This window comes from Anomaloglossus baeobatrachus, chromosome 1 (assembly GCF_048569485.1).
Source record: "Anomaloglossus baeobatrachus isolate aAnoBae1 chromosome 1, aAnoBae1.hap1, whole genome shotgun sequence".
NCBI lineage: Eukaryota > Metazoa > Chordata > Amphibia > Anura > Aromobatidae > Anomaloglossus > Anomaloglossus baeobatrachus.
The window spans coordinates 541,263,862-541,408,040 of record NC_134353.1 but is presented as its reverse complement, the minus strand read 5'-3'; the positions used below and the strand labels follow the sequence as shown (position 1 = coordinate 541,408,040).

Sequence of the window (144,179 nt, the reverse complement as noted above, 5' to 3'; positions counted from 1 at the left end):
ATTCTAGTAGGTCAAGTCCTGATAGGCCCCCTCCTGGAAGGCCTCCATCTGGTGATTGTGTGCACTGTACTTATTGTGAGCGTCTTGGACACTACAAGTATCAATGTTATAAGTTAAACGGGACACCCCCGAGGCCAAGGGCCATCCCTCGGGAGGTGAATACAAGGGCCCAAAGGGACAATCACAATGGATTTCCCGGTTCATCTCCAAATGCCCGTATATAACCATATGGATCGATGGTGTACCTCTAGAAGCTTTAGTGGACACTGGCTCACAAGTCATCACAATTGAGCGATGAGCCTTTGAAAAGAATTGGGACTTTGATCTCCTGAATCCAGTGGGTAAAACAAAGTTAGACTTAATTGCAAGTAATGGTCAACCTATTTCCCAGCTAGGCTACTGGGAACCCACAATCCAAATTGGTGATCGCAAGTTACCAGGTCAAGGTGTAATTGTTACTGAGGCTGAGGGAGATACAATAGCAGTAGTGTTAGGCATGAATGTCATTCGCCATGTGTTTACTGAATTGCTCGCTGCCTTGCATGCGTCTCTCCCTTCTGCTTCTTCCCCTTACAGGCAAGCTGTTCAGCGGACTATCAAAGTGCTCTGCGCCCAGCAGAAGTTTGCCAACAGTAACGGTGAGATCTGTCGTGTTCGAATCACCGACGCACGACCAGTTACCCTCTCAGCCAACAGCGAGACTCTAGTCTGGTGTCGAGCTCGACCAGGAATTGACAATGAGGACTATGTAGCTCTTCTTGACTCCATCCAGATTGAAGGACAGCCCCTAGTAAAAGCTGCCAGAAGTATTGTCACCGTCTCAAACGGTAGAGTAGCAGTATGGCTAGTCAACCTAAGTGATATTCCTATAGAGCTATACAAGTTTAATTCAGTTGCTCAACTGTATAGTCTTGATCCAAAAGACATCATAGATGAAGAGACACTTGGTCATCAAAAGTCATTAAAAGCCACTCCCAAAGGCTCCAATACATCCACTACCTTCTGGTGGAATGAACTTAATGTTGAAGATGCTAACACTCCTATGGAATACATCAATGGTGTAACTAAACTTGCTAAGCGACACAGCCAAGCTTTCAGCAAACACCCCCTTGACTTCGGCAAGACTTCTCTGATCCAGCACAAGATCAACACAGGTGATCATCCTCCTATCAAAGAAAGACATCGTCCAGTACCTCCTGCTAACTATCAACAAGTAAAGAAGCTGTTAAAAGAGATGAAAGATTCTGAAGTCATCCAAGAAAGTCAAAGCCCATGGGCTGCACCTATCGTCCTGGTGAAGAAAAAGGATGGTAACATCAGATTTTGTGTCGACTACCGAAAGTTGAATAATGTTACACACAAAGATACCTATCCTCTTCCACAGATTGAAGAATCCATCACTGCTCTTGATCAGCTGCATACTTCTCCACTCTTGATTTAACCAGCGGTTACTGGCAAGTACCCATGGCTCCTGAGAATAGAGAGAAGACAGCTTTTACCACCCCAATGGGACCCTTTGAGTTTAACTGTATGCCGTTTGGGTTATGCAACGCCCCTGCTACATTTCAGCGACTCATGGAAAGATGTCTTGGTCACCTCAACTTCCAGAGCGTTCTGTTATATCTTGATGATGTTGTCGTATACTCTCGCACTTATGAAGACCACCTATGCCACCTTGCAGAAGTATTCCAGGTACTTATTGAACATGGCCTGAAACTAAAACCGTCAAAGTGTCATCTGCTCAAGCCGAAAGTCAACTACCTGGGTCATGTTGTAAGTGCCGAAGGTATCCAGCCTGACCCTGAAAAGATCTCAGCTGTGAGCAACTGGAACACCCCAAGAACTGTCAAAGAAATCAGAAGTTTCCTAGGTTTTGCGGGCTACTACCGCCGCTTCATACCTCATTTTGCGCAAATAGCAGAACCCCTTACAGAGCTCCTACGAGGTTGCCCTAGAGAAAACTACAACAGAAGACTTCCAATTAATTGGTCTGAGCGACAAGAAACTGCCTTTCAGATGTTGAAAAGTCTATTGACTTCACCTCCAATTCTGGCGAACCCTGACTACCATCATCCTTTCCGTGTCTACACGGATGCCAGCCACCAAGGCCTTGGAGCGGTACTATCACAAGTCCAGGGTGACAAAGAGAGAGTCATTGCATATGCCAGCCGAAGCTTGAGAAGTGCAGAGAAAAACGATAGCAATTACAGTTCGTTCAACTTAGAGCTGCTAGCTCTTGTGTGGGCAGTCACAGAGAAGTTCAAAGATTACCTCGCTGCTACACCCTTCACCGTTTACACGGACAATAATCCTCTCGCTCATCTCAATACTGCACGGCTAGGTGCTCTTGAACAGAGATGGGCTTCAAGATTAGCGAATTTCTGCTTTGATATTAAGTATCGCAGTGGCAAGATCAACATCAATGCTGATATGTTATCCCGTTTGCCCGAAGGAGAAGAGCCTCCTGAGGAAGATCTGTGGGAAGATGTTGAGATGCCTCCCTTCTATCAAAGGTTTGCTACACAAAATGCTGTTGCTGCTACACAAACTGATGATGTTTCTCCACAGAAACCTGACCTATTCCAAGATCCATCGAGATAGACAACTCTTCAAAATGAGTCTCGTGTCCTAGGTAAGATTTATGATTAGCTGACTACTGGGAGAATACCTTTCAGACGACGCAGAAGATGTCCTGATGTTGAGCTTAATCGTCTCTGGATACAGCGCAAAAAACTCTTCATTCAAAATGGCTTGATCCTGCGCAATACCTTAGACCCGGTTTCAGGTGAAAGGCTAAATCAGATTCTAATCCCATGGCGAGATGCCAGAATTGTTCTTGATGCCTACCACGACCAGTCTGGGCACTTTGGCGTGCACAAAACTGAAGCCACCATACGCCAACGCTTCTATTGGATTGGGATGCGGTCAGACATAGAAAATTGGTGTAGTGAATGTCCAGCTTGCAACCTCACCAAAGTCGGTAAGAAAGATGCCAGAGCTCCTCTTCATCCAATCCATTCTCAAAAACCAAACGAGCTAGTCGCTCTTGATCATGTGAAGCCAGCACAAACTCGTTCAGGCTACACGTATGCCTTAACCATGGTGGATCACTATACTAAGTGGGTTGCTGTTGTGCCAGTAAAAGACCTTACAGCTCGGACTACAGCTATCACCTTCTACCGTGAATATGTGAGACATTACGGTTGCCCTGAAGCAGTCCTCACAGATCGCGGATCTGCCTTTGAGTCACAATTATTTCAAGAACTCTGCCAATTCCATGAGTGCAAAAAGCTGAGAACAACCGCCTATCATCCCCAAGGGAATGGCCTCTGTGAGAAAGTCAACCAGACCTTCATCAATATGCTGCGAACAGCATCTGTTACCAAACAAGCTGAATGGCCTCAATTGCTTGACGAGTTAGTGGAAATCTACAACAATACTGTCCACTGTTCTACAGGCTACTCGTCATATTATCTGATGTTTGGAAGACAAGGTCAGCTACCAAAAGATCGTTCTCTTGGAATCCAAGTCCCTGACGTAATCAATCCCCTGCCAAAAACTGATTGGGTCTCAGAGCATCAGCGAAGAATACACGAAGCCCAACAGATTGTTGATTACCGCATGGGTGAAGCTCACCGTCAACAAGAAGAGAGCTACAATCAAAGAGCTAATGCTTCCCCACTTCAAGTTGGAGACAAGGTATGGCTAAAGAATTACCACCGTACAGGAAAACTCGACTCACTCTGGGAAACAGAGCCATACACAGTTACAGCTATCCTATATCCTAAGTCAGATGTCTATGAAGTGAATAAACCCGGAATGGCCCCACAGACCGTGCACAGGAACCGCATGAAGCTATGCACCAAAGAGGATCTACTGGTGATGTCATCACCTCAACAAGTCTTGCCGGTCTACACACCAATTCCTGCAATGGAAACACCAGCCAGACAACCTACTGTGGAAGAGTCCCTCTACAACACTCAATTTATCCTTCCATGCTATCAATATGTCCCCGTCTCGGTTCCTGCTCCAGTTACTGCTCCTCTGCCAACTTCACCTGAGCCAGCAAACAATATCTTTCCTGCTCAAGATCAAGAGGAAGATAAAGTGTTGAGGCGTTCAGAGCGAAGCACAAAAGGAATACTTCCAGCCCGCTACATAGACTAAAAGGTCATATCCTTTTCCATGAGTATATAATCTTGTGTTTATTTATTTAGCTGGCTGGTCAGTTTAGTAATGTTTAAGCCTCTGCACCTGAGTAATACCAAGCACCTTGTTTATTATTTGCACAATTTTCTGTATACAGCCATGGACTTATAGACTGGACCACTAAAGTGCCTTTCCAGAGCCTTTCATATGGACGATAGTATATTGCGGAAAGAGACTATCTCATATTGGCACTACCACATTCATATTTTGCATTTGTTCATTGCCTTATTGTTACTGTGCCTTAAATATATATTTACTTCCTTTCTTAGCAGTCCTCCACTCGCACAATTGCCAAGGACGGCTCACCTTCAGAGGGGGAGTATGTAGTGGCCCGGTCCAGATTGTGTCTGTTTCTTTAAGTACATTTACTTATATGTAATATTATGCTATATGTTATAAGTAAAGCATTTTTCATTTGTTGTGTTCTAGCACCATCTACTGGTGAAAACTAAGAATCTGAAGTGTTCATTGGGTGTTATCCTATTGGCTAGTTCTTGGTCACATGGCTCACTGTCTTCATTTCCTTACAAGTACTGCACGTGTCTGAACTAGCAGTGAAATTAACCCCAGGACTCCAGGTCTGTACAATCTTATATCTACCCTCTAAACTCAAGAGACTCTGAACCTAAAGCATACCAGTATTAATTCTGAAACAAATCGTTCACTTAAAGCTCCAGTACCCTAATTGCACTTCAGCATTCAACTCCAAGCTGTATTTGCCGTGGCCTACCCACGAGAGACTGTGAAACATATATTCCGTATTGATTTGCTTTGTTCCTGCTATATTAAAGCAACTGTTATCCCCAAGACCGTGTCTGTGGACTGTCCATCAGTTGTGGATACTGTGTGGGGGTGGATAGCAGGGAACATCTGGGCCCTTACATGAACGCCGTGCAGCGCCGCTCCGGTGATCGATGAGTATGAGAGAGGGGGTGGGAGGGAGAAACAGACATCGACAGACAGACAGAAAGAGAGAGTGAAAGACCTGTGTTTGTTATGTTATGTCAAATAAACATGCGTATTGGAACAAAAATGCAGTGCAAACCCACTGCTTAGCATTTTTCAACAACAAGATTTCAATGGGTGGAAAACGCTGCCAAAACTCTCAAAAGAATTGACATGCTGCTTTTTTAAACGCAGAGATTTTGTCAAATTTTTGACTTTCAAAACGCTGCATTCAAAAAGCAACGTGCGCATGGATTTTGCATGATTCTCAGACTTTGCTGAGGAAGCAGAACGCATGCATTTTGACAATGTGATGCTGCAGCTTAAATGTTGTAATGGTCCTACAGTTGGCTTCAGCTGCCTGTTAGAAGGAAGGGGAGGAGTATGGCAAGTCCATATGAGGCCTTGGGGACTTGTATTGTGAGCTGGGAAAGTGGCCTACAGCCTATATGTGAACCTTCTGAAGGTCTATGCAGTCCGCGCAGGTGAGTGAACTCTGTGTGTCACTTATGCTTCAGTACACACTTAGCATACCCAACACTACGTAGATTAGAGGTTTTACAGTCCCTACGTGAATATCCCATATTTACTATATTCCTCTAGATAATTATTCATTGATGAAAGTCTTTTATAGGCCGAAACGTCGAATTGAATGGACTGTATCTGTATTTTTGTTACATTAACACATTAAATAATCAAAAATTTCGTATAAATCCACCTTAAATTATAATTCTAATCAAAAAATACCTCAAAAAGGAATAGGTGACTTTTTTAACTTTAAAAATAATTTTTTATTCAGATATTTTGGTTAAAATTACATCAAGTACATATTTGTGAACTCTAATAAAAAGGACTGGATCAATTACCCATAATAAAGCAGCAGCGGTTAAACCAAAAATTACAACCTCTTAGTTATTAGACCAACTTGTATATAATGCCATAATTTAAATGTTTTTCAAAAAATGAAACATAAAGTGCAAAGTGCTTCTTCATTATATATAACACTGAATAATTATGGTGAGAAAGGCATTAGAGTAATAAAAGCTATTATAATACAAGTACCAATAAATCGCAATGATTTTTGCTAAATACAAAAATACCTTGAAGCTGGTCAGGGTTGTTAGGTGTGCCGCATATATCCCGACGCGCGTTTCAGCGTACTTTCTTCAGGGGATGCTGAGAAGGAATGAAGCTAGGGTTCTTAAATACCCTGTTTGATTTACTAGTGACCGCCCATAACGGGGAACAGCTGCTAGTTCCGATAACGGGATTCTGATGGTGCTTGCATACCATGACATCCATCACTATGTACGATCACTGCCCGCCGGACATGAAGCACATGACAGGCCGGGTCGTCAAGGTAACAGACAACTCGGGATGTCAGCGCTCCTACTCGCCGGCGGAAAGCAGAGATCAGTGAGTGGAGCATGTATGAAATGCACACTCTCCCGTAATCTAGAAGACAGCGTGTCAGAAGTTCGTGCCATTAAGTAAGAAATGTAAGAATTACCAGAAATACAATGTGTAATTTATAGTATGTGAGAGCTAATATATAATTAATAATTATAAAGTGTGAGAGGTATGTAAATTAGTGAGGGAGGGACAATTCTTATGAAAATGTGAAAACAACTTTGGTCCTTTGTAAAATTACTTCAACATCAACCAATGATGAACCAGTGACAGTGCTAATACAAATGTCAAAACGTGAACGTGCCATAGTGTCATTTTTGCAATACATTCAGATCCTTACTGAATGTTAAAAAATATTTCCTACAATGATAATAAGAGATAACCATAAAGTGCATATCAGGCAAAAAATGCCAAGTAAAAAATTTTTTGTGATATTTTATAGAATATATAAAACAGTGAAAAAATGAAAAATAAAAATAAAAATAAAAATGTGGAATGTCCATATATGTTCAAGAACCCATGCAAATAAACACGAGCTCCCTGCTGTCCTCAGATTACTGTAAATATCTTCTTTTTTGTTCTTTTCTTTCTTTTTCATTCTTGGTGAATTTTCTTAAAGCAAAAGCAGCCGGAATTTTTTTCAATATCGAGTCACCCGAATGAATGGACGGTAAGTAAACTCTGTAAATAAATAAATTCAATTAATTTTTATTCATTAAAAATTGTATGATAACATTAAAACCCTATAAATAATACAAATCACCCCCCCTAAAAGAATGTCTTATCCAAAATCTTTAGTTTCATTGTAAAAATGTAATCAAACCTGAATGCAAAATGTGGATCAGCGGGATTGCGCCCCTATAAAGGCGCCCACGCAGAAGCACATATACCAACACGCAAATACTATATCTTCACCAGCTATATTTAATCCCTATAAAAATGCCCCAAACCCAAAATTCTCATTTAAACCCCGTGGGGCAACACTATTTAGTCTGTAAATCCATTTACTCTCTGTGAGTAAACACACTCTCTGTGAGAGTAAATGGATTTACAGACTAAATAGTGTTGCCCCACGGGGTTTAAATGAGAATTTTGGGTTTGGGGCATTTTTATAGGGATTAACCCCTTCACCCCCGGCCACTAAAACACCCTAATGACCGGGCCATTTTTTGCAATTCTGACCAGTGTCACTTTGACAGGTTATAACTCTGGAACGCTTCAACGGATCCTGGCGATTCTGACATTGTTTTTCGTGACATAGTGTACTTCATGTCAGTGGTAAATTTAGGCCGATATTTTTTGCGTTCATTTGTGAAAATTTAGGAAATTGTGCGAAAATTTGGAAAATTTCGCAATTTTCAAACTTTGAAAATTTATGGCCATAAATCTGAGAGATATGTCACACAAAATAGTTACTAAATAACATTTCCCACTTGTCAACTTTACACCAGCGCAATTTTCGAAAGAAATGTTTTTTCGTTAGGAAGTTAGAAGGGGTCAAAGTTCATCAGCAATTTCTAATTTTTCCAACAAAATTTACAAAATATTTTTTTTAGGGACCACATCACATTTGAAGTGACTTTGAGAGGCCGAGGTGACAGAAAATACCCAAAAGTGACCCCATTCTAAAAACTGCATCCCTCACACTGCTCAAAACCACATCCAAGAAGTTTATTAACCCTTTAGGTGCGTCACAGGAACCAAAGCAATGTGGAAGGAAAAAATGAAAATTTTACTTTTTAACACAAAAATGTTACTTTAGCCATAAAATTTTCATTTTTACAAGGGAGAAAAGAGAAAGTGCACCCTACAATTTATTATGCATTTTCTCCTGAGTACGCTGATACCCCATATGGGGTAAAAATCAATTGTTTGGGTGCACGGCAGAGGTCGAAAGGCAAGGAGCGCCATTTGAATTTTTGAACCCAAAATTAGCTGCACTCATTAGCGGACGCCATGTCGGGTTTGAAGACCCCCTGAGGTGCCTAAACAATGGAGCTCCCCCACAAGTGACCCCATTTTGGAAACTAGAGCCCTCAAATATTTTTTCTAGATGTTTGATGAGCACTTTGAACACCTGGGGGCTTCACAGAAGTTTATAACGTTGAGCCGTGAAAAGAAAAAAAAACTTTTTTACCACAAAACTGTTGCTTCAACTAGGTAGCTTTTTTTTTCACAAGGGTATCGGGAAAACATGCAACATAAAATGTATTGTCCATTTTCTCCTGAGTACGCAGATACCTCATATGTGGTGGAAATCAAATGTTTGGACACACGGCAGTGCTCGGAAGGCAAGGAGCGCCATTTGAATGCAAAATTAGCTGCACTCATTAGCGGACGCCATGTCAGGTTTGAAGACCCCCTGAGGTGCCTAAACAATGGAGCTCCCCCACAAGTGACCCCATTTTGGAAACTAGAGCCCTCAAATAATTTTTCTAGATGTTTGGTGAGCACTTTGAACACCTGGGGGCTTCACAGAAGTTTATAACGTTGAGCCGTGAAAAGAAAAAAAAAACTTTTTACCGCAAAACTGTTGCTTCAACTAGGTAGCTTTTTTTTTCACAAGGGTATCAGGAAAAAATGCACCATAAAACGTATTGTGCAATTTTTCCCGAGTACGCAGATACCTCACATGTGGTGGAAAGTAATTGTTGGGCGCATGGCGGGGCTCAGAAGACAAGGAGCGCCATTTGACTTTTCAAACGCACAGACGCAGTGCACTGATCGGCCGCTGCAGGAGGCACGGTCGGATGAGATACAAAAAGCGCTGGGGATACGGAAAAAAAAAAAAAAGTCACGCCAAAAATTGAGCAGGGATGTTGATCCGCGCTCAGCGGGACGCACGGACAGATGCGATACTTTTTTTTCCGTATCCCCGACGCTTTTTGTATCGCATCCGTCCGTGCGTCCCGCCGAGCGCTGATCAGTAATGCACATAACGGATCGGCATCCCTGCTCAATTTTTGGCGTGACTTTTTTTTCCGTATCCCCGACGCTTTTTGTCAAGCCAAAAATTTTGCAGGGATGCCGATCCGTTATGTGCATCCCTGATCAGCGCTCGGCGGGACGCACGGACAGATGCGATACAAAAAGCGTCGGGAATACGGGAAAAAAAAGTCCCGCCGAAAACTGACCACGGATGCAGATACGTTATCTGCATCCCTGATCAGCGCTCGGCGGGACGCACGGACGCATGAGGTGTAAAAATGGACAGGGGATAGAGGAAAAAAAGAAAAAAAAAAAAAAGTTATACTCACATTACCCAGAGGATTTGCAGGAGGAACAGAAGGCAAGGAACAGCCAGCAGGCAGGAAGTTGGACAGCTCAGCAGAAGACCCAGGAAGAAGGACCCAGCGATGGAGGCAGATGTGATCGGCCGGTGAAGACAGGTAAGAGGACGTCGGTGGGACAGCAGAAAGGGAGAGGGACAGCAGAGGGGGACAGCAGAGGGGGAGGGGGAGAGCAGAGGAGGGAGATACCGGAGGAGCTGCAGAAGAGAGATCACGGGGGAGGCCGGCAGATTGGGATGCCGGGGGGCAGACTGGGATGCCGGGGGGCAGACTGGGATGCCGGGGGGCAGACTGGGATGCCGGGGGGCAGACTGGGATGCCGGGGGGCAGACTGGGATGTCGGGGGGCAGACTGGGATGTCTGGGGGCAGACTGGGATGTCTGGGGGCAGACCGGGATGTCTGGGGGCAGACCGGGATGTCTGGGGGCAGACCGGGATGTCTGGGGGCAGATCGGGATGTCTGGGGGCAGACCGGGATGTCTGGGGGGGCAGATCGGGATGTCGGAGGACAGATCGGGATGTGGGGGGGCAGATCGGGATGTGGGGGGGCAGATCGGGATGGCAGGGGGCAGATCGCAGGGGGGCACGGGCAGGGGCCATTACGGGAGCGCGCAGGAGCAAATCACAAGAGCGCGCAGGGGCTGCAAGAGAGCAGGGGAGGAGGGATACTGGAGGAGCTGCAGAATAGAGATGGCGGGGGGCAGATCGGGATGTCGGGGGGGCAGATCGGGATGTCAGGGGGGCAGATCGGTATGTCGGGGGGGCCGATCGGGATGTGGGGGGGGGCAGATCGCAGGGGGGCACGCGCAGATCGCAGGGGGCACGCGCAGGGGCTGCAAGGTGAGCACAATACTCACCGCTCCTGCGACGTGACGTGACAGCAGCGGCAGCAGCAGCGGTGGCGTGGTACGACTAGTACCAGCCAGTGCTGCACGCTGCAGACATGTTGGGGGAGGGTCCCCAGACCAGCGCAGGCCTGGGGAGGGCGGCCACCGGCAGATCAGACCGCCCCACTGCACACTGATTGGAGCGATTGCGCGTCATCGCACGATCGCTCCAATCAGTGCTGCAGGGGGGGGGGGGGCCACGGTGTCTGCTTGCTTCCAGCCAATGATCGGAGCTGCTGCAGCCCCGGTCTTAGCTGGATTTTACAAGATCACACTATTTTTGGCATTTTTTTTTGCCGAAAACAGCGTGATCAATGTGATTGGCGGTTCCGATTTGAACAGCCAATCACATCGATCGCCTATAGGGGGTGGCGATGCCACCCCCCCTGGGGTCAAGCAAAGGTCCCCTGCTGTAAGAAACAGCAGGGCACATCATTTGAAAGCCGTTGCTATGGCCACGGCAATCAAATGAAGTTTAGGCAGTAAAATTACGTCCCTGGTCGTTAAGTCACGTTAAAATAGGACGTAATTTTACTGCCCGCGGTCGTGAAGGGGTTAAATATAGCTGGTGAAGATATAGTATTTGCGTGTTGGTATATGTGCTTCTGCGTGGGCGCCTTTATAGGGGCGCAATCCCGCTGATCCACATTTTGCATTCAGGTTTGATTACATTTTTACAATGAAACTAAAGATTTTGGATAAGACATTCTTTTAGGGGGGGTGATTTGTATTATTTATAGGGTTTTAATGTTATCATACAATTTTTAATGAATAAAAATTAATTGAATTTATTTATTTACAGAGTTTACTTCATTCGGGTGACTCGATATTGAATAAAATTCCGGCTGCTTTTGCTTTAAGAAAATTCACCAAGAATGAAAAAGAAAGAAAAGAACAAAAAAGAAGATATTTACAGTAATCTGAGGACAGCAGGGAGCTCGTGTTTATTTGCATGGGTTCTTGAACATATATGGACATATATATGGACATTCCACATTTTTATTTTTTTTTTTATTTTTCATTTTTTCACTGTTTTATATATTCTATAAAATATCACAAAAAAATTTTTTACTTGGCATTTTTTGCCTGATATGCACTTTATGGTTATCTCTTATTATCATTGTAGGAAATATTTTTTAACATTCAGTAAGGATCTGAATGTATTGCAAAAATGACACTATGGCACGTTCACGTTTTGATATTTGTATTAGCACTGTCACTGGTTCATCATTGGTTGATGTTGAAGTAATTTTACAAAGGACCAAAGTTGTTTTCACATTTTCATAAGAATTGTCCCTCCCTCACTAATTTACATACCTCTCACACTTTATAATTATTAATTATATATTAGCTCTCACATACTATAAATTACACATTGTATTTCTGGTAATTCTTACATTTCTTACTTAATGGCACGAACTTCTGACACGCTGTCTTCTAGATTACGGGAGAGTGTGCATTTCATACATGCTCCACTCACTGATCTCTGCTTTCCGCCGGCGAGTAGGAGCGCTGACATCCCGAGTTGTCTGTTACCTTGACGACCCGGCCTGTCATGTGCTTCATGTCCGGCGGGCAGTGATCGTACATAGTGATGGATGTCATGGTATGCAAGCACCATCAGAATCCCGTTATCGGAACTAGCAGCTGTTCCCCGTTATGGGCGGTCACTAGTAAATCAAACAGGGTATTTAAGAACCCTAGCTTCATTCCTTCTCAGCATCCCCTGAAGAAAGTACGCTGAAACGCGCATCGGGATATATGCGGCACACCTAACAACCCTGACCAACTTCAAGGTATTTTTGTATTTAGCAAAAATCATTGCGATTTATTGGCACTTGTATTATAATAGCTTTTATTACTCTAATGCCTTTCTCACCATAATTATTCAGTGTTATATATAATGAAGAAGCACTTTGCACTTTATGTTTCATTTTTTGAAAAACATTTAAATTATGGCATTATATACAAGTTGGTCTAATAACTAAGAGGTTGTAATTTTTGGTTTAACCGCTGCTGCTTTATTATGGGTAATTGATCCAGTCCTTTTTATTAGAGTTCACAAATATGTACTTGATGTAATTTTAACCAAAATTTCTGAATAAAAAATTATTTTTAAAGTTAAAAAAGTCACCTATTCCTTTTTGAGGTATTTTTTGATTAGCATTAACACATTAAAGCATCAATAAAGAAAGCAATTTTCTATTTTTCTATGAATCTACCTTCCCAATTATATTTGGTGTGCCAGAGTAAAGGCCGCTTTACACGCATCGATAGCGATGTCGCTCTTGAAAGCACCCGCCCCCATCATTTGTGCGTCACGGGCAAATCGCTCCCCGTGGCGCACAATATCGCTAGGACGTGTCACACATATTTACCTTCCTGGCGACGTCGCTGTGGGCAGCGAACAACCTCTTAAGGGGGAGGTTTGTGCGCCATCACAGCAACGTCACACAGCGGGCCGCCAATAGAAACGGAGGGGCGGAGACCAGCCGCATTAACGACACGCTCACCTCGTTGCCGGAGGATGCAGGTACGTTGTTGTTCGTCATTCCCGGGGTGTCACACGTAGCGATGTGTGCTGCCCCAGGAACGACGAACAACCTGCGTCCAGCACCAGCTACGATATTTGGGAAAGGAACGACGTGTCAACGATCAGGTGAGTATTTTTGATTGTTAGCGGTCACTCGTAGGTGTCACACGCAACGACTTCGCTAACGAGGCCGGATGTGCGTCACGAATTCCGTGACCCCAGCGATATCTTGTCGTTGCGTGTAAAGCGGCCTTTAGAGTTAGTTTTGGACAATTTTTTGTTACTCTAGAGCACCCATCACCAAGTGGTTGAGCCAGACTTTCCCCCTTTTCTGGACTACTGTGAGTGGGGCAGGAGCTGAATGTAGCTGACAACCCTCTTTTATAGCCAAAATGTGGCTCAAGGTCAGAAAGGTAGGAAACCTCTGCTAGAGAAGGACTGGAGCAATAAACCCTATATATGCCTCCAATCTAAAACTCTCTCTTCTCCAGCAGCTCTCCCTACACGAATTGTAGCGAAGAGTGGAATTATTAAAGAATAGAATAGATTTGAAGTAGCCCTACAAAACACTTGAGTTAACGTAGCAGCAGCAAGGAATGAAAGGCAATTATCCTTTCCTAAATGCTAATAATAAACTATCCCTTCTCCAGCAGCTAGCCCTACACTAATTGCAGCTAAGAGCTGTATTAATACATAATAGAATATATACAGCGGTATGGAAAAAAAATGTCTGCACCCTTCCTGATTTCTTAATCTTTTGAATGTTTGGCACACAAATGTTTCAGATCACTAACAAGTTTAAAATATTAGAAAAAGATAACACAATTAAAAAACACAAAATGCAGGTTTTATTATTGAGGGACAAAAAAAAAAAAAGAGATTGAAAACTAAAGGGCACTGTGTTAAAAAGAGAGTACCCCCTAAACCTAATAACTGGCTGGACCACCCTTAGCAGCAACAACCAATCAAGCATTTGCAATAACTGACAATGCTCTTGATGAATTTTGGCCCATTCATGTTTGCAGAATTGTTGCAATTCAGCCACATTGGAGTGTTTAAAGCATGAACCACCTTTTTAAAAAGGTCATACCACAGCATCTCCATCAGATTAAAGGGCAGGACTTTGATTAGACCACTGCAAAGTATTAATTTTGTTGTTGTTAAACCATTCAGAGGTGGACTTGCTGGTGTGTTTTGTATCATTGTCCTGTTGCACAACTCAAGTGCGCTTCAGCTTGAGGTCACGAACAGATGGCCAGACATTCTCCTTCAGGATATTTTGGAAGACATCCAAATTCATAGTTCAATTTATCACAGCAAGTCTTTCAGGTCCTAAAGCAGCAAAACAGCCCCAAATCAGAATACTACCACCACAATATTTTACTTTAAGTATGATGTTCCTTTCCTGAAATTTATGCCAGAAGTAATGGGATATACGCCTTCCAAAACATTCAACTTTTGTCTCGTCAGTCCAGAGTATTCTTCCAAACGTCCTGTGGATTATCAAGATGTTTTCTAGCAAAACAGACATGAACCTTCATGTTTTTTGCTCAGCAGTGTTTTTTGTCTTGGAACTCTGCTATGCAGGCCATTGTTGCCCAGTCTTTCTAATGGTGGAGTCATGAATACTGATCTTAACTGAGGCAAGTGAGGCCTGAAGTTATCTGGAAGTTGTTGTGCAGTCCTTTATGACCTCTTTGATGATTAATCACTGCACTCTTGGGGTAACTTTGGTTGGCCGGCCACTCATGGGAAGGTTCACCTTTGGAGAGGAGTGGACTTGTGGAAATTTGGTTTGCCGAGTGCAGCTGGGCTTTTGAAAATTTCAGTTTGGGACCCAGACTTGACCTGAAGAACAATGGAAGTCACTAATTGGGCAGTTAGAGTCTCCGCCTATATGCAGGCAGCCATAACTGTTCACTTCTGGGGGCGGGTGGGCAGGGTTTTGTTTTTTGTTTTTTTTTTTATTATTAACGAAGTTATAAGAGGGTGGTGTGCTCGGTGCCTGACATCGGTCAAAAACACCAGACAGGTCCACTTCCATAACAGCTGATGGGCTTTCCCCCAACCCTGACTGTCACAAATACACAAAGTGGAGGTTTTGTGGCCAGAGACCTGAGACAAAGACAGAGACAAAGACAAGATATTTTAAAGCATTTTTATTATTTTCTACAAAGTCAAGAGTACTATGCCGTTAAACAATATGGGACAGCCCATATGTTGCTGCATCATGTTTTGGGGTTGTTTTTCTGCAGGACGGTCTGGTGTACTTCCCAAAATAGATGGCATCATGAGAAAAGAAGAATATGTGGTAATACTAAAGCAACATCTCAAGACATCAGCCAGGAGCTTAAAGCTTGGGTAGAAATGGGTCTGCCAAATGGACAATAACCCGAAGCATACTGCCAAACTGGTTACAAAGCAGCTTACGGATAACAAACGTCAATGTTTTAGAGTGGCCATCACAAAATCCTGACCTTAATCCTATTGAAAATGTATGGGCAAAGCTTAAAAAGGCAGGTGTGAGCAAGGCGACCTACAAACATGGCTCAGTTGCACCAGTTCTTTCCGGACGAATGGGCCCAAATTCTTACCAACTATTGTGCGAAGCTTGTGGATGGATATCCAAAATGTTTGACGCAAGTCATATAGTTTAAGGGCAATAGTACCAAATACTAATGAAATGTATGTAAACTTTTGACTGCAGAAAGTAATAACAATGCCTTAAAACATTCTCTCATTATCTTGGCATTTGGCAAATATAAACAATTTTGGTAATTCAAATTGACCTAAAACGGCAAAGGTTTATTCTGATTTCATGTCAGATAGTGAGGAAAACTATGCAGATATGTATTTTCAGATAGTGTGTGTAAACTTCTGGTTTCAACTGTAGATAATGAAATAGCAATTTTGAGCTCGGCAAACAGAATGGCCACCATTTAGATGAGGAAATAGCAAGTTTGAGCTGGAGCACACAATTAGCACTCACTAGTTGGTGAAATTCCAATTTGTGTTATACAATGTTCCCTACACTGCACGTCCCTGCACTTCCCTATTCTACACTATTGCCCTGCTAGCTAAACTACCTATGATTAAACCCCCTAGCTAAGCTAACTGTTTAGCAACAGCACTGTCCCTAAGCTTTATTAATCACAAAATGGTGCTGATGCCACATGTCTGCTTTTTATACACAGAGGCACAAGTGACTTAGGCAACCAATGACACAAAACTTTGAGTCTGAAAGTTGTGGATTGTTTCTGATCCCTGATTGGCTACCGAAACATATACACATAAAGTGAAGGAGGGGAAAAAAAAAAATCCACAGCTCTTCTGACTTCTCCCCACCCCCTCCTTTCATCAAACGTGTCCCCCTACTCATCATACAGCACCACCATTATAGCCAAACTAATAGTAAGGTATTAGAAAAGCTTCAGTTACCGAACAAGGTGACCAGGTGAGATGGCTTCTGGCTCTGTCTCCTTATGGGTCCCTGCATTACTGCTGAGGCTCGGACTCTGTGTGGTTGGTGAGGTACTTACTTGTAGTACCCTCACCGGCAGGTTTAGCAGATCAAATAAATTGAAGTCTACTCAAGGGTCCTGTACCCCGTACGTGCCTAGTCACCGGCAGTCCCCGAACTCGACTGACTCTCTCTGTCTTTGTGACTGACTGGTAACCATTCTCCCCCACTAACGGCTATTCCACGCGCAGGGTCTGCCTAGTGTGAGCACGCGTCTGCATCTCCTAGCAACCACAGCTCACCACAAGCAGACTGGCTCGCTCCACTCCTTTCCTTTCTGCCTATGCATTTTAACTCCCAGGCCCTCCACTACACCCCTTGACAAGAATTGAAGGCCAGACCCCTCTAGGGACTGCCCAAGGGTCCCATCTAATGGTGCTGGAGACCTGGTTGCTATGTGTCTGTGCGTACACACCTCATTCCGGCCTTTAGGATTACCTGGAAGTACTGTCCCAGCATGGGTGCAGTACTCAGTGGTGCCTGACCAGGTCAGGGGTTCCACAATTGCTCTAGGCTGAGCTCAGAGCATACCCAAGTTCAGCGATGCTTGATTGATTGGTTAGCATATTATAATAGTATTGTACATTTACAATATACAGCAGGTGAAATAAGTATTGAGCACTTCACCAATTTTCTTAATAAATATGTTTCTAAAGATGCTATTGACATGAAATTCCCACCCAATGTTGGCAAGAACCCATCCAATCCACAGTAGCAAAGAAATCAAACCATAGATAACATAAAATTTAGTGATGTGTAATAATGAGAAATGACAGGAAAAATTATTGAAACATGCTTACTGAAATTGCATTTTCACAAAAGCTTTTGCTCATAATGACAGCTTCAAGATGTTTGCTGCATGGATAAAATAGTCACATGCATTGCTTAGGTGTAATTTTGGGCCCATTCTTCCACACAAGCACTATTCAAATCCTGAAAGTTCAGTGGGCTCTATCTATGAATTCTGAGCTTTAGTTCCTATCATAATTTTTCTATTTGATTCAGGTCAGGTGATTTGTTTCAGAGAAAGAAAATAAAGCTACTAGAGTGGCCCAGCCAATTGAGTGTTTCCTTGGCTGTATGATTGGGATCTTTGTCTTGCTAAAATGTACACCCTGGTTTCAACTTCATTATGCTGGTAGATGGCAGCAGATTTATTTCAAGAATGGCTAGGTACATTTGTCCATTCATCCTTTCTTCAAATTATATGAAGTTTCCCAGTGCCATATGTTGAAAAACATCCCCACACCACGATGTTACCACCTCCAAGGTTCACTGTTGGTATGTTTTTTTTGGGGGGTGATATTGTCACACAGAGTTTTGAAAAAACTTCGCCGGCTGTGATGGCAGCTTTGGACTTTCTATCCAATGGTTTCTCTGGTGTCTAGGATCAACACAGGCAGACTTGGGCGTCAACCTGATGTGTGCTGATTTATAGGTAGCTAGCAGAGTTAATCTCTGCAAATCTGCTGGCTTCTTTAACCACATGTTGTGGGGAGGCCTATCACATCTGCTCCCCTCCTATTTATACTGATGGAATCATTCTACCCATGCCAGCTATAGGTTATTCTATGTTAGTTTAGGACACCATACCACACAGACTCTCTCAAGTGAAAGTTGTGCTTTTTGCTTCCTGTGGTTGTGGAGTTTACCCCTGTTATTTTATATACTTCCTTACTAGAGTTGAGCGCGGTTCGCGGTTCGAGGTTCTCCAGTTCTAGGCTCGAGTGATTTTTGGGGCCTGTTCTAGATCGAACTAGAACTCGAGCTTTTTGCAAAAGCTCGATAGTTCTAGAAACGTTCGAGAACGGTTCTAGCAGCAAAAAAACAGCTAATTCCTAGCTGGCTTTCCGCTGTAATAGTGTAAGTCACTCTGTGACTCACACTATTATGACATTTCAGTGTATAGTGTGCGTGAACAGCGCCTTCAGATCACTGCTGTTTGTATAATGGTGATCGCCATTTTTTTTTTTTTTTCCTTGTCTTTCTTCCCTAAGCGCGCGCGTCTTGTGGGGCGGGCCAGCATGTCAGCCAATCCCAGACACACACACAGCTAAGTGGACTTTTAGCCAGAGAAGCAACGGCATGTGTGATAGGATGTCCATGTCACATGTCCCTGCATTATAAAACCGGACATTTTCCTCCAGCACGCCATTATCTGCCTTCTGCGTCCTTGGTGTCAGACATCACTGGCGCAGCTCCGTCCTAAATCCTATCGCCGATACAGCTGTATGCGCTCCATCCACAGCCCTGGACAGCTTAGGGAGAGCACTTTCTATCATTCCTTTTAAGGGCTCGTACCGGCAGGGTCAGAGCCATAGGTGACAGGTCCTGAAAACAGAGACAGCGTCTGTGTAGCTAAGGTCAGGGATTTCATCGCTGCATTTCCCCATTAGGAGGGAATAGAAAGGCAGGCTTCCATTCCTCTACCCAGACCCCACAATCCTGGCACTGTACCCTCCTGTCCTCTGCACACTCCAACTCATTATAACTAAGCCATTATACTAGCAAACAGTCAGTGTACCTAGTGGCATCCTAAACGTGGCTATTGGACTTTTGTCTAGTCACACTAGTGGAAAGATATTTGCAGCACGTCTGCCTGCATTGCACACTCAAACTCATTGTTACTAATACATTATAATACCAAAAATTGAGTAAACTTAGTGGCATCATAGAACTGGCTGTTGTATTCCATTAGTGCCCCACTGGTGCCAAGCTATTTCTAGCACCTCTGCATGACACCCTCCTGCTCTGTTTTTAATAATCTATAATTATAGCACAAAATACTGCCATTTAGTGGCATCATAGAACTGGCTGTTGTATTCCATTAGTGCCCCACTGGTGCCAAGCTATTTCTAGTACCTCTGCATGACACCCTCCTGCTCTGTTTTTAATAATCTATATACAAATCAGAGTGAAGAGGGGGTTAATGCCGCGCATCAGCCAAAATGAAGATGTAGCACGTTGATGTTATAAACGTATTCTTTTATTCCATCGGTCTACGCGTTTCGAGGATACACCTCTTCTTCAGGACCAGTGCATCAACATAGTGATACTATGTTGATGCACTGGTCCTGAAGAAGAGGTGTATCCTCGAAACGCGTAGACCGATGGAATAAAAGAATACGTTTATAACATCAACGTGCTACATCTTCATTTTGGCTGATGCGCGGCATTAACCCCCTCTTCACTCTGATTTGTATGCACATCCTTGTGGGGCTGCAGCAGACGCCTTCATCCTATGCTCTATCAGTGGTTGTGACTATCTCACAACCTTTTCAGGTGAGTGTATTTTTCCTGATCTACCTCACTGATCTGTTGGTATTACACTATCAGCGCTCCTTATTTTTCAGTTTAATAATCTATAATTATAGCAAAAAATACTGCCACTTAGTGGTATACAAAAAATGCCTGTAGGACTCCTTTATTGTGCCACTGGTGCCAAGCAATCTCAAGCACCTCTGCATTCTACACTCATGCCCATTTTGCTATGCTAATTTTATAGCAAACTCAGGGAATTCCTTGCTGCATTTGATCATTAGGAGGGATAGAAAGTGAAGCTTCTTTTACTGTCCTGGTACCCACAGAACACAGCCACTGTACCCACCTGTCCACTTTTGCCACGCTATTTAATTTGCACAAAGAGCTGACTCTTTTTCTGCCTTCCTAAAATTGTCTGTAATACTAAGTTAGTGTTCCTTTGCTGCCAAGCAAGGTACAACACATGTGCATTCTACACTCCTTTCCATTTCTGGAATGCAATTATTAACTGCAGGTAGTCCAGGCAATCTGTGACGAAGGTGCAGGCGTGGATATAATGTAGCCTGCATCCAATGATGGTTCGCTCGATGTCTGACAGCTCAACAATACCTTCTGTTTCCACTTCCAAAACAAGTGATGACCTGCCAATCACACTACCTGTTGCGGGTTAAGGAGTGGAAGTTCAGTGTGAAAAACCATGTGTGACTGCTGTCCCCACAGTCACAGAAGATGAAGAGCACGCAGATGCACTTGTTGCACAGGCACGCTAGTCCACATTGTAGCACAGTGAAATTCACATTGCGACTTATGCTTCATTTTAAGTCGTGTACAGGGTGGGCTCCCCAGTATGCAGCAAAACCAGGCAAAAGGAAAAGGACTCTAGCCAGTTGGGTTGATAAATGATTGTTTAACTTTACCAAAACAAACAATAAGAACCATGCATACAATTCAAATAATTGAACAATCTATTCTGTTGCCTACTACCTGCTAATCCCTCTGTGTAACAGTAATTGTTTGTTTGTGCGTGTGTGTGTGTGTGTGTGCGAACACGACTTACCAGTGGCGCATCACAAGAGCTTCCAAGTTATCTACCTAAACATAGACAAAAACACATGACCCCCCCTGAATACCCTTGTTAGCTGAAGCCTCACAGATATTGCAGATGATAACAGTGTGAATGCAAACCACACAGCTCTGCAACACAGTCATGGAAATCTTGAAAAGCAACAGTCAATGCAAACATGTGTTGCTGTCCCTCTATGATTTAAACTGTACGTGACAATTTGACAGTGCAGAGGCAGCAAGTCTTATTGTCTATATAGTCGGCCTACCCAGAACAGATATGTGTTTTGCTAATAAAACAAAGTGTTTTGTGCCCGCATTATTGTCTGGGCACAGCCTACCGTACCCGGGTACTGTGATGTTAAGTTGCCAGAAATACAGACTTTACGCTCCTCTCACGGTAAACAGTATAGACAGCACTGTAAGAATGTTGGTCTGTGGCACAGGATGCTGCTCACTGACGTTACAGTGCTCATCATCAAAGTACAACACAACTCCCCTTACAATTGAACAAAGTGTTTCCGTGGTGGCTCCTTGCTGTAACACACACCTTTAGCTTTTCATTCTGTTCACAGACAGCATCTCCAAGTCCACCCCCGAAGAGCAATTTTCTATTGCTATAGTGACCAAAGGCAGATCCAAAAAAACAGCAGCCCCTTGTGTGTAGTCTGCAACAATGCATGCAATGAACGGCAAATAAACATATTGCGTTGACAATTGCTAAAGCTGAGCAATACATCTTCACGCTGTCAATTCATATCCATGTGATACTTCATGGAGGAAGTACTCAAAAGTGTGAGTTTTTGCCTTCTACTTACAGATTGTTGACAAATCTTACAGATTACATGACTTGGGTGATCCTTTGTGATGTCCAAAAATTCACAGGCTAGGAAAGGCTTACAGCCCATGCGACCTGCATAGCCAACACGACATCTGCTCAGAGTCAAAGTTGTAGTCCAGGATTCAGTTGTTGATGTGCTTCCAGTACATTGTCTCTGGCCAGGAAGACGCAACGTAACCTTGTCGTCAGTAGCATCCTCCTCCACCTCCTCTGCTGACCTCATCGACTGGCTGACTTTGGTTTGACAGTAAAGGCTGCTTTACATGAGTCGATCCATCGTGCGATTTATTTGGCAAAGTCTTTTTTTTTTTTTTTGTTTGTATCGCTGATAGGTAGTTGTCCATGTATCACACGTTGAGTGTTGTCAAACGACCACAAAGCGCTCATCGATATATTGATTGGCCATGGCGGACGTCCAAAAGGCTTCACACATGTTTTCCTTTGGTCAATCTGTCTTTTGTATGGGCGTAATTAGGCAAACTATACACACCTCCGTGACGTTGTCTGGATTGTTGCACGCCCTGAATTATTCTGACCTGCTCAATCCAGTTCTGCTAATGTGGTTGATTGGTTACATCCCATATATATAGTTTCTCTTCTGCGTCTGTCTTTGTTGCCTCGTGTGTCCTTAGCATCAATCTTGTTTGTTGTTTGTGGTCTGGTTAATGTCGATTTTGATCCAAAAAGGAAAGATTGGCATATAACAACTTACCACAAAAAAGGGATAACAAGGAGTGTGGGTGGAAAATCCAGCGAACAAACAAACGTAAGAAAAATTAGGAGTAATGCACTATAAAACACTGTGCATGACGCCAAGGCTGAATGTTCACACATGATGACTACAGCTCCGTATTTTATAACAGTAATAACCAATCAAAACGCATCTGCTACAACCAATCCGATTAGATTAGGCGTGATTATTTAAAACCACAAATACGCCCTGAACGTTTAAAGACGTCACAAATAACTACGAGGATGGCCGATTACACGGTGTCACACTTTGCAATGTGTCGTTCACTAAGACTAAACTGACCGATTTTATGGAATTAAACGATGAGTACACGATGGCCGAATTTCAAACGATTAGGCATCGGTTGGACTCGCAAGGAGCTGTCACATGAGGAGATGTCGTTACGAATGACGGAAGTGCGTCACAAAATCCGTGACCCCCAACGATGCATCGCACAATATATCGACTCGTGTAAAGCAGCCTTAAGTGTTGTCTCCAACCTCATCAATAACCCTGTGTGTTTTCATTCCCCTCGTCCTGAGTCCTCCGAGACAACCTCTTCTTGCCCTGACCGAATAGTAAAGTTGTCCTTCCAATCAGGTATCTGTGCTCCTCATCATGTTCCCCATTGTCTCCACCAGGAGGATTTACTATTTGGAAATGAGGGTGTAGATTAGGCTCAGCACCTTCTTCATTGGGGCCTAGATCCCAGTCACAAAGCTTCAGGCTATCTGCGCAGATCATTTCCCCTGTCTCATGGAACTCGCTACCTCAACACGTTAGATTATCTGCTACACACGCAAGCTTCAAACTGAATCTGAAAACTCATCTGTTCAGAAATGACTATAACCTTCAATGACACCACCACCATACGTACTTGACGCTCAACCTAAACAACTCCTACTGTCTCCTCCCAAAAATCCTTTAGAATGTAATCCCGCAAGGGCAGGGCCCTCTTCCCTCTGTACCAGTCTGTCTATAGTTACTTGTATATGTATTCTGTATGTAACCCCCTTCTCATGTACAGCACCATGGAATCAATGGTGCTCTATAAATCAATAATGATAAAAATAATAATAACTTCCTTGTCTGTACTCATTGCAGCTTTGGAGCAGACCTCTGATTCCCAGGCTATAGTGCGACTGAACAGCTATGCAAACTCAACCATCTCTGTTACCCCATAATCAGCAGGGCTGGTGGAAACTTGAGAGCTGTTAGGAAGCAAGTGCGATTGGATTGACACCACAGAGGAATGGAGTATTTGGGATCTTGAAATTGGGGTGGAGGAGAGGCCACTTTATGGAGCAATTCAGATCCATTGAAGCAGCTGCTGATTTGGCCTCATCTACATTTGTCAGCGATGGTTGTGTCCATGAAAAAAGGGATCATATCAGATTATCCATGGGAAGAAGTACACCTGTTCTTTTGGATGTTATTTGTTGTTACAAAACGGTGACGCCTTAAACGCAAGCAGCCTGCTGCGGTTTCAGTTGCGCCCAGGCATCAGCTGCCATTTAGGCCTGTGCCTCGGGTTGTCCAGCTGGCTGCTTTTCCTCCACGTGTAAGTGTGGAGAGGCAGCTAGTGCGCATGCGTGTGACGAATTACCCCAGCCGCAGCCTAACTCCAGTGTTTCGCCTAGTGAGTATGCTCAGCCTGACTGTGCCATTCCTGAGGCTAAGTCTTCATTTCGGGCTACAGCGCATGCTCCCACACTTAGTGCGAAAAGCCTCTTTGCACAGGTACTTGCACTCCATGATGGGTCTAAGTCCTGTGTTGTGCATAGACACCATGCTAAAGCTGATAGTCTTTTTTCAGAGACTGTATTTCATGCAACTGACTATGGTCAGGCACTTACTGCATCAGAAACTAGGTCCGGTAATGAACTCTTTGGCCCTGCCCGTGATGTGGGGGGCCCATTTAGACCACAGGGCATCAGGTGTCCTGACGATGTGGCCAGGCCACTCCCAAATGGCTTGCAGAGGCCCGCCCCTATGACTTGTCACCTCATTATTGATGGTCAGACGATGACTGGTGAGGTGTTTGGGTCATGACAGCCATGAGGTCATCATTGAAGTTGCGGTTCCAAATAGGATGCTAGTTATGCCACTCATGACGTGTCACTCTGCTTTTGTCTCCAGGAGGTGCATTGTGGTCCACCCTGGTTTGGGGCGGACCCAGGTTATAGAAGGTGCTGGAGACAACAAGGAGGTGCGCAGTCTTCTATTATGCTCCGAAAGAGCACACCTCCATGTGTTGAACCCATTGTGGCTTTAGGCCAGAGGTAGGCAGGGATAGGGCGTTGATGCAGGCCGCCACCACAGTTGGTAACGCAGAACGGTTAAGACCAGCTCCTGTCCTACAAGTCCTGCTTGTGCAGCCCAGTGGCATTAACAGGCCTGCTGCTGCTGCTGATGCGCCTGCTGTTCACAGGTGTGGCCCCAATGCACACGGTCAGCGTCCTGAATGGCCCCTGTGATGTTAACAGGGAGTTCCTGGGCTGGGTGGGCGTGTGGACCCTGTTACGCTAACAGGGCTCCCAGTCTCAAGATCCGAGTGGCGTCTAACTTGGTTCAGGCTACTATTAGTTTCATAGCCACACAGCTCTGTATCCTCCACCGAACCTTCCAGTTGCCAACCTCTCCTTTTCCATCTGGGAGCACGGTGGACACTGACTGCTGATGGGGATATATACCTTTATCTTTCTTTTCTTATTAATTTTCGTTATATAGCGGTAACATAGTATATACCACCTTATCCAAATCTGCCAGTCCCACCGTAACAGATGGTGTTTCTTCATCAAATGTTACTTTTGCTTAACCACCAAACCCACGGACCAAAACTTTTTTCCCCTTTCCAACACACCTGTTCCCCTTTTCACCCGCATCTTTCCTTTTTCAACTCATTTTGTATATGACCAAAAGTGCAACTCTGCAGGGACACCGTACTCAATGGCATCTCAGCACAGCAGCCAGCCCTCGGTCCCTCAGATGTGGACAAGTAAGACCATTTCCTCCTATTGATGAAAAAGCATTGAGATTCACTCTGTGCACCCTGGTGTTTAGTGGAAAAGCAGATGTAAGATTGCGTAACACCTTCTGCTGATACTCCTGCATACGTGCGTCCCTTTCTATGGCAGGAGTTATTTCGCAAAATTTTGTGTTGTACCAGGGATCTAACAGTGTGGCAACCCAGTAGTCAGCATGACTTGGAATTCATACAATCCGAGGGTCATGTTGTAGGTAGTGCAGCAAGAAGACGCTCATGTGTCTTGTGCATCCAGGAGGACCAAGTCCTTGGTGTGTTGGTGGCAGAGAGGTGAGAATCGTGCCTCCTTCCTCTGCCCTCTCCCCCCAACCTCGCACAACCGAAATGTGAGCAACCTCTCACTCATCTGCTGAGTCTTCCATGCCCATCGCACGTTCGTCCTCCATTTCTTCATGGCTCCTGCACCTTCCTCAACAATTTTTGCTGATACTATGCGCCCTTGTTAATCCCTATCCCCCACCATAACTGCTGCCTAGGTGCCGCTTACCGTATGGACCTTGTAGATCTTATTATCCCTTCTGCATATGACTCCTCCTGTACTTCCTCACCTTCCTCTTGGACCAATACCTGACTCCGAATAATGCTTACAGTGTGCTCCATCATGTAGGTGACCAGAATTGTCACGCTGAGAATGGCATTGCCAGTGCTAAACATCTTCGTCGACATTTGGAAACTGTGTAGAAGGGTGCATAGGTCCTTGATCTGACACCACTCCAGCAGCGTGATCTGCACCACCTCTGGATCAAGTTAGCCCAGGGTATACGTCATACCGTATTTCAGCAGGGCTCTGCGGTGCTGCCACACACGCTGCAACATGTGCAGATTCCAATTCCTGCGTGTCGGAACATCGAATTTCCGGCGTTTAACTGCCAGACCCTAAGACTTCCGGAGCGATGAAAGTTGTTGAGCTGCTGGGTGCGAAGGATGAAAGTGACCACATAGCAGCGTGCCCGCTGCACAAGGCCATGTAGGCCGGGATGGTATTTTAAAAATTGCTGGAGAATCAGATTCAACACGTGAGCCATACAAGGCCCGTGTGTCACATTGCCCTGACGAAGGGCCGCAGACGGCTTTTAAGTCACCAACGTAGTCCACTCAATCAATTTGTACTCTGGTCCCAATGGGAAGACACCACACCCTTTTTTAGGCCCCTCCTGTCTGCAGACCACTGCCAGACAAAGCTATGAACCTTTTGTTACTGTTACCCCCAGTTCAGTTTTATGAGTTTGTGTGCTTGTTACCTGACTACGTTTCCTGCTTGCTGTTTATGTACCTCGTTGGCCGATCCGCATTTCACCTCTGCTTGTTTTCTGATTAAGTCCTGGCCATCCCATTCTGTTCCTCTTCCTCAATTAATGTTTTTGAACCTGCATGACTACTATTCTCTGGAACTTATATCCCAATAGGAAGAAATATGAATTTTTTCATCCCAAAAAAAGGAGTATTCAATGTCACAATAATACAAAAATAATTTTATTAACATTTAATTTTAAACAACACCACACAATAAAAATAGTAAATTGCAGTCAAAAAGTGTGTGTATCAGGGTGTCGCGGTATCAATATTGCACATAATATCCAAAAAATGTCCAATCTGTGTTCACCAATAAATATCATTTCAGGTATTTAAAATGTCAAAGTACATTTGCAGATCAACCTAAGGCCTAATGGTCACTGTGTAATGCCATTGCCAGTGTCTACATAGCTCCGGGATGTTCAATGCTGTATTGAAATCTGTTTATAGTCCCTCCTCCCATGCCGAGCCAAGGTCACTACACTCGATGTTACTGTGCATATGTGTCAATCAGTGTCAGCATTACAGCTCCACTACACATCATTAAAGTAATTTATGCAACAGACAAGGAACGGAGAGAGTCGAATCGGCATGAGCGGACGTATCAACTCCTCCAATCTAACACCAATTAAATGAAAAAACTTTATTAGAAAATTCCTGTATATATATAGCCCGTACCAAAATGTTTTGTGTCTGTATATACACAATCAGAGTCCCAGTACACACCACCTCAAATCCTTGGATGGCCAAGACATAGGAGTGGATCTGATATGCAAAACAGACAGGGCACAGAAATCCCTATATAACGGCTAACAGCCATTGAACAACCCCGGAGATATCGACACCATGCTGATATATGCCTATCATAGTCCTCCTCCCACACCAAATCACAGTCGCTCCATCAGTTGTTGCTAGTAGTATGCATAGACACCCGTGCAAACACAGTGTGTCACTCTTTAATGATTGTTACAGCTAACAAGAGATGGAGGGAGTGATATCGGCAAAAACCTCCGGTGCAATATGCTAGCATGGCATCATACAAATACAGCAAAGTTACCTCAGTACTCTGATTGTGTATATACAGACACAAAACATTTTGGTACGGGCTATATATATACAGGAATTTTCTATGTAGACACTGGCAATGGCATTACACAGTGACCATTAGGCCTTAGGTTGATCTGCAAATGTACTTTGACATTTTAAATACCTGAAATGATATTTATTGGTGAACACAGATTGGACATTTTTTGGATATTATGTGCAATATTGATACCGCGACACCCTGATACACACACTTTTTGACTGCAATTTACTATTTTTATTGTGTGGTGTTGTTTAAAATTAAATGTTAATAAAATTATTTTTGTATTATTGTGACATTGAATACTCCTTTTTTTGGGATGAAAAAATTCATATTTCTTCCTATTGGGATATAATCTGATTAATGGAGTGTCCATAGATGGATTTGACCTACTGTGTGGTATTATATTCTCTGGAACTGCAGCCTTCCACAGGTATTGATCAACGTGGGCCCTGTGTAATTCCAAATCACTGTATAGGGGTTAAAGGGTTTCAGGGTTATGGGTGTCCAGCTTGGTGAGTGGCTTGCCTCTAGCCTATCCTTTACAGCCCATCTGAGTGTGTCGATCCAGGCAGGCGTTACACCGTGCCCTCTGCAGAAGGCCATGTAGGCAGGGATAGTGTTTTAAAAATTGCTGGACAACCAGGTTCAACACGTGAGCCATACAAGGCACGTGTGTCATATTGCCCTGAAGAAGGGTCGCAGACTGGTTTGCATCATTGTCGCACCCGACCTTCCTTGACTGCTGGTTGACTGTAGACAACCATTGATGAAACTCGGTCTCACTCTCCAGAGCTAACCGTCCACAATTCCTCAGCGGTGTCTCACATTTCCCCTACATTTCAAAGTAAACATTTGACCGCATGATGGCCTTGAGCTCTGCTGCCAGCATAGTAAGGAGGTGTGTGGGATTCCTTGGGCGCAGTTACAAGGAAGGGTGGCCTGACCACACAGGGTTTGGGCCGAGGTGGAGGACCCACACGAGGTTGAGGAGGCAGAAGCAGTGGAGGAACTTGTACATACAGAGGAAGGATTGACACACAAGTCGTGGGGACGGCAAGACTTGTACAGCAAACCCTTCTCCATCTCTCACCATAGTTACCCAGTGCCCAGTCAGCAACATGTAACTCCCCTGTCCATGCTTACTGGTCCAAGTATCTGTTTTGAAATGCACCCTGTCACACACAGAGTTTCTCAAGGAATCGGTGAGGTTGTGTGGGACCTACTGTGGTAGCGCGGGCAAGCCTTTTTTGGAAAAGGAGTGACGACTGGCCATCGGCTCTTGGGGCACTGCAATGGGCATAAGGTCTCGAAAATCCTCGGTCTCAAAAGGGTGTAAAGGCAGCCTTTCTGTTGCCAACAAGTTGCAGATGATGAAACTCAATCTCTTAGGCATGTCATGCCCTTCGAAAATCATGTAAAACATAGCGAGGCGACTCCAACCACAGTCTCCCTCGTTTCCACTAATTGGGCCACACACACCCCACTTGACTGGCATCGGTTGAGCCCCCTTTTGAAAAAGAAAAAGATGCTTTGCATGAAGCACTCTCAAAAATACGCGTGCCTTTCGCCTCCCCTGGCTGACCCAGGGGAAGAAAAGTCCTCTGAGAGCCATGTCCACATTGTCAGTGGACAGACGCGTGTGCTTATCTGCCAGCAGACCCCCAGCAGCACTGAAGACAGGTTCCGAGAGAACGCAGGCTGCAGGACACGACAAGATCCCCAAGGCGTACGTGGCAATCTCAGGCAATTTATCCAGATTGGAAGCTTAAAATGAGCAGGGCTCAAGTTGCACAGTAATGGCATCGATGTTTCCTTGCATATACTCATATATCTGTGTGTCCTCCTCGCAAATCGCAAAAAGTCTTTTCCTATTCTATTCTGAATTTAGTTGTAACATCACAAATGACGTTATGCCCAGTCTCTTCCAGATGCTCCTACCTACAGCTCCCTTCAGCATCCCAGTGTTTGTGCACAATACAAGGCAGCAATGGCATGACCCTGCTGAAATGAATGGTGGAAGAGAAAGCTGAATACTCTTTTCTCCACCGTTCATTCAAACTCAGGAAAGTCTGAATGTCAGGGGTCTTTTTCACTTGCGATTTTCAGTGTTAATCAATGAGGCAGTGTCCTCTTGCTTATTTTTCTTTAACACGAATCGTGCTCTCAGTGCAATCTCAGCATGCTGCATTTGGCAACGAGGCTCAGCTCACGCACCCCCATACAAGCCTATGAAAGTGTGAGAAAAAAAATCACACTGCACTCGCATGTTTTGCGACTGCAGTGCAGTGCACACAGAGACCGACAGCAGAGGAGATGGGAAGAAAGTGCTCCCTCCATCTTCTCTGCATCTGTGATGCGGTACCCAAGTGGTAAAGAGCCCTGAGAAGAAGAAATGAGAGACACATCGCTGTGTGTGAAGCCGCAGGAGCGAAAAAATCTCCTTACCTGCCTGCACCCACCGTCCACCAGCTATGCGGAAGAGAGAAGGTGGGCGGGATGTTAACATCCCGCTCATCTCCGCCCCTTCGCTTCTATTGTACGGCCGATTAGTGACGCTGTGAGACGCCGATTAGTGACGCTTGAAGGAGGGATTCTTCGGCAGTCACAGCGACGTCGCCGACCAGGTAAGAGCGTGTGAAGCTGCTATAGCGATAATATTTGCTACGGCAGCTATCACAAGATATCGCATGTGCGACGGGGGCAGGTACTATCGCGCTCGGCATTCCTATCATCGGCTAGCAATGTAGCAGCGGGCAAAGTACCCCTAAGGGTTTTGGAATTACAGCTCTTCAACCCCTTCATGACCTTTAACGTGTCTGCGACACCCTGGCGCCGCCAGGTGGTCACAGAAGAACAATTCACCTGACATAACACCATCCCACACTAGGTACCATCTGCCACAAAATCCTAGCCACCCCCCCTCAGGGTAAGAAGGACACACCAGTGGGCAGGACCAGGCGGATTGGGAGCGCCCACCTAGGGGTCTTGAGGATCCGGGAGCAGGAACACAGTAGTTGAAGTTCAGACTTCCTGCAGTGTGGAATTAAAGTTCAGTTTAAAGTGAGAAGAGTTGAGTGGAGAGTGGAGGTCAAGACTGAGCCTAGTGAAGGGTAGCCAGGGTAGTGGCCCTGGTCTACTGGCTAGGTGGCAAGCAGTGGACCGTGTCCAAAGGCGACGGGAGTCTGGTCGCGGGAAATCCAAAGTGGACCGGGACAGGGTTGGAGCCCACCGGTACCGACAGCGGAGATCCGGTCCAGAAACCGTGCACAGGCGGGGTACCTGGACCCTAGTTAGAAGACGGTTGCAAGCCCCTTCTCTAATTAACCAGGCCGGGAACAAGGTTCCAGACGTTGTTCCAGAAGTGTTAGCTCAGATAGAGTGAAACGGCAGCCCACCGCGAGGAATAGGGTATCCACAAACACCCACTGAGATCCCAAGGGTCAGCTTTCGCGGGCACCTCTCCCAACCAGAACATACTGGGAGCGGACTTCCCCATTCCATACGGGGTTGTCCAGAATTGAGAAAGTTACAGAGTGCCAGAGGAAGGAACGTCGGTACACCAGCCAGGTGTGGGACCCGAGTACACCTGAACGCGGCAGCCAACCACTGACACCTTGGTTTACCAACGGACTCGTGTGTAATTATTCAACAGTGAGTACACCAAGATTCCCCCGGTCCGGCGTGCCACCTCCGGCCTACATCATTCCCCCTTGTTCTGGACACTGAGCCTCAGGGCATCTACCCCTACCCACAGAGGGGGTTAACATCCAGCTGCCATCCCATCGCCCTCGGGCGCTCTCCGACGGCAGCGGTGGTACTACATCTCACCACACACTATGGGTGACGTCACGAAGTATCCACAGCAATCCCAGTACATATACGCCTTATTTGACTGTCCGTGCAACCTCCGGGTCCAGAGACCCCTCGAGCCACTGCGGATCTCGAACCAAGCAGCCCGGCTGCTACTGACATGGGGGCGGCACACCTCAAAACCTGGCGTCACGAACAGGATTGTAACCCATCCACCTACCTGGTGGAAATGTGCCTTGTTTTGGACTGTAAATGGTGCTCCGTTTGAAAATTTTTAGACAGCCACCATTTTACCGCCATTTTTGGGCGCGAAAACACAACAAGCCCGGTGTCTTCTTCCCCGGAAAAGGGCGCAAAGTTGAAGCCCCTCCTGGGAACGAGGGCGGAAGTTTGTAACTCCCCAGACAGGAAGCGCAAAGGACAGTTGGTCCCGCGAGACTGCTGTCGAAAAACCAAGGGGGAAGAACCGGAGAATGTCAGCGCCGAGAGGGATGGTGGAGCAGCAGGCCCCGCTGGAGCGGTGGCACCCGCGGCAGAGCTGAATGACAGAGAAGCGGCGGCTCCCGCTCTGAACACAAGAGCGGTGGAGCCTGCGGCTATGGCGGGCACCCCGGTGATACTACCTCCCCGTCATGTATCGATGGAGATTGCAGAGGTGCCACCTACGGGATAAGACGCAGAATCTGTGGTCTCAGACGACGATACACCGGCTGCTGAAGGTGCGAAGTCAGCGGAGCAGGAGCAGAGTGACTCCGGTATCAGTACCTCAAAGGCTGCCTGGGTTCCCCGATTCGGCGGGAATGGCTACCAGATGGCTTTGTCGTCACGAGTGCTTCATACACTGGACATGTATGAAGTAGAAGCAGAGTCCACCTCCGAGGACGAGCCCCCACCTGCCGCTGTTGGAGTCGTGGTGCCTGTTTGCCGGCGCTGTGGTCTGCTCGGGCACTTTGCCAGTGTGTGCCCAGGAGGCGCCTGGCCTTAGAGAGAACGGAACCCGCAAAACAAGTTCAAAAGTTCCAGTTACAAGACTGTTACCCTTGTTGAACGTCCTTGTGTTCCGGAGGAGGCCATCTGGTCCACAGGTGGAGGGTAGCAGAATAGTTACTATGGTTAATCAGTTGTGAGTCTCATCCTTGTTGAACATCTTTACCCCTGTCTGTTGAACGTGAAGAGGCCATCCGGGGTCGGAGCCCTTGGTGGAGGATGGGACCGGACATGGAGGAGCAACTGTACCCACACTGCAAGCAACGAGAGGACGGAGTCTCTGGACAGTGCAGCACCGTGAGCAAAGGTGGCACTGGGGACCCGTGTTGTTCGGCGGTGGTCTTGTGGGAAAAGCTGCAGTAGGAGGCTGCCCCAGCAGCGGTATTAGAATGGTTTGTGCTATCCTTCTTATTCGTCACCTGGATGGCCTCTGGAGAGGTAGATTGGAGGAAGGGCCTGCGGTGGAGTAGGCCGAGGCCCAGCCACTACTGAAACCGGTGGCTAACCTCCAGGCCAAGGGTCCCCGGACTTGGGGCCCTTGAGATGGATTGCCGAGTAAGGAATTTTTTACCCGGACCATGCAGGCATTACCCGGAACTCCTGTGGACTGGGGAAAAGGGGTGCCCACCATTCTTAGCGGTGGCACCATGGAACCAGGTTGTTTGGGTGGCGGGTGAAGGAGAAGGGAAGGTGATGTGTTTTATGTTTTAGCAACGTTGAAGAAATGTGCCTCCAATAAAGGGAACAAATGTTTTTCTACTATTTTACCCGTTTTCTTATAGAGAAAAATAAACGTCAGTGGTCGAACAGCCCGCGGACGGGCTGTATTCAACCAAGGGGCAATGTGATGCCCTGGCGCCGCCAGGTGGTCACAGAGGAACAATTCACACGACATAACACCATCCTACACTAGGTAACATCTGCCACAAAATCCTAGCCACCCCCCCTCAAGGTAAGACGGACACACCAGTGGGCAGGACCAGGCGGATTGGGAGTGCCCACCTAGGGGTCTTGAGGATCCGGGGGCGGGAACACAGTAGTTGAAGTTCAGACTTCGTGTAGTGAAAGTTGAAGTTCAGACTTCTTACAGTTTGGAGTTAAAGTTCAGTTTGAAGTGAGAGGAGTTGAGTGGAGAGTGGAGGTCGAGGCTGAGCCTAGTGAAGGGTAGCCAGGGATGTGGCCCTGGTCTACTGGCTAGGTGGCAAGCAGTGGACCATGTCCAAAAGGACCAGGACAGGGTTGGAGCCTGCTGATACCGACAGCAGAGATCCGGTCCGGAAACCGTGCACAGGCGGGGTACCAATCCCCCGTACATATACGCCCCTTTTTATTTGAGTTTCCACGCGACTCCCGGTTCCGGAGACCCCTTGAGCAACTGCGGATCCAGATCTGAGCAGCCGTGGGGGTGCCACATGCCGATACGTCATGGTTGGGAAGGTATTCATGGGTACATCATGGCAATGACGTCAGGGACTCAATCGAGACATGTGACAGCCAAGTCCCGGCTCTCCTCACGTGCTGTGACCAATAGCGATCACAGCATTAAGGGGCATAGAGAGGGAACGCATTCCCTATCCTAACCCATTGGGACACCAAAGACGTGCTCAAAGGGCCCGATCATTGCCATGGCAACTCAAGGTCGTTATGATGACATCATGATGACCTCCAGGTTACTCAGCAATGGCAAGCATTTGAGATCATGCCAGCAGCAAGATTTCAGAGGACTGTTGTCAGTTCAGTACAGATTTAACTTACTGCAATGCATCAGCATTGCAATACCTTATGTCAGCGTTCAGAACAATAAAAGTTAATGTCCCATATGGAGACTAAGCTAAAAACGCATATACAGAAAATATATATTATAACAACATCAATCCAATAAATGCAAATATTTTTGTAAAAAACAAAAAAATATAAACAGTATACATTTGGTATCGCTGCATCCAGAACAACCTGATCTATAAAACTATCACCCTAGTTAATGGCGTAAAAGAAAAAAAAAATCCTGAATTGCTGTTTCTTCTTGAGTCTACTTCACAAAAAGCAGAATGGAAAGCAATCAAAAATTCTTATGTGGCCCTAAATGATACTAAAAAAACCTTCAACTCATCTTGCAAAAATCAAGCCATCACATGACTGTCAGCACAAAAAAAAAAAAAACTATAGCCTTCAGCATTTGATGCCTACAAAAACCTATATTTTGTAAAAAAGCATTTAGGGTGAGTAGCCAAATTTAAAACAAAACCTACGTAAATCTGGTAACGCTGTAATCATACTCTCCTGAGGAAAAAAGCCCATGGGACTCTGTACCCGCGGATTTTGCCGCGGAAAACCAGCGGGTTTATCTGGATTTTCTAGATAAAATCGGCAGGTTTTATCAAGTACAGACACTACCCATGTTATCCTATGGGACATGGGGAATGCTGTGTCCATGCTGCGGTATATGCGGCTGCGGAACATGCTGCGGATTTCCCGTAGCTGCACGTAACTGTCGCATGTCAATTATTCCTGTGGAAATACCTATGGGATTCCCGCCTCTCCACTATGGAGATACAGGGCGGGACTTCCGCAGGTAAAGACGCACGAATGTCTGCAGGTTTACCGCAGATATATAGCTGGAATCCCGCAGCAATGGATAGCTACGGATTCTGGGGAGCTGCTGCGGGAAACCTGCGGACATACCTGTAGATATATCCGCAGGTACATAGTCCCTTGGGCACATAGCCTTATACCGCAAGGTAAATGGTGTAAAAAACAAAGGAAGCAAATTCTTCAACTGCTGTTGATGTGTTCATTCTGCCTCCGAAGGCAGCGAGGCTCACATGTAACCTGCGCTCTATGCTGAGCACTTACTTCGGGGATTATGTATGAATCTCTGAAAAACGTAATTCAAACAAAATTACCAAAGGAAATTCACTGTAATGAGGTAGCAGAGTTACTCCAGACTCCATTCGGCTTCTGTTCAGTGAGTGTCCATCTTTTCAAAAGGTGAGCAAAATTGTTGATCGCACTTTTGTGGACAACTAAAAAGACAGATAAAAAGATGGACACCGCCAGACCACAGGCCAGAAAGGAGTTCAAAGTGACTCTCTTTACCGCATTACAGTGAATTTTTTGTTGGGAATTTTGAAAGAATCACATTTTTCAGAGATTTACACGCAATCTCCTGTGTATGCACTCAGCGGATAGCGCAGGATAAGGCTATGTGCCCACGTTGCGTTTTGTCCCTGCAGAAATTTCTGCAGCGATTTGAACAGCACATGTGCACTTCAAATCGCTGCAGAAACAGTCTGTAATGAAAAGCCGATTTCATGCGCTCTGGATGCAGCCTCTCCCATAGACAGAGCGGGACCTGCATCCAAAGCGCACGAAAGAAGTGATATGTTGCTTTTAGAATGAAGCGCTGCGTTCAAATACGCCACGTGGGCATGGATTAGGCACAATCTTTATAGATTATGCAGGGGATGCAGGACGCATGCAGTTACGCTGCGGTGCAGAACACAGTGTAACTGCATGAAAATACGCTACGTGGGCACATAGCCTAAATGTGAGCCACGCTGTACAGCAATCTTTAGGAGGCAGAATAAACAAATTAAATAGCAGTTGAAGATTTGGCTTTATCATTATTTTTTACGCGGCTCACTTTGCGGTGATTAGACGCCTTAAGGTCCAGTGCCCACGCTGTGTAGTTTTGACGCAAATTTTCAGAAATCTGCAGCAAAATCTGCATGTCCATTGTGAAGCCAGCAAAGTCTATGAGAATTCAGAAGTGCTGTGCCCACGTTGCTTATTTTTCCATTGCGTATTTGGTGCAGAACTGGTTGCAGAAAAAAAAATAAATCTGAGTATTTTTCCCTTGCGTATTTGGTGCAGATTTCTTTTTTTTTCTGCACCAAATCTGCACCAAATACGCAAGGGAAAAATAAACAAAGTGGGCACAGCACTTCTGAATTCTCATAGACTTTGCTGGCTTCACAATGGACATTCAGATTTTGCTGCAGATTTCTGAAAATCTGCGTCAAAATATGTAGCGTGGGCTCTGGGCCTTATTCCTCAGTTAATATGATTACAGTGACACCAGAATAATATATTTTATTTTTTGGGTCAGTACGATTACAGTGATATCACATTTATATTGTTTTGGGGGGTGGGGGGGGTTTAAATGTTTTGCCACTTTTACACCATGAAAACAAATTTTATATAAAAAAAAAAAAAAAAAAAGAATAGATTTTTGCATTACTGCATTGTGAGAGCTATAACATTTGTTATTTCTCCGTTAATAGAGCTGCATGGTGGCTTATTTTTGTTGGACAAGATTAGGTTTTCAGCGATATTTTAATTGACGTGATTTTTTTAATCTCGTTTTATACCACGTTTTTGGCAATATAATGAAAAAGCATGAGTTTTTTTGCGGCAATGTTTTTTGTGTTTACTTAAGGGGTTAAATAGCTTGACAGTTTTATAGATCGGATAGCTTCAGATGCAGAGATAACAAATATGTAGACTTTTTTGTTTATTTTTTTTTATATGTCATGTAAACCAAGCTTCCGGGGTAATATGCTCAGCAAAAACGCAATATGTGAACAGGCCCTAAATCTACAGATGATTGAATCTTATACTTACCAAACAGTGACAGTCAACTAACACATTTAGGATGCCACCACTGGTGTTCACTGAAATAAACCCAGAAGTGTCCAATGGATAAGTTGCCTCCTTCGGAGCTGTGCTGGGTCTTTTTTTTTTTTTTTTTATTTTTTTAGACCTTTGTTGGCTACAGCTGGATGATTCTCTCAACCCTGTAATTAAGATTGGGCTTTCCTTCCTACAGCGTTTATTAGCATATTATGGTATCCCTGATCACATTCTATTGGTAAGCGATGTCTATTGTCCACAATCCTATTTAGTGCATGTAAGAAATACATGGGTTACTTAACAAATTTAGATGTGTGAAGCAATGTAAACATTTAAATAGTTTTTGAGGTTTGGCACAACAGTCTGCAGTCATGTGATTTTTGAAATCTGACATACTGCATACCTCTGGCCACATTCACTTGTCTTGAACGTTGCATTCCTATTGTATTGTGCTGCATTTGATGCATTTAAACGGACCTAAAGGGAACCTGTCATCAGTTTTTTGCCCTATAAGCTGCGGCCAGCACAATTGGTCTCTTATATACAGCATTCTAACATGCTGTATAAAAGAGCCCAGGCCGCTCTGTAGAACACATAAACACTTTATAATACTCACCTAAACCGGTCGCTGCGGTGGATGTGGCTCAAATGGGCATCTTCATCCTCTGGTGCCGGCGCCACCTCTTTCGGCCATCTTTGTCGCCGCCTCTGTCATCCTTCTGAAGCCGCGGTGCATGAGGCGTCCGACGTTATACACATTCACCGGCATTCAGGTCCTGAGCAAGCGCACTTTGATCTGCCCTGAGCAGGGCAGATCAAAGTATTCTAGTGCGTAAGCGCGGAACCGGCGAGTGTGTATGACGTAGACGTGTCATGCACCAGGGCTTCAGAAGGAGGACGAAGATGGCAGAAAGAGGCGGCGCCGGCACCGGAGGACAAAGACGCCCATCTGAGCTACATCCACAGCAGCGACTGGTTTAGGTAAGCATTATAAAGTGTTTTTTATATTCTACACAGCGGCCTTGGCTCTTATATGCAGCATATTAGAATGTTGTATATAATAGCCCAGTGGTGGTGGTCGCAACTTATAGGGTAAAAAACTGGTGACAGGTTCCCTTTAAATGGAAACTGTCACCAGGTTTTTGCCCCCTAATCTGAGAGCAGCAAAATGCAAGGGTAGAGGCCCTGATTCAGCGGTGTGTCACTTACTTGGCTGCTCAGTGATTTTATCAAAACTACACTAATTAATCATCAGTAGATTATCATTAGAGGACTACTTGGCGTGCAGTCAGGTAGTCCAGCATATTCATGAGCTCTGTATAACTGCTAGATCTGCAGCAGAAAACATTGATGGAGCATTGCAGCACCAATGGTTTAGCTTCGCTGGAATTTTGAATCAGATTGATAATATGCGCCTTTGCATCTGCACGCTGAAGAAATGTCACTTCATGCCCTCAAGGGTGGTGTCCAAACCTGTAAGAAGTGATAATGTTTACAGATTCTGAAAAGCAATATTTTGCAGGCATAGGTGGAGTGGATTATAACGAGGGCAATCTGGGGAACTGCCCAGGTACCTGATCTCCGGTGTAGTCCATGGTAATTTTTTCTCTTAGGCCGGAGTCACACTTGCAAGTGACTTTCATCACATCACTTGGCACTGTTTGCCGCTCTCCGGACAGGAACGTCTCATCTGCATATGCACCACCCCCGTGCCAGCGGCCGAGCTGCTCTGATCCGGAGCCGTGGTGGCTCGAGGGGTCTCCGGACCTGGGGGGTTTGCGCGGACACTCGAAGTAAAAGAAGAGGGGGAGTATGTACACGGGGATTAGGAAGTTTGTGATGCCACCCACGGTGCGTGGTAATGTGAGGGACCACCCCTGCTGTTGGGGAGCCTGGTGACGATGTTGTAGCAGCAGGATGTTTAACCCCTCCATTGGTAGGGGGTTTGTGTCCCGGGGCCCATTGGATGATTGGTGCTTGGGGTGCCGTTGGGGATAGGAAAAGGGTTTTTCAGTTTACTCACTCAGTCCAGGATAACAACACCGACCGCTTGTAAACCAGAGTTCTGAGCACCACTGCAGCTTGTAGGGAGCACGCTTGGGTCCGTGCCCTTGGTGTTGCTGTTAGCTTGTGGCCCTTTCCTTGGCACCTTTCTCTCTATTTGGACACTCAAGTGTAAAACTCTTCAGGTCCCGCTCATTCGTATGGCTAACGGAGTGAGTTTGCTCTCAGGGTTCACGCGTAGGATTTCTTTGGAATGTATTGGGAAAGTCCTATCCCATCGGTGCGCTAGTACCCCGATTTTGGAGTGGGTTGGGGATGAATCTTGAGGTCTTCACCCCCGTCGGGTAAATTACCAGAACGCGTGAAGCTACTTTCCGGCCTAGGGTCCACGTACCCCGTCGTGTCCTGGTCCCTGCCTGGTGATAGCTCAAGGCCGCCGGCTGCCCTCCTCGGCAGTCCGTGCCCCTTGACACAATCCCCTGTGACCGGGGTTCCAGCTCCTACCAGGCCCAGACCAACGTCTGCCACCTAGTAACCACAGGGGCCCTGCTCCAGGCCGGTGACCTCTCCCTCTCAGAGAGTCCCCTCTGCCTCCTTCTCCTTCCTCTGCTGGTTCACTTCTCCTCCTTTCTTGCTCCACTGTCACTTTTTCACTTTCCCCTACCAATCCCCCAAGTGGGCGGCCCTATTCCCTTCAGGCCCCCCAATAGTGAGTCTGTTGGGTACAGTGTAAAGTGTTCCTAGGATTTTGATTGGCTAAGCTGTTAGCAACACCAAAGGACCAGGACCCATAACCAAGGAGGAGTGGATACTGTGCAGAAGGTCAGATTGCACAATACCCTGTGACGACCTGATAGGCCAGGGTGTCACATTCCCCCTTGGTTAAACGTAGCTCGTCCGCGAGCTACAGGACACCAGAGGTTTATTTTTGTTTTGCTTTTAACTGTAGAAAGGAAAATATAACAGGTAAAATTGTTAAGAGTTCGTTGCCCAACGGTGGGACGCTACCGATTTCTATGGTAATGGAGGCTCAACCTACTACATTGCAGCCCCTTTCTGTGACAGTCCAGTCCCAACGTCCCGAATCCCAATAACCCACCACCCAAGCAACCAGTTCCCCCTGGAAACAGTATGGTGGGTCCGTGACCGGATTAAGGTCCCGGGTGTTGTCTTTTAGATGACTCTGATTGGCACAGGAGGTGCAATTATTATACAAAACACATGTTCGTGTTGGTTACTCCAGTCCTGTGACCGTGGTCCATGTTTACTTATGTATAAAACTTAAATAGAGTCCATGTACCGGTTGTACACTTTTCAAGAATTTCCTTGGAAATCTGGTAATTTTCACTCTTTTCATTAAAAATGGTTGATTAGGCACTTATTTACTAACATTTTCTATATGGAAAATAACAAACTGAGAAAAATAACAAACGAAAGCACCGATACCTAAAGCCTGCTTTACATGTTACGATTCTGCATACAATATCGTATGTGATCGTAACCGCCCCCATCGTATGTGCGGCACGTTCAATTTTGTTCAATGTGCCGCACAAACGATTAACCCCCGTCACACGTACTTACCCGTCCATACGACATCGATGTGGGCGGCAAACGTCCACTTCCTGGAGTGGGAGGGACGTTCGGCGTCACATCGACATCATGCGGCAGCCGGCCAATAGAAGCGGAGGGGCGGAGATGAGCGGGATGTAAACATCCCGCCCACCTCCTTCCTTCCGCATTGCTGGCCGGGAGCCGCAGGACGCAGGTAAGATCTGTTCATCGTTCCCATGGTGTCACACATTGTGATGTGTGCTACCCCGGGTACGATGAACAACATGATGTTCAATTCATGAGGAATGAACAACGTGCATGCGATGAACGTTTTACCGTTCATTCGCAATCGCATGTAGCTGTTACACACTACAATGTACCTTACGATGCCGGATGTGCGTCGCTTACGACGTGACCCCGCCGACACATCGTAAGATATATTGTAGTGTGTAAAGCGGGCTTAACACTTCTATGGCATCGCAACTACTGGTACTGTAATTTTTTTTAACACACTTCTCTGTACCTCTCACTGCAACGGGCAGTCAAGGTCGACTTGCACCAGTGGTCCCTCCAGGGAATTGACACAATCCCCTGCGACCGGGGTTCCAGCTCCTACCAGGCCCAGACCAACGTCTGCCACCTAGTAACTACAGGAGCCCTGCTCCAGCCCGGTGACCTCTCCCTCTCAGAGAGTCACCTCTACCTCCTTCCTCTGCTGGTTCACTTCTCCTCCTTTCTTGCTCCACTGTCACTTTCTCACTTTCGCCTACCAACCCCCCAACTGGGCTTCCCTATACCCTTCAGGCCCCCCCAATGGTGAGTCTGGTGGGTACAGTGTAAAGTGTTCCTAGGATTTTGATTGGCTAAGCTGTTAGCAACACCAAAGGACCAGGACCCATAACCAAGGAGGAGTGGATACTGTGCAGAAGGGCAAATTGCACAATACCCTGTGACGACCTGATAGGCCAGGGTGTCACACCTAGAAATACAAGCAGCTGATGTGCTCCTGTCAGTAGAGTATGCGGCCATGCCGGCTGATGCAAGTCATTCACAAGTGTGACTCCAGCCATACTATGTTCTGCACTGCCATCCAGCCAGATCTCTGGCAGGCAGCTTTCCTGGAGCTTTGCTGCTGCCAATACAGAATGGCAGTGCAGCTCTTGAAGAGTTTCTGTCAACTTTTCTGTGACGTGTCAGCGCAATGTACACATCAACCACAAGAAGAAATGGAGCACCAGAGCACAACATTACAGGAGTGGGAGCGAGGTGAATATGCGTTAATTTTTTTATTTTTATATAGAATGTGTGTGATATGCCACGGGGCACTTGTTACCGGGTCGCGGTTCGGTCCCTGGGACATTGTGGTGGCGAGGTCCAGCTCCATGACCCCGGCGGTGTCGTTAAAATATAAAGGGGATGTTGACAGTTATTCGTGACACCACCTGTGGTATACAGCAAGTTAGATGCCGACGCTGTGGGATGGGGACCTATAGGGCAGAGGGTGACGCAGCTTATATGGTGCAGCTCTCCACAGGCAGAGCTGAGCCCCTCGGCGGATGGGGGTAGTAGTAGGCGATGGCGGGGGTGCAGGGCCGGAGGCACAGGTGAATAAGGGAGCGACACAGGGATGTAGTCTCAAGGTTTTTACTCACTGTAGCAGTTTCCAAGGTAACACGACTAGGCAGTGACCGCCTTTGGAGTGCTGGGTTCCACTGTGAAGGGCTCCAGCTGATCCCGGCTAGTTCGGAGGTAAAGTCCAGTGCACCTTTCTTATGTACCTTCCCTGGTCATCTTCCTGCACTGACTTCACTCCCACCTGTCCCACGCATACGCACACAGTGCCCTGAGCCGGTGTCCACGAGCCCTGTATGGTGGCTTGAAGCTCTATCCCTTGGCCCTATGTGGTTACCTTCCAGCAGATTCATGTGCGGGTTTGGCTTTGGTACTAGATGGTCCTCAGCCTCTGGTTTTACTAGCGGAGCACGTTAGTTCTTCTCCTCTAGTCTAGGGACCAGTCCCAGATTTGCATTCAAGTCCTTCCACTCCAATGTTGTATGTAGAATGAGGCCACGGGAGTATGCCGCACTTCCCGTGGTCCCTAGGACCCCATCTGTCTTGTGCCCGGGCCGAGCTGCACCAGCTCCAGGTCGCAGGTCTTCACTCCTGCACTACTCCATCTCGACTCCTTGACACTACAGTTTCCCCTCACTAACTAGACTCCACCCCCAGGCCCTGTCGGATTAGGGGGAGAGAGGAACCATCACCAGTGGTGACTATACATAGCATTAATGGAACCAAGCCCTAACCGTGACCCGGTGGAGAGCTGCTAATTGAGTTGTTGTGTGTTTTGTGTGCATTCCGGTAAATGACCTCTTCCGTACCCAGGATGGAGCACCACACCTCTGGCTGAGGTGCAGTACCTCTGTGGCGACTGAAGCCTCAGATGTGCCACATGTGCTTGTACATAGCGGCTATGTGCAGGATCATGCTGTATATAGGGAGCAATGTAGGGTCTCATACTGTATATGAGGAGCTTGTAGGGGCTCATACTGTATATAAGTGCTATGTAGGTGGCTCAAGCTGTATATCGGGAGGCTATGTGAGGAGCACATATTGAATATAGATGCTATGTAAGGGCTCATGCTGTATATGGCGGGCTGTTTGTGGGCTCTTACTTTATATAAGGGCTATATGGAGCCTCATTCGATGTATAGTAGAGCTGTGTGGGTCCTCATACTGTATATAGGGGGCTGTGTATAGGCTCATAAGGTATATGGGGGTGTTAGCATACTTAATTCTGCTCAATGTTAAGTGATACAATTAATATTAATATAAAATCATTATAATTGATTTGTTAACATTAATATTGAGCAGAATTATTTCAGACTATTTTCCACCCCTGCGCTATAATTTATAGCACTGTTATGTGTAGCACTGTACAAAAGGGAAAAAAAATCTGCAGCACACTACTTGCACCGCTGTCTCTCTCGTTTTGCATCTACAGCTGTGCATCAAAGCACCTGTGCGTTAATCATGTGATCTATCACATGATCTATCAAAGGGGATCATGGGACATGTCATGTTTTACATCGATGTTGGGGACAGGGGGTGGGGGGCACGCCATCTAAACTGCCCAGGGTCCTGGCTACTCTTAATCCATCTCTGACTACAGATGGCCAAGTACACAGGGGCTGGGGAGAAATGTTCTGCTGGATTGGCATGTATACATGAGTTGAGAAATGATGTACTTAGTTTTTAAAGTGCAAAAACATACAAAATTTTATTCAATACACTGCAATAAAAACATGCTAAAAATAATTGACGAGCGACCCCCCATGTGCAATAGATGGTAACACAGCCTGTGACATGTTGGCTCAAAACAATTCAATAAAACACTGCAAGTCACAGGAAAAAGTACAAACATTGCATGTCAAATAAGCTGCATTCATAAGCATATTGGCCTCCATATTATGGCATAGCATTAGACATGGCTATAAATGCAATTCATGAGGTATAATTAGGAGCAATGTACTACAGGATGGGAAGGTATACAAGGGCTGTGTAATAATTATAATGGACAACTCAGGAATCTATTTGCGAGCAGCAAAGACACAACTGAACCCGGTTTATAGGTAATAAAGTTTGTATTGTAACACATGGTGATTAGAAAACAAGTGCAGAGGAAAAACAAAGTTCATAAACACACAGTGAAAATATCAACTGAAGCCTTTAAGGAAAGTATCTTGAAACCTCACAGGATAATTTGATTTAGCAATTCAGTCTTTGAAGCTCCGTAAGGAAGTCTCTGAAAGTCCGAAACAAGATGCAGAGCAGTATACAATGGTCAGAAAACAAATGCAGAGCAGTTTCTAGTGTCCAGAACAGTCCTGTGCTCTGCTACTGCTTCAATTCAATGGTGGAAGCTACAAAGTAGTATACAATGGCCAGAAAACAAATGTGCCGCCCCCATGGAAGAAGCTGAGCTGCTCGGATCCGGGTTCTCAGTGGCTCGAGGTTCTACGAACCTGGGGGTTGTGTGGCCACTCAAATGAAGGGGGTATTTACAAGGGATTATAGAGTTTGTGACACCACCCGTGGTGCGTGGAAACCAGGGTGAATACCGCCGCTGCCGTTGGGGAGTACTCGGGGTTATGACGGGGGGCAGCCAGGTGTTGTGACTCTCCACGGGTAGGGGGGAATGCCCCGGGACTCAGTGTGAGGATAAGGCCGTGGGAAACAGGGATCACTCTGGTACTCATTCAGTCCATTAAGCAGACACCAACAACCGGGTAAACCAAATCTCTGGACACCGCTGCCGCTGAGGGGAGCTAGTTTGGGTCCCGTCCCCAATGGTGCTGCCTGGTGCTCCGTGACCTGCCTCCTGGCACTAAGTTTACTTCTCTGGTGGTCCCGGTAGTGTGAAACTTGCCGGATCCTGCTCCCCACTGTGGCTAAGTGTGGGAGCTTGCTCTCAGGGCTCACGCTTGGGATTTTCTGGACCGTTTTGAATGGAAAGTCTTATCCCCCTCCTTGTGCTAGTGCCCCAATTTTGGAGCAGTTGGAAACGAATCTTGAAGGCTCCATTCTCCACGGGTAAATTATCGGGTTGCATGTAGCTACTCCTCGACCTAGGGTCCACGTGCCCAGTTGTGCCTGGGTCCTGGACCGGTGATGGTGCAAGGCCGCCGGCTGTCCCGCTCGACAGATCCAAACCCCTTGCCACGATCCCTTGCGATCAGGGGTCCGACTTTTCTAGCCACAGACCACCGTCTGCAACCTAGACAGTTTCCTTATGGGAGTCACCTCTCCCGACCTCCTTAGAGCTCCTCACAGCTCGAGAGCTACTCTCTCACCACCACTCACTAACCAACTGACTACACTCCTCACCTCCCCTCCCTGACCCCCCCCAGGTGGGCGACTCTATTCCACTCAAGCCGTCTACTGGTGTGTCTGGTGGATGTGGTGCATGGTGTATCTAGGATTTGATTTGCAGTTGTAGGCAACACCATTTGGTTAGGGACCCATAACAAGAGGGAGGTGGATACTGCACGGGAGGGTAGATTGTGCAATACCCTGTGACGACCTGATAGTTCAGGGGCGTCACACAAATGCAGAGCAGTTTCTAGTGTGCAGAACAGTCCCGTGCTCTGCTATTGCATCAATTCAATGGTGGAAGCAACAGAGCAGTTAAGTAAGCCAGCTTACGTGACAGCAAGGCAGGTCAGGCTAGAACCACGGCAGGGCTAGGCATCAGCAGCAAGTGAACAGAAGTTCCGAAGAGCAGCAACAGGAGTTTCTCACAGGATTTTCTGAAGTAAATTGAAATGCCACTAGGAGTAGGAAACCAGACAGAATACTCAAGCAGAGGACTGGAGACTGGATTGGGATTATAAAGGCAAGATGACACAGAACACATGGAAAAGAATGAAACAGGGGACACCATCTTGGAAAAGGGTAAAAAGTTCAAAAAGGATAAACAGAAAAACCAGAGTCCTGAGAGGCTGAGGACTGTACTGCAAGATGGGTATGTATACAAGGACTGAGGAGTGAAGTACTGCAGGATAGGCATATATATATATATATATATATATATATATATATATATATATATAAGGCTAAGGAGCAATGTACTGTAGGATAGGCGTGTATACAAGGGCTGAGGAGCGATGTACTGCAGTTGGGCATGCATACAACTCCTGTTGAAAGCTCGAGATGGAGATGAAACATCCAAAAGGTGAATAAAGTAAAGGCCGCTTTACACGCGGCGATTTATCGTGTGATCGCACCCTTCCCCATCATTTGTGCGTTACGGGCAATTTGTTGCCCGTGTCGCACAAAGTCATTTACCCCCATCACACGTACTTACCTCCCGAACGACCTCGCTGTTTGCGGCTAACATCCTTTTCCTGAAGGTGGAGGAACGTTCGGCGTCACACATCGGCCGCCCTATAGAAGCGGAGGGGCAGAGATGAGCGGGACGCAACATCCTGCCCAACTCCTTCCTACCGCATTGCCGGCGGGACGCAGGTAGGCTGTGTTTGTCATTCCCGGGGTGTCACACGGATGTGTGCTGCCTCGGGAACGATGAACAACCGGCGCGCAGAAGGACGATCAATTTTTTGGAAAATGAGCGATGTGTCAACGAGCAACGATAAGGTGAGTATTTTTGCTCGTTCTCAGTCGCTCGTAGCTGTCACACACTACGATATGTCAAACGATGCCGGATGAGCGTCACTAACGACGTGACCCCGACGACATATCATTAGATATATCGTAGCGTGGAACGGGCTCTTTATGGAATGGATGGAATATATTTGAGTGCTGCTTTTTTTTCTTCTTATCCTGGGCATGTATACAGGGGCTGAGACGTGATGTACTACTGAACTGGCTGAAAGGAGATGTGCTGGGGTTAGGGACCGTATACAACGGCAGAACATCGATGTACTAAACTAGAGGATGGGCATATATAGATGGGATTACTTATTATCAAACTATGGGGAATTACTACTGCAAGGAGGTAAGTGATAGTAGAATTGATAGGGAGGATTTGGGGATTCAACCTGCAACATCTTTCTGCTGTATGATTAGAGATTCAGAGCAAATTTCTTTCTTATTGTAATTTGTTGCATGGTTTGGAGACACCGCGAAGCCGCTAACACAAATTAAACCATTTCTGATTAATTTGTAATGTCTCAGCATTAAGAGGCTGTAATCTTTATGAAATTAGTTGTTAGTAGCTGTACATCGTATATGATCTATATGCACCACTGCGCCACACATGAGCCAGTTCTTTATGCTTGCCCCCGCCCAAAAAAAAACCCCAAAAACATTACCAGCCCAGGCCTACCTATTTTTCACATGAAAAATTAAAGAATTTTACACTCTCTTGCAGGGTCTGAGTTCAAATTTAACTCAATTACAAATTGCCAAAGGGAAAAAAAAACGTAGACTAAAGACCTACATTAAAAATTAACTTCCATTCTATCAATTAATAGCAGTATTCAACACAAAAAAACATCAGCAAAGGTAATATGTCTGTTTTATGGAGTTTGTTGTGCTTATTCCAAAAATATGCTTAGTTTTGCTCTATCACGTAAAGTTTCTAAGATAGGTATTTTTATTATTACGTTATTTCTGCATTTTTAATGTATGCTGGGCCCCTCATGTGATATGCTCATGTTGTGCAAATGGTCTTCGTGACTGGTTGAATATGAGGAAAGTGGCTATGCCATTTGCTGTTCCCATGATTTGGAGAGAACCCAAAAATCATATACTGTAGATGACTGCTACTTTTGTTTTGTCAAACTGAAGGGCTTTTCTACAAAGAACAAACATAAGAATAATTACCCTGAATTTGAATCTGCAATTAGGCCAGTTCCACATGATGGTACCTTGCTAGTTCCTGTACCACCATTGTCTGGATTGGATGAAAATGAAGTAGAATATGAAGAGTATGGAGCTGAAGCTACTGGCAAAAACATGGAGACCTCAAGTCAAGATGAGTATGTACCTGATGGAGCAGCCGAACAGCCAGAACACTTTACTCAACATTAATTAAATGACCTCATCAGAGACCTTTCATTGTCAAAAGATAAAGCTGAACTTCTTGCATCTACGTTGAAACAGAAAAATCTTCTTAATGATTATGTCAAAGTGTTTTATTACCGAAACAGAAGTAACACTTCAACACAATTTTTCACAGTTGATGAGCGAATGTGAATGGACTCTTTGAAGAACTGAATCAAGAGTATTTTGTTGCAGATTGGCAATTGTTTATTGACTCATCCTAGAGAAGTTTGAAAGCAGTGTTGCTTCACAATGGAAAAATGAAACCATGAATTCCTATTGCTCACTCATGTCATCTAAAGGAAAGTTATGAAAATCTGTCAGTTGTTTTGGATGCTTTACAATATAAGCACCATCAATGGAATATCTGTGGAGATTTGTTAGTGATTGGTCTGCTAATGGGAAAGTAAGGAGGTTTCATAAAATATTGTTGCTTCTTGTGTTTATGGGACAGTAGAAATACATTAGAGAATTCTGTTCGTCATGATTGGGGACAGAGAAACATCTATGCTCCAGGTAGAGACAATGTTTAGCATAATCCTTTAGTTGCTCCAACAAAAATCTTTCTTTCTCCACTACATATAAAGTTGGGATTGATTAAAAACTTTGTGAAAGCCATGGCAAGGACAAATTCACAAGGGTTCCAGTACATTTCACAGAAATTCTCCAGAATTTCACCAGCAAAACTGAAGGAAGGGGTATTTGTTGGTCCTCAGATCAGAGAGATGATGTGTTTGAAGGAACTCTAAATGATAAGGAACTGAGATCTTGGAAAAGCTTCAAGTGGATCTGTTAAAACGTCTTAGGAAAAACTATATCCCCAGAATATGTTGAAGGTGTTGAGGAACTGCTAAATGCATACCAGTGTCTTGGATGTCGCTTGTCTCTGAAAATGTACTTTTTACATTCACATTTAGATTTCTTCCCTCAAAATCTTGGGCATGTAAGTGATGAACAAGGCGAGCGGTTTCACCAGGACATTAAAGTGATAAAATACCGCTACCAGGGTTTTTGGTATGACAAACCTGAAAAATCGTATCAATGACAATCTAATGTCAAGTACTTCTAATTTCTGCTCATATATTGGTTTCTGTTTTGCAAGTGAAATTATTTTGCTTCAATAAAAATAGTTTTGTAAGGTGAAGTATTTTTTTTCTAACATGTGGATTACTGTTTTCTTAATGTCGCCAGTATATTTCCTATACCTTATAATAATGATGCTGTTCCATGCAAACTATACGTGCTACAGAAAAACTACCATATTTTTCGCTTTATAAGACGCACCTGATTATAAGACGCACCCCCAAATTTGGTGAAGGAAAAGAGATTTTTTTTTTAATGTTAAATGGGGTCCATCTTATAATGCCAGTGTCCCTCTAACAAATCATATAGGCTATATGTCCCTCATAGCCCCCCATCCTAAAATTAGCCCCCTTAATCTGGATATGGCCCCCTTATATTGAATATAGCCCCCTTGTGATGGCTTGTGATGTTCCCCTGTGCTGCCTATGGCCCCCTATGGATTGCATACGTTCTCCTGTGCTGCCTATGGCCCCCTATGGATTGCATACATTCCCCTGTGCTGCCTATGGTTCCCTATGGATTGCACACGTTCCCGTGTGCTGCATATGGCCCCCTATGGATTGCATACATTCCCCTGTGCTGCCTATGGTCCCCTATGGATTGCACACGTTCCCCTGTGCTGCCTATGGCCCCCTATGGATTGCATACATTCCCCTGTGCTGCCTATGGTCCCCTATGGGTTGCACACGTTCCCCTGTGCTGCCTATGGCCCCCTATGGATTGCATACATTCCCCTGTGCTGCCTATGGTCCCCTATGGATTGCACACGTTCCCCTGTGTTAGATAACGCCCCCATTTTGCTGCCCATGGCCCCTATAGATCACACAAGTCCCCCTGTGTTAGATATCGCCCCCATGGTGCTGCCCATGGCCCCTATATAGATCGCACAAGTCCCCCTGTGTTATATATCGCCCCCATAGTGCTGCCCATGGCCCCTATATAGATTGCACAAGTCCCCCTGTGTTAGATATCGCCCCCAGGCTGCTGCCCATAGTAAAATAAAACACTCGTTCCTTACCTCCTCCAGCGTTTATCTCCCTCCTGTATCCCTCCGTGCTTCTGTTCCTTACTTCCTGGTTCTCAGTGCGGTCATGTGATCGGCACAGCAGACTGAGATCTCTGCCTGCCTTATCACAGTGGAAGCAGGGACACGGGGAGAAACGCTGGAGGGGGTAAGTAAAGCTTTTTTATTTTAGAATGAGCAGCAGCCTGGGGGCCAAATCTAACACAGTGGGGCATGTGCCATCACAGGGGGGCGCAGGGACAAATAATATGCACCGCTCCCCCTAGCCCATCACTGCGTGCGATTTCAGCACCATTGGAGATGGACAGCGGCTGTGCATATTATATGAGCGGGAGCAGGAGATCAAAGGCTGCAGCCCGCAGCGTTCACCTGCCCCCAGCACAGCGCCCCAACCTCCCCTGGACCCTGCAGTGTACATATATATATACCCCCCCGCATATTCGGCTTATAAAACGCACCCCCTACTTTCCCCCAAAATTTGGGGGAACAAAAGTGCGTCTTATAAAGCGAAAAATACGGTATATACATTTTTGAAATCGGTATAAAAAGATGATTCAGAAAAGTACAAAGTCACCTGTGATGATTGCAAAAAATGTAGTGTAGTTAGAAAGAGGTGCAGTAAATATTAAAAACACTTAATGCCATGGATAGGAACCATATACAAGGATTAGCGTATATTTTATAGTCAAACTTTCTAGCAAAATAGTAAAGTAATTGTTCATTAATTGCTTATGTCTGCAGGCTGTGTGGCCATGGACCACCACAGTATATTTTGATCCCTCTCCTACATATATTGAGCCTGCCATCGTACATGCTATTAGAAGGTAAGAACCAACTTTTCCCCAAACTGGATCATCAGGTGAATGAGGCTATAATGAGCTGACTCGCAGTCAGACGGCCCTTATAAAGGTTTGGTTGTGAAATCACTCCATAATCAGGCAACAGTAGCTCTCCTCCGGGGGTTACCAAGAGGATCTCATCAGCAGTCAGTCAGTCTTCCTGAATCTTCCCAATTATCTTAAAGCATGTAAATGCCATACATTCCCATTGGAAATTATTCATTTCAATTAAACAGCTCTCTGTCATAGTATTAATTATTTTTTGTTGTTGTTATTATAATCCCCATGTCAACAGCCTCATCCAATGAAGAGAAGGGACATCATAATCTGTAAATGTAACTCAGACTATCTGAGAATACTTCCGAGATTCGACTATGATATATATCAATTTGTTAAGCATCAAAGGCGCAAGTCTGACATGCCTTCAGGGATGCTAAAGCGCATGTATTTAAACTCCGTCCAAGACAGATGGTTTGCTGTGCATGTAAATGGACTCTGTTCAGGAATCATACTAGTATTATTGGATAAATTATTGGACTCTATGGACTGTCTATGGTGAATCCTAATAGTACAGTGTACATGTGAATGGACTTATAGGTATTTTCAGTGCATATGATAGCAAAAGGAGGAGCCACCACATAGGACAGAACTGGTGTATCACTATTTATAGTTGCATACTAAATAATACAAAGATAATATTTATCTGTCAGCCATACAGTGGCATGCAAAACTTTGGGCACCCGTGGTCAAAATAACTGTTATTGAGAATAGATAAGCAAGTGGATTAGGAAATTGTCTCTAAAAGGCATAAAGTTAAAGATAACAAATGTCTTTTGAAAAAATCATTTTCATCTTTTAGATTTTAAAAATTAAAAAAAAATAAATTGAGCCAATGCAAACGTTTGGACAGCCTTGTATATTTGTGTCCTCAGATAACTTCAGACCTTAGGGTACCTTCACACTTAGCGATGCAGCAGCGATCCGACCAGCAATCTGACCTGGTCAGGATCGCTGCTGCATCGCTACATGGTCGCTGGTGAGCTGTCAAACAGGCAGATCTCACCAGCGACCAGTGAACAGCCCCCAGCCAGCAGCGACGTGCAAGCGACGCTGCGCTTGCACGGAGCCGGCGTCTGGAAGCTGCGGAGACTGGTAACTAAGGTAAACATCGGGTATGGTTACCCGATGTTTACATTAGTTACCAGCACACACTGCTTAGCTGTGTGTGCAGGGAGCAGGGAGCCGCGCACACTGAGCGCTGGCTCCTTGCTCTCCTAGCTACAGTACACATCGGGTTAATTAACCCGATGTGTAATGCAGCTACATGTGCAGAGAGCAGGGAGCCGCGCACACTGCTTAGCGCTGGCTCCTTGCTCTCCTAGCTGCTGTACACATCGGGTTAATTAACCCGATGTGTACAGCAGCTACATGTGCAGACAGCCGGAGCCGGCAGCACAGGCAGCGTGAGAGCTGCAGAGGCTGGTAACTAAGGTAAATATCGGGTAACCACCTTGGTTACCCGATGTTTATCTTGGTTACAAGCTTACCTCAGCTGTCAGACGCCGGCTCCTGCTCCCTGCTCGCTTCATTTGTCGCTCTCTCGCTGTCACACACAGCGATCTGTGTGTCACAGTGGGAGAGCGCCTTTGAAGAAAACGAACCAGGGCTGTGTGTAACGAGCAGCGATCTCGCAGCAGGGGCCAGATCGCTGCTCATTGTCACACACAGCGAGATCGCTAATGAGGTCACTGCTGCGTCACAAAAAGCGTGACTCAGCAGCGATCTCGGCAGTGAGATCGCTGTGTGTGAAGCACCCCTTAATTAGCCTGTTTAGGTTTATGGCTTTTTCACTATCATCATAAGAACAGGCTAAGTGATGCAAACTACACAGCTATAAATACCCAGACTCTTCTAACGTTGTGACATAAAAAACAGCAGCCATGGGATCCTATAAGCAGCTGTCTAGCACTTTGAAAATTAAAATGATGGAGGCCCAAAAAGCAGGAGAAGACTGTAGGAAGATAGCAAACTGTTTTCAAGTTTCCCTTTCCTTAGTTTGAAATGTAATTAAGAAATGGCCGTTAACAGAAACAGTGGAGCTTAAGATAAGGTCTGGAAGACTAAGCAAAAGTCCTGTGAGAGCTGCTTGTAAAGGCCACGTCTTACTAAGCAACATCGCTAGCTACATCGCTGCTGAGTCACGTTTTTTGTGACGCAACAGCGATCTTGCAAGCGATGTCGCTGTGTGTGACATCCAGCAACGACCTGGCCCCTGCTCTAAGGTCACCGGTTGTCGCTGAATGTCCTGGACAATTTTTTGGTCGTTGCTCTCCCGTTGTGAAGCACACATTGCTGTGTTTGACAGCAAGAGAGCAATGATCTGAATGTGCAGGGAGCCGGCTTCTTCGGACGCTGGTAACCAAGGTACACATCGGATAACCAAGCAAAGCACTTTGCTTGGTTACCCGATATTTACCTTGGTTACCAGCATCCGCAGCTTCTAGAAGCCGGCTCCCTGTTCCCTGCACACGTAGCCAAGGTACACATCGGGTAACTATAAGCAAAGCGCTCTGCTTAGTAACCTGATGTGTACTATGGTTACCAAGCACAGCGTCGTGAAACGGGTGGCTGATCTCTGATCGCTGTGGAGATCTGCCTGTTTGACAGCTCACCAGCGACCATGTAGCGACGCTCCAGCGATCCCTGCCAGGTCGGATCGCTGGTGGGATCGCTGGAGCGTCGCTAAGTGTGACAGTACCTTAAGATTGCAAGAGGCAAATCAAAACCCATGCTGGACTCCAACAGACCTTCAGGACTGGAGTTGAGTACATTGTTCTACTGTTCAGAGACCCCTGCACAAGTATGGCCTTCATGGAAGAGTCATCAGAAGAAAACTTCTCCTGCGTCATCACCATCAATTTCAGCTTTTGACATATGCAAAAGAACATCTAAACAAGCCTGTTGCATTTTGGCAACAAGTCCGGTAGGCCAATGAGTTTAAAATAGACCTCTTTGGCTACAATAATTAATGGTATGTGTGGAGGTAAAAAGGGCACATAATTTCAGGAAAATAACATGTCGCAAATCATTAAGTATGGGGGTAAATCAATCATGCTTTGAGGTTATGTTGCAGTCAATGGCACGGGGAACATTTAACGGGTAGAAAGAAGAATGGATTCAAACAAATTTCACCAAATTCCTAATTCAAATATAAAACCATCTGTAAAAAACAGAGAACAGACCATGAAAGGCAACCTAGCGGGAAAAAAAGACATCTATAAAAAAGTTGAAAATAGGATGGCTTCTACAAATGGTTAATGATCCTAAACACAAGTCAAAATATACTATAAACTACCTCAAAAGACGCAAGCTGAAGGTTTTGCAAGTGCCCTACAATCCCCTGATCTGAACGTCATTGGAAATCTGTGTCTAGACCTCAAAAGAGCAATGCATGCAAGACAACCCAGGAATCTCACAGAAGTGGAAGACCATTTATAAATCCCGGCAGCGCAGACGATAGTTCCTAGCTGTAAACATGTCGGCAAGCACCCGATGAATGTGCAAAATTCTGTGGGAGATTGGATTGTTTAAGGTAGAACAATAATCATTGTCCGCAGCAGCACATGGGCCGGTGCAAAGTGCAGAAGTGCTGCTGATAGCATGATAGAATATGGAGACCGATTGATCTAATAGAGATCGGTCCGTGTCCATTATTCTTACTCATCCTGTGTAAAGAGTTCGGAAAATAAGCACTGAAGGACTTGAATATTGTCTAAAACCAGCACTGTCCTTGTGCAATCATTTTTTTACAGCAGCAGTTATTTATAATTATCTATATATATAATTGCCTTATTCTGTCTGTCTGTCTGTCATGCTCCAAAATTGTGTCACGGTGACATTGTGTCACCGTGACATGTCCTTACGGTGACACAAAGCTGATTGGCCGCTGGGTTCGCCATGGCCCCGCCCCCCCACACGGATTGGCCTCTCGCCCCGGCTGGCCAATCCGTGTGGGGGCGCCACGAATCCCAGGTGAGTACTGTACTCCCCCCCCCCCTTTCCCCCCTCACCAACGGGAGCCCACATCAGCGTACGCCGCCGCCGTATGCTGGTGTTGGCTCCCGTGCGAGCGGGGGACGTGTTGCGCTGGTAACCATGCTTGCATAGTTACCAGTAAATCAAGGTCCTGCAGCGGCGGGACTTCCACACGCACAAACATAACAGCACACACACACGCATACACACACACATCAGATCGCACTCACTCTCACACACACCTCACACACACCTCACACACACATCGCATCCACACACTCACAGCATCTGGAGATATCGCTTGCTTCTCGGCCTCGATACTGTGCTGTTGTGATCTTCCAGGACCTGACGGAGGATCACATGGCCAGAGGCATGTGGTATGTCCGGATGTTGTGAGTATCAGCGCGTATTGTGCGATATCGTCAGTGTCTGGGAGTGGATGCGATCGGGTGTGTGTGAGTGGATGCGATCGGGTGTGTGTGAGTGGATGCGATCGGGTGTGTGTGAGTGGATGCGATCGGGTGTGTGTGAGTGGATGCGATCGGGTGTGTGTGAGTGGATGCGAGGGGCTGAGGCTGGGGACAGAGGGGCTGAGGCTGGGGACAGAGAGGGGCTGAGGCTGGGGACAGAGAGGGGCTGAGGCTGGGGACAGAGAGGGGCTGGGGACAGAGAGGGGCTGAGGCTGGGGACAGAGAGGCTGATGCTGCGGGTAGAGAGGCTGATGCTGGTGCAGCATGGGGGATGGAGCACAATGGGGGGTGCACAGCATGGGGGATGGAGCACGTTTGGGAGTGCGCAGCATGGGGGATGGAGCACGTTTGGGAGTGCGCAGCATGGCGGATGGAGCACGTTTGGGAGTGCGCAGCATGGCGGATGGAGCACGTTTGGGAGTGCGCAGCATGGCGGATGGAGGACGTTTGGGAGTGCGCAGCATGGCGGATGGAGCACGTTTGGGAGTGCGCAGCATGGCGGATGGAGCACGTTTGGGAGTGCGCAGCATGGCGGATGGAGCACGTTTGGGAGTGCGCAGCATGGCGGATGGAGCACGTTTGGGAGTGCGCAGCATGGCGGATGGAGCACGTTTGGGAGTGCGCAGCATGGCGGATGGAGCACGTTTGGGAGTGCGCAGCATGGCGGATGGAGCACGTTTGGGAGTGCGCAGCATGGCGGATGGAGCACGTTTGGGAGTGCGCAGCATGGCGGATGGTGCACGTTTGGGAGTGCGCAGCATGGCGGATGGTGCACGTTTGGGAGTGCGCAGCATGGCGGATGGAGCACGATGGGAAGTGCGCAGCATGGGAGATGGAGCACGATGGGGAGTGCGCTGCATGGGGGATGGAGCACAATGGGAAGTGCACACCTCCCCCCCAACACACACGCGCGCACTGCACTGCACAACACACCACACACACACACACACTGGAAACCACAAACAACTGCCCTACACAGACACCTACACACACAGACAACGCTGCACACACACAACACCCAACACACAAACACCGCGGCACACACAAATATACGCACATACCGCACAACACACACATTGCACAAAACATACCTCCCCCCAAAACACACCACACACACACAAACCGCGCAACACACAACGCTACAGACACACAGCGCTCCACAAACAACGCAACACACATACAACACCGCTCTCACCCCCCGCCACACCCAGACAACACCCAGAACATGTACAGCGCCTACACAAACACTTGGTAACTACACACAACATATATATATAAACAAAAATCATACATGAACTACACAATACGTAAATTCTAGAATACCCGATGCGTAGAATCGGGCCACCTTCTAGTTAATTATAATTTACAAGACCATTTATAGTTTCCTATATAGAATTCTAATGTATCCTTAAAAATCAGATACTATGCTGTGGCATGCAATTTTTTTCTCGCACTTTTAGACTTGAATGGGTGTCATCTGATTTCCTAAGTAAAATCGTCCATGCTGAGATTTTTCTTCATACACAGATTCTGTCAGCGGAAAAAATTGGTCACCTGTACTGCATCACTGAATAACATTGGTCCGAATGCTTTCTGGTTTGTTACATAGACAGCACTGGGATTAAAAATACAGTTGTGTGCATGAGCCCTATGTCTTCTAAGAGTTCAGTGTGTGTCTATTGATGAAAGATCCATGGATATAGCAAGTACATTCAATCTCCGGCCAACACCATTCACAGTAATCTTCTGTATACAGTCCGTATGGTCCCAATGAGCGGCTGACATGAGCCATGCAGATTACTGCTTTTAAGAAGCCGCCTGTAGTATATGACATTGCCTATTAAGACATTAGTTTTGGTGTATGGCATTGACTATTAAGTATTTGTCCACATTATACTAATCATGCAGAGATTCTTTACCTACAGATTTTCTCCCCATCCATTGAGCAATCCGATGACTCCTGTCATCCATGTCAGTGAGAGGGAGTACGGAATAATAGTTATGGTCAGGGCTGGTGTAATGGTGCTTTGTGCACTTCTTCTATTCCCTGCATTGTCCTGTACAGCAGCTGGTGCTGGGCCTATGTGTGAGGCTGGGGGAGGAGTGATTAGGGGTATAGGCGGAGTTACAGGTCTGAGCTCACTGCTGGCTTGCAGCCCAGTACAGGGAATGTTGAGAAATATAGCAAGAAAGGACTGTAAAGAGAAAGCAACAACAGAAAAAAGAAAGAACAGCTCCTCCAGTATGATAAGCAAAATTCTTTTCCCTTATTCCATTTGCAACGTTTCAACCTTCCGGTCTTTTTCAAGCATACAAAATGGCAATACAGGCTCCATATAAATAGGCAGATGGTCAAAGCTGTTACCAATCACAATAAAGACCTCCCCCACAAGAGACAGCCTTCAAATGCAAACAGTGGTATACTGACACTCATAGAAAAAACCTAGTGTCTGGATGTAAGACAAAAAAAACCATAAAAAACATCATAAAAAGGTTACAGCCCTAATGAAATACAGATATAAACCTATAAATCACATATACATTATATATAGCTTTTAGATCTTTCCATCAATTTGATCTATCACATGTCCGTTACCGCCAATTTAGCGCACCAATGTGCATGTGCGTCAGTGTCTTAATTTGATCGGTGAAAATCTTGCAGATCCTCACATTACGTGTTTATCCTCCATAGGTCCTATAGGATAGGAACGCGCCTTCCAAGTAATGGCCTGTCCCGGCTCCTCTTGACTGCGCAGCTGCCGCAAATCCATCGGCGATATAAACAAAACTGTTCACTGACTGGAAAAAACTGCGGTGGCGTCGTTACTATAACATAGCCATAAAAGGCTGAATGTATAACCCACGAACCCGATCCACCTTCAGTAAGGGAAACGGATATGCCGCCATAATAGGCGAAGTCCATATAATGAGGATATACATACACGCAGAGGAACATATCAGGATATCACCACTTATTAATAGGACATATAAATGTAATGAAGCCACTAAACATACATAAACAACTCAGGGGCTGTAACCTATAGCAACCACATAAACACATGCATGTTCAGATGTAATGAAGGGAATAGAAGGCAACACCAGTGTTAACCAGTCTTGTCCTGACCCCATGGTGATAAGTCTCTGTAGGAAAGTTCAAGGGATAATAAATCACACATCCCCATATATAAATGCAAGTCCGTATTGAATGTCCACAGATGCACGCGAGTAAGAATCCATAGTCTATTGTAACAAAGGTTACTCACAGCACCTATAAGTTGTGGATATGTTGCTAATAACAGGAGGTGCACGCCCGGTCCAAGGGATCCACTTGGAACTTGCAGCAACAGAAAAAAGAAAGGACAGCTCCTCCAGTATGATAAGCAAAATTCTTTTCCTTTATTCCATTTGCAACGTTTCAACCTTCCGGTCTTTTTCAAGCATACAAAATGGCAATACAGGCTCCATATAAATAGGCAGATGGTCAAAGCTGTTACCAATCACAATAAAGACCTCCCCCACTTGAGACAGCCTTCAAATGCAAACAGTGGCATACTGACACTCATAGAAAAAACCTAGTGTCTGGATGTAAGATAAAAAAACCCATAAAAAACATCATAAAAAGGTTACAGCCCTAATGAAATACAGATATAAACCTATAATCACATATACATTATATATAGCTTTTAGATCTTTCCATCAATTTGATCTATCACAATTAGGGGCATTATCCTTAAGCATTATGGCAAAACTAGAATACACCTTGAATAAAACTGTTGTTCAGAAATATTTCTCAAATATTTAATATTGGTGACATCATCATAAAGATAAATCTGGTTAACTCTTCAATTTCTTTAAGAAGGATACCATGTTAGAAATGTACAATACTAAACAGTTATTTCTCATTTTGTCTCTATCTGCCCGGTAGAGCTTTAAATACAATAGCAGACATTTGTGTAATTAATGTGGGAATACCTATACAAAATAAGTAATGTACAGCAGATAAATCCCAATGTGTTACATTTTGCATGTATTGTATGTTTAAATACAAATGCTTCTCAATAAATTGAATATCAAAAAGTTAATATATTTCAGTAACTAAATACAAAAAGGGAAACGCACATATTAGGCCTCTTTCACACGTCAGTGATTCTGGTACGTTTGTGCTTTTTTTTTTTTAAACGTACCAGAATCACTGACATACGCAGACCCATTATAATGAATGGGTCTGCTCACACGTCAGTGATTTGTCACTGCACGTGTCTCCGTGCGGCGTACTCGCGTGTGCGTGATTGCCGCACGGAGACATGTCCATTTTTTTTCTGGCATCACTGATGTTCCACAGACCATGCAGTGGTGTGGTCCGTGAAACACGTGCCAGAAAAAAACGTGCATTTAAAATAATAAACATTTTAACTCACCCGGCGTCCAGCGATGTCCTCTGCAGCCCGTCCTCCCTGCTGCTTCTGAGCCGGCTCATTACTGTCGCGCATATTCATTATGCGCGACACAGCAGACCCGGAAGCAGCTGCTGCGGGGGTCACCGCCGGCCGGATGCTGCGTCGCGGGAGGATTCAGCACCACGGACAGCGGGAGCGGGCGCAGGTGAGTGAATCTCTAAGTGCAATCACGGGCCACGGAAAACGGAGCCCGGATTGCACTTAGACAACCCACGTGTGCCGTGATTCACGGCACACGCAGGGACATGTGCGTGTTTTACACGCCAGTGAAAAACGTCACTGTTTTTCACTGACGTGTGTAAACAGTGTACGTGTGTACAGTAAATGCCCTTAATACTTGGTCGGGGCTCCTTTTACATGAATGACTGCATCAATGCAGCGTGGCATGGAGGCGATCAGCCTGTGGCACTGCTGAGTGTTATGGAAGTCCAGGTTGCTTTGATAGCAGCCTTCAGCTCGTCTGCATTGTTGGGTCTGGTGTCTCTCATCTTCTTCTTGACAATACCACATAGATACTGTGGTTATTACACCAGATATTGGTACTTTTGGCACTGGGAACAGCTGCCCAGTCCTGCTGGTAAAACAAATTTCCATCTCCAAGAATCATGTTGGCAGAGGGAAGCATGAAGTGCTCTAAAATTTCCTGGTAGATGGCTGTGCTGACTTTGGTCTTGATAAAAAACAGTGGACCTACACCAGCAGATGACATGGCTCCCCAAACTATCACTGATTTTGGAAACTTCACACTAGCTCTCAAGCAGCCTGGATTGTGTCCTCTCCACTCTTCCTCCAGACTCTGGGACCTTGATTTCCAAATGAAATGCAAAATTTACTTTCATCTGAAAACAACACCTTGGACCACTGAGCAACAATCCAGGTTTTTTTTCTCTTTGGCCGAGGTATGACGCTTCTGGTGTTGTCTATTGGTCATGAGTGGCTTGACACAAGGAATGCAACACTTGTAGCCCATGTCCTGTATACGTGTGTGTGTGTGGTGGCTCTTGAAGCACTGACTCCAGCAGCAGTCCACTCCTTGTGAATCTCCCCCAAATTTTTCAATGGCTTTTTCTTACCAATCCTTTCAAGGCTGTGGTTATCCTGGTTGCTTGTGCACCTTTTTCTACCACATGTTTTCCTTCCACTCAACCTTCCATTATTATGCTTGAATACAGCACTCTGTGAACAGCCAGCTTCTTTAGCAATTACCTTTTGTGGCTTACCCTCCTTGTGGAGTGTCAGTGGCTGACTTCTGGACATCTGACAAGTCAGCAGTCTTTCCCCATGATTGTGTAGCCTACTGAACCAGACTAAGGGACCATTTTAAATGCTTAGGAAGCCTTTGCAGGTGTTTTGTGTTATTATAATTTTGTGAGATAATGACTTTTGGGTTTTCATTGGCTGTAAGCCATATGTGATAGGGTAACAGTGTATTAATAACCTTTTATTCACTGTGAATGCAAAATGCTTATTTACTATTCATTGTATTCATTGTTACTGACCAGCCACAAGATACCGCTGTTTTGCATCTGCCTCTGACTGGTTACTATAGCAACAGCTCAACTGACTTTGGCTGTGGACTTGGAGACCTGAGTGGGGTGGGGTGAGTGTGTGAGCTGAAGGCAAAGCGCGAGGTGTACGTAACAAAGGAGCCGCCTTAGAAAACACTTCGGTAAATTGTGAGAAGACTCGTGTTAGAGTTTGGTGAGGAGGACCGTAACGCGTGTGAGCAGAATCGTGTGCCAGAGATCACCATTCTTCAGTTGCTGACTATTCTGGTCACCGTGATAGGATCTTCAAGTCTCTGTTTATGGTAGCTGGATACCACAGTACCCGGGTACGGTAGGCTGGGCCCAGGACTGCGTGCACGAAACACTGTTTTGGTTCCAAAACACATCTGTTCTGCTTAGGCTGACTATAAGACTTGCTGTCTCTGCTCTTTTAGTTTGTAAGTTACATTTAAAACCTTAAAGGGACAGCGCCACATGTTTGCATTGACTGTTGCTTTAGAAGATTTCCAGGAGTGTGTTGCTGAGCTGTGTGGATTGCCTTCCCACTTTTACCATCTGCCTTATCTGTGAGGCTTCAGCAAACAAGGGTATTCAGGGGGGTTAATGGGGTTTTGTCTATGTTTAGGTAGATAAGGGTGGCTTTACACGCTACGATTTCGCTACAGTTGGGGTCACGGAATTTGTGACGCACATCCGGCCGCTGTAGGGATCTCGTTGTGTGTGACTCCTAGGAGCGATTTTGGATCGTTGAAAAAACGTTCAAAATCGCTCCTCGTTGATATGGGGGTACTCTTCCAATTATCGCTGCAGTCGCTGGGGCGAAGTTGATCCTCGTCCCAGTGGCAGCACAAATCGCTACGTGTGACTCCGCAGGAACGAGGACCATCTCCTTACCTGCCGCCGGCCACAATGCGGAAGAAAGGAGGTGGGCGGGATGTTCATCCCGCTCATCTCTGCCCCTCCGCTTTCATTGGGCAGCCGCTTAGTGACGTCGCTGTGACGCCGAACAGACTGCCTCCTTAGAAAGGAGGCGGTACGCCGCTCACAGCGATGTCGCAGGGCAGGTAAGTACGTGCGACGGGGGTGCACGATTTTGTGCGCGACGGGCAGCGATATGCCCGTCTCGCACAAACGATGGGGGGCGGGTCTCATGCTAGTGATATCGGGACAGATAAAGCCCGCTTAAGTTGAAAGCTCTTGCGCACACACACACACACACACAATTACTCCTTCTACCCAGAGGGATTACCAGGTATTAAGCGACTATTTAGACAGTCCCTTGGTTAGGCAAAGGTTGGTGAGAAGGCGGCATAAATCACCATTATGGGTGGCGCAGCACAGGGGTGTAGGCTTTTGGCCTTGTAAATATATTGTTCTATGCTTTCTGTTTTATGCATTTTTTTTTGTTTTGGTAAAATAAAAGAATCATTTATCAATCCAACTGCCTAGAGTACTTTTCCTGGTGCGTGGTTTTGCTGTATACTGGGGAGCCCACCCTGTACACGAGTTACACATAATCATCAATATTAACAGAAATAAAGTAGAATACTTTGAAAAGACTTTGTCTCCATATTTGTTCTCTTCCCATGCTCCTTAGGTCCGGTGCTATATGTCAATTGAAGATGTTTTCTATGACCTAGAGAATTTTATATGTATGGTTATGTGATGCCCTAGCAAAAACAGGTTGTCACAGAGACTGCACAAATCTTCCAGGTGCAGGCCTCCATCCTCCTTGGCATACCAACACAACACCACACATAGGTAACACCCGCCACAAAAGCCTATTCACCCCCCCCAGGACAATAGGAACACACCAGTGGGCGGGACCAGGCAGATGAATACGCCCACCTAGGGGTCCTGAGGTGTCAGGGGAGGGAACACATGAGTGGAGTAGAGTGGAGTTGGAGTGAAGTCTATTGATTGGAAGTGTGAGGAGGAGGAGTGTATAGTGGCAGGGTAGTCAGGAGGTTGGAGCCCCTGGACTACCGGACTACCTGAGCTGACTAGGTGGCAGACAGCAGAGCAGTGTCACAGGCGACTGAGATCCGGTCATGGGAGACCTTAAGTGGATCGGTGCAGGGTTGTAACCTACCAGTGCCGACAGCGGGGATCTGGTCCAGAGGCCGTGCACAGACTGGGTACCCGCTTCAAGCACCTTACCGATTAGCCAGCAGGAGACAAGGTTCCAGATTTTGTCCCACGAGTAGTCAAGAGAGCGAAACTGAAGCCCAACGCGGGGGATAGGGCATCCACCAGAGCCCACAGAGATCCCGCGGGTCAGTTTTCGCAGGCAAGAACTCCCAAACACACAGAATCACAGGGAGCGTACTTCTCCCGTTTTATGTGGATTAAGTCAATACACAAGAAATAAACAAGTGCAGTAGGAAGGGCCCCTGCCCTGTCAGCCAGTGTGCGGGACCAAGCACACCCCTCCAGAGGTTCCCGGCATCCGGCCTTGGTTTACAATACGGACTTGGTGTGTTTTATTACCACAGTGAGTACACCGGTACCATCCCGTTCCTTCCTAAAGGCTGCTCCTTGCACCCTCACTATCCTCAGGGCCCTGGGACTACATCTCCCTTACCCGTGGAGGGGATTCCACCTTGCTTCCCCGCTCCATCAGCCCCGGGCACCCCCATACCAAGGCAGTAACGGTGTCACAAACCATCTCCGCAACCCACGGGTGCATCACTGACAAACTCTTCCCCTGTAAATACCCCCTTTTTATTGTTGTGGGCGACGGGCCGCTGCACGAGCCCCGTATCTGGCTGCCACTCAAGCCCCAGCCACGATCCCGGATCAGAGCACCTCGGGTAACCTCCCCTGACGTGGTCAGTCACCCCCTGCCCGTGACAGTTAAGTTCTGAAAGCATATATGATTATTACCTTTATGTTATCTAGCATATCTAATTTAGATCAATGTCATACTTTAAATGCTGTGTAAACTTCAGTTAAACAACAAGCTTTACACTACATGAGCTCTGTTTATTCTCTTCATAAGTAGTACTGTATTTCACATGCATTAATAAAGTGTGCTTGAACCAAAAACAACAAAAACACAAAAAAACGAATGCTCAGCAGTTGGCATTCAGGTTATATCTGAGGGCAAGAATAGTGCAATATGTAGCTCCTTTCATGCTTGGAAAAATACTTGAATGAGCCATGTTGTCTGATCGGTGACCATTTTGATTTCCAAAGAGAAGCCATACACATCTGAACAAAGCCTAGGTTGATTATTTTTAGATTTCTCCCTCCCTTCTTCCATTTGCAGGTCATAACTCAGTAGGCAGAGACGACTATGAATAGAGAATTTCCTTATCACTCGATGTTGCACTTAAGTACACATCAATGGCATGTGTATGACTCTGTACAGCAGCAAGCAAGATTTTTCTTTTTCTTTAGAGCACGTACACAGAGTATTTGGCTTACAAATACTGTTGTAAAAAATCTCACCAAAACCAGGAGTGGAACAATCAGAATAGTATGATAGAAGCACGTGCACCACTTCTGTATTATTACCCACTGCCTGTATTCATCCCCACCTGTGGCTACAATTTCCCCGTGCCACCCCTACACACATTTCACACTGATGACCACTTCATTGTGAACATTGCCCTTTGTAACTGGGTGATGAATGCCACACAACTCCAGGCACATTTAGATGGAGGTGAAAGGCAACTAAGTATCACGTCAGACCATTCAAAACTGTTTACATCAGCATGGTTGGCATGCTAGATGACCTGCAGGGCTATCTGACCAAACCACCAGGCACAGGCATCATTATCTTGCATGGACCAGGGAGCATTTATGCTAGTGCCATTCGCTGATGAAAGTCGATTCATGCTGAGCAAAAATGATGGCCACCAACAATGTTAGAGACATCAAGATAAGCTCTATGCATCAGCCACTGTTGTCACCAAATGAGCCTTTGGTGGTATTGTTATTATGTGGGCAGGTGTGTCTAGTTAATACAGAACTGCCCTACACTTTGTAAATGGTAGTGACAAGCCCCTACAACTTGAATAACATTAATCTAGTCACTGTGCCTCTGCATGAACAACGCAGTTCTAATTTCATCCTCAGGAAGACAATGCTCCAGCTCATCGAGGTCGCATCATTAGGGAACGACTGCTGGAGACTGGGCTACCACAAATGGAGTGGCCTGCACTTTCTCCAGACCTGAATCCCTTATAAAGCCTATGGGATCAGCTGAGTCGCCCTGTAGAGGCTCATAACGCTGTGCCCTAGAACTTCAATCTGAAGTCCGTTAAAGAAGAGTGGGATGCCATGCCTTATCAGGCAATAACTCAACTTGTGTGAACAGTAGGAGATGCTGTCAAACTGTAATTGATGCTCAAGGCCACATGACAAGTTAGTGAAACGTTGACTTTTTTTTTGTTGGGGCGGGGGTATACCCACCACTGTTGGTTTTTATTTCAGAAAATTGTTTGAGATGAGGAAATTGCCGTCGCATGCTTCTACTTAAATGCCCTACTGTCATGATAAAATAGTGAACTTGTAGCATGAACTTAAGTTTTCCATACATTTCACCGGCGAGAAAAATATCCCTAATTTTTGGTGAGTAGTATATGTGGGGTTACAGGACTTATATGTATTCTAATCTTTTCTGTCCAACCATAATACCGCTCTATAATAGCATGGAAACTTCCCAAACATGTCTCACAATCATGGCCAATTGCTCACTTGAACATGTATGGCTTTCTCCTGTGCACAGAAAGCACAACATTAGTAGCACTGAAATTCCGTGCAAATTATGTATATCATATGCATACTCCCAAGGGTGTCAAAAGTACAGACTGTATTGTACACAAGCTCAAAGTGTGGAGTCTCACATTGTATGGCCTCATACAGGTCATGCGCCTTATTACGAATTGTTATGGATTAAATAAAATCCAATATTATTTGACACCTGGCAGCCTCGCCTGTGTATAGATAAATAAGTGAGTAGCTGACTGTTCTCGAGGGGTAAAGTTGCTGTGTACTTCCTAGTTAGCAAATAGGCAAGAAAGCAAATATGAAGATAATTTTCCTTAAGGCAGACATGTTGTCTCTAGCCCATATCACTTAGCAATAGAAATGCAATATTTTCATGCACATCGATGATCTGATAACTTATTCGCTTCTGTGGTTTCAAGCCGCAGGAGTTTTGTCCTTGGAAAACCACAAAAATGCAATATCAACCCGAATTATGGATTTATAAATGTCCATAAATTGGGATGGATTGTTTGGTGTGTCTAGGATGGTGAAAGTGTGCGCTTAGAAATATTGTGGTCATATTATTCCACTCTAGGAAGTTGCTGTGGGAAAAATTAAAAATAGCCTTTGCACCATTTTTTCTTACATATATAAGTTAGCAAATATCCCTTCACCTGTCCAGGAGGAGAGGTGAGCGGTAAGCATGAGCTCTACATCAATTTCCACTGTGATTCTGCTGCTATAGGGCCTTACATTTCCAATCCATACGAGGTTTCTGTATTTTATCCCTATTATGTTACAGTTTTTGCCTTTAAAGTCTTTCTGTAACTTTAAAAGTACCTTCTTTTCAATATTAAATGTAAAATTTAAAGTTTGTTCCTTGCAATTCTAAATGCACTCACACCCTCATAGAAGAAAAGTACAGCTTGGTTGTTTTACTCTGTTTATGTCAGAGTGCAAAAATACGTAATTACTTACCGGTAATGTGTTTTTTCTGGACCCATGACGGCACCACGAGAGACGGGATCCACCCTTCAAGGACAGGAAACCTCCAGAATAAAAAGGGGCGGTACCTCTCCCTGCATCAGTTGATTACAGAGCATGACAGGACCTCCGGAAAAGGGAACATCGTTAAGACATACCCCGCCACCATAACTGCCCAGTGAAGAGGAGCGAAAAAGGAAGTAAAACTATCAACACCGAAGTGCAGAAAGGGATGTAAGGGTGCTGTCATGGGTTCAGAAAAAAAAAAAAAAAAACCACATTACCGGTAAGTAATTATGTATTTTTCCAGCTCCCATGACGGCACCACGTCAAAAAAATGTATTACAGTCATATGAAAATGTTTGGGCACCTATATTAATGTTAACCTTTTTTCTTTATAACAATTTGGGTTTTTGCAACAGCTATTTCAGTTTCATATATCTAATAACTGATGGACTTCAATCCAGTAATATTTCTGGATTGAAATGAGGTTTATTGTACTAACAGAAAATGTGCAATCCGTATTTAAACAAAATTTGACTGGTGCAAAAGTATAGGCACCTCAACATAAGTGACATTAATACTTTGTAGATCCTCCTTTTGCAAAAATAACAGCCTCTAGTCACTTCCTGTAGCTTTTAATGAGTTCCTGGATCCTGGATGAAGGTATATTTGACCATTCCGGTTTACAAAACAATTCCAGTTCAGTTAAGTTTGATGGTCGCCGAGCATGGACAGCACGCTTCAAATCATCCCACAGATGTTCAATGATATTCAGGTCTGGGGATTGGGATGGCCATTCCAGAACATTGTAATTTTTCCTCTGCATGAATGCCTGAGTAGATTTGGAGTGGTGTTTTGGATCATTGTCTTGCTGAAATATCCATCCCATGCGTAACTTCAACTTCGTCACTGATTCTTGCATATTATTGTCAAGAATCTGCTGATACTGAGTTGAATCCATGCGACCCTCAACTTTAATAAGATTCCTGGTGCCGGCATTGGCCACACAGCCCCAAAGCATGATGGAACCTCCACCAAATTTTACTGTGGGTAGCAAGTGCTTTTCTTGGAATGCCATGTTTTTTTTTGCCTCCATGCATAACGCCTTTTTGTATGACCAAACAACTCAATCTTTGTTTCATCAGTCCACAGGACCTTCTTCCAAAATGTAACTGGCTTGTCCAAATGTGCTTTTGCATACCTCAGGCGACTGTCGTGTGCTTGCAGAAACGGCATCTTTCGCATCACTCTCCCATACAGCTTCTCCTTGTGCAAAGTGTGCTGTATTGTTGACCGATGCACATTGACACCATCTGCAGCAAGATGATGCTGCAGGTCTTTGGAGGTGGTCTGTGGATTGTCCTTGACTGTTCTCACCATTCTTCTTCTCTGCCTTTCTGATATTTTTCTTGGCCTGCCACTTCTGGGCTTAACAAGAACTGTACCTGTGTTCTTCCATTGCCTTACTATGTTCCTCACAGTGGAAACTGACAGTTTAAATCTCTGAGACAACTTTTTGTATCCGTCCCCTGAACAACTGTGTTGAATAATCTTTGTTTTCAGATCGTTTGAGAGTTGTTTTGGAGGAGCCCATGATGCCACTCTTCATAGGAGATTCAAATAGGAGAACAACTTGCAAGTGGCCACCTTAAAAACCTTTTCTCATGATTGGATATACCTGCCTATGAAGTTCAAAGCTCAATGAAGTTACAAAACCAATTTAGTGCTTTAGTAAGTCAGTAAAAAGTAGTTAGGAGTGTTCATATCAAGAAATTGATAAGGGTGCCCATACTTTTGCACCGGTCAAATTTGGTTTAAATGCGGATTTCACATTTTCTGTTAGTACAATAAACCTCATTTCAATCCAGAAATATTACTGAGTCCATCAGTTATTAGATATATGAAACTGAAATAGCTGTTGCAAAAACCCAAATTGTTATAAAGAAAAAAAGGTTAACATTAATAGGGGTGCCCAAACTTTTTCATATGACTGTAGATGAAAACCTAGGGAGGGACAACAGTCTGCAGAACCAGTCTCCCAAAGGTGATGTCGGTGAATGACAAATCAAGGCGATAGTGATTTAAAAAAAAAAAAAAAAAACAAGGTGGACGGAGAAAACCAGGTTGCCGCCTTATAGATCTGCTCGATGGAGACTTCTGATCTCTCCGCCCAGAAAGATGCCATCGCTCGCATGGAGTGTGCCTTAAGACCAGGAGGCACGTCTTCACCCCTGGCTGTGTAAGCAATGGAGATGGCATTCCTGATCCACCTGGCCAAGGTGTACTTAGAAGCCTTAAGCCCCTTCCTACAACCCTGGAAGACTACAAACAGAGACTTATGCCTCCTCCATTCTGAAGTGACCAACAGATACTGCTGAAGACATCGCCTAACATCCAGGCAGTGCCATCCTATCTCCTCTGGAGTAGAAGGGTTGTCATAAAAAGATTGGAGCACTATCTCTTGTGACCTATGGAAGTGAGAATGTACCTTCGGTAAATAGGCGGCGTCAGTTCTTAAAACCACTGTCGTCAAAAAAATGGGTATACGGAGGAGAAATGGATAAGGCCTGAAGGTCACTAACCCTACGGGCTGAAGTGAGGGTGACCAGGAGAATCATTTTGAGGGACAGATTCCATCTCACTCAAACATAAGTGCTCAAACGGGGGCTGTGTTAAGGCTGAGAGGACTAAGTTAAGGTCCCAAGACGGTAGGGGCATGCTGCACCGAGGTCTAGACCTAGCACAGGCTCTAATGAATCTAGACACCCAGTGATCTCCGGCGAGGGCATGGTTATACAAGGCACTCAACGCTGAAACTTGCACTTTAAGGGTACTAACCGACAAACCCAATTCCCAACCCCTCTGGAGGAATTATAAAGTTAACTGGGACAGGAGCCGGCTTAGTAAGATCTGCACCCGTGGAGGCTAAGAATTTGTTCCAAATGCGCCCATAGATACGTGTAGTGACAAGTTTCCGACACTGCATCAAGGTAGAGATTAGACCTGGAGAAAACCCCTTGCCGCCTAACAGTGACCTCTCAAGTTCCACGCCGTCAGATGTAACCTGGTGTGCTGTGGGTGGAAGGCTGGACCCTGAGACAGAGATCCGGTAGTTCCGGAAGAACCCATGGATCGGTTATGGACAGATTGTTCAGCCAATAAAACCAAGGTCTCATTGGCCAAAAGGGGGCTATAAGAATCACTACCGCTTGATCCTCCCGCATCTTCCTGAGCACCGCAGGGAGGAGGGTGATCGGAGGGAAGGCATATGCGAGGTGGAAGTCCCATCTGAGCAACAGGGCATCTACTGAGTATGGACAATCCCTCGGATCCAGGGAACAGAATTGGGGAACCTTCCTGTTGTTTCTGGTCGCAAATAGATCTATCTCGGGTACCCCCCACCTCTCAGTTATCCTCTTGAAAACGGACTGATTTAAAGACCATTCTTCTTGGTTGCGACTGAGAAAGTCCGCCATAATGTTCTCCTTCCCTCTGATGTGTACTGCAGATAGGGATTCTAGGTGAGCCTCTGCCAGAGTCATGATCCTGCTTGCGATGGACATAAGATGCCTGGAGCGAGTACCCCCCTGGTGGTTGAGATATGCCACTGTCGCCTGGTTGTCTGATAGAACTTTGACATGGCGACCCATCAATGACGGTAGGAAACGACCTAATGCCCTTTCCACCGCCAGCAATTCCCTTGTATTTGAGGAACTTTGAGCTTCTCCACCAGACCAAATCGACCCTGAATGAAATGAGTATCCAAATGTGCTCTCCAACCATAGAAGCTAGCATCGGTGGTCACCACCACTGGCTCTGGTATCATCCAAGGAGCCCATCGGACAGCCGGGATAGCCGAACTCAGGGAACCCAGAAGGTACATCGCACCCCTGAGAGATATGCGCTTCCTCCGCAGAATCCGGTCTGTCTGTCTGTCTGTCTGTCTATCTGGGCCTGGAGGGCTTCCACCTTGGAATGTGGTAGATGCCACATTTGAGTGTTTAAGTCCCAAGAGAGTCCCAGAAACAGCTGAACCTTGGATGGGATTAATCTAGACTTCTCTTGCCAACTCCCACAGGGAAGCTTGTACCTGCTGTAGAAGGGCTGCACAATGGTGAGCTGAGGTGCCTACAATCAAGAAGTCATCCAGATAAGGAATTAGGACTTCCCTCTGACGCAGATATGCAGTCACTTCCGCTATCAGCTTCGTAAAAATACTCAGGGCTATTGCTAGACCAAAGGGGAGGGCTTTGTATAGAAAATGGTAGACCCTACTGCCCATGTGTAGGGCTACTCTGAGGAAGCTTTGGAAGAGAAAGTGGATCGGGACATGATAGTATGCATCGCGTAAGTCTATGACTGCCATGTGACATTGGGGATACAGATATTTCACTATGGACCTCACGGACTCCATCTTGAAGCTGTCGATCCGAAGGAACTGGTTGAGGGCTTTCAGGTTTATTATGGTTCGATAGGAACAGTCGGGCTTCCTCACCAGAAAGAGGGTGGAGTAGAATCAGTCCCCTTGTTCTTGTGCGGGAACCTCCATCAGGACCCCCTTGAACAGGAGTTGTCGGATCTCTGCTTCCAAAGGCAGCTGTTCCACAGGAGAAAGTCAGAGGGGTAACCAGGAATCGGTGAGGAGGAGGGTGATTGAAGGGGAGCCGGAGGCCTGATCTTATTAGGCCCAGGATCCATGAACTTGATGAAATCAATTCCCAAGCCGGAAGGAACTGAGAGAGCCTCCCTCCGACCTGGGAAAGTGAGTCACTTGGATGACTTATGCTGATATTTTAAAGGGTCCCTTGAACATGAACCCCTTTCCCGGTTTCTTTCTATCGGACCAGGTATTCCGGCAAACTGGCTTCTTCCGAAAGGACCGCCTTGAAGATGGAAAGGACTGAAAGGGAAAGCCACTTTTCTTGTCGCTAGCCTTTTCTAGGAGGTCGTCCAGGAACGGTCCAAACAGATATTCACCTTAACAAGGGAAGTTGCAAAGTTTAGATTTAGTTTGCATATCCCCCGGCCAGCATTTTAACCAAAGAGCTCTTCTAGCCGCATTGAAGAGAGACGCTGACTGTGCAGCCAACGTAGTGGAGTCCGCTGAGGCGTCCGCAAGGAAGGCCCTTTATCTAAACTGGTCTTCCAGTTCATCTATCCATATAGTCAGGGATCTAGCCGTACACGTAGCAGCAATGGCGGGTCTCAGTCCTCCGGCAGAATCCTCCCAGGTATTCTTCAGGAAGTGAACCGCTTTTTTATCTAACAGGTCTTTCAATGAACCCATGTCCTCAAATGGCAAGGCAAACTTTCTAAATGCCTTGGCGACCGCAACATCTAATTTTGGAGCCTTATCCCAGGTGGAGCAGGAGGCCTCCTCAAAACGGATACTTCCTCTTAAAGGCACCTGGAAGGAAACACTTATCAGGTTTCTTCCATTCCCTGGTAATTAAAGCTTGTACTCTATCCACCAACGGGAAAGGGCGCCGTTTTTTCTGTTCCATGCCCCCGAACATCAGATCCTGGATAAATTTTTCAGGTTTCTCATCTGGGATGCCCATAGTGGACTGTACAGCCTTAACTAATTTCCTCATATTTTCTATCGGGAAGCACTGGAGATCTCCTGAGTCGCTATCTGAAGAGGATCAGGAAGTAGAGCCAGAGGAATCACATTCCCCATCAGACCTATCAGAGTCCTCGTGGGTAGGCGAAGGGGCTTTAGATGCCCCAGAGCTGTGAGCCCCAGAGCTGTGAGCCCCAGACAGGGATCGGAGGGAGTCCCTGACCTCTTCCCTTATGATGGATTGGAGATCAGCGGTAAATCCCAGCTGTTCCTCTGACAAAGTCTGCTGAATGCAGCCCCTGCACAGCCTCTTAGTCGAGGAACCAGATAGTTCCTTACTGCATAAGGCACATTCTTTGTGTCTGGACTTGGATAAACATTTCTTAGGCTTAATCCGATCCTAAGAGAAACACAGACAAGACGACTGCCGTTTAGAAGCGGGAATCAGTGAGCCATCACTCACCCACAGATGCAAGAGGCTATACCAGGTCAGTAGGGACATCATCTGACTTCCCTCTTTTAGAGGGCCTTTTACTGTCAGGGGTGCCAGGGTCCTTCCGCTTACAGGACCGGTCATAATTCGTCCCCCGCATGGTTCAAGAACCGGTGACACTGCTATCCCGGCTATCTCTCTGCTGCCGCTTCTGGGAGGCAGTATCCGGATCATAGTGGGGCTTTGGAGAGGAAGGAGGCGAAGGAGACACAGCCGACAGTTTGTCAGCCATGTTCACTGAACACAGACACCACTGTGAAGATTGCTGCTCATTTTTTTGAAAAAGCTGGCAACCCCTCCCATCTATTTCCGGGAGATGACGTCCTCACCGCGCGTCCAATAGGAAGGGACGCGCTGCGCATGTGCACTGCCCGGACACCCCCGCCTACCGCACACAGCATGGCGCTCCATTACCACCCGGAAGCGCCACAGTGTCTCCAGCTGCGACGCCACCGCAAGCAAGCGCAGCAGCAGCCACCTCCATCCTGGCTCCTAGAACCCGGTTCCACGTGGTAGAGAGGGCGGAAAGAAGCCCACGCGCAGACAGGACCCCCGTGGGTTTGCTGCGGCGGGAGAGCACTGCGACCGACCAGCCCTTACCTGGTCCTCTCAGGCTCCACACCACGTCCCCGCGCCTGGAATCCGTACATTGTGTCACCGGAGGAGGGTGTGCCGAACGCAGGCCTGACCCCCGTGGGTCTGCTACGGCAGCTCCACAGCACCTCGGCCGACCGCAGCAGGACCCGTGCCGCTGCTAGAGTCGGCCGACCAGGTGCCAGATTTGAATCTTCGGCCCATCAGGACCATCCTGAATCCCAGTGGATTCCTGGAGGCTCCCTGTTCAAGGACAGGAAACCAACTGATGTGGGGAGAGGTGCCGCCCCTTTTTATTCTGGAGGTTTCCTGTCCTTGAATGGCGGATCCCCTCTCTCGTGGTGCAGTCATGGGTGCCGGAAAAAAAAAAAAGTGTACCTACCAGGTGGAGGAGTCTTCCTGGCCTATCAAAAGTCAGCAAGTGGTGGCAGCAATAAGTGTGAAGTGGAAGTGTGGACTGGCTTTGGGGTTCACTTAGCTAATCTTTAGCATCCTGCGATAGGAAAGTGGCCGAGATAGTGTAAGTGTAGGAGTACCCCTTTACAGTCACATCAGACTCACGTGTGCAGTGAGTAGGAACTGTTGGTATTGAAATTGGTGGTAAGTGGTGGGATACATTTTTTTTTATTACAGCAGTAAATGCCTGATTTTATTAAGGTTTGTACTTAATTACCCTTGAACTAGCAGAATCCTTATGGAGGAGCACGCCAATCATCAGGGACAAACTCCGTAATTAACTGTTTATTAAAACATAGTAAAGAAAATACTTTTGTAGAGGTCTTATTTGGTAAGTAACAGATGGCAGCTACTTCTAAAAAGGAGAGAATGCCATGTTTTGAATCACCTTGGTACAAAAGTTATAGTTTGGACAGAAATCACAAGATTTTGATCTGTGCCTTGGTCAAGGACAATGCCAAGCACTAACGCAATGTGGCACTAAAGCCTTGGAACAATATCCCACCAGAATATCATGCCATAAATGTGGGTATGGAATGCCCTGATGTAGAGAACACCAGCTGCTACGACAGCTATCAGAATGGAATGGACTCTTGCTTGCCACCAATTCTAAAGCATGTGACTCAAACGCATTTGTCTGCAGCTTGTTTTACGAAAATGCCAAGTTGAGCGATAGTTTGCAGAGTAACAGGCTGTCGAGCATCAAACAGAGCAAGAGTACTAGCTGGAATTAGCACGACTCTAAATTTAGAGCTCTACCCCACAGAAAAGCAGGTCCAGTGAACCAAGTCCTACTACTTTTCCATAATTCTGTAGCACTTTTTTGTTATGGAAATCAACAGCACTTGGACAAATCTTAAGAAGATTAAAAAAAAAAAAAAAAAACTAGTAGCCAGTATGAGCTGCCAAGTGAGCAATAGGCAAGATACCCAAGACCAGGCTTAAGGAGCCTGGTATAGATTACAGCTCTAAGTACAAGAATGGAGATTTGAGGCCATCAAACAGGCCTGGATATGAAAAGAAACAATGCAATTGCAAAAATATATTACAAACGATTTCAGGACATTTCAACGTGGGCCTAATGACAAGTGGCTAGAGGTTAGTTTTTCAGCCCATGAGTCGATCCAAGGCATTCATTGCCACTTCTGAGAACTTGTCGTCACATTATTGCACATTTAACCCCATGGATATATGACAGTTTGTGAAGGATGGGGAGCCTAAAGATGCAACTCATGCAGTTTAGATTTTCATAGCCATCTGCAAACATCAGAAGTATGGTATCCTGCAGTCGTCTGCTGGAAGGGAGAAGTAGACATTCAACAACCTTACACTGGCTAACTTGACTTTCAGAGGTATTTGGAGAACAATCTCCCACCACTAGGCGTGCATTTGATTCCCTCAGATGTTTTGTGAACAAGAAAGTGGGACATATCTGCACTTCTTGCTCTGACAAAATGAAGAGTCCTCCTCACCAAAGGTCTCCTCTCCTGCTGTTTTGTTTGTGGTTTGAAGAGAGGGGAAACCCAGTGACAATTAACGGTCCACTGCGGTCGTCGATACTGATACTTTGGGCCAGACAGAAACCGATGTAGAGATGACCCTGGTCCATCCAGAACATGTTTTGTCCACAGATAGTATCTTAGGAAGAGCCATGACAGTCACAAGAATTGGAGGAGTCAACCCTGCTTTGCCAGTGCCCAGGTTTACCTTCAATAGGGTGCAGGAATGGGCTTAAGGGAAGCATGGGCGATAGAGAATTTTAAATCAATGTCTTACTATGTACTGACCTGGGACCGTTTGTAATGACCCTCCAAACTCTGGAACGATAAAATTACTTTGTTCCGCTATGTACACTTTGGGGTACAATTTGTCTGTCTATTCTAAAATATTTTTAAAAATAAACTCATACTGAGAAATTAAACAGCATTACATACTTTGCACAAACTGCTTCAGAATTTTAGGAATCACATAGTGGTAAAGTATAACCTTTTATTAAAGATTTTTTTCTTTGTGACAAATGCAATGAAAATATAAGTGTCACAGTTTGAAAATTTAACAGTGCAATCAGCAAACAGTTTACAACATGGTGAAAACGATATGCTCAAACAGTACAAAACTAAATTTAGAATATTTAGAAAGGTGTCATCATACAAATCAAGCCTTTAAATAACACTACAGATAAAGATCTAAAAAATGTATTACAAACTATTTGAGAAAAATATTTAACATTTTCTATCTCTGAAAATTTTCTTAAAATTTACATAGACAAATTATTGCTTCTTACAGTCACCCAATAGTATACCACCCCACAGTACAACAAATCATCAAAGCTGTGATAGAAGTGAAGTTCTGCCTAGATTTGTTTAAAAAAAAAAAAAAACTGCAACTGACAAAATTATGTGAATGAAATAAATAAATTTCTGCTTCAACCATTTAAAAAAACAAAAAAAAACTTTTGTAACTTCTGTAAAGAATTTACCTGCAGGAAAATATTTACCCAGGTACACAAGCCTTGCAACATAGCAATATGTGTGCATATATGAGTGATTCTTTCTGTAGGTTTTTTTGTAATGTACCCCTGGTCCACTGGTCTTGGAGGTAGAATACTAAAAAAAAAAAAGTGACTATATTCAGTGCGTGACCACTGAGGACAGTGAATGAACACTGAGGACAGTGAATGGCAGCAGCTGTCACTTGAACCATGTATCACAGGTAATCAATGCAGGAAATCAGCAAAAAGCAACAAAAGGGGTAGCACAGAAGCTTTTGGCTAATATCTTAAAGTTATATATATAAAAAAAAAAAAAAAACAACACATAGGAATCTAAATATAACAGAACCTGCAGCCTCAAAAACACACTGGCACTCCTATGGGATTCATTCAAATTCATTTATAAATGGATCTATGATTATTGCTACTTTCAAAACCAAAGATGTGATGCAAGTGCACACAAAACAAAGCATGCAGAATAGCTTTTGTCTAGAGTGGTCATTAACTATTTAATAAAGTTATTGCTTTGAGGTGTGCGCCGGTAACTAGGACAGTAAAAGGCCCCCCATACACATTAGACAACTGTCAGCCATTTCTCTTGACCTACCCAATGGACAGGAATGCATGAGTTCCATATGAAAGTCGCTGTTGGAGTCTTGTGGCAGAGGCTCATCTCCAGAGATAACAAAAGGATAAATATATTGGAATCTGTTGAGTCGATTTCCATTCCCCTTTTTCCCCTAGCCATCTATTGGGGGGAGATTTAGAAGGCATTCATACACAGACTGCTGTCCTTTTACTCTGTTTGGCGGCTTTGGTAAGAGGTGTATGGTGATCTGAAAGAGGACTTCTTACTAGTGATTAACAAGCACTACCATGCTTGGCTGGTCAGTAGGCGTAACGAGCAGTTGGATGCTCAAACGGGCATGACTCATGTACTGAGTATAATGGAAATCAATGGGGGAAGTAGAGTATCTTCCGGAAAAATGCTAGAGCATTAACTTCCATTATACTCAGACGAGTAGAGGCCGACTGAGCACACGAGCATGGCAGTGCTCGCTCATCACTACCGCTCACCAGTTTGAGCATGTTCAACTGGCCATGTCATGGAATAGTGTCTGCAGAGTAAATTTATATTTCTCCTCATCTCACTAATCACATGTAGTTACTGTGTAGAGATATAGCAGACTCAAGTTATGCATCATTAGAAACACTTCCAGATCTCTCCTCACACTGCTGTCAGCTCACACTCTCCCTCCACTGACTACTAGGAGAGTAAACCTGGAAAGGTTTTGTAATTACACAAAACTGCTGTTTTTCTAGACATTAGGTGCAGAGATCAGTTAGCAATACACCGTATTCTACTGTCTGCTTAAGATTGGTCAACCGCTTGCAGGAGAAGTACATGCCCTATGGAGACAAATCTTTGTTAACACACAGATGAAATAAAATTATAACCTAAACATTACAAGCCAATATCTGGATGACGAGAGTAGGAATAAAAAACCCACAAAATGTTTTACTCAACCCTGCAGCAACTATTCCATGATGTGGCCAGTTTGACAAGCTCACACTAGTAAAGGTCCTCTAGCACATTTTTCATTTTAAACAGGAAAGTGAACTTAAGACTGTTCATAACATTGGTAAATCTGAATGTAAGATTTATAACCCCATACTGACTTATATTAACTATTTTCTAAATGAGTCACAGTTTAAAGAATTATGGCAGTAAATACATGGTAAACTTGTAGTATCACAGGCTTATTCAAGAAATTAGAAAAACATTTGTAAGACCTGGATGCAGCAACCAATTCAGTAGTTAGTGGCTGCTGGACCAGAGCATTGGCAACTTCCTGCCATAATTTACATGCCTGAAGTATCTTCGAATTAGCAGGCCATGGTGACATCATACAATATAATGATGTTACAGCAGATTGCTAATCAGAAGAGTCACATGGGATGTTACAGGTTTGCAAACCTCTGGTCCAGTGGCCACAGATATGGCTGGATAAGGGTCCATGTGAATCTTTCTTCTTAACTCCACGTTATTCACTTTTTTTAGTATTTCTCTTCCTTGTAGATTCACTGGATTCTGAGCTACTTGTTCCAGTTTCTTCTTTGGAAACACTCTCTTTCACTTTAGGCTCATCTTTGTCACTTGTAACTTTTTCTTTTGTTATCTTTGAGGCTTGTGGCAAGCCAAATACTAAGCGACCAATTAACTCTTCTGCTGGTTGGAATGGAGAAGTGGATGACCGAGTCAGCATCATTCGGACCTAGAAAAATATAAAACATGTTATCCAGACCGCATAGAACATTCTGAATGCAGACATTTTAAAGCATTATGGTTTAGAAAATCAATTTTCAATTAACACTTTAAATTTAAAAAAAAAAAAAAAAAAAAACACTATCGCGCCTAACACTCAGATGAAATATTATTGTTAAGTATATTTCGGCATAACCTAATTTCTCACAAACATATCTCAAGTCTGGGCACATTGTAAGGTTGAACGGTGAAGGATGAGAACAAACTGAAACAGTACGTCATATTACTCCTTTTTCTTTGTGAATATTTAGCAACAAACACTTTAAATAATTAGTCAAGTTCTCTGCACACACAGATGAAAATTATAATATATACATCTAATCTATCTATCTATCTATCTAATTATAAAATCTCTTATCGTTTTATATGGAGTACCAGATAATAAGACGCACCCCAAATAGACAAAAAAAAAAAAAAGTGTCCATCTTATACTCCAGTGGTGTCTTACCGTGGAGAGGGGGGGGGGGGCACAGCACTGATTGAGCGGTGTCACAGGAGGCAAGAGTGGTGCTGGAGTGCTGGGCCGGGCTGGCTCCTGCGGGGCCATGCTGGCTGTGTGGAGCAGGACAGGGCAGGGGTGAGATGCTTTGTTGGCGGTGCGATCTTCAAATAATGCCACCTGGAGTCAGCGCCTGCGCTGATGGAGCTCTCGGCTCAATAAGGATCCAAGAGCTCCATCTGCGCATGTGGCGACTCCTGGCGGCATTATTTGAAGATCGGACCGCCAACAGAGCATCTCACCTTCGCATTGCCTTGCTCCACACAGCGCCCATAGCAGCCAGCACAGTCCTGTACTGCTGACAGAGCATCTCACCCGCCGCAGCCACCACAGCCCGCCCTGTTCTAAACAGCACCCACTGCAGCCAGCACAGCACCCATTCTCCACCTCCCAGTAGGCAACATCTTATAATTCAAAAAATATGGATATATCTATCTACAATTTTTTTCATATCCCACAAACAAATAATCCTGCCTCACGGCCACCACGTTATTTAGTGGGGATAGTACACCATCAAAAGTCGGTGGTTATCTGGTCTATGACCAAGTCATCATCTAGGTAGTTGAAGCTAAAAAAAAAAAAAAAAATTGGCTATGCTTAAGTGCTGCCTTAATCATTGCAGTGCAAAAACTTAAATTCCAGTGTCCTGCATTAACTATAATGGACAAAAGCTGAATCTATGGTCTCTTCCTTTCTAAACTGAAAGAGAGAAGAGGACCTCTATCCTTATAAGTGGGAGCCCTAAAAATGCAATCACCACCTACAGTATCCAAAAAGAAATTTGGCCATTTACATCAGTAGAGATATCGAGGACACAGGGTGTAGTGAACCCAGAATTGGTATAATTCTTCAGATAATAGAATTCAGGAAAAAAAGAACACAAAACCAAAAAGGGTATTCATACAAAATTTAGAAAAACAACATACAGGACAAAGACACAGGGAAATATAAAAAACCTGCACCAGGTAGACAGGAAGTCAGACTGTGAATTCCCCCCTCCAACCAGCGCGGCAACCACTCGGACCACTATACATTAGCAATAGACCATTAGCACACTCAAAGTATGGGTGTTAGAGGGGCCAATGAGATCGAGAAAATCAATGATCAAATTGTATGCATGAGATTCCCATGTAGTCCACAGGGGACACCGCTCAGGGTAGTGGATGCTGATGTGCAAGTATAGAAGGTTATCAAAAGTATATTTATTTGGATGTACAACACTGCCACAACCGTGTTGTATATCAAGAGACAACATGAGAAATGTATTGGATCTCTGGCTAACCAAAGAAGGCTGACAAGTGATTAGAGTAACCACATATGGTCAACATATATACAGTACTCGTATGTTCACCCATATCCTGTCCACCGCCATTAACTTGAGAACAGCGGCAGCTATAGGCATAGAAGTGGTGTCTAGGTATAGTAAAGTAGCCATGCGCTACGCAATGAAACCACCTATTGCGCCACCTGGTGGAAAACAACGGAGTTAGCATTTTTATCTCAAACTGAATGAGAGACAAAAAAAGGGGGCCGTGTGCCAGCCACAGGGGGGCCGTGTGCCAGCCACAGGGGGGCTATAGTCAATATAAGGTGGCCATATCCAGATTAAGCAGGCTAATTTTAGGATGGGGGGGGCTATGAGGGACATATACCCTATATGATTTGTTAGACGGACACTGGCATTATAAGACGTACCCAATTTATTAAAAAATTCTCTATTCCTTCACAAAATTTGGGGGTGCATCTTATAATCAGGTGTGTCTTATAAAGCAAAAAATATGGTATATAATATCCATACACACACACACAAACATACACAGTATATATACACACACCGTATATTATTCCTGAGGAGATAACTGGGTAATGGAAGCATATGCATGATCTTACCTTTATAGTAATAAGAAACATAGTATAGATGAACACAAGGTGGTGTCTTTCAACAGGCAGCAGCTCAACATGTTGCAGGGTGAATAAAACTGATCCCAATAAACTAATTTTTACTGGACTAGAATTAGAGAAAACAAAAGTTGTAAAATTAGTAATAGACCACCAAAATCATGTCTACATATTATATTTATAGAGGCTGGATCCTAGAGAAGTTCTGTGAGATCATTGCTAAAGAATATATTTTGCAATGTCTTGTAGACTGTGAGCCCTCGCGGGCAGGGTCCTCTATCCTGTACCAGTCTGTGCCTTGTATTGTTCATGATTATTGTACTTGCCCCCCATTATGTGTTCCCCTTTTCACATGTAAAGAGCCATGGAATTAATGGCACAATTATTATTATTATAATTTCTTGATGCACAATTGTGCAACGATGGAAAAAAAAAAACAAAAAAAACACAAGCAACACATCTTATTTCCCACAAGTCAACCCCCCCCCCCCAAAAAAAAAACAAACAAAAAACCCAGACCTTTAGGACTAGGACATTAATATTCTTTTTTTGCGCTCTCATTTTCTCCCCCCTTTGTCCATCAGCCTGACCATAGGAGGGTTTAGTTATTTTTCCGGAAGAGTTGTAGTTTTAAATGACACCATAAAGTTTACCATGTATTGAAAAAAAAAACCAAAAAAAAAACCCACAATTCCAAGTGTGGGGATTTTTTCAGTACCCATAGAACTTGAGCCTACGATATATTTATAGTTAAAGAAACACTCCAGTTTTTTTTACACTGCTAGAATGGAGTAAGGACCATGGCTCTAGTACTATGCTGACCCTACAATGTATTCACCTTTTGCCGATGCTGCTCTGGTCCCACAGTGCCATTACGTGACTGTAAGGCTACGTGTGCATGTTGCTTTTTTTCCATGCAGGTTTCCTTGAAAATTTTAATCAATATTGCAAGGAAAACAGCCCAGCAAAAGTCTGAGAATCCTGAAGTGCTCCATTTCTCCTGGCAGATTTTGTTTCAGAAATAAAAGCAGCAGCATGTCAATTCTTTCTGCTTTGTTTTTTCCTGCATTTTCAATTTAGGTAAAACAAAAAAAACAAAAAAAAAAAAAAAAAAAAAAAAATGCAAACCAGCATGAATAAAAGCATAGGCTCTGCAAAAAAAAAATAAATAAATTGCATGTTTTTTTCCTGCCAAAACATGATTTTTTATGAGAACATCACAAAAAAAAAAACCAAGCCTAACTTCTCACTCAGAAGTTATGTCACAAGCATGCAATACAAGTCTATGAGAGCCACAACGAGGCTCCCGTAGACTTGTATTGAAAGAGTGACCTCTGGTGTGCTCCGTGAAACACCGGGCTGTCGGCAGTACACAAATAGGAGACCGACCAAAGTGGCGGTGATACAAGATGGAGATGGCAATTCTGTATAAGTGTATAAAAGTAGGGTCAAGGAACTTCGATTTAAAGCAGCAATCCAGCGGTGAAATAAAAAAAAGCTGGAGTGGTGCTTTAAACTGTGGTTCTATGAAGCTCAGCCTGAAGAGGACCAAGATAACAGTTATCGGGACCTTCAGCATTTCCCTGGCTGACCATAACCCATTGGTTCTCAGAGTTCACAAGCTTCATACTTTGCAGAGCGACCTATGATAAAAGTGCTTGTTAGAACCCATTAACCTGTGATATAGGGCTTTGCTGCATTAACCCACACTGCACAAAGACAAGATTAGCAGCTATGGTATAAGGTCATATGTGGTTTCATGAAAATTGTAAATGAGCCAATAATTTTGCACCAGAAATGGCAACATATAAATGCAGAGGTCATGGATTAACTGTCAGACAGCAGCGATCAGAGCAAGCTCCAGCTGCTAACACTGTAGAAAGCTGCTGGCTGTCAGCATTTGCCAGGTGAGCTGTAACCACAGTTCCCGAGATCACTCTAGACCTGCTGCCACCAGATGACAGAAAATTATCTTATGAGATCGCAAAGGGGTTAATATAACTTGTTGATTTTCACCTATAAAAGTGATCATGGCCTCAAGAAGTTGCCATTTTAAGATTTTTGGAGCTCTGATCTCTATACTTAAATTGTTTGGTTTCCGAATATTATCGGGCCAAGAGGCAAGTTTTAGGCCTCAGGGCAGGTGCTCCCTGTTCCCCTTCCAATACAGCTTCACTTTAGATTTTGCTTTAAAAAAAGTCACATCAAAAATTAGAAAATTGGAGTATGTGTATATGTAAAAGAATATTTACGCAAATATCCAAGGTTTGTTTGAATGAATCTACACGGAATTAATCACTTATTAGAGACCAGGACAACACAGGAGACCTATGATAAAAGGAAATGCAGTGCAGGAATACAGTTTATTGTGGATTAAAATATTGAAGAAAGCAATCTTCAAGATTAAAAGTATTACTACTACAATTACACTTAAGACTTAACTCATATCTAATCAGAGCTGCCCTTTAAATTGGTTTTGAAAGATTGTAAGCATAAGGCCAGTTTCACACATCTGGCTTTTCACCGGATTCTACGCACGTCAGTACAGTGTATACAGTACAATGGCAGCGCGACAAGCGGCGGTGACATGCTGTCATGTGACCGGAGCATGTGACACAGAAGTTGCGGTGCTGCCCTTGTACTATATACACTGTACTGGCATGCGCCAAATCTGGCGAAAGGCCGGATGTGTGAAACCGGCCTTAGACAACTACAGAAAACATACCCCCATTTCCCAAATCAAGCATCACAGATGGTGGTTGTAGAATTTCAGAGGCGTGAAAAAAGTTACATACTATGACATCTTCAGCAGCTCATTGCTTTCGGGTTTCCAGACACCTCGCACCAGTTGTTCAAAGTTGGAGATCAGGCCACCTCCAGCAGCTGTGAATAAAGACCGATCAGTTAGCTGCCTCCGAATACACATGGTATAGAGCGACTCTTCAGTATGCATGCTTTCCTAGACACGTGGGCGGCACAGAAATATTGCATATTTACAAGGGAACCAGATAGATTTCTAGTGACTAAACTAATGATGACTACACATGGGCAAATTCCGTATGCCCTTTACATTATCCATTTCTTAAAGATGACACAAAAAAAAAAAAAAAAACACACACACACACTTTGAACAGCAGACAGGAGTTAATATTACAATATTAACATTACTTTGCTATGTATCTTAGTAAATTCCCTGCTCATGGTTTTTTGTATTGTAAAGTTTCTTCCTACTTTTACAATTAATCCTTGGGGCTTTTTTTTTTTTTTTTTTTAAAAGTAAATGTTGTACTTGTGTATAAACCACTCCCTGTGATGAGCAGGTGCATCTGTGCTATAGCTAGAACTAAGCTGTACATAAGGAAGTGGTTTTTAGTGAACTTCCAGACCATGAGGAAGGCTAATCGCCGAAACGCGTAGGTCTGTACCTAATGTTTATGGTCCTGCAAGACTATGCTTTAATCTAAATAAAAGTTATGTTTTACTCAGCTGGGATTTCTAATTTCAACAGTGGATCCACTTTCTCCTCATCTGGGGGGAGGAGAAGAGGGTAAAGCAAACAATGCAAAAGTAGTAGGCTTTTGTTCATGTGGATGTGTACCGCCCCGCACTCTGCTTCAGTCGAGCCGCTTGGGTCTGGGCTCATGTGTCGGTGGCTCAAGCGTCTCCGGACCAGGGGTCACGTCGCTCTGCAAGGAGCTGGCACTTTGAAGAGGGTTTTAGGTTAAAGTTTGTGACGCCACCCATGGGTTGTGGTGAATGTAGACACCACCGCTGCTGTTTACTAGGCACCCCAGGGGAGATGTTGGTGCAGCTTGTGATGGTAACCTCTCCGTGGGCAGGGGTGTTGGCCCCGGGACCCGGTCGATGTGATGCGGATGCGATGTCGGTGCTCGGCGGGGCAGGGCGGTGCGTTGCCCGAAGGCACAGTGGTACTCACTGACAAATACACGGGAGTCTCTGGTAAACCAAATGGATGATGGTCGGTGCCCACAGCCGGCCGCTTCAGTTCCCCCAACGGGTTGATGGTGTCTGCCTTTCTCCTGCACCTTTTTGTAGTTGTGGACAGCCGTGCTTCAGTGACGGGAATCCCGCTCCCCGGCGTGTATGTCGGGAGAGCCCGTTTGTCCGCAGGCGCTGGCCCGTTGGATCTCTTGGCCTTGGCGGTGGCAGTTATCCGGAATCGGTGGGCAGTTTCCTTCTTTCGGGACTTGGGTGGGAAAGGACCTAAAGTCCAGACCTCAATCAGTTAATTAACGGGGTCCGGTAGATTCGGGACCAAGTTTCAGGGTCTGAGTACCCCCTCTTGTTCTCCTGTTTCCAGTCGGTTCCCCGGTTTGGTACCGGCGGGCCACTACCCTGTCCCGGCTACCTACTGTTTCACCAGGCTGTCTTCCCGACTCCTGCAGATGGCCACCACCGTCTGCCTCCTAGCCAAAGTGCCTGGGCTCCTACCCAGGACACTGACATTTACTCCTCTACTCCACTTCACTCCTCAAACTCTTCTCTTCACTTCTCAAAACTAAATCTGTACTGTCTGGTTTTCCTGCCTCTGGGCCTGTGAACTCCTAGGTGGGCGTGGCCAACCGCCTGGCTCCACCCCCTGGTGTGGACATCAAACCCAGAGGGAGGTGACTAGGGTTTAGTAGGTTGGCTGGTGTCACCTTATTTGGGGATGGGTGTTGTGCAAGGGCCTAACTGACTACCTGGCTAGCCAAGGGCGTCACAGATACATAGCCAAATTATTTTACTGTTTTATGCAAACATTTTCTATAAATAAGGCTGTCAGCATACTCCATTTTTGTTAAGGACCACAATAATGCACCTGTGGAAGAAAAGAAAAAAACAAACACACACACACAAAACGCATCTTGCAGCGTTTTCCATGTGTTTTTGATGCTTTTTTTTCCCTCTATCATCTATGGTGGAAAACAAACAAACAAACAAACAAACAAACAAACAAACAAACACAAACAAACACAAACAAACACAAACAAACACAAACAAACACAAAAAAACACAAAAAAACACAAAAAAACACAAAAAAACAAACAAACAAACAAACAGCAACATGTGCACAGCAAATCTGAAATCTTTGATTCTTCTGGGGAAGGAAAAGCATGCAGTTTGTGGTGATTAAAAGGTCACTACAAAATGCACCAAAAAAAAAAAAAAAAAAAAATTAAAACTGCAGCTTGCAAATGGAGCCTAATGCAAAAATCTTTTGGCCTCTTTCACACGTCAGTATTTTGCATCAGTGTGTCATCAGTATTTGGATGCCAAAACCAGGAGCGTCTCCAAAACACAGAACAGGTGTCAGTCTTTCAATTATAGTTCTTCTGATTTTGGCATCCAAATACTGATCAAACACACCAATAGCCACAAGAACCATATGAGGCCTCTATTGCATAAATTCAATATAAGCACCAAGGAAGAAAATGCAGGCCATATTATATATAACAATTCATCTTTATTACCAACAATAATTAAAAACACGTAACAATTAATGGATCAGCCCAAGAGGGACGGATGGAATAATGGGGACAATTAATATATATATTATAATATATATTAATTAATATATTGTTACTGCAAACCATACATTTGCTATTACTTATACATTACTTAATGTTTATTACTGGGAAAGGTTTGCAGTTATCAAAGATTGTTGGAACAGAACAACATTTCATACCATCCATATATATAGTTTCCATTAACGACAGTATAATAAGTGCCCGGTGTCCCCATTATTCCATCCGTCCCTCTTGGGCTGATCCATTAATTGTTACGTGTTTTTAATTATTGTTGGTAATAAAGATGAATTGTTATATATAATATGGCCTGCATTTTCTTCCTTGGTGGTTATATCCAAATACTGATGACACACTGATTCAAAATACTGACGTGTGAAAGAGGCCTTAACGTGTGGCTCTCTTAGGCAATGCTGCAAACTATTAAAGCAGTGTTCCCCAACTCCTGTCCTCAAAAGCCACAAACCGTGCATGTTTTGAGGATTTCCTCAGTATTGCACAGGCGATAATGCAATACCTACATAGGTGATTGAATTAGCATCTGAACAATACTAAGGTAATCCTAAAAACCGTGCACTGTTGGTGGCTCCTGAGAACGGGAGTTAAGAATCTTCCTATATGCCCTAACCCAGTGTCCCCCAACAACCAGAATTTAAATTCTTTATTGTCCGCTATTCACGTTTTCCGGTTTGGAATGAAACATCAAGTGCTTTGCTCACGTAATACCTTTTGCCCAGCCATTGGCAACCATGACTAGCAAAGCATCTTTAAAGCGACTATGTGCTTGTGTGACTCCAGCCAAAATCTTCCAAGTTCTGGTCACTTCCTTCATTGCTGCAGCAATAATTCGTAGAGGTAGAAAGCAAAAGCATCTATAGAACAGATCTGACGGAAAGTAGTAGACCATGTACCTGAATGGTAGAGAAAAGAAATATCAATAAAATACATACAATTACAGTAAATACCGTACATCTTTGAGCATTCTCCTTGGTGTTTATTAATCATCTGTGACATTTTTTTCTTCTGTATTAAAAAAATAAAATAAATATGAAATGGTCTTTCATTAAAAATGTTGCCTCTCTGTTGCTGTCTATTACAGAATGAGGCAAGTGTGAACTCAATTAGCAAACTGACAGGCCAATTGGATAGTTTTTAACTTTCCCTAAGGTCCTTTCAGCAGATTAGTGACTACACACATCAGAATTGAATGTAGAGCAAAAAAAAAACAAAACAAAAAAAAAAACCTATAAAAAGCAAAAACAGTGGAACATGAATCTGAAATGCAAGAGAGATTTTTAGCCCAAAACACATGCATTTGAGAAAAAGAAACATTGTCCCCAAAGAAGGGCAATCCTTGTAAAGCTGGAAGGACAGCACTGATGTGTAATAGGAATCTGATGAGTCACAGAGGTCCTGTATGAAATGTACAGCTGAAGTATTGTAATCATTCTCTGCTGAAGCATGTATAAAACGAGGTATAAAACCCTATGGCTATGCGATACTATTTACCATGTTTTTCCAAAAATATGCCTCCCCCAAAAATAAGCCCTTGCAGGGATTTTCAGAATTTTCGGAGCAAGGCTTAAATATAAGCACTCCCCCCGAAAATAAGCCCTAGCCACGGATCAATAATGAAGTGTCCATGCAGCCCAGAAAAAAAAAAAAACAAAAAAAAACAAACAAAGAAACAGATACTGGACACTTCATTATAGAAAACAGGCACCCTGTAATCACACACACATCGGATAGCACACACATTCACCACATCCAGCGACACAGATCTCTTCTCACTGGCAAAATCCCAAGACTGGAGGGAAGGACGGACGGCAGGACAGAGTGCACCCACCGGGGATCACAGGGAGGACCTGGGAGCCACGCAGATGTCCGAGTCTGGGGAATACGAGTCTCCTGGGAAGGGAGAGGAGGAGGGGGGGGTAAACTTACCCCCCAACCGTGTTTCTCCAAGAATAAGACCTCCTCCAAAAATAAGCCCTAGTGCTTTTTTTTTTTGGGAGGGGGGGGGGGGGGAGAATATAAGAACGTGTCTTATTTTTGGAAAATCACGGTATAACCGATAAACTAATGCCATGACTTGAATAGCTTGATCTGCAAGTTCTAGCATGTGTCTCCACAGAATGAGGCACAGACCACCAGGTACATGGATTTCTTATTTAATAAGTCCCAATTAAAACGTGTTTAGATTGGAGATTACACAGAATTGTTTTTTTGATACTCTAGAAAGGGGCTGGAGCAGTTGAGCTTCACAGATTACATGCACCAATGGTCGAGTCTGCAGCGCATGAGCATGCACGATTTACCTCTGCGAATTGGATGACATGCAGCTATTCAAGTCTACGGGTCTGGATGGAGAAAATATACGGTCGTGTTAACCCAACCTAACAGAACTAAGCTCAGCTACTTCTGCAAAAAAAAAGTCACATGTGGAAACAAAGAAGGGGATTGCTACATCTTTTATTGTGCTCATTGCAAGGGCTTGAGCAGATAACCGGATTTTCGGTCTGAGTGCTATCCAACAAGACACTGGATCGCACTCAGATCAGTGTTATTCATTCAATGAGGCAGTGTATGTCAGATTTTTCTTCTTTCTGGACCACTCAGCTATTCAAGTCTATGGGTCTGTGAAAGAAAAAAAAAAAAAATGGAAATCGCACTCAGATGAGAGTGTGGTTGGATTTTCATTGACCAACAGAATGGAACAGATGGAGATTTTTTTTATTTTATTCTTTTCCCATACATACAAGAAACAATAAATTCCGCTCTGATCAAAGTTGCCTGATTAGCATAATCTGACTATTTTTTCCCCCTCTGATGGAGAAACTACAGTCGTGTGACTCCAGCCTATGGATAGAGGCAAGCTGAGCTAAGCCTATGCCATCAGCCAGAGAAAGGTACCAATTATGTATGTATGGAACGCTTACCACATTCTATTATATAGATATCAGATAAATCTTGGCAACTGGCAAAATATATTCATATCTAAATAACAGTATAATCATCATCAGGTAAAGCTGTTTATTTACATCTCCTATATCACGACAACATATTTGCACTAAACTACTAAAGGATATAATCAGGAATCTACCAGATTTAAAATGAGCTGATATTTGTAAAAGTCTACATGGCATGCAAGGTCTCGTCTTCCTGCCTGTTATACTACCCATGTGCCAGCAGATGGCGCAAAGCACAAAATACATGTCAGCTCTACAGTAATATTTTTCTTTTTAAATAGTGTGTATGTGCAAGGCATTGATATTTGCTAGATGAGTGTGGCTACAGCGATTACCTTATTACTAATAAATCAGATGGAATAATTGTTTTGTCACTTTGCTAATGAGAAACCAGTCTGAGCCCCAAATGAAACAAAATCCAAGCAGGCGTGGGTAGAGGATACAGAGCAGGTTCAAATATCAGAAGACGAGGATGTGAAATCAGATTCCTGTTAATGCCTTTTCTAAGAGACCATGCTACTTTCTAAATAAACGTTCACACTAGCCAGTCAGTCTCACACAGAATTAATGACGTCCGTACGCAGAATAAAAACTTACTTCACAGACTGTAGTTGTACAGTTTTATACAGAATCTAGATTACAAATTAGGCAAATGTTACCTTGACCCAGAAAACAGCACAAAAGTGGAATTGGACACAGATTTTGACATTGGTCAATGACTATGCTCTTAAAAGGACGTTTTACCTGCAGATACAGGGTTAATCTGCAGGTAGTGTTAGGCTATGTGCCCACGCTGCGGAAAATGCGCGGAAAAGCCGCGGATTTTCCAGAAATCTGCAGCACAGCTACTACCCAGCAATTTCTATGGCATTTGGGAAATGCTGTGCCCACGCTGCGGATTTTTCCGTAGCGGAAATAGTGCGGATTTTCGTGCGGATAAATCTGCAGCATGTCACTTATTGTTGCGGATTTCTCCGCAGGGTCCCATATACTTACCTGCCCTGATAGAGACCAGAGTCACTTTCTCCGTCCGGTGTAGCGGCAGCAGCGCGGTGGATCCAGCCAGGTACAGGAAGGAAGAGGTGGACGGGGCCTGCACGAGCTCCGGTCATGTGACAGCCGAAGCTAGTTCAGGCCCGCCCACCTCCAGCACAGTGAACCAGACGCTGCCTGACAGTGACCCAGCCGCCGGAAAGAGAGGTGCTGCATGATGGAGGTAATTATGAGCACCCCGATCACTGCAGCACTTGTTCTGCATTGAGGATGCAGTGCCGAAGCCATGGTACTATATCCTCAATGCAGAATGCCCGCACCATATCCGCAGGACATTCCGCTGTATATCCGCAGCATTGAAACAGTAAGTTCTGTTGCGGATTTCTGGGAGCACCTGCGGAATGTCTTGTGGATATATCCGCAGGACAATGTCCCCGTGGGCACATAGCCTTACAATATTGTGTGTAGCTGCCTTACTGACTGCAACTGATGGGAGAAAATGAAGTTACTTCCACGTTTTTTTAATTACATTTTTTTCTTTTTTTTTCTTACTGCTCGATAGACATGCCCACCGATGGCTGCGATTGGTTGCAGTGAGACAGTTGTCACAAAGCGTGGGGGCATGTCTGACTGCAACCAATCATAGGTGCCAGTGGGCGGGGGAAGCAGGGAATACAAGATGGATTAATGAGCAGCCGGCATTTTCAAAAGAGGAGAAGCTGCCACAGTGTGAACGCCGTGCAGCGCAGCGCCGGTGATCGTGGATCGGTGAGTATGAGAGAAGGGGTGGGAGGGAGACACCGGACATTGACAGACCGAAAGATCTGCGTTTATGTCAAAAAAACATGCGGATCGCAACAAAAATGCAGTGCAAACGCACTGCTTAGCATTTTGGTAGCGATTTTCTACAACTCATTGATTTCAAGGGGTGTAGAACGCTGCCAAAAACGGACAAAAGAATTGACATGCTGCTTTTCTAAAATTTTTGACTATCAAAACGCTGCGTTTAAAAAAAGCATCGTGTGCACGGATTTTGCATGATTCTCATAGACTTTGCTGGGGAAGCCAAACGCATTTTGGCAATGTGACGCTGCAGAAACGCAAAAAAAAAACCCCACCACACGCAACGTGCACACCTGCGCTAATAGTCAAAGCATTGCTCACGAGACTGACAGCTTCACCTACACAGATGCGTCACAGAGCCGGCTGTCAAAGTGTTAGTGCGGGCTTACAGTCACTCGCAGTATAGTGAGCGACGACTAACTGCTCCATGCACAAAGAAAGTTAATTTTCTCTTGGTAGCTGCACTTTCAGTAAGGTGTACAGGGAGTATTGTAACTCCATTTACCTGCAGATTAACCCTATATCTGCAGGTTAATAGCATTTGTTCCAAGGCGTCAAGTTCGCTTTAAGTGAGAAGCTTCTGTAAAATGACCACCAACATGGTGCAATGCAGGTTGCAATAACCTTTACAAACACCCGAACAAGAAACAGATAAGATCTCACCAGAAAGCAGGGTGCAACTTTAATTGGTTTATAACAAGTTTGGTATTTAGGTTTTTTTGGGTTTTTTTTTCCCGTGGGATCATATATACAGTTTTTGGAATTGAAAATATAGTTCAATTTTTCAGAAAAAAGTGAAAAGTTCACAAGAGAGGCATCTGGACAAGACTGCTAATCATCTACCAAATCTCAAACAAGAAGATATGGACTCCGTGAATGTCCATCTTTACAGTTCACCTAAGTAAAACATTAGGACTTTTTTTACTAAGCAACCCCTTAACTACTGTGATACCAGGAAGATGTCCTGTCCCAGTTTTTATCATTTTTAGTCTAATGCTGCAACACCACAGCAATGTGTGAACAAAGCTTTAAAAGTGGGGGTGTGATTGGACAAGTTCTTACACAGTTTAAAATTATTTTTTTTTTTTTTTTTTAACATTGCATTTATAATATGTAAAACAAAAAAAAAAAAATACAAAAAATACAAATTATATCCTACTAATCAGAAGAATGTAGCCCAACTTACCAAACAGCAGTTGCATAAATAATGTTAGTGCTATTTGAAAGGATTGCGGCAGGGGGCTCGGCTAGTAATATAGATGACAATATGCCACCTCCGAAGCAGCACAGCATGGCACTGAACCAGGAAGCAAAAGGACTCCGAGACGCCACATCAACCGCTCCTACAAGAAAAAAAATAGTAATATAAGTGGTGCAAATTAACCTAGATCATAGAACAAGTTATATCTAACAGTTAATGAGAAATTCTCCAAATATGTCTTTAGGACACTAACAATCCACAAATGCTAAGCTGGTTTTAATGTCTTGCAACATGAACAAGAACGCAGTGACCAAACAGCTAGTAATATATTTGTGATAGTTCCCATGTTATATTAGGCCCAGTTCACAGGCCTGATTACCCATGCTAATGGCATAGGTCTTTAAGGCTGCTTTCAAACACAGTTTATTTTTTGCATCAGGCAAAATCCAACTCAAAAACCTATGCAACGGATCAGTTTTTTTTCGCTGCATCCGTTGCATAGGTTTTTGAGTTGGAGTTGCATAAGTTTTTCCATGCGGCCCGTCTGTTTTGATGGATCCGGTATGATACAGAGCATGCATCGGATGAGTTTTTTGCGGCAGATGCGGCGTCCATAGGCTTGCATTGTAAATCGCGCCGGATATGGCACAATTCGGTTTTTCGCCGCAAACAAAAAATGCTGCAAGCAACGTTCCATGCGGCCGCCGCATTGGCTAAAATATTCCACATCCGGCAAAAAAAAAAAAAAAAAAAAAGACGCAACGCAAGGCCATGCGGCACAACCCGGGGCTAATGCAAGTCTGAGGAAAAAAAATAAAAAAAACACGGATGCGTTTTTTCTGCAAAGCGCCGGATTGTGCCTGACTGCAAAAAACTGATGTGTGAAAGCAGCCTAAGTTAGTTAGGGTGAGGAGGGCAAAGTCAAGCCGCATTTCCAGGGGATAATATGTGCAAAGAAATTAGCTTGAATTCCACTCATGTGAAGCCAGGTATGCTGGAGGTACGTCTGCTCAGTGCATGTCCAGCTAGGACGAACATTTCATACTTTGCAGACCATCTGTCACCAGGTCAGGAGTGGACAGTTTAGAACCATGACTATACTGAGTTTTTTGTTTTGAATACTCAAGTCAATGTTCCCTTAGTAAAAAAAAACATAAAAATAAGAATTATTCTTACTGTTAATTCGGTTTCTAGGACCTTCCACGACAGCATAGGAGGTTATCTCTCCACGCCCTAATTGGGACAGGAAGTACAAGAGGTTTAAAAGGACCCTCCCACCTCCCACAGCCAGTGTCTTACAAGGAACCCATAGCATATGAGAAGTACCACATATTCAGGAATATATGAATACAAAAGGGGAGGGAATTACCTGCTGTCGTGGAAGGTCCTAGAAACCGAATTAACGGTAAGAATAATTCTTATTTCTCTAGTCCCTTCCACGACAGCACAGGAGGAATACCAAAGAATTGATACCTAGGGGGGGACCACAGCCTGCAGGACCTTCCTGCCAAAAGTCAAATCCCTGTTGGAATCCAGATCCAGACGATAATGCTTCGTGAAAGTATGGAGCGAAGACCACGTAGCCGCCTTGCAGATCTGCTCAGGAGAAGCCCCTGCCCGTTCAGCCCAGGAGACAGAGGTAGCTCTGGTGGAGTGCGCCATAAATCCGGTAGGCAGAGAGAGATGCTGAGCGAGCTAGGCGTCTCTAATTGCCCGCACAATCCAGTTGGCGACGGTACTCTTAGCCACCTTCCTGCCCTTATTTCGACCAAAGGGCTGGATAAACAGGTTATGATCAAGGCGCCAAGAAGCAGTAACCTCCAGGTAGTGCAACACAGTCCTACGGACGTCCAAAGAATGAAACACTTCCTCACCGGGAGTCCGAGGATTCTGACAGAAGGAAGGAAGGCTGATGGACTGAGAACGGTGAAAATCCGAAACCACCTTGGGAAGGAAGGAAGGATCCAGCTGAAAAACAATGCTGTCATCTCTGACGGTCAGGTAAGGCTCCCGAATAGACAAAGCCTGAAGTTCCCCGACTCTACGAGCAGACGTAATAGCCACAAAAAAAGCAGTCTTGTGAGAAAGAGAACGAATGGTACAGGAGGACAGTGGCTCAAAGGGTGACTGAGAAAGTCCGGTAAGGACCACATTGAGATCCCAGCGAGGCGTCAGGACCCGCTGACGTGGACAGAGTCTACCAGCGGATACAAAGAACCGGCGGATCCAGCGATGATCTGCCAGAGCCGTGTCAAAGACTGCACTGAGTGCTGATACCTGAACCTTCAGGGTGCTAGGCCGAAGGCCTAAGTCCAATCCACTCTGGAGGAAGTCTAGAATCTGCGCAACATTAGGCCGGAGTGGGTCAGGAGGCCGAGAACCACACCAGGAGGAAAATCTCTTCCAGATTTTGTTGTAAATACTATTAGTCACTGGTTTACGGTTCTTCTGTAGGGTAGCCACAACTTTGTCAGATAATCCTTGGGCCTTCAGTACCCGGGCCTCAGAAGCCAGGCAGCCAATTTGAGTTTCTGGGGATCCGGATGGAAAATCGGACCCTGGGATAGTAAACTGGGGTCTGAACCCAGGAGGACCGGACCGTCTATCCCGAGAGTCATGATCAGGCTGTACCAACTCCTCCGAGGCCACAGAGGGGCTACCAGGATAGTTGTGACCCCGTCGTCTCTGATCTTCCTCAGGGTGCGTGCGAGAAGAGGAAGAGGGGTGAAAGCGTAGGCGAGGCAAAAGGACCATTCGTGGCAGAAGGCGTCCACCCCCAACGCCTTGTCCCGAGGGTTCAGGGAGAAATATGTTGCGACCTTGCGATTTTCTGCTGAAGCAAAGAGGTCCACTTCTGGAGCACCCCACCGTGTCACCAGAGAGCAGAACACCGCCTGATCCAGACTCCATTCCCCCGGATGAACATCCCGCCGACTCAAGAAATCTGCCTGAAGATTCAGTGAGCCCTTGAGATGCACTGCAGAAAGGGACAGCAGTGATTGTTCCGCCCATTGAAAGATCCGGGAGGATACCGACTTCAGGGCGCCTGAGCGTGTACTGCCCTGATGGCGGAGATGTGCCACTGTTGTGACATTGTCTGAGTATACCAGGACGTGAGAGTCCCGGACGAGATCCTGTGCCGCAAGGAGGGCTTCCCTGACTGCCCTGAGCTCCCGGTAGTTGGAGGAATGGGAGCTGACATAAGGACTCCAGACCCCCTGAAATGGGGAGTTTGCCACCATAGCACCCCATCCTCGCAGGCTGGCATCTGTGGTCAGTGTAACCAGGGGTGCCTGAGTCCAGGCAACCCCCACCTGCAGGTTGGTGGGCCGCAGCCACCAGAGAAGGGATGAGGAGACGGGCCCCGAGAGGCGAACCCGTCTGTTTAGGGATGACGGGAGTCTGTCCCAATGCGCCAGGATATGATCCTGGAGACACCGAGAATGGGCCTGAGCCCACCTGACTGAGGGAATGCAGGACGTCATAGAACCCAGAGCTGACATAGCCGCTCGAAGCGTCGGGCGAGCCTGCCTGCGAAGCTTTGATATTTTGGCTAACAGAGCTACCCTGTGGCCCTCCGGGAGAAAAGATGCCTGTTGGTCGGAGTCCAGCAGCACTCCGAGAAACTGCCGAGTGGAGGAGGGGTTTAACAGATTTTTTGAGATTTGGAATCCATCCCAGGGACCGAAGGATTCCTAAAGACTTTTCTACATGGCTCCGGAGGGTTGGAGCAGAGGGAGCCATGAGCAGAAAGTCGTCCAAATATGGAACCAGACAGAAACCCTGCAATCGTATGAAGGCGACCACCTCTGCCATGATCTTTGAAAAGATCCTTGGAGCCGAGGAGATCCCGAAGGGAAGTACATTGAATTGGAAATGAAGCACCTCCTCCCCGTGTAGAACCGCAAACCTGAGGTATTGCCTGTGACCCGGATGGACGGGCACATGGAAATAGGCGTCCTTCAGGTCTATAGAGGCCATCTGGTGGTGTAGACCTATCAGGGGAATAGCTGATTTTACTGACTCCATCTTGAACCGCCGGTACCTGACCTGACGGTTTAGACGCTTTAAATTGATTATTATGCGGACGTCGCCAGACGGCTTCTTGACAAGGAAGAGGCGGGAGTAGTGTCCTATCCCTTCTTCCTGACTTGGGACTGGGGAAACGACCCCCGAGTGCATTAGCTCTAGAATGTTTGCGTACAACAGCCTGTGAAACCTGCGACGCCAGAGCAGTGACTCGGAGACCCGGACGAGGGGGGGAGATGAATTCTATTAGGAGACCCTCCGAGACGATCTTCAGAACCCATTGGCAGGTGGTTATGGACCGCCACTGGGGAAGAAACGCCGAGAGTCGTCCCCCCACCCGGGCCGAGTCACTGTTTGTCCTGCTGAGGACGTTGTTGATGGGGAGGGATGAGGATGTTTCTCCCTCTACCCTTAGGATAGCTCCACCTGCCTGCCTTCCCTTTCCCTCTGGGCTGGGAGGCCTGAGGCATCGAGGGACGAAAGGACCGCTTCCTGGTGGGTCTAGGATCAGGTAAGGCCTTACGATCGGTCGCCTTGTCCAGAATATCATCCAGGGCAGGCCCAAACACCAAATCCCCTTTAAACGGAAGGGAGCAAAGCCTCATTTTGGAGGTGGAGTCTCCACTCCAGGCCTTAAGCCAGAGGGCACGTCTGGCAGAGTTAGATAGAAGCGAGGTCCTGGCCGCCAGGCGGACAGATTCCACCGAGGTATCTGCCAAAAAACTGGTAGCCTTCCTAAGCAAGGGGAGGGATTCCAGCAATTCCTCCCTAGGGGTCCCTTGGGAAATATGAGCCTCCAACTGGTCTAACCACCTAATTAGGGACCTGGATACACAAGTGGAGGCAATGTTAGCCTGAATAGAAGAAGACGATGCCTCCCAGGATCGCTTCATTAGGCCTTCTACCTTCCTATCCATCTGATCCTTAAGTTGGGAAGTATCTTCAAAGGGAAGTGCCGTTTGTTTAGCTACCCTAGCCACCTGTACGTCTACTTTCGGGACCTCCCAATGTAATCCAGAAGGTTCTAGAGGAAACCGGCGTCTAGGGTCACTCCGTACCCGCCTCTCAGGAAATTCCCATTCCTGAGAGACAATATCCAGAATACTGGCATGAACCGGAAATCCTAATTGTTTGACTGTTTTCAGGCCAGCAAACATTTCATCCTGGATTGAGGGAAGAGACTGCACTTCCTCTAACCCCATAGTGCTCCGAACTGCCCCAATAAGATCCCCCAAATCTTCTGAGGGAAACAGAAAGGACTGGTCAGACCTCACAGAGGGAAGACCTTCATCAGGACCCTCAGAGGTGGAATCAGCATCCTCCTGATCCGACGGGCTGACTGGAGTTTCCTCTTCTTTGGAGAAGAGGGGCCAGGAGCAGGGAGGGAGGCCAGTGAGGCCTGAATCTCCTGTTTCATCATGGACCGCAACTCGTCTATCAGGGACGGTTGTTCGGCCCTAATAATCTGGTCCGTACATTGTTGGCAAAGCTTTTTGTCCCATACTGCAGGGAGCTTCTTTATACAGACAGGACATTTTTTAATTTTTTCAAATCTGTCAGGTCTATCCGGCTTATCGGACTTGTCAGACTTCTCTGACTTTTCATTTCTGTCAACTTTCTTAGTGGCCTTGTCCTCCTAGAAAACACAGACCAGAGAGCCATAAATCATTTGCCTGAGACCTATGCCTGAGGGACCATCCCCCTCCATACTTACAGTAGCAGGGGGCACACTGGGCTCTGCAGATGCAGCTGCAGCGGAAGACATGACAGGGAGCACGGTCGCTTACCATGAATCTGACGTCTTCACGGCAGCCCTTATGCAGAAGGGCCTGCCCCCCCAGTGACGGCCAACGTTCCCCGCCTCCTGCATCCGGTCCCGGACAGGCCGTGTCAGCGTCGGCGTGTCCTCCACGCTGCCTCCGCGAACCGGAAGCGCTCAACCGGAAGTTCGCTAGACCGGAAGTCCCGCCCCCGGGAGCACTTCCGGATCGCTCCGGCAGCGTGCATGCAGGAAGCGGCCGGCGGCTCAGGGAGGACGCCGGCCGGGGAGCTCCACAGCCCGCATCACCCCAGAGGAGTTCCGGAAGGCTGGAGCAGCGGTCCCCCACAGCGTGAGGGAACAGCAAGGGAGGAGCGGCGAAGGCCCGACCGATGCTGCCTGGCTTAAGGTAACAGGGGAAGGAAAAAAAAAAATTAAAAAAAAAAAAAACTTATAATGTAGTTCGCCGGCCACCACAGCATAGGAGAAAATAAAAAACCTCTCCATGCCCCATGGGGACAGGAAAGACACTGGCTGTGGGAGGTGGGAGGGTCCTTTTAAACCTCTTGTACTTCCTGTCCCAATTAGGGCGTGGAGAGACAACCTCCTATGCTGTCGTGGAAGGGACTAGAGAAATTAGCACTAAAATGCCTTATCAATGGAAACCTATATCAGATTTAAACAAAAAATAAAAACAAAAATCAGCAAAAAGAAAAATAAAGTGCTTCACTTCAATGGGAGCTGATGTGGGAGAATAGTCATTATACAATGAATGTAGCTGTGGCGTTACAACTTTGTACAATATTTATATCCAGCCACTGAATGCAGTAACTCCAACAGGTTTAATATACCGTATATGGCACTAACGATAGATATTAAAAGGAGTTGTCCTAAGTAAAAACGATATGTTCTGCAGTCACTATGTACTGCAGACTTATGAATCCTCCCAGCGCACACTGTGTACTGTGAGGATTCTCCGGTTTCTGAGCCAGGACAGGAGGGGTGGGGGTTGGGGTCACGTGGCCGTAACTGTGTGGTGTGCACATTCCCGACCAGAATCTAACTAGTGGGAGCAGTCCAGTCAATAGAAGTATGGCTGTATGGGGTAGGTGCGTCCGACTAATAGGATCAGTGGTCTCGTGGGTGCAGCCTTCAATACATTTTTATTTAGCGAAGCCATGCCCACTGTCGGGATATCTCCAGGAATATTTTATATCACACAATTGGAGCCATGTGACCGCCCTTGCCAGCTCAGAAATCAGTGAATCCATGCAGTGCAGTGTGTCCGCTGGGAGGATTCATAAGTAACTGCAGACTTTAAGGGTGCCTTACATGCTGCGACATCGCTAGAGATAGTTAGCGATGTGACACGCCAGATCGCAGATTTTTTTTATAGCGCCGGTCACATGTGCGATCTCGGCAGATCGCATCTGCGATCTGGCGTGTCACATCGCTAGAGATGTCGCAGCGTGTAAGGCACCCCTTATTTTAGAGAGAACGACCCCCAACTCCTTCATGACCAAGGACATATACATACACATATACATACACACATACATACACACATACATACATTACATACACACACACACTTTGTAGTGTGTGTCTCTTTCATGCAGGCTCACAAGGTTGGCAGAAATGCCTCGCAATACGTTAGCAGATTTGGCAGATTTGTTGTGTTACATGTTTCGTGCATTTTTTTATTTGATGGTGGAATTTGTGTCATTTCTGTAAAAGAGTTTACTATTGGTATTTCCTGGAGAATTTGTGATTGGGCTCCTTGTAACATTTTTTTGCAGGCTATGACTAAGGGCATTCTGCTAGAAACATGCAAATCACCATGGACTGTTATGTGTTTTTATCTGTTCTATGGTTTTTAACGGATTTCCAATAAAGATAAACCTTTTATTTGAATCCAACGATGTATCAGCACATCCGTCCAGGATTAAGAGTCTCTTTGCCTACAACATGCGGCTATCAGATGAGGCAGCAAAAGCCTGCTCACAGATTCCCTTTAAAAGGGTTTGTCCAGTCTAAAACGATAAAAGACTTCTGAATCCTCCTAGTGTGCGAACAGTGTGCTGTGAGGATTCAATGGTTTCTAAGAAGTGTTCTCGGCCAGAACTCGACTAGTGGGCGCAGCATCGCTCTATACAAATGTATTAAACAAGGCCATGCCCACTGGACGGCTAGCCTACACCATACACTTGTATAGAATGAGGCCACACTCACTAGTCTGGTTCTGGCCAGGAACATGCATATCGCACAATTGCTGCCACGCGATTGCCGTTCCAGGCTCAGAAACTGTGTGGCAAATCCTGACAACACACAGTGCGTGCAGAGTGACTGCATACTTATTTAAGTCCGGACAACCACTTTAAGGGAGTTGCATAAACAGTACCTTCCTTGCCTCTTCAATCCATCATTAGAGATCCGAGCACTACTTACCCCAAATCAGCCAAACCTTGTTGCATTTCTGTCCCACAATGAAATTCGTTAATTGCAGTATGGCATGGTAGTGTCTGGGTGAGTGGAATTTAACAAGAAATTGATTTTAAAAAATTGCTGAAGAGTTTGTCCAAGGATTTATTTTGTGTGAGCCATACAAGTGTCAATCAAATTGGGTGTGGATATCTAGGCTGGTTTAGCAGCATTATTTGTGAACCAGGCCTATTGCAGTCAGGCAATGTAAGCTCAGTTGAAGACTTGTCACTGCAGCTTGCTCTTAGGTCACACTTCAATAGAAAGTCAATAGCATAGAAGATACAAGTGGTGACCTTTCCACCTCAAATTACTGAACTGTGGCTACTGAGAGATGAGCACATCGATTTGTGGAGAATCAATTCCAAGAGGAGTTTCCTTAAATTTGCAGGTCCTTGGAAATTTGAACACTGCTATTCAATTTACATGCATTTCACACACAGCTGAAGATTCAGAGAGCGAGCTAATGGCATGAAGAGTGCGGGCTTCTCCATAATGCCTTGCAGCCATCATGTCACATTGTCTACAAAACAAAAGAATACAGCTGCACCCTGTAAGTGCGAAGATGAACGTATACATGAAAACTAGACTACATTGCTGCTACATAGAATATACTCATGGAAATGAAGGTAATTAGAGCAAATTGGCCACTTCATGAGAGCCCATCAACAGCGACAAGACGACTTATTTGATGAGACCATAACCGAATATTTATTAAACATTCCTCTCCTAAAAAAGAAAAGTTTGTATGGCTTTAAGCCTGGTTGAAACATTTTCTAAATATTAGATTAAAAGTCCCATCAAATAACGGTCGCCTTGTCGCAGCTGATGGTTTCTCATGAAGAGGCTAATTTTTGTGCCAAGTACCTTCATTTTTGTGATTATGTTCTAGATCGCACCAATGTAGTCTAGGTTTAATTTCTGCATACATTTTAGCACTTACAGGGTGCAGCTGTTTTCTTTTAAAACTTATACATAAATGAAATCTAGACTGCATTGCTGATACCTAGAATATACTCAAAAATTAGTGTAGTTACAGCAAAAATTGGCCACTTCATGACAGCCCATCAGCCACAACAAGGCGACAATTATTTGATGGGTCCTTTAATCCTTTATAAAATATGCTTCTCTTGGGCAAAAAGTCTACAAATGTAAGCGTTTTCAGCCTAGATGAGACATGTTAAATAATAGGTTAGGGTCCCATCAATGACCTCCACATTCTAGAAATTGTAGAATGTGTACCCATGCTGTATTTTTTTTTTTTGCAGATTTTATTAACCCTCTTAACAACCCATGACGTACTGGGTACGTCATGGATCGTGTCACCATCATCGCTGCGGCGATGATTTCAACAGCTGACGTGTGTGTGTGCCCGCTAGCTGCAAGTGGAATCGCTTTCCACCCGCAACTTTTAAACCCCTTACATCTCGCTGCCAAAATCTGGCAGCGAGCTGTATATGCACGCGGCCATTACTTTTACTTACCCCACCCCCACCAGAAGTCACGTGCAAGAGCACGTGATGTCCGGTGGTTGCCACGGTAGCACAGGGTCATGCGATGATGCCTGTAGGCAACAAGTCACTTTCTCTCAGTGCCAGCAGCGAGAGTAAAGCAGCATATCTGCAGATCTCGGCTCTGCAGCTGAGATCTGAAGAAATGGAAGAGCAATCAGATTGCTGATCCTCATAGTCCCGTAATGGGGTTAACACAAAAACAACTTAAAGTTTTAAAAAAATAAAAAAAACTAAAAATTCAATTCACCCCCCTCTCGCCCCATTGAAAACTAAAGGGTTAAAAAATACACATTTGGTATCGCCGCATTCAGAAAGGCCCTATCAAAATATAAAATCTATTCATCTGATTGGTAAACGGCGTAGTGGCAAAATAATTCCAAACGCCTAAAATACGTTTTTTGGTCGCTGCAAGTTTTGCGCAAAGTGCAAAAACAGGCAAAGTGTAACATCTGCGCAAAAATTTTACCATTAGAAACATCAGCTTGAGACGCACAAATTAAGCCGTCACTGAGCCCTAGATTCAGGAAAATGTGAATGCTACGGGTTTCGGTAAATGGCGCAAAACGTGCACTGAGTTGTTTTGGACAGACTTGTGATTTTTTTTTAACCCCTTAGATATAGGTAAACCTATTCATGTTTGGTGCCTACAAACTCGCACCGACCTCAGGCATCACAGCGACAGTTTTAACATATAGTGAACATTGTTAATAAGATATGCCAAAAACTATTGTGCGAGTGCACTTTTTTTGAAGTGTTCCCACACTTGGCATTTTTTTCCTGCTTTGCAGTACACTATATGGTAAACTTGTGGTATAATTTAAAAAGTACAACTTGCCCCGCAAACCAGCCCTTATACGGCAAGATTGACAGAATAAAAAAAAAAAAAACTGAAAAAATGCAAAACGTTATAGGGAACCAATCACCAGGATTTTCGTATACAAGATAGTGCCAGTACTGCACTGGCTTTATCAGGCTGAATCTCTACATACCATTAGTGGTCAGCTCGGATGTTTAGGCCTTCAAATCCATATGAATACCCACCCATATATTATCTGCTCAGATGCCACTGTCCCTCAAGAAGCTGATTTTATAAACTTCACTTTCTTGGATTTCAAAGCCTAAACATCCGAGCTGACCACTACAAGTATGTAGAGAATTAGCGTGAGTGCCAGTGCTATACTGGCACTATCTTATATATGAAAATACTAATGATTGGTTAAGGGGAACCAATCTCTAAGGGAAAACGCATACCAGCAAAGTCTGAGAATCCTGCTGTGCACAGATTTTTTTTTTTTCTTTTAGATTTTGGTGCAGAAAAAAAAAAAAAAAAAAAACACTGCACCAAACAATTGACATGTCAATTGTTTCAAGGTTTTTTTCCCAGCGTTTTTCCTATCACAAGATAAAAAAAAAAAAACCCACCACAGCAAAAAAGTATTGTCCACAGCGTTTTTCCTGCCAAGAGATGCAGTTTTAAGTGCAGGGAACTGCACCCAAATCTGCAGCGTGGGAACATATCCCCTACATGCAACTGTCTACCTCACAAAGTAGGTTTGTTATAAAATTTCTGTACGCATCATATTGCAAGGTTATTTTTTTTAACACAAACTGTACACTGTAAAATAAATTCCCAAAAACCATGTCAAAACTCTTTCACAATTTCTCCACATGTGGAATTTTCTCCCTCAGTTTACAGTGCACTGTGATAACATGAATGGTGTCATTCAAAATTACATCTTATCTTGCAACACAAAAAAAAACCAAGCCCTCAAAATGTGTACAGAAGGGGGCAGGAGGGAATTAAATAAATTTGAATTTGGTCTTGTTGTGAAAGGGTTAAATTAAGGGTCTTTTACATCTTCAAGTCCCAAGTATAATCTTAAAGTGATGTGTCCCTCCTATGTGACGCCCTGGACTAGCCAGGTAGTCACAGGTAGGCCCTTGCACAACACCCGTCCCCTAAAGAGGGTAACATCAGCCAACCCTTAAAACCCTAGTCACCTCCCTCACGGTTTGAGGTTCACACCAGGGGGCGTGCCCAGGTGGTTGGACACGCCCACCGAGGAGTTCACAGGCTCTGAGGCAGGAAAAAAAACCAGTTTAGATTAAGTTTGGAGTGTGAAGGTCAAGTGCAGAGGCAGAGCTGTGCCCAGGTCTGCCATAGTCTAACACCAGGTGTCTGGGTTGGAGCCCAGTCACCTCTGGCTAGGAGGCATATGGTTGCCTCAGCCTGCAGGAGCCGGGAAGATGGCTAGATGGTACCGTAAGGGACCAGGACAGGGTAGTGACCCGCCGATACCGAACCGGGGAACCGACTGGAAACCGGAGCACAAAGGGGGGGGGGTGCTCAGACCTTGAAACTCTGTCCAGAAACCAGTGGACCCAGTTAATTAACTGATTGAGGTCTGGACTCTAGGTCCTTTCCCACCCAAGTCCCGACTGAAGACAACAGCCCACCGAGGGGGATAAACGCCACCGCTCAGGCTTAGAGATCCCACGGGCCAACTTCTGCGGGCAAACGGGCTCTCCCGACAACGCCGGGGAGCGGGACTCCCATTGCTAAAGCACGGGTTGTCCACAGCTACACAGAAGGTGCAGGACAAAGGCGGAGACAACCAACCCGAGTGGGGGACCAGACGCAGCCGGCTGCAGGCACAGACCACCATCTTTTTGGTTTACCAGAGACTCTTGTGCATCTTTAATAGGGAGTACCACTGTGCACTCGGGCCACGCATCGCCCCGCACCACCAAACACCACTATACCATCCCCAACGGACCCCGGGACCATCACCCCTGCCCACGGAGGGGTTAACACCTCTGCTCCTCACCATCTTCCCTGGGCGCCTAGTAAACAGCAGCAGTGGTGTTCTCATTCACCAATTCCCGTGGGTGGTGTCACAAACTCTGACAAACCACGGCCTCGGCCGTAACCCTAAACCCCCTTCAAAGTGCCAGCCCCTTTCAAAGTGAAGTGACCCCCGGTCCGGAGGCACTCGAGCGACCTACAAACGAGCCCGGATCCGAGCGGCTCGGCTGAAATAGAGCGCGGGGCGGTACACCTACACAATTGATGACCTATTTATATGATGGGTCATCAGATCGGTGGGGGTCTGACACCTGGCACCACCAGCTTCCATTTGCTTTAGAAAACACTAGATGTAAACAATATGAATAATTGCAAAGCATCATGTTCCTCACAAGTAGGAGTCATTTGTGGCAGTGGCAATACTACAAGAAATGCCAACTTAACTCCTTTCTGCAACTGTCCACGCATTCCACCCTGCTGCAACTATGGTTGATAAAGGTCAATGCTAAAATCCCTCAGAGGTGCATATATCACATACGAGTTCTACCTGAGTTCTTCACAGAAACATGTACTCATTATGATCTGTTTTTGATACAAGTCATAGATCAAAAATTACCTAGTTCAATTTTTATGAAAATGCCACCTGTCTGCCCCCCGTTTTTTTTTTTTTTTTTTTTTTTTTTAACTTTGGAACAGGTAATTGAAGCTTAGCAATATTTCCCTCCATCCATCATGATGCTAAACGGATGGCAAATTCTACATTACTAACATACGAATGACGCCTTAGGATTGTCAGGACCAACTACTAAACATGGGTAAAAAACAGAAATGTGCTGAGCTTAGAAAAAGGTCAAAGTTTATTTTTCTGATGCTGAAAGGGGTTGGGACCCCTTTATGTCCCCAATTCATCATCAGGATGTTAAAGCTAACAGGAATACAACAGAACGTGGAAGGATTCCTGGACACAAATGATTGCCGGGTCATCCCAACAGATTTATTTTTAGGAAAATGAGGAACAAGTTTATACACTTCCTGAAACATTTTTCCTTGACAGATTTATTTCACATGGTTAATGAATGTCATCAATAAACCATCAATATGTAACTAGGAAATATGTAATGTGAAACACACCACCAATATATATGATCAAAGTACAGTGCGAATGACATTTCCAATAAAAACGTCAAGCGGTTATATGATTAAAGATGTGAAAACACTGCCCATTTCTAAGATTCATACATTGCTGTAAGCTTTTCCAGCTAATTTAAAGGGGGAGGGGTAATCAGTCTTTACATGAGGACAGAGACTAGGGATGTCTGCACAGTCCACACTTCTGCCCTATTCATTAAAAGAGCAGGCAAAAGGTCTTACCATGTCAAAATGACAGGGCGGATACGCCCTTACTTACGTAACGCTCACTAATACAAATTAGGCACACTGAATACAGTTCTATGGTAAAATAATGTAACAATTTATTAAGATAGCATCAGGATAATGTTCAATTATGGAATGGCAGAAACAATATTACCCTGTTCTATTTATTCAATTAATGTAAATCATAGTATATAGAGAAATAAACATCATTACCAAGTATTGCAGCATCCCCTCCCCACCGGAGGGACCACGGTCAGTGAGAAGGAAATACTCTGGTATCACCATCACAGAAGAAGTGTGTCCACCAACTCTGGAACGTCCCTAACTCGCTGAACAGGGTCCCCTTTTTTTATACACAGCTCTCACATCCTCCTCCATCATGGCTGCGCAGTTTTAGCAAGATCATCAGTTTTTTATAAAGTTAAAGTTTTATGATTACCCACCACACAGTGCTTCAAGGTTTACTAAGGGTACCGTCTCACTAAACGACGTACCAGCGATTCCAACCAAGATATGACCTGGTCAGGATCGCTGGTGCGTCGCTACATGGTCGCTGGTGAGCTGTCAATAAGGCAGATCTCAAAAGTGACCAGCCCCCAGCGACGCGTGGAAGAGATTCTGCACTTGGTAACTAAGGTAAATATCGGGTAACCAAGCAAAATACTTTGCTTGGTTAGCCGATATTTACCTTGGTTACCAGCGCACCCCGCTTAGCGCTGGCTCCCTGCACTCATAGCCAGAATACACATCGGGTTAATAAGCAAACCACTTTGCTTAGTTACCCGATGTCTACTCTGACTACATGTGCAGGGAGCAAGCACTGGCAGCCTGAGAGCGGCGTATGCTTGTAACCAAGGTAAATATCGGGTAACCAAGCAAAGCACTTTGCTTGGTTACCCGATGTGTACCTTTGTTACCAGCGTCCGCAGCTTCCAGACGCCGGCTCCCTGCACATACAGATCGTTGCTCTCTCGCTGTCAAACACAGCGATGTGTGCTTCACAGTGGGAGAGCAACGTCCAAAAAATGAAGAGTGTGAGTGAGTGTGTGTGTGTGTGTGTGTGTGTGTGTGTGTGTGTGTGTGTGTGTGTGTGTGTGTGTGTGTGTGTGTGTGTGTGTGTGTGTGTGTGTGTGTGTGTGTGTGTGTGTGTGTAACGAGCAGCGATTTCACAGCAGGGGCCAGATCGCTGCTCAGTGTCACACCTAGCAAGATTGCTAATGAGGTCACTGGTATGTCACAAAAAACGTGACTCAGCAGCGATCTCGCCATGTGAGAATTACCCCTAATATAACAACCCAAAGTTTGTTTGTTTGTAAGGTTTGTTTGCTATTGTCTAATATCTCAAAGTTCACTGGTATGTTTTCACCAAAGTTAACTCCTCATGTTCAGGCATAATGCTCTAAGATTGTAGCATATGGACATCATGACCTCCATAATCACCTATTCTGAAGGCTGGATACCTATTTTAATCCAATCACACAAAAATTCCCTGACATTTGTGCAACCGAGGTGGCAGATATTTCTAGGCGTGACATAACTAGCCCCGCGTACCTTCTGATGTACGGTACAATTCAGCAGAGACAGTTTACCACTTAATATTCTGTCCACAAATAAAAAACATGAGGGAACATATGCTCAATGAGGATCTAGGATTCATGTAATATAGTAATGAACCTTTCATAGGGTCCTATAATGGCAAAACAATTTTTTTCCTCAGCTGTACGAGACTAGCGCAGCCCCCTCATCTCCTACATGCTGGGTATTACACCCCTCTGTTCGCTAATTATTACTTTTTCTGTGCCGATAACAGAGCGGATGCAGTCGCTGCAGATCACACAGTGCAAAGAGGGGCACAGCAGGGAAAGACCAGCACCTGAAACGAGTGTCTCTGATCACGCTTTGTTCCAGGGAGGGGGGCAGGGGCTGTGATCACTGCCACAGACCCCGCCCCCTGATGACACTGAGTATCCCAGCATGCACTAGGAATCTCAAACAAATGGACATCAGACAGGAAATAGAAAAAGATAGTTATTATAGTTAGGGAATTTTTAATACAAGTACTGTATATTAGAAAAAAGGATCACTAGAAAGGGATTTAAAATTACTTTTACCTTCAGGCCACCTGTTTAACCCTTTCAGCACTAGGAGATTTTACATTTTCATTTTTTCCCCTTCTCTTGCTTCCAAGAGCCATAACTGGGTTATTTTTCTGTCAGTACAGCCATAGGAGGGCTTGTTTTTTGCAGAACAAGTTGTATTTTTGCATGCCACCATTCATTCTGCGCCATATTGTACGGGAGAAAAAAAAAAAAAAAAAAAAAAAAAAAAAAAAGCAATTCCACAATTGTAATTTTTATTACTCAGGTCAGAACGAGTTCTTAGATACCAAAACATGTAGTTTATAAAAATAAAAAAAAAAAAAAAAAAAGAATTGTCGCCATTTTATGAAACACGTAACATCCTCATGTTTTGAGAACTATGGCTCAGTGACCGCTAGTTTTTTTGCATCCTGAGCTGAGGTTTTTAAATTATACCATTTTTTGGTAGATGCGATGTTTTTATTTCCTCTTATTGCAAGACCATCATAAAACAGGGCAAGGAAGCCTGATTCCAGGGATGTGTCACTTACTGAGATGCTTGGTGTAGTTTTCATGAAATACCTGTCTTGTCTGATGTAGATGAAGCAAAGAGTTCAACAGTGTACAACCAGCCCAGACTGCTGACTGGCAGCTTCCTGTGTACACTGACTTCTCAGCAGGCTGCTAATCAGTGCTGGGGGCCACACAGATTAGCTGGACTGCTCTGCTTGTGAAATGTAGTTGACAGTGTAAAGCTATGTGCGCATGTTGCCTTTTTTGGGACCACAAAGATGCAGCATTTGTGCTTTTTTGGCTGCAGAAAAAAAAAAAAGAAAGGGTATGCTTTTTTTGCTGCTGCATTTTTTCCAATGCAGCATGGGTGAAACGCTGGCAAAAACGCAGAAATTGACATGTTGCATCTTTGGTCACCACAAAAATGCACCCAAGGCTGCTTTCACACGTGCGTTCAGCGCAATCCGCCACTATGAAGAATAGCGCAGTCCGTTAACGCACTGCGATATTCTCCATAGACTTGTATTGATGACGCACCGTAACGCAAGTGTCTGCGTTGCATCCGCTGGACAACGCTGAATCTTTATTTTGACGCAGCGTCGGTCGGAGGAAAGCTACATGTAGCGTTTTTTGGGTTGTTAGAATCCGCCAAGGTGTCTAATGATTGTCTATGGAGGCGGATTCCACAACATTCTACTGAGCATGCTCAGCATGTCCAGCAGAACGATCTATATTGTTTAAAATCACTCCTGGTCTCTCCCTCTCTCTCATACTCACCGATCACAGGCGCAGCACTGCACAGCTGTCATACGCTGCACAACTGCAACCAATCATAGGCGCCGGTGGGCGGGAGAAGCAGGGAATATGAGATGGAATAGATTGAAGCAGGCGGCTTCTCCTGCTTTTGAAAATGCCGGCCGCTCATTATTCCATCTCACATTCCCTGCTTCCCCCACCCACCAGCACCCATGATTGGTTGCAGTCAGACCAGCTCCCACGCTGAGTGACAGCTGTCTTACTGCAACCAATCACAGCCGCCGGTGGGCGGGTCTATGTAGTGCAGTACAAAAATTTAAAAAAAAAAAAAAAAAAAAAAAAAAAAAAAAAAAAAAAGGCGTGCGGTTCCCCCCCCCAATTTTGATGCCAGCCAAGATAAATCCACACGGCTGAAGGCTGGTATTCTCAGGCTGGAGAGGCCCACATTATAGGGAGCCCCACAGCCTAAAAATATCTGCCAGCCACCCGGAATTGCCACATTCGTTAGATGCGACAGTCCCGGGTCTCTATCCGGCTCATCCCGAATTGCCCTTTTGCGGTGGCAATCGGGGTAATAAGGAGTTAATGGCAGCAGCCCATAGCTGTCACTAAATCCTAGGCTGATCATGACAGGTGTCTATGAGACAACCCCCACGCGACTAACCTGCCTGTAACGCAGCAACTGAAGTGAGCCACACGATCAGCTGTGCCCTCATTCAGGTTACCCACGGCTACCACTCTCAGGTGGAGGACTTCAGCTGTGCCCGCGTGTCACCTGAGTTATGGCACCGCTGATCGCGTGGCTCACTGCGGTCACTCAGGGGATTTGTGGTCAGCTCTCTCCTCCCGACCGCAAATCTTTTTTCCCGGCGAAACAAAAAAAAAAAAAAAAAAAAAAAGCAAAACGTTCTTTCACAGGAATCCGTTACCTTTTTTTATCACACCATTTGCAATGCATCAGGCACATGCGTCACACAATGCACTGTGACGGATGCCTCACAACACAAGTGGGAAAGCAGCCTAAAACCAAACTGCACTGTGCGAACAGCAAAAAAAAATGAAAACTCAGACTTTGCTGGTGAAGCAAAGTCATGCGGTTTTTAAGACCAAAACTGCACCCGACAAACGCAGAAAAACTCCACGAAAAAACGCATTGTGTGCACATAGCCTTAAGGCCCTGTCTCACACACACAAATCTGCGGCACATCTGTGGTTGCAGTGAAATTGTGGACAATCAGTGCCAGGTTTGTGGCCGTGTACAAATGGAACAATATGTCCATGATTTCACTGCAACCACAGATCTGACAAAGATTTATCTCTGTGTGTGACGGGGCCTTTAGTATTCTGGGAAAATGCTGATTGCATTAAAAATACAACACAGCCTAATAAATTAGGCACCTCTGGAATCAGGGTCTCAGATTATGCTGCTCTCACATTTAGGCCTAAGACACACGGCATGAAAATCGTCCCGAGTGGAATGCGATAAAACATCACATTCCACTCGGACCAATATTAGTTTGTGTGTAAGCACCCATGAGCTATTATTTTCTCAGCAGTAATTGAACAGAGAAAAAAAAAAAAATTGCAGCAAGCTGCGATTGTAATGCGAGACTCTCTCTCGCAGCCATTCAAGTCTATGGGGCAAGAGAAAGATCGCACTGCACTCGCGGTACACCGGTGTACTGCGAGTGCAGTACGAGAATGGCAATAGCCGGCTATGGAGGCGAGAGGGAGAGAAATACTTCCCTCTCCTCTGCAGAGCCAGCCCACCCCTCCGCAGCTGAGGTCCGATTGCATGATCGGACCTCAGTCACAGTGACACTCTGCTCCCACTGTGCTGCCAGTGTGAGTCAAGTGTCATGCGAGGATCGCAATAGTCCCTGAGTGGCCCCGGTCTAAATAGCAAACACCTGCTGACAGCCTCTCTTTAACCTCGTCTCTGTCTATCACCCCACCCGTTCTCTACGCTCTGCAAATGACTTTCGACTACCATACACATTAATTCGAACCTCCACTCCCGAATTCAAGACTTCTTCCAAGCTGCACCAATCCACTGGAATGCTCTGACCCAAGAAGCTAGGACGAATCACAACTTAATCAGCTTCAGACACTCCCTAAAAACACATCTTTTTAGGGTGGCCTATCACACTTCCTAGCTAACCTATATTCACATAGTCCCTCCACAACTTCTCATAACATAACACCATGTCAAACTCCATGGCACCTATATGCATCTCAAGGTCCTGGCCAACTGGTCCAGGAAGCCATTATCTCCATCCCACCTCCATTTCCTTGAGATGGCTGGCTTGTCATTGAAAATAAGCCCTTGTTCCTTGCCCCCACCCCACCTGATTGTAGATGTAAGCGCTCACGAGCAGGGTTGTCTTTTTTCCCCTCTAATTATTTTATTTTCTATAACTGTTCCTTGTTTGTACAGGATCCTCCTGAATTGTAAAGCGCTGCGGAATATGTTGGCGCTATAGAAAGATTATTATTATTATTATTATTAACTTTCTGATTGACACAATATTACAAAAATGACAGTATCCACTTAACATCTATCCAACCAAATCATGGTTATAATTAGAGATGAGCGAACCGGCTGTGGTTCGGCTCGAGTTCGGTTCGAACGGAGGTCTCGTTCGAGTTCGGCGAACCACATAGGATAGGAAACAATGGCATGCAATCACAAACACATAAAAACACCTAGAAAACACCCTCAAAAGGTGTCCAAAATGTGACAAACAACTCATAACACAACACAAGCACATGGGAAAGTGACAAGGACATATACTCATGCGAAAACAAAAGAGCTGGACAAGAAAAAAAGAGGAGGAGACACAGATATGAGTATATCCAAGGGAACTTCAATGCCATTACTGTGCAACTTGATCCCTGCTCATTTTAGGCTTTCAATCTGGATAAATTGCCTGAGCTAACCACGTACGCCTTGGGGATCTTGTTGTGTCCCGCAGCCAGCGTTTTCTCGGAACGTGTCCTCAGTGCTGCTGGGGGTGTGCTGACAGCTAAGCACACGCATCTGTCCACTGACAATGTGGACAGACTAATGTTCACCAAGATGAACAAGTCATGGCTCTCAGAGGACTTTTCGTCCCCTGGCTGAGCCAGGGGAGGTGAAATGCACGCGTATTTTTGAGAGTGCTTCATGCAAAGCATCTTTTTCATCTTGAAAATGGGGGTCAACTGATGCCAGTAAAGTGGGGTGTGTGTGAACCAATTTTTGGAAACAAGGGAGACTGTGGTTGGAGTCCCCTCGCTGTGTTTTACATGCTTTTAGAAGGGCATGACATGGCTTAGAAGTTGACTTTCAGCATCTGCAAACTTTTTTTTTTCTAGCAGTCCTACCTTCATTAAGTATTTAAAACATCAATATTTATTAGATAAATTTAAAAGTACAATATAATCCCACACCGTGAGTGAATACACACAACAAAAACAAAACAAAAAATCGGACACAAAGAGGCCACAAGTGGGGACCCCCTTTTATATGCGGAGTTTTTGTGGAAATCTCGGTACTATTTATCTAGATTAGGGCAACCAGTTTAAATGCACCCTAAATCTGTCTGTCCGCTACCTATCAATGGAGATATAACTTATGTTACACGCACCCTAAAGTTAAAGAGGTGCCCCCATTCCACGGCGGCTAGCCCTTAGTAGCTGCCCCTAAGCTCCCTCACGGATACAGATACAGGTAGCTTAGATGTTTAAATAATTAGTTCAATAGAGAGATCGCTTATCTTAAATACTCTCACGGCAGCTTAATATATGAGCACAGTCCGAAAAAAAACTAATGAGGCCACAATTGGAGACCTCTACATTTATGGAACTCTCAGTACTGTCTATTCAGATTAAGGCAACGGAGTCTAAATGCACCCTACCTCAGTCTGTCCGCTACCTGTCAATGGAGATATAACTTTCGTTACACGCACCCTAAAGTTAAATAGGTGCCCCCATTCCACGGCGGCTAGCCCTTGGAAGCTGTCCCTAAACTCCCTCACCAATTCAGGTATAGGCAGTTTATAAATATAGTTATATCTCCATTGACAGGTAGCGGACAGACTGAGGTAGGGTGCATTTAGACTCCGTTGCCTTAATCTGAATAGACAGTACTGAGAGTTCCATAAATGTAGAGGTCTCCAATTGTGGCCTCATTAGTTTTTTTCGGACTGTGCTCATATATTAAGCTGCCGTGAGAGTATTTAAGATAAGCGATCTCTCTATTGAACTAATTATTTAAACATCTAAGCTACCTGTATCTGTATCAGTGAGGGAGCTTAGGGGCAGCTACTAAGGGCTAGCCGCCGTGGAATGGGGGCACCTCTTTAACTTTAGGGTGCGTGTAACATAAGTTATATCTCCATTGATAGGTAGCGGACAGACAGATTTAGGGTGCATTTAAACCTGTTGCCCTAATCTAGATAAATAGTACCGAGATTTCCACAAAAACTCCGCATATAAAAGGGGGTCCCCACTTGTGGCCTCTTTGTGTCCGATTTTTTGTTTTGTTTTTGTTGTGTGTATTCACTCACGGTGTGGGATTATATTGTACTTTTAAATTTATCTAATAAATATTGATGTTTTAAATACTTAATGAAGGTAGGACTGCTAGTAAAAATTTGATATACTGCCTCCAAACAATAAATTCTTCTAGTTTAAGCATCTGCAAACTGTTGGCTACCAAAATGCTTCCTTTCCAACCTTTTTAACCGAGGATTTTCGAGACCTTATGCACAGTGCCCCAAGAGCCAATGCCCAGGCGCCACTCTTCCTCCAACAAAAGGCGTGCACGCGCTACACCAGGATGTCGCACCAAACATCACCGCTTCGAGAAACGGTGTGACAAGGTGCATTTCACCACAGATACTTGGCCCAGTAAGCATGGACAGGGGCGTTACATGTCGCTGACTGGGCAATGGGTTAGTATGGGGAGAGATGGAGAAGGGTCTGCTGTACAAGTCTTGCTGTCCCCACGAGTTGTATCAATTCTTCCTCTGTATGTAGAAGTTAATACACTGCTTCTGCCTCCTCAACCTCGTGTGGGTCCTTCACCTCGGCCCAAACCCTGTGTGGTCAGGCTACCCTTCCTTGTAACTGCGCACAAGGAATACCACACACACCTCCTTGCTATGCTGGCAGCAGAGCTCAATGCCATCATGCGGTCAAATGTTTAGTTTGAAATGTATGGGAAATGTGAGTCCCACCGCTGAGAAGTTGTGGACGGTTAGCTCTGGAGACCAAGTTTCATCAATGGTTGTCTCCACTCAACCAGCAGCCAGGGAAGGCCGGGTGTGACAATGATGCAAACATGGGTGCGGCCCTTCGCCGTGACAATGTGACACACGTGCCTTGTGTGGCTCACGTGTTGAACCTGGTTGTCCAGCAATTTTTAAAGCACTATCCTGGCCTACATGGCCTTCTGCAGAGGGCACGGTGTAACGCCTTCCTTGATCCACACACTCAGATGGGCTGTAAAGGATAGGCTAGAGGGAAGCCACTCACCAAGCAGGACCTCCAGAAGCCTGAAACCCTTTAACCCCTATACAGGGATTAGGAATTACACAGGGCCCAAGGTGATCAATACCTGTGGAAGGCTGCAGTTCCAGAGAATAGTAGTGAGGCAGGGTCAAAACATTAATTGAGGAACAGGAACAGAATGGGACGGCCAGGACTTAATCAGAAAACAAGCAGAGGTGAAATGCGGATCGACCAACAAGGTACATAAACAGCAAGCAGGAAAAGTAGTCAGGTAACAAGTACACAAAATCATAAAAAACTGAACTGGGGGTAAAAGTAACCAGAGGTTCATAGCCATGTCTGGCAGTGGTCTGGAGACAGGATGGGCATAAAAAAGGGTGTGGTGTCTTCCCATTGGTTGTAGCTGAATGATGGTACTTCATCTGTGAGATACCCACCACCTACATTCAGCCAGAGATTCTGCATCTGTCAAGGTAATGCAGCCCAGTGGGTGAGCATAACCTGCATCCACCTGCGCCGCTGGCATCAACTTCTCTCCCATCATCAGCACTATGCATGAAAGGAACACGATGTCACCTGGCGACCGGAGTACAAATTGACGGAGCATACTCTGTTGGTGACTTAACAGCCGTGTGCGGCAATGATGCAAACCTGGCTGCGGGCCATCGTCAGGGCAATGTGACACACGTGCCTTGTATGGCTCACGTGTTGAATCTAATTCTCCAGCAATTTTTAAAACACCATCCCGGCCTACATGGCCTTGTGCAGCGGGCAAGCTGCTATGTGCTCACTTCCATCGTTCACACACAGCAGCTCAACAACTTTCGTCGCTACAGAAGTCTTTAGGTCTGGTGGTTAAACGCCTGAAATGCGATGTGCCGACACGCAGGAATTTGAATCTCCACATGTTGCAGCATTTGTGGCAGCACCGCCGAACCCTGCTGCAATACGTTATGACATATAGCCTGGCCTAACTTGATCCAGAGGTGGTGCAGATCACGCTGCTGGAGTGGTGTCAGATCAAGGACCTATGCACCCTTCTACACAGTTTACAAATGTCGACGAAGATGTTTAGCACTGGCAATGCCATTCTCAGCATGACAATTCTGGTCATCTACATGATGGAGCACACTGTAAGCATTATTCGGAGTCAGGTGTTGGGACAAGAGGAAGGGGAGGAAGTACAGGAGGAGTCATATGCGGAAGGGATAACAAGATCTACGAGGTCCAGATGGTCAGCGGCACCTAGGCGGCAGTCATGGTGGGGGAGAGGGATTAACAAGGGCGCATAGTATCAGCAAAAATTGTTGAGGAAGGTGCAGGAGCCCATGAAGAAATGGAGGACGAACTGGCGATGGGCATGGAAGACTCAGCAGATGAGTGAGAGCTTGCTCACATTTCGGTTGTGAGAGGTTGGGGGGAGAGGGCAGAGGAAGGAGGCACAATTCTCACCTCTCTGCCACCAACACACCAAGGACTTGGTCCTCCTGGATGCACAAGACACATGAGCGCCTTCTTGCTGCACTACCTACAACATGACCCTCGGATTGTACGAATTCGAAGTAATGCTAACTACTGGGTTGCCACACTGTTAGATCCCCGGTACAAGACAAAATTTGGCAAAATAATTCCTGCCCTAGAAAGGGACGCACGTATACAGGAGTATCTGCAGAAGGTGGTACGCAATCTTAGATTTGCTTTTCCACTAAACAACAGTGCTGCACAGAGTGAATATCAACGCTTTGTCATGGATAGGAGGAAATGGGCTTTTACTTGTCCACATCTGAGGGACCGAGGGCTGGCTGCTGTGCTGAGATGGCATTGAGTACGGTGTCCCTGCAGAGTTGCACTTTTGGTCATATACAAAATGAGTTGAAAAAGGACAGATGCTGGTGGAAAGGGGAAAAAAGTTTTGGTCCGTGGGTTTGGTGGTTAAGCAAAAGTAACATTTGATGAAGAAACACCATCTGTTACGGTGGGACTGGCAGATTTGGATAAAGTGGTATATACTATGTTACCGCTATATAACGAAAATTAAGAAAAGAAAGAGAAAGGTATATATCCCCATCAGCAGTCAGTGTCCACCGTGCTCCCAGATGGAAAAGGAGAGGTTGGCAACTGCAAGGTTAGGTGGAGGATACAGAGCTGTGTGGCTATGAAACTAATAGTAGCCTGAACCGAGTTAGACGCCACTCGGATCTGGAGACTGGGAGCCCTGTTAGCGTCACAGGGTCCACACGCCCACCCAGCCCAGGAACTCCCTGTTAACATCACAGGGGCCATTGAGTACGCTGACCGTGTGCATTGGGGCCACACCTGTAGACAGCAGGCGCATCAGCAGCAGCAGGCCTGTTAATGCCACTGGGCTGCACAAGCAGGACTGGTAGGACAGGAGCTGGTCTTAACCATTCTGCGTTACCAACTGTGGTGGCGGCCTGCATCGACACCCTATCCCTGCCTACCTGTGGCCTAAAGCCGCAATGGGTTCAACACATGGAGGTGTGCTCTTTCGGAGGATAATAGAAGACTGTGCACCTCCTTGTTGGCTCCAGCCCGTTTTATAACCTGGGTCTGCCCCAAACCAGGGTGGACCACAATGCACCTCCTAGAGACAAAAGCAGAGTGACATGTCATGAGTGGCATAACTAGCGTCCTATTTGGAACCGCAACTTCAATAATGACCTCATGGCTGCCACGACACAAACACCTCACCAGTCATCGTCTGACCATCAATAATGAGGTGACAAGTCATAGGGGCGGGCCTCTGCAAGCCATTTGGGAGTGGCCTGGCCACATAGTCAGGACACCTGATGCCCTGTGGTCTATATGGGCCCCCCACATCAGGGGCAGGGCCAAAGAGTTCATTACCGGACCTAGTCTCTGATGCAGTAATTGCCTGACCATGGTCAGTAGCATGAAATACAGTCTCTGAAAAAAGGCTATCAGCTTTAGCATGGTGTCTAGGCACAACACAGGACCTAGACCCGGCACTGAGTGCAAGTACCTGTGCAAAGAGGCTTTTCGCACTAAGTGTGGGAGCATGCGCTGTATCCCGAAATGAAGACTTAGCCTCAGGAACGGCACAGTCAGGCTGAGCACACTCACCAGGCGAAACACTGTAGTTAGGCTGCGGCAAATCGGCACACGCATGCGCACTAGCTGCCTCTCAAAACTTAGACGAGGAGGAGAAATTGCTCTTCGGGTGTGGACTTGGAGATGCTGTCTATGAACAGAAGGAAAAGCTAAAAAGGTGTGTGTAACAGCAAGGAGCCACCGCGGAAACACTTCGTTCAATTGTGAGGGGAGTAATTTTGGAGTTTGGTGAGGAGTACCGTAACGCCAGTGAGCAGCATCCTGTGCCACAGACCAACATTCTTACGGTGCTGTCTATACTGCTTACCGTGAGAGGAGCGTAAAGTCTGTATTTCTGGCAACTGGACATCACAGTACCCGGGTACGGTAGGCTGTGCCCAGACAATAATGCGGGCACGCAACACTTTGTTTTATTAGCAAAAACACATCTGTTCTGGGTAGGCCGACTATTTATAGACCATAAGACTTGCTGCCTCTGCACTGTCAAATTGTCACGTACAGTTTAAATCATAGAGGGACAGCAACACATGTTTGCATTGACTGTTGCTGTTCAAGATTTCCATGACTGTGTTGCAGAGCTGTGTGGTTTGCATTCACACTGTTATCATCTGCATTATCTGTGAGGCTTCAGCTAACAAGGGTATTCAGGGGGGGGGGGGGGGGTAATGTGTTTTGTCTATGTTTAGGTAGATAACTGGGAAGCTCTTGTGATGCGCCACTGGTAAGTCATGTACACACACACACACACACACACACACACACACACACACACACACACACACACACACAGCTACGCAGAAGGATTAGCAGGTAGTAGGCAACAGAATGGATTGTTCAATTATTTAAATTGTATGCATGGTTCTTGTTTGTTTTGGTAAAGTAAAACAATCATTTATCAACCCAACTGCCTAGAGTCCTTTTCCTGTTGCCTGGTTTTGCTGCATACTAGGGAGCCCACCCTGTACACGACTTAAAATGAAGCATAAGTCGCAATGTGAATTTCACTGTGCTACAATGCGGCCTAGCGTGCCTGTGCAACCACCGCCTGCCCCATCAAGTGCATCTGCGTGCTCTTCATCCTCTGACTGTGGGGACAGCAGTCTCACATTGTTTTTCACACTGAACTTCCACCCCTTTACACGCAACAGGGAGTGTGATTGGCAGGTCATCACTTGTTTTGGAAGTGGAAACAGATGGTATTGTTGAGCTGTCAGACATCGAGAAAACCAACATTGGATGCAGGCTACATTATATCCACGCCTGCACCTTCGTCACAGATTGCCTGGACTACCTGCAGTTAATAATTGCATTCCAGAAATGGAAAGGAGTGTAGAATGCACATGTGTTGTACCTTGCTTGGCAGCAAAGGAACACTAACTTAGTATTACAGACAATTTTAGGAAGGCAGAAAAAGTCAGCTCTTTGGGCAAATTAAATAGCGTGGCAAAAGTGGACAGGTGGGTACAGTGGCTGTGTTCTGTGGGTACCAGGACAGAAAAGGAAGCCTCACTTTCTATCCCTCCGAATGATCAAATGCAGCAAGGAATTCCCTGAGTTTGCTATAAAATTAGCGAAGCAAAATGTGCATGAGGGTGTCATGCAGAGGTGCTAGAAATAGCTTGGCACCAGTGGGACACTAATGGAAGTCCAACAGCCACTTTTAGGATGCAACTAAGTTTACTCAGTGTTTGCTATTATAATGGCTTAGTAACAATGAGTTGGAGTGTGCAAAGGGCAGGAGGGTACAGTGGCAGGGTTGTGGGTCTGGGTAGAGGAAAGGAAGCCTCCCTTTCTATCACTCCTAATGGGGAAATGCAGCGAGGAAATCCCTGAGCTTAGCTACACAGACGCTGTCATCTTGTGTAGCTGTTAAAATCCGTTTTCACGGACCTGACTGTCACCTATGGCTCTGACCCTGCCGGTATTAGCCCTTACAAGGACTAATAGAAACTTCTATCTCTATTCTGTATAGCGCTGTGTATAGAGCGTACACAGCAGTATCGGAGACAGGAGCTACGCCAGCGGTGACTGACACCCAGACGCAGAAGGCAGATAATTGCGTGCTGGAGGAAAATGTCCGTTTTTGTAATGCAGGGACATGTGACATGGACATCCTATCACACATGCCGTTGCTTCTCTGGCTAAAAGTTCGCTTAGCAGTGTGTGGGTCTGGGATTGGCTGACATGCTGGCCCGCCCCACTACACGCGCGCGCGCGCTTAGGAAAGGAAGACAAGGGAAAAAAAAAAAATATGGCGATCGCCATTATCCAATCAGCAGTGATGTGAATGCACTGTTCCCCACACACTATACACTGAAATTTCATAATAGTGAGAGTCACAGAGTGACTCACACTATTACAGCGGAAAGCCAGCTAGTAATTAGCTTGTCTTTTTGCTGCTAGAACCGTTCTTGAACGTATCTAAAACTATCGAGCTTTAGCAAAAAGCTCGAGTTCTAGTTCGATCTAGAACAGCCCCCAAAATCACTCGAGCCGCGAACTGGAGAACCACGCTCAACTCTAGTTATAATTGCTACAAAATGCTGCCTTTCCCTGCTTACTCTGACGTTTCGCTTAGATAATAGCCCCTAGAAGCTGATAAATAGTTCTAAGAAGTGGCCACTGCTGAACAATGCAGAGCGGTGCCGTTCCACTCTTTACATATGGCCACTGCTGGAGGTGCTCCTAGCTGATCAGCGGTGGTGCTAGACCACCACACATTGTAGAATGAGGACCTAGTACTATAGAAATAAAGGCAACCCCTTAATGGATAGGCACTTTCTAATTCTCATAGATTTCATTAAAGCGTAACGGTCGTAATTTATTTCAATCATTATTTAAATCAATAGTACACATGAATATAAGCATCTTTGTTATATCTGATCAGACAAAATCGGCTTCTTTCTCTCCCAGAACTGATCAGTCACTATCAACATTCTCAATTCTGGAGGTAAACATCTGTATTCAGTGAGGACTCATTACTGAGAGAGTTGGTGCTGATTAGATTCTATGTAGATAGCTAGAGGCAGGAGCTACAGGCAGAGCTCCACCACTCCCTCATCTACACAAAATCTCACCAGTGCAAGTCTCGATTTTACTTCAGAATTGAGAATTTTAGAATGACTGATCAGTTCTGGTAGAGAAAGAAGCAGATCTGTCTGATAAGTAACTTTGTAATATATTTTAAAGTTTACTATGGATTTATGAAATTAAAAACAATGGTTACGCTTTAAACTTTCCATGTCCTTCGCGTATCTTCTTTTAATAGACCTTAATTACTGGAACCAGCCATTCAGAGCTATTCTAAACTGCAACTAAGTCTTGACTAGGAAACAAAATCCATGCAACTTCTAAACTGAATCAAAGCCAAAATATGAAAATACATTTTGAAGCAAAGCTCCAACTAGTCATAGGACACAACTATAGACAGAACAGCACCTCCTCAAGACAGCGTCATAATTGGTGGCAATACTAAGGCTATGTGCGCACTAGAAAATTTACTTTTCTTAAAAAGGGAACCGGTCACCAGATTTGGGGGCCTATAAGCTGCGGCCACCACCACCGGGCTCTTAAATACAGCATTCTAACATGCTGTGTATAAGAGCCCAGGCCGCTGTGAGAATATAAAAAAAAACAAAAAAAAAAAAAAAACACTTTATAACACTCACTAACGGTCGTGCGGTTGGCCATATGGGCGTCTCCGTTCTCCGGTGCCGGCGCCTCCTCTTTAGGCCATCTTTATCCTCTTTCTGAAGCCTGTGTACATGACGCGTCTTCGTCATACACACTCGCCAGTCCTGCGCAGGCGCACTACAATACTTTGATCTGCCCTGCTCAGAGCAGATCAAAGTGCACCTGCGCAGGACCTCAATGCCGGCGAGTGTGGATGATGTCGGACGCCTCATGCACCGCGGCTAGAGAAGGAGGACAAAGATGGCCAAAAGAGGCAGCGCCGGCACCGGACAACGGAGACGCCCATATGGCCCACCACATGATAGTTAGGTAAGTATTGTAAAGTGTTTATTTTCTCACAGCGGCCTGGGCTTTTATATACTGCATGTTAGAATACTGTATACAAGAGCCCAGTGGTGGTGTCCGCAGCTTATAGTCCAAAAAAGTGGCGACAGGTTCCCCTTAAGAAAAATCCGCAGCCTCTGGCAGAATACTACACCCGCGTTTTTGCCGCAGGTTGGTCACTGCGGTTTTTACCATTATCTACGGCAAAAACTGCAGGAACCTGCAGAAAAGTAGTGACATGCTCATTCTTTGCAACAAAACCTGTAGGTTAAAAAAAACACGCAGTGTGCGCGCACAATTTTTTTTTTTTTATCATAGGTTTTGCTGGGGAAGGACTGCAGCAAAACCCGCAGCATGCACACAGGGCCTAATACACATTTCTAAACTGCCCAAAAACAAGCAAATTGCATTCTAATGAACAGGATGCATAATGCATAGCTTCTGACATTTGTAAAACTTTGAAGGATTTAATTTTTGGAAAGGCTAGATAAATGCATCATAACTAGTGCATAGTACTGCTGTACAGCTTAGCATAAAAGGAATAACGATCTGGGGGTAAATAGGCACTCAATAGATAAATCAGCCAAATCTGATCATTTTAGTGAGATCATCTAAAAAAAAAAAGAGAAAAAACAAAATGATCATGAAGTGTACAGGGCGATACTTTCTGCTCAGATTCAAACAAATTCAGCAAGGTTGATTGGACGGCGCTTAACCATACAGATGGACAAAATATACTGCAAAAACCCAGGAAGACAGAATTACTGTGGCAATGCCCACACATCACCAACAATAGCCATGTTGGCGCAGTGCGATACTCAACTAAAGAAAAGGGGGCAAGGCAGGAGGAATAAACGCCAAGGTCCTGACCCACAAAGGCCTGACCCCATTGCACCTGTCAAAGTGCAATGCATTTCTGCAACTTTGATAAACATATTTCATCAACCAAGCAACCCATCCTTCTCCAACAGGTACAGTATGCCTGGATTTAGCATCTTCTTGCCTCTTTGCCACTGCCTTTTTAGTTCACATTGAAAAATCCTAGTGGTCGCTTCTCTTTAAGACAGAAAGACCCACATCACGAAGGTGGAAACCAAGTGTTTGGTGAAGTCCATAGCTTCCAGACTCCAGACACTCATTGCCTGCAAAAGATGCTCTACAAAGTATTAAAAATGAACATTTAATTCATGGTAAAGTTTAAATTCATCCAATTTGAGCCCCTGAAATGAAGATGCTTTCTAGAAAAGTGTGCAATTCTTTCACAGGATATTTTTGCTAAGAAACCTGCCAGGTCCCCTGTGCACTCAGAACCATGAACAGTTCTGAGTGCATATGTAGAATCCCTGCATTTACTACCACTCAAACAGATCTTTAGAAAGAGTATATTTCTAAAGACCATGCACTGTATAAGATGCTAATGAGGGCTGTGACTAGTCACAGGGGCGTTAGTTCCCTTGGCTAGTCGGCCCACGCAGCATGTTAGCACAGCCCTGTGGGTGTGATAACATGCTTTACAACAGCCAGTGTCATGGCAGCATGATAGAAGAATGCGCATGTGCACAGCTTTGTACCCATCAGCATTGAGCTTCTGATGCCAGGTGTATGCGAACCAGCTTCATAGAGGTTCAGTGCCCATGATGGGAAGTCATCTGCACTTTCGATCATGCGCACTACTCCTCTCTGAAGCCGAGACACATACACCCGGCTTCTGAGTAGTGCGCATGACTGGAAGTGTGGACGAGTTCCCATCATGGGCAGTGCGCCTCTATGAAGCAGGCTTGCAGTTGTTTACTCACTGTTCAGTTCACTTCGGTAGCTAACCGGTTACCCACGGAGTGCCAGGATCCGCCATAAGGGACCTCCGCCGATCCCGGATAGTTCAAGGGTCAGTACCGGTGCACCCCTCTGTGTCCTTCCTGACTGTCTCCTGAGCGCCAAACTATTCTATGCTGTCTTGCGCCTCCACCACAGGGCCTGTACAAAGGTGGCTGACCTCAGTCATATCTTATTCGCCTTTAACGGTGATCTGTGGCGGGTTGTGGCCTTGGGTGCTTGAAGCAATCTCCGGGCCGTCGATTTCACTAAGAGTAATGTCTTTCTTCTCTCAGTCAAGAGACCGTCCCTGTATTGCAGCCAGATCCCTCCACCCGATCTTCTAGTGGAACAGGTCACGGGACTATCGCCCTTCCGTGACCCTGGAATCCCTTCTTTCGGTGTCACCTGGGCCTAGCAAGACGCCAGGATCTTCACCAGGAACAACCTCCTCTCTTCTGCCTCAGAATGCTGTCCTCTCCCGACAGCCCACCTCCTCAACTCCCTCTGACAGACTGCCTGAACTTGAACTTCCCGATTCCTCTTTCTACCACCTGACTCCTCCCACACTCCCCCTGGCTAGGCCCCATCCCTCACCATTGGGACCAGTGGATGGGACTTACGGTCCCATGACCAGATCATCTATGGGGGTTACTGCCACTATCCCTGACCCGGTGTATGCAGGTTTTGTCTGTGAACCGGTAGATGACCCCATTCTTACCCGGGATGGGATACCACACCTCTGGCTGAGGTGCAATCTCTCTGTGGCGCCTCAGGGGCGCCACACATACACCAGGCGTCAAAGAAGCTCAGTACTGACAGGGTATCCCAACGTCTGTCTCTGCCTTCGGACATTTGCGCTCCAAGCTGACTTTGTGCTCAAACGTCTGAAGGCGGGGTGAAGGAAATTGGCTCCATTTAGTTGCGGGGCATGCGTGTCACATGGTGCCCAGAAAATGCAAATTCAGACATTGCTGAAACTATGGCCACACTAGAGTTGATGATAGGTTTATTTATGTTTACTAGGGTGAACAAGGGGAATGAAAAGGGGTTGTCCAAGTAGTGGACAACCTCGGTAAGTCTCCCAGGTAAATAATATTAGTTCTTATTGTACAGAAGTGCAATCTATTTTGAGTTGATAATTCTACTACAATGGATGTTAACCTCTTTGGGCAGTAGAATCACAGTTGAACATGGGCAGACATACTGTTATGATCGGGCCCAAAAAGGTAAGGGGGCCCCACTCCAACTTTAAAACCAGGTGGGATTGTGCATTATGATGAGCTACTGAACTACAAAGTGCCCATATACTGTTCTTGCACAGGGACACTATTTTGTTGTGTGGGCCCATGTACTTGATCACATGTCTGAAGACCAAATACATGATTTCTTGTGAAACCAAAAGTTGTATAAGATTTCCAGAGCATGGCATCATTCTGACAGCTCCATCCCATCCAGCCCACAGATCTATTTCTGTCAGGCTCCAGTGTTAGTGGAATCATCTTCACACACAAGCTATTTAAGCAGACCATATGGAAATACTTCATTTTGTAAAGCCGCATGTTTAACCCTAGAATTGAAGTGAAACATGATGCACCCTGCTACAAATTGCTCGACAGGTGACTAAGCACTTGCCTAAATATGAATTACCTGTAATATGTTGTGTTAGCATGTGTTCTCATTTCACTGGGACTCAAAGTGCATTGAGAGAAAAAAAAGTGCGCACTAGAAACCTTTTCTTAAGGAAAAACTAGACCCTCTGAAAGAATCCCGCACCTGCAGTAAAAACCACAACGAAATCTGCATGTGGTTTTGCCGCAGATTTGCCGTAGGTTGGTCCCTGTAGATTTTTAACATTATCTATGGCAAAAAAAAAAAAAAAAACGCAGGTACTTGCAGAAAAGAAGTGACATGCACATTAATTCCACAGCGGAAAATCTGTGGGTAAATCCGCAGGTATAAAAAAAATGCAGTGTGCACACAGTATTTTTTAATACCCATAGGTTTTGCTGGGGAATGACTGCAGAAATGTTAGACACATTTTCTGCAGCAAATCAGCGGCAAATATTATATTATTATTAATAATAAATTGTATTCTTCATTTATATAGCGCTATTAATTCCAGCGCTTTACATACATTGGCAATACTGTCCCCCATTGGGGCTCACAATTTAGAGTCCCTATCTGTATGTTTTTGGAGTGTGGGAGGAAACCGGAGAACCTGGAGGAAAGCCACGCAAACAGGGGGAGAACATACAAACTCCTTGCAGATGGTGTCCTTGATGGGATTTGAACCCAGGACCCCAGTGCTGCAAGACTACAGTGCTAACCACTGAGCCACTGTGCCGCCCATATCCATGGTAAATCCGCAGCGCGCACATAGCCTTAGGCTGGAGTCAAACTAGCGTATGGCATCAGATGCTTCATACTAATGTCCATCGGCTCAAGATCTGCTGCCAGCGTGAGCCGAGTATTATGCCATTGTGATCGGATCACAGCTGCGGAGTAGAGGGTGGGAGCTGTGGAGGAGAGGGAGAGACTGATCTCTCCATCTTCTCTATTGTCAGCCTGCATGTATGTCACACTGCACTCACTTTTTTTAACCCCTACGGAGGACACTTGCGATTCCCCAGCAAAGAATTGACATGTTTGTGGCTCAGAAAGCCGCGCCACATGTCAGTTTTCACTGCGGGCCCTATACGCATAGTGGCCATGGGATTTCTATAAATCCCATCCACTGTGCTTGTACTGTACATTACTACAACAACAACAACTCCATTATGCAAATGGAACAATGGAAGCAGGAGATTCATGCAAAAAAGTTTTTATTGTGATTTCCCAAAAATAGAAAAGATGAGTAAAAAAAACAAGGACATTTCATAGAGGGACAGTTTAGATGTCGCTAGAACAAGTTGACATGTTATTACAAAAAAAAAATAAAAATAAAGATTTGTTTTTAGAAAGGAATGTGTATATAGACAAATGCACCTGTTCTTTGCCACGCAAAGTGCAAACAACGCCTCTAGGGAAGCAAACTAGAGCATCACATGCCATGCAGTTAGTATCCCGTGAAATCAAAGTAGAGTGCATTAGATAAAGCCTCTAAAAGGTAGCATTATTCAATGGTATTAATCATACGGCTAGGCAAAACAGTAGAAAGGTTGTAGCATCCAGCACTTGATTGCTGGAAGTTAGTTTACCCATAAATTATGTTAATAAAAAGAGAGAATAGATATATAGATACAGTATAATACTGTCTAGCCGAAGATAACACAACTGAACAAAATCATTTTTTTATAATAAAAAAATTGCAACACGTATAGGGGAACAGATTGTAGTATGTAGCTGACAGTTATCACTCTATAGCCGCTGCGTCAGTATACAAAAGTACACCGGCATTCAATGCCATGGAAAAGGCTATTATGTATTAAATGTGGCAGCAAAGAAAACCGCATCATAAGAGGGTATATCGCAGTAAGTTTGTTATTATTACATAAATCAATAGCGATATGTATTAGTGTGTGAACAAATACTATATAAATAAGCAGCGGTAATTTGTATGTTTTTTTATATATATCTAGTAGATATGGATTCATAAAAACCGCTGCATTAATGCCCATGGAGTACACACAAACAGATTACATTGTAACCGTGATGTCGGCTAGAGCGGTAAATGTCTAAAATACCCGCTAAACATAATACCTGTTCCCCTATACGTGTTGCAATTTTTTGATTATAAAGAAATGATTTTGTTCAGTTGTGTTATCTTCAGCTAGACAGTGACCGTATTATACTGTATCTATATATCTATTCTCTCTTTTTTTATTAACATCATTTATGGGTTATCTAACTTCCAGCAATCAAGTGCTTTCTACTGTTTTGCCTAGCCGTATGATTAATACCATTGAATAATGCTACCTTTAGAGGCTTTATCTAATGCGCTCTACTTTGATTTCACGGGATACTAACCGCATGGCATGTGATGCTCTAGTTTGCCCCCTAGAGGCTTTGTTTGCACTTTGTGTGGCAAAGAACAGGTGCATTTGTCTATATACACACACACACACACACACACACACACTTCTAAAAACAATTTTTTTTGTAATAAAGCAATTTAATGATAACATATATATTCTGTACAAAGATATATTATATCTGGCACCTACTGTGAAGCAAACTATTAATATGCCAACTTGTTCTAGCGACATCTAAACTGTCCCTCTATGGAATGTCCTTGTTTTTTACTCACCTTTTCTATTTTTGGGAAATCACAATAAAAATAATTTTTTTTGGCATGAATCTTCTGCTTCCATTGTTTCATTTGCTTAACGGAGTGGTTGTTGTACTTTGCATTGGGTGTCATGCCTTTTGCTGTATGGACTAATTTGTGATACTAAGTTGTACTGTACATTGCAGCATTTTGGACGCAGAGAAAACACCCTGCATTCAAAACACTGAGCCCTGATTGTGGGGCTTAGTGCAATGTGAGGTCTTCTTGCATTGCACTCGTGCGAGTCATACGCCAGTGTGACTCTACCCTTACTTCAATTGAATAGTAGGAAAGGTTTTTATTCTATGCTATGAAGTACAGAGAGAGGATGGCTTTTGCACGTAAGGAGGCGGAAGAATGACCATATCACTTATTAGGCCACTTAACGGTTTCCAAACAATGAAGCGATTACGGTAATAGTGACAAGACGGAACATGTCTACAAGTGTCGTTTTGGCATTGCTATACATTTTGTCCATTGGATTTGCATTAGATGCACCATTTGGATGCTTTTGTGGCACTTTTGATGCAGATTCTGCCTGAAAATGGCATTTTGTCAACAGCTTACACAATCTAGAAGGACATAGTTGGGGTAAAGCGTAGAAGTGCTTGTTCTATAGGAGGTGCAACCATCTTTTATACAGCTGTATGAGCAGTCATCAGCAGTATCTGTGTATGCACAGACATGACATGTATCAGCCAGGAATGACTTATGTATTCATAAAGGAATCTTCATCTGAAAATTATTCATAACTATTATTCATAGCAAAGTTCTCTGCGATTACATGAACGACCCCAACTCAAGGTAGAACAGTTCTCCAGGTTTGCAGTACATGAATCCATTTTATCCAGTAAAACAACTGTTCTAGAAATACCAGGAGGGAAACCTCCTTTTTCCTTAACTTTAACAACCTGTTTAGGCTGGTCACAAGAACGAGGTTTTCATGATTCACAGTCAAGTTTAGGTGTATGGTGCCTGTCTGACATTGTAAATGAATCAAAATAAGTAATAATGCTGTTGTGTATACTTGGAAGGCATACGGACAGTGTGTGCTGTGCAAGTAGGAATTTGTTTATACAATATATTGGGTCTGATCAGTAAACCTTTAAATTATGGCTCACACCAGAACTGATTGAGTATTAGAAAAACCCTGCCAAGGCCGGTCAATAATTAAAAAAAAAAAAAAAGAGAATCATCTCTATAGTTACTCCTTAGATCATGTGCACACATTAAAAGGGGTTGTCCACTACTTTTACAATGATGACCTATCCCAAGAATGGGCCATCAATATCTGATCGGCCAAGGAGAGAGACACCACACATCAGCTGGTCTCAGCAGCCAGAAATGCTCAGTTCCAGATCTGCTCCGTCTTCTGATAGCGGCCGCGGCTGGGTATTGTACATTCTCCTCCTATTGATTAGAGCAGAAAGCAGATATGCAGAACCCAGCCGTGGCCACTATCAAAAGACGGAGCAGATCTGGATGTGAGCATTTCCAGCCGCCGGGACCGTGGACAGCTGATTGATGGGGGTGTCCTGTGTCACACACCGGCCGATCAGACATTGATGGCCTATCCTTAGTATAGGTCATCAATGTAAAAGTAGGGGACAATGTCTAAGGCCAGAGTCACACTTGTGAGAGACTCGCGCGAGTCTCACATCACATCACCCGGTGTGGCCAAACACTCTGACAGGAGCGGGTCAGCTGCATGTATCTCTTTGCAGCTGAGACACTCCTGTCCGGAGAGCTGCAGGCCATGTCGGGTGATGTGATGTGAGACTTACATGAGTCTCTCACAAGTGACTCTGGCCTAAGTATTTGCAGCACATTTTTCTGCACCAAAAGCCAGACTGCTTACAGGAAAAACACTGTATAAAATAAAAACATGGTGAAAAAAAATAGTGTGTATCACATTAAATTTAAATGGTGAAAAATGCTGCAAAAACCCTGAAATAATTGACGTTCTATGGATTCGTAAAATGCTTTGATGGTTAAAATCTGCAAAGAAAAAATAAGCTGCATGTGCATTCACTTTGCTGGGACTGGAAACTGCATTTTTTTTTTTTTTAAATAAAAAAGCAAAAAAACCTGGGAAAACGCAACATGTGAACAAGCACTAATGATCAGGCTATGTGCGCCTGATCAGCGATGCCAGAATGCCACATAAGCCTGATCGTGGGCACAAAGCCTAAAATTGACAGTAAAAACTTTGCACATAGCCTTGTAGGAGATATAGCCTCTATAAAATTGTACCTGTAGTGATTAATCGCAGTCTCTGTTCTGCAGAAACTGAGGTTTAGACAGACATGCTAATTAGGGAGCTTGGTGCACCCCTAGGGTGGCCAAATGGTTCAGAGAACAGGTCCGCATCCCCTCACATACCGTAACCTCTCTGATGGCTTAAAGGAAATCTGTCACCATGTTTTTGCTGCCTAATCTGACAGCAGCATAATGTATGGACAGAGACCCTGACTCAAGCGATGTGTCACTTACTGGTCTGCTTAGTGTAGTTATGATAAAATCACTGATTAATCAGCAGTAGATCATTAGAGGACTACTTTGTGTGCTGCAGGTAGTCCAGCACATTCATGAGCTCAGTATACCTGCAGCAGAGAAAACATTGATTTTATCAAAATGACAGCAAACCGCTCAGTAAGTGACATCACTGGAATCAGGAATTCTGCCCCTACATTAAAGTGCTCTCACATGGGGTAGCAAAAACCTGGTGACAGATTCCCTTTCGCTCAGCTTTCTCTGCAGACAGTGCTCACTAGACAAGGTAGCACTGTCAATCAGTAAGGGGGGTGGTAACATGCAGTGCACGGAGCCTGTTGGCCACACAAACAGCGCACCAAGGTCCCTAATTATATTTCATTACTGTTTAGTTGCTGCACAATGAAGGTAGTATTTAGATTACTAAATATAAGATTTTACGCAGACTATGGCCCCAGCTCATTAAGAGCGGCAACAAAGGGGCTGTGCTGGAGACGCACTGCTGATTCATGAATCAGGAGCTTTAAATGAGTGGCGTGCACCTCTAGGCGACACACCAAGAACGCCACAGCTCGTTATGAATTAGACAAGCCGTGGCATCACCCCCACATTTTGGTAAAGTTGGGAGAAAGTGGGATGAAAAAGTCTCGAAATTTTTGTGCAATGAAAATTTGCTCTAAAATTTTGTGACATTTTCAAAAGCAATTTACCCCAGAATTCTGGAAAAACTGATGTGATAAATCAAAGCCTATAGCATCTACAAAGCAAAGTACTGTCCATCTGGTCTGTCAGAAATTCTCCAATCGATTATTAGATTTGGGGTTCATTTAATGTGTGTTCTCCCATCGGAGCAGTCATGAGCAAAATATTGTGCCATTATTTCATAAGAGCAAGCAGAGAAAACACCAGATCTATATATAGTGTGTGTGTCCGGCAAACAGTGGGTACGGAAAGTATCAGACCCATTTACATTTTTCACTGTTTTATTGCAGCCATTTGGTAAATTCAAAAAAAGGTCATTTTTTCTCATTAATGTACACTCTACACCCCATCAAGACAGGAAAAAAAAAAATTTTAGACATTTTTGCTAATTTAGTAAACAAGAAACTGAAATATCACATGGTCATATGTATTCAGACCCTTTGCTCAGTATTGAGTAGAAGCACCCTTTTGCGCTAGTACAGCCATGAGTCTTCTTGGGAATGATGCAACAAGTTTTTCACACCTGGATTTTGGATCCTCTGCCATTCTTCCTTGCAGACCCTCTCCAGTTCCTTCAGGTTGGATGGTGAACGTTGGTGGACAGCCATTTTCGGGTCTCTCCAGAGATACTCAATTAGGTTTAGGTCAGGGCTCTTGCTGAGCCAGTCAAGAATGGTCACAGTTGTTCTGAAGCCACTCCTTTGTTATTTTAGCTGTGTGCTTAGGGTCATTGTCTTCTTTGAAGGTGATACCTTCGGCCAAGTCCTAGTTCCAGCGCACTCTGGAAGAGGTTTTCTTCCAGGATATTCTGTACTTGGCCGCATTCATCTTTTCTTCAATTACAACCAGTCATTTTGTCCTTGCTCTCATAGCATGATGCTGCCACCACCATGTTTGACTGTTGGAATTATATTGGGCAGGTGATGAGCAGTGCTTGGTTTTCTCCACACATACCGCTTAGAATCATCACCAAAGAGTTCTGTCTTCATCTCATCAGACCAGAGAAACCCATTTCTCATAGTCTGAGTTCTTCATGTGTTTTTTTGCAAACTCTATGCGGGCTGTTATATGTCTTGCACTGAGGAGAGGCTTCCGTCAGGCCACTGTCATGAAGGCCCAAGTGACAGAGGGCTGCAGTGAGAGTTGACTTTGTGGAACTTTCTCTCCTATCTCCCCACTGCATCTCTGGAGCTCAGTGATCTTGGGGTTCTTCTTTATCTCTCTCACCAAGGTTCTTCTCCCACGATTGCTCAGTTTGGCTGGATGGACTGGTCTAGGAAGAGTTCTGGTGGTCCCATACTAATTCAATTTAAGGATTATGGAGGCCACTGTGCTCTTAGGAACCTTGAGTACTGCAAAACATTTTTTGTAACCTTGGCCAGATTTGTTCCTTGCCATAATTCTCTGAGCTCTTTGGGTAGTTCCTTTGACCACATGATTCTCATTTGGTCTGAAATGCACTGTTAGGTCTTATATAGACAGGTGTGTGCCTTCTAAATTAAGTCCTATCAGTTTAATTAAACACAGATGGACTCCAATAAGGAGTAGAACCATCTCAAGGAGGATAACAAGGAAATGGACAGCATGTGACTTAAATATGAGTGTGAGCAAACAGTCTAAATACTTATGACCATGGGATATTTCAGTTTTTCTTGTTTAATAAATTTGGAAAACTCAACTTTTTGTCATGATGAGATGCAGATTATACATTAATGAGGAAAAAAAAATGAATTTTGAATCTACCAAATGGCTGCAATGAAACAGAGTTAAAAATGTAAAGGGGTCTGAATACTTTCCATACCCCCTGTATTCTCCAATGAAACAACTGGCACAACGATATTTTCGAAAAGAGCCGAACTGTCCCTACACTACTCACTACACATGCACAGCAAAGTCTGATGACAGATCGGCCGTAAAGCACCATGCCACAGTTTTTAGTTTTTTTATTGAGCCACTGGAGTGGTGATTTACATGTAAGTCAACTGCCCCCGGCTATATCTGCACATTCAACCATTTCCAGCATCGCTCCGGTCAGTCTTCTCCAGTTTGTCACCTGTCAGTAGCTCCAGTGTTTCATGGAGCGCACCGAAGATCACAACGCAATACAAGTCTATGAGAGCCTCGCTCGGGTCTCTTAGAGATGTATTGGAATCTTGTGGCAAGACTTTGTTGGACAGACAAGATGGCACCGCAGATCCGCTGCAGCATCGGTAAAAAGTGAAGCCACTAGAAAGTGACAGGGGACTTATATAATTTTAAAATTATATATATATATATATATATATATATATATATATATATATATATATATATATATATAAATAAATAAATAAATAAATCTTCTACACTTTGGCAGCATTTTTTGCTTCCATATAGTGGAATACAGGCTGTAGTGGAAGACAATGGTTTCAAGAAAGTCTATCAAAATTGAGCAGTGGAATTGTAAACACAAAAAAAATAAATAAATAAAACAGTATTTACATAACAAAACAGCCATAGCTTCATTACCTGCTCACCCATCGAAGCCCCCACTCACCTGCCTGCTCCCGGGCTGACAACACAGACACCAAGTAATGGGCGCCATCAAAGTACGGGAACATAGACAGCTGGGAGAAGTGCACGGCAGCCTCCGAGACGAGCTCCATGCTGACAGCCCGCCGCCCTCACTGACAGCCTCACAGCTGAGCGTGCATGGGAAGAGCGTCAGCAGAAGGACCTTACATGACGTCATATGATTAGTCACGTGTGTGGGAGGAGTCAGCCTCCAGGATAGGCTGCTAGCAGCCCCTGCAATTTACAGTCTGCACTTGCCTAGTACACAAATATTACTTCACTGTGCAGAGTACGACCACGCACATATCACTGATGTACCTGGTGAGCACACACTCGGCTCTGTACTGTGCCTGGTGAGCACACACTTAGCTCTGTACTGTGCCTGGTGAGCACACACTCGGCTCTGTACTGTGCCTGGTGAGCGCACACTCAGCTCTGTACTGTGCCTGGTGAGCACACACTCAGCTCTGTCTGTGCCTGGTGAGCACACACTCAGCTCTGTGCTGTGCCTGGTGAGCGCACACTTAGCTCTGTATTGTGCCTGGTGAGCGCACACTTAGCTCTGTATTGTTCCTGGTGAGCGCACACTTGGCTCTGTACTGTGCCTGGTGAGCGCATACTTGGCTCTGTACCGTGCCTGGTGAGCACACACTTGGCTCTGTACCGTGCCTGGTGAGCACACACTTGGCCCTGCAATTTACAGTCTGCACTTGCCTAGTACACAAATATTACTTCACTGTGCAGAGTACGACTACGCACATATCACTGATGTACCTGGTGAGCACACACTCAGCTCTGTACTGTGCCTGGTGAGCACACACTCAGCTCTGTGCTGTGCCTGGTGAGCACACACTGGGCTCTGTGCTGTGCCTGGTGAGCACACACTGGGCTCTGTGCTGTGCCTGGTGAGCGCACACTTAGCTCTGTATTGTGCCTGGTGAGCGCACACTTAGCTCTGTATTGTTCCTGGTGAGCGCACACTTGGCTCTGTACTGTGCCTGGTGAGCGCATACTTGGCTCTGTACTGTGCCTGGTGAGCGCATACTTGGCTCTGTACTGTGCCTGGTGAGCGCACACTTGGCTCTGTACTGTGCCTGGTGAGCGCACACTTAGCTCTGTACTGTGCCTGGTGAGCACACACTTGGCTCTGTACCGTGTCTGGTGAGCACACACTTGGCTCTGTACCGTGTCTGGTGAGCACACACTTGGCTCTGTATTGTGCCTGGTGAGCGCACACACTCAGCTCTGTACTGTGCCTGGTGAGCACACACTTGGCTCTGTACCGTGCCTGGTGAGCACACACTTGGCTCTGTACCGTGCCTGGTGAGCACACACTTGGCCCTGCAATTTACAGTCTGCACTTGCCTAGTACACAAATATTACTTCACTGTGCAGAGTACGACTACGCACATATCACTGATGTACCTGGTGAGCACACACTCAGCTCTGTACTGTGCCTGGTGAGCGCACACTCAGCTCTGTACTGTGCCTGGTGAGCACACACTCAGCTCTGTGCTGTGCCTGGTGAGCACACACTGGGCTCTGTGCTGTGCCTGGTGAGCACACACTGGGCTCTGTACTGTGCCTGGTGAGCACACACTGGGCTCTGTGCTGTGCCTGGTGAGCACACACTCAGCTCTGTGCTGTGCCTGGTGAGCACACACTGGGCTCTGTGCTGTGCCTGGTGAGCACACACTGGGCTCTGTGCTGTGCCTGGTGAGCACACACTCAGCTCTGTACTGTGCCTGGTGAGCGCACACTCAGCTCTGTACTGTGCCTGGTGAGCACACACTCAGCTCTGTGCTGTGCCTGGTGAGCACACACTGGGCTCTGTGCTGTGCCTGGTGAGCACACACTGGGCTCTGTACTGTGCCTGGTGAGCACACACTGGGCTCTGTACTGTGCCTGGTGAGCACACACTCAGCTCTGTGCTGTGCCTGGTGAGCACACACTGGGCTCTGTGCTGTGCCTGGTGAGCACACACTGGGCTCTGTGCTGTGCCTGGTGAGCACACACTCAGCTCTGTACTGTGCCTGGTGAGCACACACTGGGCTCTGTGCTGTGCCTGGTGAGCACACACTTGGCTCTGTACCGTGCCTGGTGAGCACACACTCAGCTCTTTACTGTGCCTGGTGAGCACACACTCGGCTCTGTACTGTGCCTGGTGAGCACACACTGGGCTCTGTACTGTGCCTGGTGAGCACACACTCGGCTCTGTACTGTGCGTGGTGAGCACACACTCAGCTTTGTGCTGTGCCTGGTGAGCACACACTCAGCTCTGTACTGTGCCTGGTGAGCACACACTCAGCTCTGTGCTGTGCCTGGTGAGCGCACACTCAGCTCTGTGCTGTGCCTGGTGAGCGCACACTCAGCTCTGTGCTGTGCCTGGTGAGCGCACACTTAGCTCTGTATTGTGCCTGGTGAGCGCACACTTAGCTCTGTATTGTTCCTGGTGAGCGCACACTTGGCTCTGTACTGTGCCTGGTGAGCGCATACTTGGCTCTGTACTGTGCCTGGTGAGCGCATACTTGGCTCTGTACCGTGCCTGGTGAGCACACACTTGGCTCTGTACCGTGCCTGGTGAGCACACACTTGGCCCTGCAATTTACAGTCTGCACTTGCCTAGTACACAAATATTACTTCACTGTGCAGAGTACGACTACGCACATATCACTGATGTACCTGGTGAGCACACACTCAGCTCTGTACTGTGCCTGGTGAGCACACACTCAGCTCTGTGCTGTGCCTGGTGAGCACACACTGGGCTCTGTGCTGTGCCTGGTGAGCACACACTGGGCTCTGTACTGTGCCTGGTGAGCACACACTGGGCTCTGTGCTGTGCCTGGTGAGCGCACACTGGGCTCTGTGCTGTGCCTGGTGAGCGCACACTTAGCTCTGTATTGTGCCTGGTGAGCGCACACTTAGCTCTGTATTGTTCCTGGTGAGCGCACACTTGGCTCTGTACTGTGCCTGGTGAGCGCATACTTGGCTCTGTACTGTGCCTGGTGAGCGCATACTTGGCTCTGTACTGTGCCTGGTGAGCGCACACTTGGCTCTGTACTGTGCCTGGTGAGCGCACACTTAGCTCTGTACTGTGCCTTGTGAGCACACACTTGGCTCTGTACCGTGTCTGGTGAGCACACACTTGGCTCTGTACCGTGTCTGGTGAGCACACACTTGGCTCTGTATTGTGCCTGGTGAGCGCACACACTCAGCTCTGTACTGTGCCTGGTGAGCACACACTTGGCTCTGTACCGTGCCTGGTGAGCACACACTTGGCTCTGTACCGTGCCTGGTGAGCACACACTTGGCCCTGCAATTTACAGTCTGCACTTGCCTAGTACACAAATATTACTTCACTGTGCAGAGTACGACTACGCACATATCACTGATGTACCTGGTGAGCACACACTCAGCTCTGTACTGTGCCTGGTGAGCGCACACTCAGCTCTGTACTGTGCCTGGTGAGCACACACTCAGCTCTGTGCTGTGCCTGGTGAGCACACACTGGGCTCTGTGCTGTGCCTGGTGAGCACACACTGGGCTCTGTACTGTGCCTGGTGAGCACACACTGGGCTCTGTGCTGTGCCTGGTGAGCACACACTCAGCTCTGTGCTGTGCCTGGTGAGCACACACTGGGCTCTGTGCTGTGCCTGGTGAGCACACACTGGGCTCTGTGCTGTGCCTGGTGAGCACACACTCAGCTCTGTACTGTGCCTGGTGAGCGCACACTCAGCTCTGTACTGTGCCTGGTGAGCACACACTCAGCTCTGTGCTGTGCCTGGTGAGCACACACTGGGCTCTGTGCTGTGCCTGGTGAGCACACACTGGGCTCTGTACTGTGCCTGGTGAGCACACACTGGGCTCTGTACTGTGCCTGGTGAGCACACACTCAGCTCTGTGCTGTGCCTGGTGAGCACACACTGGGCTCTGTGCTGTGCCTGGTGAGCACACACTGGGCTCTGTGCTGTGCCTGGTGAGCACACACTCAGCTCTGTACTGTGCCTGGTGAGCACACACTGGGCTCTGTGCTGTGCCTGGTGAGCACACACTTGGCTCTGTACCGTGCCTGGTGAGCACACACTCAGCTCTTTACTGTGCCTGGTGAGCACACACTCGGCTCTGTACTGTGCCTGGTGAGCACACACTGGGCTCTGTACTGTGCCTGGTGAGCACACACTCGGCTCTGTACTGTGCGTGGTGAGCACACACTCAGCTTTGTGCTGTGCCTGGTGAGCACACACTCAGCTCTGTACTGTGCCTGGTGAGCACACACTCAGCTCTGTGCTGTGCCTGGTGAGCGCACACTCAGCTCTGTGCTGTGCCTGGTGAGCGCACACTCAGCTCTGTGCTGTGCCTGGTGAGCGCACACTTAGCTCTGTACTGTGCCTGGTGAGCACACACTCAGCTCTGTACTGTGCCTGGTGAGCACACACTCAGCTCTGTGCTGTGCCTGGTGAGCACACACTGGGCTCTGTGCTGTGCCTGGTGAGCACACACTTGGCTCTGTACCGTGCCTGGTGAGCACACACTCAGCTCTGTACTGTGCCTGGTGAGCACACACTCGGCTCTGTACTGTGCCTGGTGAGCACACACTGGGCTCTGTACTGTGCCTGGTGAGCACACACTCGGCTCTGTGCTGTGCCTGGTGAGCACACACTCGGCTCTGTGCTGTGCCTGGTGAGCACACACTCAGCTCTGTACTGTGCCTGGTGAGCACACACTCAGCTCTGTATTGTGCCTGGTGAGCACACACTCAGCTTTGTGCTGTGCCTGGTGAGCACACACTCAGCTCTGTACTGTGCCTGGTGAGCACACACTCAGCTCTGTGCTGTGCCTGGTGAGCACACACTCAGCTCTGTGCTGTGCCTGGTGAGCGCACACTCAGCTCTGTGCTGTGCCTGGTGAGCGCACACTCAGCTCTGTGCTGTGCCTGGTGAGCGCACACTTAGCTCTGTATTGTGCCTGGTGAGCGCACACTTAGCTCTGTATTGTTCCTGGTGAGCGCACACTTGGCTCTGTACTGTGCCTGGTGAGCGCATACTTGGCTCTGTACTGTGCCTGGTGAGCGCATACTTGGCTCTGTACTGTGCCTGGTGAGCGCACACTTGGCTCTGTACTGTGCCTGGTGAGCGCACACTTAGCTCTGTACTGTGCCTGGTGAGCACACACTTGGCTCTGTACCGTGTCTGGTGAGCACACACTTGGCTCTGTACCGTGTCTGGTGAGCACACACTTGGCTCTGTATTGTGCCTGGTGAGCGCACACACTCAGCTCTGTACTGTGCCTGGTGAGCACACACTTGGCTCTGTACCGTGCCTGGTGAGCACACACTTGGCTCTGTACCGTGCCTGGTGAGCACACACTTGGCCCTGCAATTTACAGTCTGCACTTGCCTAGTACACAAATATTACTTCACTGTGCAGAGTACGACTACGCACATATCACTGATGTACCTGGTGAGCACACACTCAGCTCTGTACTGTGCCTGGTGAGCGCACACTCAGCTCTGTACTGTTCCTGGTGAGCATACACTCAGCTCTGTGCTGTGCCTGGTGAGCACACACTGGGCTCTGTGCTGTGCCTGGTGAGCACACACTGGGCTCTGTACTGTGCCTGGTGAGCACACACTGGGCTCTGTGCTGTGCCTGGTGAGCACACACTCAGCTCTGTGCTGTGCCTGGTGAGCACACACTGGGCTCTGTGCTGTGCCTGGTGAGCACACACTGGGCTCTGTGCTGTGCCTGGTGAGCACACACTCAGCTCTGTACTGTGCCTGGTGAGCGCACACTCAGCTCTGTACTGTGCCTGGTGAGCACACACTCAGCTCTGTGCTGTGCCTGGTGAGCACACACTGGGCTCTGTGCTGTGCCTGGTGAGCACACACTGGGCTCTGTACTGTGCCTGGTGAGCACACACTGGGCTCTGTACTGTGCCTGGTGAGCACACACTCAGCTCTGTGCTGTGCCTGGTGAGCACACACTGGGCTCTGTGCTGTGCCTGGTGAGCACACACTGGGCTCTGTGCTGTGCCTGGTGAGCACACACTCAGCTCTGTGCTGTGCCTGGTGAGCACACACTGGGCTCTGTGCTGTGCCTGGTGAGCACACACTTGGCTCTGTACCGTGCCTGGTGAGCACACACTCAGCTCTTTACTGTGCCTGGTGAGCACACACTCGGCTCTGTACTGTGCCTGGTGAGCACACACTGGGCTCTGTACTGTGCCTGGTGAGCACACACTCGGCTCTGTACTGTGCGTGGTGAGCACACACTCAGCTCTGTGCTGTGCCTGGTGAGCACACACTCAGCTCTGTACTGTGCCTGGTGAGCACACACTCAGCTCTGTATTGTGCCTGGTGAGCACACACTCAGCTTTGTGCTGTGCCTGGTGAGCACACACTCAGCTCTGTACTGTGCCTGGTGAGCACACACTCAGCTCTGTGCTGTGCCTGGTGAGCACACACTCAGCTCTGTGCTGTGCCTGGTGAGCGCACACTCAGCTCTGTGCTGTGCCTGGTGAGCGCACACTTAGCTCTGTATTGTGCCTGGTGAGCGCACACTTAGCTCTGTATTGTTCCTGGTGAGCGCACACTTAGCTCTGTACTGTGCCTGGTGAGCGCACACTTGGGTCTGTACTGTGCCTGGTGAGCGCACACTTGGGTCTGTACTGTGCCTGGTGAGCGCACACTTGGCTCTGTACTGTGCCTGGTGAGCGCACACTTGGCTCTGTACTGTGCCTGGTGAGCGCACACTTGGCTCTGTACTGTGCCTGGTGAGCGCACACTTGGCTCTGTACCGTGTCTGGTGAGCACACACTTGGCTCTGTACCGTGTCTGGTGAGCACACACTTGACTCTGTACCGTGTCTGGTGAGCACACACTTGGCTCTGTATTGTGCCTGGTGAGCGCACACACTCGGCTCTGTACTGTGCCTGGTGAGCACACACTTGGCTCTGTACCATGCCTGGTGAGCACAAACTTGGCTCTGTACCGTGCCTGGTGAGCACACACTCGGCTCTGTACTGTGCCTGGTGAGCACACACTCAGCTCTGTACTGTGCCTGGTGAGCACACACTCAGCTCTGTGCTGTGCCTGGTGAGCACACACTGGGCTCTGTGCTGTGCCTGGTGAGCACACACTTGGCTCTGTACCGTGCCTGGTGAGCACACACTCAGCTCTGTACTGTGCCTGGTGAGTACACACTCGGCTCTGTACTGTGCCTGGTGAGCACACACTGGGCTCTGTACTGTGCCTGGTGAGCACACACTCGGCTCTGTGCTGTGCCTGGTGAGCACACACTCGGCTCTGTGCTGTGCCTGGTGAGCACACACTCGGCTCTGTGCTGTGCCTGGTGAGCACACACTCAGCTCTGTACTGTGCCTGGTGAGCACACACTCAGCTCTGTATTGTGCCTGGTGAGCACACACTCAGCTTTGTGCTGTGCCTGGTGAGCACACACTCAGCTCTGTACTGTGCCTGGTGAGCACACACTCAGCTCTGTGCTGTGCCTGGTGAGCACACACTCAGCTCTGTGCTGTGCCTGGTGAGCGCACACTCAGCTCTGTGCTGTGCCTGGTGAGCGCACACTCAGCTCTGTGCTGTGCCTGGTGAGCGCACACTCAGCTCTGTGCTGTGCCTGGTGAGCGCACACTTAGCTCTGTATTGTGCCTGGTGAGCGCACACTTAGCTCTGTATTGTTCCTGGTGAGCGCACACTTGGCTCTGTACTGTGCCTGGTGAGCGCATACTTGGCTCTGTACTGTGCCTGGTGAGCGCATACTTGGCTCTGTACTGTGCCTGGTGAGCGCACACTTGGCTCTGTACTGTGCCTGGTGAGCGCACACTTGGCTCTGTACCGTGTCTGGTGAGCACACACTTGGCTCTGTACCGTGTCTGGTGAGCACACACTTGGCTCTGTACTGTGCCTGGTGAGCACACACTTGGCTCTGTACCGTGTCTGGTGAGCACACACTTGGCTCTGTACCGTGTCTGGTGAGCACACACTTGGCTCTGTATTGTGCCTGGTGAGCGCACACACTCAGCTCTGTACTGTGCCTGGTGAGCACACACTTGGCTCTGTACCGTGCCTGGTGAGCACACACTTGGCTCTGTACCGTGCCTGGTGAGCACACACTTGGCTCTGTACCGTGCCTGGTGAGCACACACTCGGCTCTGTACTGTGCCTGGTGAGCACACACTCAGCTCTGTACTGTGCCTGGTGAGCACACACTTGGCTCTGTACCGTGCCTGGTGAGCACACACTTGGCTCTGTACCGTGCCTGGTGAGCACACACTTGGCTCTGTACCGTGCCTGGTGAGCACACACTCGGCTCTGTACTGTGCCTGGTGAGCACACACTCAGCTCTGTACTGTGCCTGGTGAGCACACACTCGGCTCTGTACCGTGCCTGGTGAGCACACACTCGGCTCTGTACCGTGCCTGGTGAGCACACACTCGGCTCTGTACTGTGCCTGGTGAGCACACACTCGGCTCTGTACTGTGCCTGGTGAGCACACACTCGGCTCTGTACTGTGCCTGGTGAGCACACACTCGGCTCTGTACTGTGCTTGGTGAGCACACACTCGGCTCTGTACCGTGCCTGGTGAGCACACACTCGGCTCTGTACTGTTGCCTGGTGAGCACACACTCGGCTCTGTACCGTGCCTGGTGAGCACACACTCGGCTCTGTACCGTGCCTGGTGAGCACACACTTAGCTCTGTACTGTGCCTGGTGAGCACACACTCGGCTCTGTACTGTGCCTGGTGAGCACACACTCGGCTCTGTACTGTGCCTGGTG

General features: G+C 45.8%; 1 protein-coding gene across 1 annotated transcript; it reads right to left on the bottom strand.

Annotated features, from left to right (window-relative positions):
* Positions 1 to 76,864: 76,864 nt before the first annotated feature.
* On the bottom strand, positions 76,865 to 135,527 carry TMEM38B (transmembrane protein 38B). Its single transcript, XM_075339461.1, has 6 exons — positions 135,368 to 135,527; positions 93,624 to 93,780; positions 88,359 to 88,543; positions 84,900 to 84,987; positions 82,096 to 82,213; positions 76,865 to 79,656 (listed from the first exon to the last, which is right to left on the bottom strand). Exons 1-6 carry the CDS (start codon positions 135,474 to 135,476, stop codon positions 79,426 to 79,428), a joined length of 888 nt encoding a protein of 295 aa, XP_075195576.1. The 5' UTR covers positions 135,477 to 135,527; the 3' UTR covers positions 76,865 to 79,425.
* Positions 135,528 to 144,179: the final 8,652 nt, after the last annotated feature.

Bases quoted from the DNA above. Each gene is read 5' to 3' on its own strand.
- TMEM38B (XM_075339461.1), bottom strand. From the start codon at position 135,476: ATGGAGCTCGTCTCGGAGGCTGCCGTGCACTTCTCCCAGCTGTCTATG. The intron at 88,544-93,623 runs GTAAGTTGGGCT...TCTACCATTCAG, and splicing joins ATTTATGCAACTGCTGTTTG to GTACATGGTCTACTACTTTC. The intron at 82,214-84,899 runs GTATGTAACTTT...CTCTAATTCTAG, and splicing joins GAGCTGCTGAAGATGTCATA to TCCAGTAAAAATTAGTTTAT.